Below are 109,323 nucleotides of genomic sequence, written 5' to 3'. Positions count from 1 at the left end.
ACTGGGCTGCTCCGACAATCACTTATCTCTCTCCAGCCGTGAGAGGAGATTCAGAAGCAATTAAGATTTGAGATTGAGCTTCACAATGGCCGCTCCTCTGTCCTCGCTTACATCTTCGATAACGGCGCTCTCATTGTCTCCTTTGACAGACGCTGACAAAAAGGAAGTATTATTTATTAAAAGATGAAGTTGACACTGTGTGGCGTCGCAGTCGTGCACCTTTCCTCCTGATGTTTTTAACTACAGAGACATTTTTACTCACGAAAACGTATTAACATTTCATGTTTTTCCCAGAGTGGAGTGGGCCTCTCTAAAAGATGGATTATGGTAATGATTAAAGCTCAAACTACGACATTAATGAATTCTTTAATCATTTAAATCCCTGTTTTAAATTCGGAGATTAGGTCATTACCTCAGAAGCAGATGAGGAATTTCAAGGCCCCAGTTTGTGTTTCTCACATTTTATCGTTAAGAGTAAATCCTTCACAGTGAGGTGCATGTTTACACACATGGCCCGAAGAGCAGAGATTTACTGTTCACCCACGATGTTGAGGTATAAGTACACATTTTCAGTACTGCAGCAACTGGATGTTCTTCACATATCTTCTATTATTTATATTTTCATACACTAAAAAACTGATATTTTCTTTCATTTTGTGTGTTTTAAAATATAAGATTAAGGAAAGTAGCAGTTATATAGATATGAAAGTATTTTTACTGCGCTGAAGACAGTTTCATTATTTAATTGCAGCCAGTATAAATCGTGTGATTTGATTCATTCACTGAAATATCGGGATCTAGTTTGCACCAATAAGAAAACCTTTATTTGACAACAAACACAAATCAGAAACATATGTAAATTTACCCTAATCCTATTTGGACAGAAACTAAATACTACATATATATTCCAGATTCAAGTTCATTTTATAAGGTTGAATTTGTGTTTTCTTTCTATTTATCGTTATTCATCAGACATTTGATGGTTAAAGTGTAAAATTCAACCCTCTGTAACATTTGTAATTGTGTGGGCTATGACCTCCACCTGTCTTGCTTTGTGTCAGATTCAAGACTTAACTGTGGAACCGAGTATTGTGTCAGCAGCATTAAGATCCTTGGCTGCATCTCAATCTGCAGGCTCAGCACTTTCCCTCTCTTAAGGGGATGGGAGGAACCTTTTGGTCTGACAGGGGATGATGGCTCCTCACCCCTGTTCATGAAGATTTGATTAAATCTTCATTGACAGTTTTTTTAATCAACCAATATGTCAATATTTGATACTTCTTAATTCCCTTTAATCGCATCAGCATCGGCCTCCAGAAATCCATATCCCTTAGGTTCTATTCAGGACAACTTTCAGTGTTTTCTGAAAGATTGCCAGGGAATTGTCTTTGACACTTGGCTCAAACGCCTGAGTGTAAAACAGAAAACACGAGATTTACAAGAAGGGGCTGTGTCAGGTGAGATTGGTACCTTACCGATGGGTAGAACCAGGAAGAACGGGAGCCAGCACAGGATGAAGCACCCGACCACGATGCCAAGAGTCTTGGCCGCCTTCTCCTCTCGGGTGAACTTCAGCAGCCTCAGCACAGAGAGGGTGCAGCGTTTATGCCTCTTGATCTCCTTGTCCTCCTCCTGCTTCTCCGTCTGCACGGCGTGTCCTCTGTGAATCCTCAGCACCACCCCCTCTGTCTCGACCCCTTCTCCTTTACTGCCCTTCCTGATGGTGTTTGTCTCCCTCTTCACCACCGTGTACACCCGGCAGTACATGGCCAGGATGATGGCCAGAGGGATGTAGAAAGACCCCAAGGCTGAGAACAAGGCGTAGCCGGGCTCCTCTGTGATCCGGCACACCGTCTCGTCCTCTGGGTCGGGCTCCTTCCAGCCGAACAGGGGGCCCACGGATATGGCTGCAGAGAGTCCCCAGAGGGCCGCCACCGCCGTCAGGCCTCTCCGCCCTGTAGCCAGAGCAGGGTAGCGGAGAGGGTAGCTGACGGCCAGGTAGCGGTCGATGGAGATCACACACAGGCTGAGGATGGAGGCAGTGCAGCAGAGCACGTCCAGGGCGGCCCAGACGCCGCAGAAGGAGCGTCCGAACACCCACCTGCCGAGGGCCTCCGAGGTGGCGGAGAAGGGCAGCACGGCGGAGCTGAGCAGCAGGTCGGCCGCCGCAAGGTTAGCGATGAAGTAGTGGGTCACCGAGCGCCAGTGGTGGTGGAACAGCACCGACAGGATGACCAGGATGTTGCCGAGCACCCCGAACACTGCAAACACCACCAGGACCAGGCCCAAAACCACCACCTTAATCACATCCACCTCGGGCTGGGCGGTGGAGCTGCAGTTGGGACATAAATCTGCAGCAGAGAAAACGCTCATGTTCTCAGCAGGAACCATCGTAATCTGTCGGGGAGGGTTTGAGTTGTTAAAGGTTTCTTGGATTCGTAACACTCATGTCTCCTCGACAGTGTCTCTGCCTTGTTCTGCTCCTCCTGATGTAAACTGGGACTGCTGCTCCAGTTCATCCGCAGATGATGTGGTTCTTTGCCAACTGGTCACATGGTCCTGGCCCGGGTTCCCTGGCAAAAAGAACCACCGCCACGGTTCATCATCTTCAGGCCAGAAAGAGCAGAGCAGAGATGTCCTGTTTTTAGTGGCGCTGATGGATTTGGGATTTCATGTTGGGATTTCATGATCAGCGATGCTCACACGCTTCAGTGCAGGACACCTGTTAAAACAAGAGACGAGACAAAAGGATATTTAACAACACATTCATGATCCAGGGCTTTTATGAAACAGGCCCATTACCACTTAAGTGTTCATTTGGCAAAGATAAGTGCTCAGGCACAATAACTCATTAATTATCTAGAGTGTGGCGGCCCGACATATTCTAATTTGTCCTGCGACAAGTTCATAATAACCAAAATTTGTTTTACACTTCTCATAATAACATTAGTGATGCCTGACTTGACAGGTGCAGTGCTATTTGTCATGTGCTCACTTATACTGTCGTTCTACTGTGTCCTCTATACAGAGACGATTTCTTCTGTTAAGGCCCATGGCTTACTTTAAGCCATTTTAAGAAAAGGTGGATAAAAACATCTATATTTATATCGTTTGATTAATCCTGACAACAAACACAAGCTCCTTGGTGGAGGATAAAAACCCCTAACAGGTAAATACACATCACCCAGCTCTGATTAAAAGGTGAAAATATAACTCTGAGTCCACAAATTATTTTCCCTTCATTTCCCCTTTGTTAGAAATCCGGTTTTGCTCGAGTGAACTGAGTTGCAATCACAATTTCCTTTACACCCTGCTCGTCTTTTTGCAATCTCAAGAAAACAAGGGACCATCTTTATAACAGCTCATTATTAATATGTTTGTACTTCACTTAACCAAGCAGATTGACTAAAGGTAATCACGTCTTCACAGAGATCGTGTTCTCCAGTCGAGGATTATACAAGAAAAGAAAGAAACAGAAAGGTTGCAATAAAAAACAAAACAAGGTAATGACAAGGACGTAACAGAGGCAATAACAATCCTTCGGGGCAAAAAGAAAATGATGCTTGGCATGATGGGAAAAACAGGCAGCCATGCAGGAAATAAGAAGATAAACAAAAAGCATGTTTAAGAAATCCATCTGGAGCCTGTCCTGACTTCTTTGAAGGTCTTGCTTCTGCAAACTGGGCACTAACTCAGCCGCTGCATGACAGGCCTTGAGGACGGCACTATATTACTGCGGCAGAGGCTTTGGCAGCCACTCAGTGCCACTCGGAGTGTGGGAGATCCAGGGATGTCAGCGAGGGAGATTAACGCCAGGGAGAAAGGGAACGAGCCATGATGAAGAGCAGCCGTGATGAAGACCTCGGAGAGCAGAGTCGTGCCTGTCCGGTTTTCTACGCAGGGTCAAGAGCTCGAGCTCGCTGCCCCCCCCCCCGACATTCACCCACACGGCGGATTGTTCCCACAGAACGGACGGACGCTGTGATATTTAAATGAAACATTTTAACTTGAGTTGAATCTTCTCAGGGAGGTGAAGTGAAAAAGATTAATCGCATCTAAAAAACAATGAGTCTATCCTCAGCGCACCTGAGCTCAGGAGCTGCTCTGCAACAGTAGAGTGACTTACACTTGTAAAACAAAGCCCAGGAAATAAGAGGCATCTGCACTTATCACCACAAACTCTCCTGACATCTTCAATTGTTGCGTCTGTTGTGTGTTAGAAATGTCATCATTTGATCTGGATAAGTAATTAAACCAATTGAAACCAAACGTATTAGAAACATACCTCAGCCTGATAAGAACTACCAACAAGTCTACCTTGAACTATGTCCCATCTGCTAACATGGAGGCAGCAGGGATTATGACCCAGCAGACCACCAGGGGGGGCGATCAAGATGATTTGGCTTCATTTTTTGAGCTGTCAAGTCGTCCATCTTTACTTACTGTCTTTGGTTTGGGATTATTGCTGAAATCAATCGAAGAAATAAGAGATAATGAGACATTATGTCGCCTGTTAGGACATTTTCTTGCATCCTTTCTTCACATCCTTCATCATCTGAGCCCATTGGATTAAAAGCTCTCACTGAACGTCATTATGTTCCCATTCACAGCTGGAAACAGGAGGTGTATCGCTCTGGTTATTGCATTAGCGAATCTCGTGGAAAGTTTCCGCCTCTGTCCGAGCGGCCGAGACGGAACTAAAACATAGTCGGCCAATTAAATCCACGGTTAGAATTGTAATTAAGTTTTTGTTTAAGGACAGAGAAGCGTATTAAATGGCTTAATGTAGCCTGACCACGGGGATACTCAATTAGAACAGTGGATCATGGTGACATTATTGTTACTACAAGGGGAAACTCACAGTAAGTTTTTCTGTCTCTGCAGAACGTCAGGTTTTCCTTGTCCCTTAAAACATGTGTTATTTGTCTCTAGCTTGTCACAGATTCTCTTATGTTTATTATTTCTATGACATCCATCATCAGGTCTTAAGCTCGGGCATTTTGTCAAACTTGACGACATGTAACAGAAACGATTCATCACTGTTCTTCTGTATTTTCTTTACTCAGTTGGTGTTTTTTATTCTTGATTGATCTGTTGTTGGCTCCTGAAATATATTGATTTATCATTTGACTGATGGGGGGGGGGGGGGCATGCCAAATACAACAATGATTATGAAAAAAATGACAAGACGGATCACCACGAACTTGGTGGAAGGATCAGGTGTAAGTGAGGGAAGAATCTGTTAAATTCTGCTCTGGATCAGACATAGCGAGAAGGTGTTTTACCAAATCTTTCTAGATTCCAAGAGAATAATCAATGGGCCTAATAGAAAAGTCTGGCATGTTTAGGGGGACTTTTGTTTAAGAGTTTTGTTTTGTTTTATCTGCAGCTTAATTGAATTTTAGGGACTGTTGGGCCCTGGCGGATAAATGGGATCTACTAAGAAGCAGTCTGGTTCGTATTTGAATTGAACTAAGAGAAACATGGACAGAGTACAACTTTGTAGACTTAATAAAACAAGGGTATTTGGATTTGTTTCGTAAAGTGGCTGTTGGAACTTGCTTTTCTCCTTCTTGTTGATTGAATTGTTAATTTTTATGTCTCCATAATAAAAAAAATATGCCTTTTGTTACTACATTCTGAAAACAATAAAAGGATGCCATGAACCAAACCTTTTAAAAACAAATATAAAGATAAAAGCAAACGTATAAAATCAGACAAAAGAGGCAAATCCTCACATTTGAGAATATATTTCTCCGGACAGCTGACTCCAACAGCCAGACGTTACCTAACAATGCTTTAAAATTAGATTCAGGTTATTGTTCCTCCAGTCACCATCTACTCTGCTGCCAGTTAACGCCGCTGAGGACTTCATCTATCATGTGCTGGTGCAAACACAACGCTTTGTGTCAGGAGCAGTGCACTATCGTGATTAACTGAGGTCCATTTCTAAAATGCTGCACTCTCTCGTGAGGGACTAAGAGCGATCGCCCGAGGATCATTTGTGACATTCACCATTATATGTTATCAACCTTGAACTCAAGGGCTCAATCCCCTTCACGCAGTCTGCTGTGGGTTCATCCATCTGAGGAGGTTGTGTTTTTTTTTTCCCAAACGGCAGATAAATCCCAGAGGATGACGCTTCATTTTCCTTTAACACAATCTAATATATATTATAATATTATTATATATATTTTCTTTGTTTGAATGAAACAGCCTTGTATTGTTTAGATGAACATGTCCTACCTGTTGATATTCTGAATAATATCCAAGGAGGGAAACAGCCAGTAAGAACTCTGCTTTTATCACGTCTAAATAATTTTTAAATTAACAATAATTCAAAAGAAACAATGAACGTTAGGCTGCATAAATAATGATCAGCAAATAAGCAATTTTCACAATATGCACATCAGTGGTGTGTTATTAAAAAAGACAACAATCTTCAAAACAAACTGATAAACAATAATCAAAAAAGATAATGAGAATGATCAATATTGGAAATTAGAAGTGACAGCATGAGAAGTAAGCTGCAGGATGATGAGGTGAGAGGAGGAGGAGGAGGAGGAGGAAGGAGTCTTACCTTATTTCTTCAAAGCACTCATATCTCCCTGCACAGGCTTTCAAAATAAAGGTAAGAGCTGTAAATCAGCTAATTGTCTCTGACGGCAGTCGTGCGTTGCTGTGTCCGTCACAGGCGGCAGAGAGCACAGCCACTCTCTCCATCCTCCTGCTGCCTCCTCCTGCCTCCTCCTCCTGCCTCCTCTGTGGAGAGCTAAAGTCGCAGTGGAGCACCCCCCACCTGATCCTCTCAGGCCCCGCCCCCTGCCCCTGCTCCCCCCTCCTGACCTTCACGTGCACGTTTGTTACTCATGACCTGGTAACCCCAGAGCCACATGACTGCTCTGTATTAATAACCCATTAGGAAAATAAATACATATATTTAAATAGCATGGACAGAAAGAGATTCTATAAAGAAGCATTTTAAATAACTGTGGACTAATGTAACACATACATATACTCCTTGTTTCTCGTGTCCATCTTTTTATTTTTCATAATCAACAGCAACACAATTTGAATCTCCTCCATGTTTACGGTTCAAGTCTTTGATACATTTACATTAGATCCAGTTGGATCTGATTTCACATTAATGTAAGTTTTGGATGTGCTGTTGTTATCAGCAACGTGGGCCTCGATCATCTATACTTGACATTGACGTGTTCGTATTGGGCAGATCCGACGTCAGCCTGTTGATTGGTTCATACTAACTCCTCAGAGGACGATAGGTGTTGAAAGCTTTGAATGACTAAACTGTTGCTCCACTGCAGTTCTCATGATTTAAGACTCCCTTCACTGCAGCTGAGACCCAAGTCATCTGAAACAGACCGAGGTGTCCACACACTGTAGCTCGGCTGCTGATGAAGCTGTTCGGGGCGATTAAGTTTTAGGTCTTTTGGAGGACAACGGGAGGACAAGGACCTTAAATCACATTGTAGGGGACACTTAGGGACTGGAGGCACCCCCTCAGTCCTGGTGGTGGCCGTGTTTTAATTTGCAGAGGGACACCAGTGCTGAGGCCGTCGGGGGAACAGGGACGGGAGGGGCCTAGCGCATGATGACAAATAGGGTATTTATTTTCTCTGGTTATTGTTTCAGTTTGTGTTATTTATGGACTCAGTGACGGCTCACTGACCTGACCGCAGCTGTCACTGAGCCCCCCCCCCCCCCCCCCACTCCCTCTGTCTCGAGTGACAGGGAGATGTTTTCATATTCAAATTACTGAGTTGTATCATAAGTCGGCCGCCGCCGGCTGTATCGATCCGGCACGTAGATCTTTCCTCGTCCGCAACTTTCAGCGTTTGTCCCGAGACTGGCCTCCTTCAGTCTCAAAAACAAAAGAGGAGATTTATTGTGTAGAATCTTTTGCAACTTTGATTAGTTAATTCACCCCTGAACAAATTACCGACAGGGAGTTTGAGCAGGCGTAACCCAAAGCACTGAGCTCATCAACATATGGATCATTATGTGGAGTGTCTGAGACGTTAAACTGAACTGTTTGTTCCAGACCTCGAGCACAGCGAACTCTAAGGACCAGTGAGATCCATCTCATGGATAACAATCAGGTCCCACTGTTCCCCACAACCGTCTGTAGATATATATTCGGAGAAGCATCTGGTTTGTGAAAGTACTTTACATGAGTGGAGAGCAGCATAATGCTTGTGAGCTCTAACTCACGATGGAATCTAAATAAAGATGGATGACGTGTCTCCACTCCCTATTGCACTGTCATCTGGAGTCTGTCCAACTCAACATATCACGAGTCAGTCTCAAGTGTCAGTCATGACTTTGCATCCTGTTTCAACAGCATCAAATTAAATAAAAACTAAATTATTGCAAAAATTAACACTCACACGGAATTATTTGACATACATATTGTGATCCAGGTCCTATCCGCTAACATGGTGAAGGCAGGGTTTATGAGTTATACTGCACCCAGTCACCGGGGGGGGGGGGGGGGGGGCGCGATAGAGACTTTTCAGGAAACTGTCATATCATCCATCTTTACATAGAGTCTATGAGACAGACTTAAATATTGATGTTTCTCAGGTCAGGTCTGCTATGGCCAGACTGGATCGATGGGCACAAACTTCTTCTTTGTCAGATGATGAATCATCAAGATTTCAGGTCTTTTTTTAAAAGATAAAAGTTTGATTAAAAACAGTTTGACTACAAACATGCTTGACAAAGACAATCAAAATGGTAAACTGCTAAACCCCAAAGTTAGCTTTACTGCTTACCTTCGCCAAAGGGGATATGTTTTCTCATAAAATTGCGCAAATAAAGTATTATAATTTATATTTTCCTAATATTATGTATTTATGTTTTAGTTTTTGATGTTGTTATAATGTTTTTTTTTGTTTATTCAAAAGCCCCTGATTGCATTTCCTCAAAACTCACTCAATGGATGAGACATGAACCCAAAATAGAAGCTCTCACATTTTGACATGGACTTCCCAGGGAATAATGCATGGATGGGCATATTTCAGGGACTGAGATCTAGTGAGTGTTTGCAATTCGGTGCTTCTTGATTGAATTCCAGAAGACTGCTGGGCCTTGGCGGAGGTATGTGCTCAACTGAGTGCCATTCCAGGATTAGCATTTGAATGAAAGCATCACTGCTCTTCCCCCACAGAGCGGCCGCCAAAGATGCAGACCTGGAATGAATGGAATTTGATAAATAAATGAAATAAAATGGGGTTTATGCTTGGGTATATTGTGAAAGATGAGTGTTGTGTTGCGGTTGACTGTAGCTGCACAATAATAAAACTGCCAAGCTTACACTGTTTGAAACTGTAAAATATATTTACTCTGTTGAAAAAAGAAAAAATGGGATCGCTGCTCATTTGCTGTTTGAAACCAACACTTGTCATTTAACATTAAACAAGTTGTAATTTGAGACAATTTAAGGAGATCAGTTTGCGGAGGATAGGAGGGTAGGAGGGTAGGTGGTTAGGAGGGTAGGAGGCTAGGAAGGTAGGTTAGAGGATGTAGGGGACTTGTTTCCTCACTGATGTGACGGTCGCTTCTCTCTGCTCTCTGAGCTTTACCCTCTCCGGGGCTGCAGACCAGTTCTGGAGCCTAAAGAGCAGAGCCTGAAGTTTATAATCCAGAGCAGCAAGTCAGTCCTGTGGCACATCTGCTCACCACACACAACCCAATTATGTGTTTCTTGTTTACTTCTCACTCACTGATTCTGATTTTAAGGATTCCTTCTCCAATTTGACTATGAGTAGAGTAACTTTTGTAATTTAACATTCATTAGAGACCCCTCTAATAAGAACACTCTTCAGTTCAACAGCAATACAGGCTTAAGACTCTCATCAACTCTGTAATGAAAACAGGTTTTGACCTTCATTAATGAAGGATTTATTAAAGGGCTGTTAGATAGATAGAACAAACTGCAATAATGGTTCTCTGGCTTCCTCCCCAAGTCCAAACACATTCAGCTTGGGACACTTTAAATTGCTCGTATAGATATTAATGTGAGTTGTTGTTTGCCTGTAGCCCCCCCCCGTCTGGCCTGTCAGCTGGGATTGACAGCAGCTCCCTCTGGGACCCTCAGACGATAAGTGGTGCAGATGATGATGGATGGATATTGGAGGAGAGTGGTAAATTTGACTCTGCCAGGAAACACACAGCGGTGTTCTTAACCAGGGTCTCCCCCCCTTCCACCCATACACTGTTAATAATTAAAGAAATGTCATCAAGTCTCTGGAAACATATTTTCAAGGTATGTGTCAAGTTGCTCTGGGTCGAGATCTAAGTGGTGGAAACACTGAGGCTGTTATTGGGGAAGAAATATTGATTTTAAATCGTCTTCCTGAACTTGGCTGCTCATTTACATAGGTCATAGACTTTATCAGATGTAGACTTTGAGAAGTTGCATTGATTCCTGCGCTCCTGCAGAGAAATGACAGCTTCGACTGCTTTTCACCAAAGTTCAGTGAATAGCTCAGGTTCTCAAACTGCACTTTGAAGTGTTCTGCTCATATTCAGCTCGAATCTCTCGAGTCTGCAGTCTTCATTTAATTTAACTTCAAGCTCACTAATAACGTCAATCAGTCATGTGTTTCTTCTGTTCCTCTTTTACAGTTTGCTGATCTGTCAAAAGAAAACTTCCTCATGTATATAAACATATATATATATATATTTGTCATTCTACAACACCCTTGACAGACAGCCACCTGAGAAAGCCATCACTGCACCGCCTTCCTCGCAGCTTCCTCTCATAAATGATGTTGTCTCTCATTCGCCGAGCGCAGACATTAATTTGATTACCTTTTTGTTGGAAAAACCCAATCTCTCCTTTCACTGCCAGAGGAATGTAAACAGAACCCGGCTCCGTTTGGCAGCGGGAAATACATTTCACCGTTATCAGCTTCAGTTGGTTAAATGCTTAAATTATTCATAGGGAGGTAGAGGCTGGGCCTCATGAGATTAGTGCAACTAATTGTTCATCCGGTTTGAATGGTGGAGTGAGGCTGGCTGAGCACCGGGATCCAGGATGGTTTCTTTAATGAGAAGAGAACGTGACATTCAGGGTCTATAATGGATACTTCCTTCTTTGCAGGTTGGTGAAGTTAGAGGGATATTACACATCAGATTGGAGAAGGCTTGGGCTTCTGAGATTTCACGAGTATATTCAGTAAACGTCATATAAATTCTATTTTCAGTGAAATATAAACTCTAAACTTCCCTGGTACAAAAGCATATTTGAACAGCACAACAATTCACAATGTAAAAGTCCGCAAGACAGTATAATACATAAATACAACAAATTTAAAAAGAGTAAGAGAGATTAACAATTCAGTTTAAGAAATTAAAGGTTATTTGATTAAATACAAAGCACAATCTTGTTCTCTGCTACTCAGTGCAGCCTCCAGCACAGTTCATTTTTGAAAGAGAGACACTACAGCCACCAGGTGTATGACACTCGGCTTCCCTTCCCTGTGTGGACACAGCGATGAAGGCGCTACGAAGAGAGCGATGTCAATGTTAATCTAATTCCCCGGTGCTGTGTGGGGCTCTGTTAGAGGACGCCAGAGGATGCCTGTGATACCAGGGGCTTGTTTGGGATAAAAGATAAGGTGGCTCCAATTAATCAGGCAGAGCACTTAGAGATGGGGAAATGGAATTTGAGATGAGCGCTTTTGTTTCATTAACTTATAAAGCCTGTGGGTTTCTGACAGAGACACACGATGGATTCATCAAGTCAAGAAGAGAAAGTGGAAGAGAAAGTGGAAAAAACTTTAGTGGAATTGAAATGGAAAGACAGGCCCCGTGGCGTGAGGATATTGACGTGGACTTTGCTAGAGTTGCTGCATTTATCTGAGAAAACAAACTGGTTCTTTCAGTACATTTCAAAGTTTTGGACCATCGAATAAATCTGTTTGCTGCCGGTAATTGTTGTTCCTTTTGGGACTGGCTTGAGTTTTTGTTTAAATTGTGAGTCCTGCAATAACAACTGTTGTGTTGTGATTGAATCGTGGATCTTAATGGACAAATTAAGTATTTTTAGGGTATTTGTTTTCAAGAATTTGTGCAATTTGGTGCACTATTTGGCCTTTTTTACAGTATGGTTATGTCCTGGCGCTCACAGCCCCTGTGTTATGGTTAGAGAAGGACTTCGCTCTGGTTTGACAGTGAATAAATTCAGTGTTGCCTCTGAATCTCAGAATCCAGTGAGGGACTGTATCACTCACTCAATATGTCAATATGTTTGTGTAGCAAACTGTGGTCTCTGAGGGCAATTTCTTGGAGACAGGGTTTGTAATGGGAATGTTGGTGGGGCTCCTTGAGACTTCGCTGTGGGAGCTGCTCCCTGGTGATACCTGGAGAACATCATTGCTAATTGAGTGACTGTGAGGTGTGTTGCTGCACGGTGCCAGTCAATGATTTTCTCTTTAAGGCGAGGTTACCAAGGCTGGTCCATGATAGGAGGTAATGAGACAAAACTGGAAAAATGAAAAGCATCAGAGGTGGAGACACACGCTGCACAAGCTGTACAGACTCTAACCAGGCAAGGCTTCTTTAAGGGTAGACTTTTTATTCACCCTTTAGACTTTTATCTTATTTCATCATTTTATACTAGTTTAAAAAGTGTTTTGTAAATAAACTTGACTTTACTTTTTCCTATTACATAAAAACCATCTCAAAACTAAATCATCATGATATTGATATATCACACCCTAGGTCAGTAATTGTATTGGAAGCAAAGGTTAAGGTATCACTGCGCTATATGATGACATCATTCCTATCATATATAAATTGTGACTTGATATATATAAGCTGTAGGCCATGTCCATTGTTCTTTAAGATGCAGACATACCTCAAAAAATTGCTTTTTTACTATACATGATGTCATTTTCTCACTCCTTCTGAATCTTTCTTCTTTCCATATGGCGCTTATATGTGTTGTATTTATCATATGACATCATATTCTGGATCAATATCAGCTCTATATCTTTCTATGTCTCCCAATTATTATTTCCCGAATAAAAGCCTAAAATGTGTTTTCCTTCCACATCTTTGTTTGCCCTAACTTTTGACCTTTGGCAGGTCAGCTCCAAACAGTATGGAGATACCCCCCAAGGTAATATTCCTTCCAAGTTTCCTTGAAATCCTTCCATGCATTGTTGAAATGTGCACACACTCACACACACACAAACACACACACAGAACCAAACTATACAATGCAGCAGTTGATGCATTGTGAGCCTGCCAAGGTGAGCTGGACGTCCTGCCAGCTCTGCCACAACAGGTGAAGCCCTGTATTCGTCTCAGGAGGTTGTATTTTCTTTTCGACCACTGGAGAAGCAGCAGGAGGTCACCTCCTGTGAATATAAAGGATAGGACGCTGGAGGCCGTGAAGTATCTCCTGTTTTAGCAGAAGCATCTTGGAATCGATTCTCGTATTTTCAGCAGTAACTTTTCTGTACTTTCAGATGACCAGAGACTGAAAAGGGTTTTTTGTGTTATTAAAGTGCCACAAGGACTTTGATGGATGGTGCGCTGCATCTGGACTCTGTGCCTCAGGGCGTCTTGTGCATTTGATCGCATCTGTTATATTAAATGTACCAGTGTGACCGTTGAGGTTTGTGGCTGTCGGATGTTTCATTTAAATACTGGCTGCATGGAAAATGTTTCTCTGGTAAGTGGTGAGGAGGTTCTGAATTTGAATAGTGTTCCTTTGAGGGGAGTTAAATTGTTTGATTTGTTATATACAGAAAGGGGAGTTACTAATATGTCATCTGGAATATGCACTGTTCTCATTTCCATTACTGATGGATGGTAATGATGACGGGCTTTCTCCAGCAGCTTTCTCTCACTGCCAAGCTCTATTTGTATTCGGAATATTGCCCTGTAAGTTGAGTATTTTTTAACGGTGTTGTATTTATGTTTCAGAGATATATCACATGTGAGCACAGGCTCAAACTGTTTGATCACACATCATCGTAAGCAGCCGGAAAGCTCGGTGGGTAACGTCCCTGATTTTGGCACAGGAGACCATTAATGTTACCAGACTACCTCAGACATGGGAGCAAAGATAAATAATTCCCTGGTTGCTCAGGTAGACAAGTTCTGCATCAGGGGTTAAGGAACGAGGGCAACCTTATGAGAAGTGGGCTACTAGAACAAGAAGAAGAAGTACTAAGGTGGAGAACATGGAATTCATAGAACTATTAAAGTAAGGATCCTATACAACTAACCCCAGTTGCTGCATCTATCCCCATGGAGCGGCTACAGCAGACATGAGGAACAACTTCCAGGTCTCTGTCAGGAGAGAGCATTCCTATAGGAACAGCTCATGTCTGGTCAGATACCGGTCAGAGCTTGGTAAGTCCGGTGTGGGGGTCTTAGGTAAAACTCCTTAATGCTACCAGCCGGCCTCAGGATTAAGAGTTAATACACCGGCTCGGAGGTCTGCGTCAAGGGGTTCGGCAACCAGGGCAACCTGACGCTAGTGAGATACTCGAAAAAGACGTTCAAGAGAACATAGAATCGATGGAAATATATATATATATATATCCAATAATTGCTTGAGAACACACAAATCTAAGATAAAGAACACTACAAATTGACCTGCAGAAATTAATACAGTGAAATCCTTATCTGAGCATTTAGCTCATACTCTTGTTGATATTAGAAAAAGACATCTGCCATCAAGTAGACTCAACCTTATTATCATATTCGCAAATTATAGATTATTCCCTGAACGTTACAAATATGTATTAATGTAAGTTCACAACAGATGATGCTGCTCCTGCAGAATCTCGGCTCTCTGAGGTGCAGCTTTGTGACTCGTCTGCAGGATTCATTATTAATAAATGTATCAGGGGTTTGTGAACTGTGTGAACTCTTTTCCTCTTCCTATCAGATTCTGACTCCCACTGATAGAGGGAGAGCCACCTGGAGGAGGCTGGATAATGCTATCGACAGTCTGCACAGGCTGCTTCGGCCGAGAACCAATCGTTACTGACATTTGTCCTCAGTTGATGTGATTTGATCTAAACACTCTGCATATCTCCAAGACAAGTTTGACAAGTGTCTGTAGCACTTTCACTGTAAATGTCTGTGTCAAACAAATCAGACTGATATTGATTCACGGAGCTGAGGCTCATCAGAAGCAGAGGATTCTTCAAGAAAAAGATTATTGCTTTATGGAAATTTACCTTCACCCGATAAGGACACACAATGATGAACTGTGGAGAGGAATGAGATGGCAGAGTTTCTATAGACACATAATCTAACAAGTTATTAACGGATGGTTTCTTTCTTTACTTAGCTTCCCTATTATTTATTCTACTCCTCTTTACACCTTGTTTTATATACCTGCGTATTTTCCAGCATTCTAATGTCTTTCTACGGAGGATTCTTATTTTATTATTACATAATTGATTGTGTTATTGGATTTTCTGTCTTATTATTATTGTACAACATTTTTGACTTCTTGACTTAATTTATTAAAAGTCTTCTTCTTCTTCTTCTTCTTCTTCTTCTCATCATGATCATTGTTATTATTTTTACTTCTTGACAACTATCTATTGATCATCTTTATCCGTGTATCTTGAAAACATACAATTTCTACTACCTTAGAAATACTCTGAAATACTCTCATTCTATCCACCTTATGTGCCTTATGACTATGTTGTACTGTGTACTATTTTTGAGTAAGAATATGAATATGTTGTATATTTGTATGCGTAGTTATTGATTGATAACTACTACTATGAGTTGATTTAGATTTTTCTAAATGATAATGGAGCTTCCCAGCAAAATGTTTACACATGATTGAAAACCTATTTTTTTTAAAATATACTCTATAAAGTTATGAATTATTATATTTGATCGAATTTCATCATATTCAATATGACTTTTCATTCCTGATCATTATGTTATTATTAACTGTAAGTGATTAAACTTAATTATTAATGTTCACAGTGTTGGTTCATCTCTCTTCTCCCTCCACCTGTGAACATAAGCTGCCAGGGATTAGTCTGCACCATCACCTGGACAAACATGGCCGGTGTCCAACACATAGACTGGACCACAAGGGACAGCAGCCCAGTGCGCATGCGTCAATTTGAGCAAAACAAGGAAGTTGACGCAGATGTTCCATGGAAGAAAAACGTCCTCAGACGAGGAGGAGAACTGACGCGTCTTCTCCGCGCTGCACAACAACAACAACAACAACAGGTACATTGTTTACAAACTGACACTCGGGTCCGAACGCGACGAGCAGAACAGACGATTTCAGTCAAATCTGCGACTCCACGTCACACGAGCCCGTGGCGCAACTTGTGACAAGCTAATGCTACAAGCTAATTAGCTACGTAACTCATCACGTCAGCAGACGTGTACAGTCTGTGACAGTCTGTGATTCAGACAGTGAACACGTCACGTGCACAATGTCGGTACTGCAGCGAGTTGTCTGCTTCCGGTAATTAGCCTGAGCCCAGGTCGGGATTCAGGCTAAAGGTTAAAGTGCAGGATCGATCGTTTTCACTTAGTTTACACGTCCATTCCCTGAAGTCAGTGTTTTATAGTTTATAACTTCATGGTGACATATGGTTCAGTTATCACACTGGAGCTTATTCATCCTAAATACATGGATCTGCATTATAACAACACACTAATACACGATGCACGTCAATAACAAACATTCAGTGGTGAATTAAATGTTCAGGATTAGACTTTATTCTTCCCCAAAGGAAATGATGGTGCTAAGATTATACAACAATAGATAATAAAGTAGATTACAGTGAGTACAACCTTAGAGAATTAAGTCTAACATATAAGTGAATATTGAAATAAATACATAAAGTGTAGAAATGAACCAGTAGAAATGAGAATGAAATAATAAATCAAGTTACTCAGCAGGGAAACTAATGCTTCAAAATCAAAAGTACCAGTCAGTACTACTAATAAAACATGAATACTATTGCATTTTATAAGAATCAAACATCCTGTGTCACATACAAACAATATACAAATCTATGAAATGTTTTAAAGGGGTCTACATACATAGTTACTTTCCATTTTTTCTTACTCTTAAGTGCTTTAGAACTTTGTTAAAGTAAAGTGCTGCACACATAGTGTTTAATATCATAGCTTAGATTAAAATGTTAAATATCGATGGTAAAAAATTACAACCAGGTGGTAAAGTGAAGAGAATTACTTGCTTTATTCAGTTTATGTGATAAACCAAACTTAAAAGGATTCTAAAAAGTCGACATCACCCTGACAATTTCATTGTTGGACTAAAAGTTCAGTCTCTCCATCTGAAAACAATCCAGGTGGATGTTATTGAAAAGCTCCATGTGTACAGCCCTCTCGCAAAACTGCACATTATTAATTTCCAGGTCACATCAACACATTTCCTCCCTCTACTTTGCTAAATCTGCTTTTTTCCCTTGATGCAGTAAGAGCTGCAGCTATGCAACAACTGGGCTCTCAGCATCTCGGGGGCTCGTGGTGGGTTGACGTGACAGCTGCCAGCTAAATAACAGTTTCTTAACGCTCCTGGGTGCTTTGTTCAAGCAGGAACAACAGTCTGTATTCATGGGTTTAGTTCCCCACAGGGGCGGCTTAAGAGCAAGGATGCACAGAGCCAAAACCTGCCAATATAAACAAAACCTTAGGTCTCACATCCCTCAAGGGCAGATCAGCGATGTTGTATTTGTCTTGTTTCCTTTTCTGTTTGTGGGTGGATCTTAAACGCAATGGAGGAATGACAATTTGTGTTATTTATGAGTAAATTGTCTCTAATACCGCTGTTTGGCTTCCGTGGAATACATACAATAAATAAGTACATAAATAAGTAGTAAGAGATGACTGTGACTGGATCGTGATGATTGTGTCTCTCTGTCCAAACAGCTCCTATGTTAAAATGAAGGCAGCTAGAATCAACATGTTGGGCTCGGCAGTTTCAAACGCCAAGGTCAAGTATTCCCGACTGGCGGCTGATGAGGACGGTTACATAGACTTACAGGTAAGGGACTAGTGCCTCTACAAAACCTGACATGTGTCATGCGGCTCTGTGGTGGTTGTAATTATTGTTATTGTTACATCAGCCTGGTAATTACCAAGTGATTACCAGGCCACAAGCGATGGATTTGAAATAAATCCGTATTAATGACTTCCTGGTTATGAGCCAGAGCTTCTTGTGCCAAAGCATCTTGTGGTTGAAGCAGAGGACACATGACGAACCGCCTGCGAAGGAAGCAGCTCAGTTAAAGATCAGTTTCTGTTTAACACTGATCTTCTTTCACTTTGATATTAATTATAAAAGTGATGCTTCTTGTTTGTGATCATAATCTTTACCACAGTTGAACTTATTTGTCTTCAGCTACTGACTATAAACACTTTTTCCAGTTCAAGAAAAGTCCGCCGAAGGTCCCCTACAAGGCGATCGCCCTCGCAATATTCCTGTTTCTGATCGGCTCCCTGCTCATTATCTTCGGGGCCCTTCTTCTGTCAGGAACCATAAAGGTGGAGGTGAGTTGGTCCACTACATCTTTGTCTCAGAGTTGATTTTAATGGACTGTGGTTTAAAGATGTCCCGACAGAAGCATATCTAATGCGTCTTAAACTCCCAAAAATGCAGGGCCGGGCCATATATGAATAGTGGGAAGAAGTCCAGCTTTATTTACAGTCTGTGTTTTAATCACGTAGGAGAAGCTACTGTTGGCTTCAGACACATGGTTCCTGCTTTCTACATATTTTTATGAATATTATATTCCCTCTCTGCAGCTGGAGCCACTCTGGAATTTTAAATTCAAAACTATTTAATCATAGAAGAAGAAGAACAAAAATGAAAGTAACTTTAATATCCATGTTTTGCTGTTTGATAGTCTTCTGCACTCACTGCTGCAGTGGTTTGATATCCAGCTCAAATTTTTTGACAGAGAACCAAACACAGCTGTCGAAGATTCAGCTCCAGCATTAATTAAAACACTCAGACTGCAGTTAATCTTGTTTTTAAATGGCTGTAATTAAACAGTCATCATGACATTTTATCGCTTTACTCACAGTTTTCCGCCGCACTCCCGCTTTAAATGGCCTGTGTGTTTGTGTGTGTGTGTTTTGATTATAACGATTTTGATATTTCATACCTCTGGAGAGTCAACTTCGGTGGGTTCCCCGCGGTGCCTTCTGCTTCTCAGATCTCACACTCCATGTGGGAGACGACAGAGCCGTCACATATTATATTTGTAATTATCAGTAGGAGGTTAATGGGAACGTTTTTCGCAGTCTGCGGATTGTGTTTGCAGAAAATTTGATCTGACATCAAGGCAGCATCAGCGTATCTGAGCCGTCTGGTTGCCAGTTAGCCCACGTGGGTTAAAGTAGCATATCTAATACCAGAAATTACACAGGCCTCAAGCAAAGCATGGTGAAGAAATGGGACACAAGCAGTGTCTGCATTTAAACATAGAAACTACTTAACCTTTCACTCAACTTATTAATGTTTGCTAATAGCAAGCCGCGTAGTAAATAATTGTATTTTGAGAATCAGGGGGTCAGTTTTCCCTCAATTAGAATGAATATATGACGATTGATGGAGTGTGATCATATGTAGAAATATTCTGCATTCATTTTCAAGGCTTTATTCACATCCATTGCTGCAGGTGAACTCTACTATGATCCTGTTCATTGAAAAATACCAGTTTCAAATGAGATTTACATGATTTTTATTTCAAATTTAGGCCTTTTCCCTCGTTTTTCACCATTTAAGGTTTATCACTGGACTTGGACTGCTGAACATTTTGATAAACACTTGAAAAATGTTGTAAAACTTTTGATTGATAGAGCACATGACACTTACCTAGTGGCCATAAAGCTTCATGAATATGAGGCTAGTTGCCATGGTTCCTCCAGGCGCTGAAGTAACTCGGTGCACAAGGCTGCCATCTGCTGGTGGAGATACACACATCACCTTAGTGCTGAGGCTGTCCTTTCTTTTGTGTGTGTGTGTGTGTGTGTGTGTGTGTGTGTGTGTGTGTGTGTGTGTGTGTGTGTGTGTGTGTGTGTGTGTGTGTGTGTGTGTGTGTGTGTGTGTGTGTGTGTGTGTGTGTGTGTGTGTGTGTGTGTTCTGGTAATCATCACGCGATGGGGACCGTTGACTGTTTACACAGTCACGTCATGGGGACCGGTTGCGCTTTGGGGACCAAAATCCCGGTCCCCATGAGGATAACCCTTTTAAATGACTACTAGAGCTACACTGAAGGTGCCCGTGAAGTTTTAAGCATTGGCCCATACGACATGTTTTTTGGTGAGTGTGAGTGTGTGAGCATTGCTCATTGGTGGCCCTACTGTTTCTAGTTAGTACTGCACCCACTGCTTCACACACACACATCTTCCAAATATGGTTGGGTGCCACCCACTTCCTTGTCCCCATTAGGAATGATTCAAGCAGCGAGGACATTTTCAGCATCAAGAGGTAGCTATCAACAGTAAAAGAAGATTATTTGCTGGAGAAACTAGCTAAGAAGATAAGAACATGTGCAGAGGAGCAAAAGTAAAGCATAAGGTAAGCACAGTTGTATCTTAAATAATTATAAGCAGTGTTGAATCCTCAAAATGCATGTATTACTTGTACCTAGCTAGCATGATTAATAGCTCTGATTAGCTACAAAGGCTAAGTGTAAGACCTCAAATGTTTTACTGCATTTCTATTACTACTTGCATGCATGATGCATATGTGTAGGAGTTTATGTAAATTGAAGGAGACAATCAAGTTAAGCATTTCTGAGTTTTGAGTCTCATTTTGTTATGATGAACTTAAGATCAATATAAGCCCTGTTATGCTATATTTAGTATGTTTAAGTTAATTAATAGAGAACATTATAGAGCACAGGTTTTGACTATAGTCAGACAATTCAAATTACAGCTGTTCTCATTTTACACAGTACCATTATACAGAATAATTTAAGTCTGACTGTAGCTTCAGCTGAGGGGCTTTAAATTTTAAACAACAGAGGAAGTGTAACCTGGCTGCTCTCGATAACCTCTATTTGGAAGCTAGTTATGAACCGGCCCTTTTAACTTATTTTCTTATTTAACATGGGCAGGTTCATGTGGAAGAGGCAGAGCAGGTAATTTAAAAAAACATGGTCAGAGGCATAAATCTGGAATTAAATGATAGAAGATTAAATCTAAAACCTGCAGTTAAGTTAAATTAGCTACAATCACAAATGACAAGTCACTAATATGATAAAATGTCTAGAATAGAAAAGTAGAGCAGTAGGTTATTAACGTCAGGCAAATAAACAGGTAAAAGCTGAGAAATTTTACTGTGAATATTACTTTTTTTGCAGATAGAAAGTTAAAGTGTTTGTACAGCTAAAGCAGGGGAGAGAGAAGTTCTTGTGTGATGAGGTCAATGTAATTGAAAGGTGTATTTGTATTCATAAGGCGGTGGTCTAGTGGCAGAAACTTGGACTGTGGGCAGAGAAGGTCTCTGGTTCGTCTCTGGTTCGACTCCACAGAGAGACAACCAAAGACGAACCTGGATTGATCTGTCCAAAAATCCAAGAGTCTCCCTGCCCTGTCTAGTGCCCCTGAGCAAGGCACCTTACTCCCCCAACATCTGCTCCCCGAGCGCCGTACATGGTCGCTCACTGCTCTGTGTGTCCTGCACCAGATGGGTCAAAAGCAGAGATTAAATTTCCCTTCCTTCATGAGTGTGCCTTTGCATGTCTGTGCATGTGTTTGAGACAAATAAATGCATCTTAATCTTAATCTTAATAATATTGAATAGTCTATGGATAATTCTTTCATGGTTTTCATTTAACCCACTTCTGTTCTGTGTTGCCCTGGTAGATAAGAGAAAAGGTGTCAACACTACCAGTTATTATGTGGGAATAACACCACATTTGTTGAATTTAAATGAAGTTAAAATAGTGAATCATCTATTTCCCGTATAAAATCACAACAGAAAATAGCTGCTGCTTTGTTTTCCTTCTTACTTTACTCTCTTTAAGTTGCTTTTAAACATGCACTGCAATCTGGATGATACCAAGAGACTATCCAGATAGGGGCAGTTTGTAAAAACGCAAACGCTCCGGATAATCCAGAGTTTCTTCTGTCACCCCCCCCAGTAAAAACTCTGCAGATTGTCCGAATAAGCCATTGAGAAAATACAGTTGGAGATTATCCGGAGGATTCAGAGCCGGCGAGTAGGCAAATTCATAGTGTTTTTAACAGCTCACACACGTGAGACTGGGATAATAAAAATATCTCAGCATGAAAAATCTCCCTGTTGACTCTTTGTTGATAATGAGGACATATTCAAATGCTTGTAACATTGGTGTAAATGCAAAACTAAATACAATTACATTCTTTTGCCATCATCTTTGATGTGCTGTAAAAAAAAATACTATGCTCTCTGATACTGAATTTGTCATCATGTCATGCCTCTGGCTTGCTCTACCCAGGCGCCTCCACCTGTCTGAATTCTCCTGCTGTGTTCTTTATATGTGAAAGCCAAACTCCTTCATAATTATTCAGACATAATCATCTCTCATTTAAGGTGTTTTCAGGCATGACCTGCAGGTAAAATCTAAAGAATTGGCTTTAGATTTGACCCTGTTTAGCTTTCACACATGCACAAGACAGATATATACGGTGCATATATGTTTGTAGATGTGTATAGTTTATGCAACAACGCACAGGAGTATGCATCATCCTGTAGGCAGGAACGTTACTCATGACAGAGAGTGAAGGAGAATGTTTCTGTAGTTGAATTTTGCAAGAAAAAAAAATCCTCATGAGGTTTTAGGCAACAACAACAATTTGTAGTACCACAAAATCTTACTAAGCAAACAAATCAAACACTTATTTTAAAGTAAACTCATTTGTTTTAATCTTTTCCTTTAGAAATGCCACCACGGATCAGCAATTCAACATGATACACATCTGCAAATTAGAGGTCCAGTATATTTATGCAGCAAAAGGTAAGGTGGTATCTGCTGTAAATTATCATAAATAATTATCATTTAAAATCAAAAGAAAAGCTCCAGAGTACATTTAATAGGGACTAGAATGCTGCAGTGGTCAGTTTTGGTTTGTTTTGTAGTATATATTAGCATAAACTCATTGTCAAGGAATAGAATTAATGGAGCCTCCTGTTTTATTGAAAATGTTTTTATTGTTTGCAGGATGTGGTATATTTGCAAAGGGTACAATTTGCAAAGGAGACTTTGTTATATGTAGGGGGGAGGTCTAGAGGCGGTGGTCTATCGGCAGAAACTTGGACTATGGGCAGAGAAGGTCTCTGATTCGTCTCTGGTTCGTCTCTGGTTCGACTCCACGGAGAAACAACAAAAGATGAACCTGGATTGATCTGTCCAAAAATCCAAGAGTTTCCCTACCCTGTCTAGTGCCCCTGAGCAAGGCACCTTACTCCCCCAACATCTGCTCCCCGAGCGCCGTACATGGTCGCTCACTGCTCTGTGTATCCTGCACCAGATGGGTCAAAAGCAGAGATTAAATTTCCCTACCTGCATGAGTGTGCCTTTGCCTATCTGTGCATGTGTTTGGGACTAATAAATGCATCTTAATCTGCATCTGCATTTTAAGGATATAATAAATGATGCAGAATCCCAGAGAAGGAGAAAAACTTAACCACCCCTGATGTGCTGCATTCATGTTTGCCTTCAAGTGGACTTAAGAATTCCTAAACTACACTCCATATACTATTTTAAGTTATGCTAAGTGGGGCTCTGGTTTTATTGTGATATATTGTGACATTTGTATTTTTTCTTTTTCAATTTTTCCAATTTCTCAAGTATTGATGCCTTCAGAGAAGATGGCTCAATTGGGTGACAAGTTAATGAGGAACACAGACGTCCTTACTCCAAAATGAAAAAAATTGGTGTTAATGGAGAACCCCACCTTTGTTTATTTGCCCTGGATGACATCAAAGAAGGAGAAGAAATCGCCTATAACTATGGAGGTGAAGACTGCCCATGGCAAACACAGGTATGTAGCACAGAACACAGCAAATACAATGAGTCAAGTATCACAACAAATAGTAGAATGAGAAATATGTGGACCTAAATTGGCTGTATTAATATTGTTATAACCATGTACACGTTACATATACAAAAAATACCAGGATTGCCTATCACAACCTGCTTTAAGCTGCTATGTATGAGCGACCACTTAGTGTAGTGAAAATAACAGGAACATGAAATAACAAACAGGAATCTAATTTACAAAAGTTTTAAGAAGCTATTGAAGGTCAGTTTAGATCATTATAGATATTATGTTACTGAACTGAATGATCCTCTATTAACACTGCATCCTAGCAGGGTTGTCTACAAACCTCTGCAAGCAGCCTGAAGCTCTGATTTTGATTTATATGTGAAATAGTGCAGAGTGTCCAAACTTTTCAACTTCCATTGGATGAATGGAAAAGTCATTGATTCACCTGCATTAGCATAGATGATATTAGGATATTATAGGTTTGTCACTTTAGTGAATGCAAACAATAGCATTGGTTCATTAGAGATCTCAATAATGTTTTTACAATGACATACCCAGCAAAACCTTTTGTCGCTTGTGTTGACATCAAAGACTACTGATGTCGTTGCAGGTTTTTGCGATGACCACTGGTTATGTAACAGCTCTTGGAGGGCTGTCCCAATTAGATGGGGAAGATTTCAACCTCTGTTCAAGGGGCAAGAATACCCTCGAAAACAAGGGGTAGGGTTAGGGTAATGGGTTTGGGCATAATTAAAAAGCATTGAAATGCTATCACTTTATATGTTAAAGAATCAGGGTAATTTGCCAAATGTATCCAGTCCTGCTTATGACATGGATGTAATCTCAAAACTTTATCTGAATAGAAATATTAGAATATAATATAAGTAAATATTGGGAACGTTTTACTTTTGTTTACAGACGACCAGCATCACTGTTAACACCATGGAGGAGGATGATTCAGATCCTGTCCACTCAGAGAGTCTGATGGCTTGTGCCTTTGGGCCAAAGACCACACCTGAAGAGGTAAATTCATGTCCATCACTGTTTTATCATTATATGATCACTCTTTGTTCCGAGTTTGTGTAGAAACTGTGTGTGAACAATTAGGTAAAACTTGTACACACAAGGAAATGCAATGTTTTGTGTAAAATGTCCCCACAAAGCATGTGTTAAGTTGTGTGAACGAGAAAGAGCTTCGCTGGTCAGAAGAAGAAACTGTTTCAGAAAAATTTGATAAAACTGGTCCCCACAATGAACTATAATGTAGTGTGCAAAATGTCCCCACAAAGCATGTGTTAAGTTGTGTGAATGAGAAATAACTTTACCGTACAGAAGTTATGTAAATTGGTAAACGATGACATTTCAAGTATGGCGTCTTGAAGGTTAGTGGTAGAGGTATATTCATGGTCGATTTCAAACTTCACAGTATTTTCTTTCTTGATAAATTCTCACTCTACATTTTGGAGTCACGTGGTCCCCACAACACACCTTCTGACAGTGTGCAAGTAGTAACTGTTTTTGAAAAGTTAGATAAAACTGGTCCCCACAATGAACTATAATGTTGTGTGTAAAATGTCCCCACAAAGCATGTGTTAAGTTGTGTGAACGAGAAAGAGCTTCGCTGGTCAGAAGAAGAAACTGTTTCAGAAAAATTTGATAAAACTGGTCCCCACAATGAGCTATAATGTAGTGTGCAAAATGTCCCCACAAAGCATGTGTTAAGTTGTGTGAATGAGAAATAACTTTACCGTACAGAAGTTATGTAAATTGGTAAACAATGACATTTCAAGTATGGCATCTTGAAGGTTAGTGGTAGAGGTATATTCATGGTCGATTTCAAACTTCACAGTATTTTCTTTCTTGATAAATTATCACTCTACATTTTGGAGTCACGTGGTCCCCACAACACACCTTCTGACAGTGTGCAAGTAGTAACTGTTTTTGAAAAGTTAGATAAAACTGGTCCCCACAATGAACTATAATGTTGTGTGTAAAATGTCCCCACAAAGCATGTGTTAAGTTGTGTGAACGAGAAAGAGCTTCGCTGGTCAGAAGAAGAAACTGTTTCAGAAAAGTTAGATAAAACTGGTCCCCACAATGAACTATAATGTTGTGTGTAAAATGTCCCCACAAAGCCTGTTTTAAGTTGTGTGAATGAGAAATAGCTTTACTGGTCAGAAGTTATGTAAATTGGTAAACAATGACATTTCAAGTATGGCATCTTGAAGGTTAGTGGTAGAGGTATATTCATGGTCGATTTCAAACTTCACAGTATTTTCTTTCTTGATAAATTATCACTCTACATTTTGGAGTCACGTGGTCCCCACAACACACCTTCTGACAGTGTGCAAGTAGTAACTGTTTTTGAAAAGTTAGATAAAACTGGTCCCCACAATGAACTATAATGTTGTGTGTAAAATGTCCCCACAAAGCATGTGTTAAGTTGTGTGAATGAGAAAAAGCTTTAATGGTCAGAAGTTATGTAAATTGGTATACAATGACATTTCAAGTATGGCATCTTGAAGGTTAGTGGTAGAGGTATATTCATGGTCGATTTCAAACTTCACAGTATTTTATTTCTTGATAAATTATCACACTACATTTTAGAGTCACGTGGTCCCCACAACACACCTTCTGACAGTGTGCAAGTAGTAACTGTTTTTGAAAAGTTAGATAAAACTGGTCCCCACAATGAACTATAATGGTGTGTGTAACATGTCCCCACAAAGCATGTGTTAAGTTGTGTGAACGAGAAAGAGCTTCGCTGGTCAGAAGAAGAAACTGTTTCAGAAAAGTTAGATAAAACTGGTCCCCACAATGAACTATAATGTTGTGTGTAAAATGTCCCCACAAAGCCTGTTTTAAGTTGTGTGAATGAGAAATAACTTTACCGTACAGAAGTTATGTAAATTGGTAAACAATGACATTTCAAGTATGGCATCTTGAAGGTTAGTGGTAGAGGTATATTCATGGTCGATTTCAAACTTCACAGTATTTTCTTTCTTGATAAATTATCACTCTACATTTTGGAGTCACGTGGTCCCCACAACACACCTTCTGACAGTGTGCAAGTAGTAACTGTTTTTGAAAATTTAGATAAAACAGGTCCCCACGATGAACTCTAATGTTGTGTGTAAAATGTCCCCACAAAGCATGTGTTAAGTTGTGTGAACGAGAAAGAGCTTTGCTGGTTGGAAGAAGAAACTGTTTTTGAAAAGTTAGATAAAACTGGTCCCCACAATGAACTATAATGTTGTGTGTAAAATGTCCCCACAAAGCCTGTTTTAAGTTGTGTGAATGAGAAATAACTTTACCGTACAGAAGTTATGTAAATTGGTAAACAATGACATTTCAAGTATGGCATCTTGAAGGTTAGTGGTAGAGGTATATTCATGGTCGATTTCAAACTTCACAGTATTTTCTTTCTTGATAAATTATCACTCTACATTTTGGAGTCACGTGGTCCCCACAACACACCTTCTGACAGTGTGCAAGTAGTAACTGTTTTTGAAAATTTAGATAAAACAGGTCCCCACGATGAACTCTAATGTTGTGTGTAAAATGTCCCCACAAAGCATGTGTTAAGTTGTGTGAACGAGAAAGAGCTTTGCTGGTTGGAAGAAGAAACTGTTTTTGAAAAGTTAGATAAAACTGGTCCCCACAATGAACTATAATGTTGTGTGTAAAATGTCCCCACAAAGCATGCGTTAAGTTGTGTGAATGAGAAATAGCTTTACTGGTCAGAAGTTATGTAAATTGGTATACAATGACATTTCAAGTATGGCATCTTGAAGGTTAGTGGTAGAGGTATATTCATGGTCGATTTCAAACTTCACAGTATTTTCTTTCTTGATAAATTATCACTCTACATTTTGTATTCACGTGGTCCCCACAACACACCTTCTGACAGTGTGCAAGTAGTAACTGTTTTTGAAAAGTTAGATAAAACAGGTCCCCACGGTGAACTCTAATGTTGTGTGTAAAATGTCCCCACAAAGCATGTGTTAAGTTGTGTGAACGAGAAAGAGCTTTGCTGGTTGGAAGAAGAAACTGTTTTTGAAAAGTTAGATAAAACTGGTCCCCACAATGAACTATAATGTTGTGTGTAAAATGTCCCCACAAAGCATGTGTTAAGTTGTGTGAATGAGAAATAGCTTTACTGGTCAGAAGTTATGTAAATTGGTTATACAATGACATTTCAAGTATGGCGTCTTGAAGGTTAGTGGTAGAGGTATATTCATGGTTGATTTCAAACTTCACAGTATTTTCTTTCTTGATAAATTATCACACTACATTTTGGAGTCACGTGGTCCCCACAACACACCTTCTGACAGTGTGCAAGTAGTAACTGTTTTTGAAAATTTAGATAAAACAGGTCCCCACGATGAACTCTAATGTTGTGTGTAAAATGTCCCCACAAAGCATGTGTTAAGTTGTGTGAACGAGAAAGAGCTTTGCTGGTTGGAAGAAGAAACTGTTTTTGAAAAGTTAGATAAAACTGGTCCCCACAATGAACTATAATGTTGTGTGTAAAATGTCCCCACAAAGCCTGTTTTAAGTTGTGTGAATGAGAAATAACTTTACCGTACAGAAGTTATGTAAATTGGTAAACAATGACATTTCAAGTATGGCATCTTGAAGGTTAGTGGTAGAGGTATATTCATGGTCGATTTCAAACTTCACAGTATTTTCTTTCTTGATAAATTATCACTCTACATTTTGGAGTCACGTGGTCCCCACAACACACCTTCTGACAGTGTGCAAGTAGTAACTGTTTTTGAAAATTTAGATAAAACAGGTCCCCACGATGAACTCTAATGTTGTGTGTAAAATGTCCCCACAAAGCATGTGTTAAGTTGTGTGAACGAGAAAGAGCTTTGCTGGTTGGAAGAAGAAACTGTTTTTGAAAAGTTAGATAAAACTGGTCCCCACAATGAACTATAATGTTGTGTGTAAAATGTCCCCACAAAGCATGCGTTAAGTTGTGTGAATGAGAAATAGCTTTACTGGTCAGAAGTTATGTAAATTGGTATACAATGACATTTCAAGTATGGCATCTTGAAGGTTAGTGGTAGAGGTATATTCATGGTCGATTTCAAACTTCACAGTATTTTCTTTCTTGATAAATTATCACTCTACATTTTGTATTCACGTGGTCCCCACAACACACCTTCTGACAGTGTGCAAGTAGTAACTGTTTTTGAAAAGTTAGATAAAACAGGTCCCCACGGTGAACTCTAATGTTGTGTGTAAAATGTCCCCACAAAGCATGTGTTAAGTTGTGTGAACGAGAAAGAGCTTTGCTGGTTGGAAGAAGAAACTGTTTTTGAAAAGTTAGATAAAACTGGTCCCCACAATGAACTATAATGTTGTGTGTAAAATGTCCCCACAAAGCATGTGTTAAGTTGTGTGAATGAGAAATAGCTTTACTGGTCAGAAGTTATGTAAATTGGTTATACAATGACATTTCAAGTATGGCGTCTTGAAGGTTAGTGGTAGAGGTATATTCATGGTTGATTTCAAACTTCACAGTATTTTCTTTCTTGATAAATTATCACACTACATTTTGGAGTCACGTGGTCCCCACAACACACCTTCTGACAGTGTGCAAGTAGTAACTGTTTTTGAAAAGTTAGATAAAACTGGTCCCCACAATGAACTATAATGTTGTGTGTAAAATGTCCCCACAAAGCATGTGTTAAGTTGTGTGAATGAGAAAGAGCTTCGCTGGTTAGAAGAAGAAACTGTTTTTGAAAAGTTAGATAAAACTGGTCCCCACAATGAACTATAATGTTGTGTGTAAAATGTCCCCACAAAGCATGTGTTAAGTTGTGTGAATGAGAAATAGCTTTACTGGTCAGAAGTTATGTAAATTGGTTATACAATGACATTTCAAGTATGGCATCTTGAAGGTTAGTGGTAGAGGTATATTCATGGTTGATTTCAAACTTCACAGTATTTTCTTTCTTGATAAATTATCACACTACATTTTGTATTCACGTGGTCCCCACAACACACCTTCTGACAGTGTGCAAGTAGTAACTGTTTTTGAAAAGTTAGATAAAACTGGTCCCCACAATGAACTATAATGTTGTGTGTAAAATGTCCCCACAAAGCATGTGTTAAGTTGTGTGAATGAGAAATAGCTTTACTGGTCAGAAGTTATGTAAATTGGTATACAATGACATTTCAAGTATGGTATCTTGAAGGTTAGTGGTAGAGGTATATTCATGGTCGATTTCAAACTTCACAGTATTTTATTTCTTGATAAATTATCACTCTACATTTTGTATTCACGTGGTCCCCACAACACACCTTCTGACAGTGTGCAAGTAGTAACTGTTTTTGAAAAGTTAGATAAAACTGGTCCCCACGATGAACTCTAATGGTGTGTGTAACATGTCCCCACAAAGCATGTGTTAAGTTGTGTGAACGAGAAAGAGCTTCGCTGGTCAGAAGAAGAAACTGTTTCAGAAAAGTTAGATAAAACTGGTCCCCACAATGAACTATAATGTTGTGTGTAAAATGTCCCCACAAAGCATGTGTTAAGTTGTGTGAATGAGAAAAAGCTTTAATGGTCAGAAGTTATGTAAATTGGTATACAATGACATTTCAAGTATGGCATCTTGAAGGTTAGTGGTAGAGGTATATTCATGGTCGATTTCAAACTTCACAGTATTTTATTTCTTGATAAATTATCACACTACATTTTAGAGTCACGTGGTCCCCACAACACACCTTCTGACAGTGTGCAAGTAGTAACTGTTTTTGAAAAGTTAGATAAAACTGGTCCCCACAATGAACTATAATGGTGTGTGTAACATGTCCCCACAAAGCATGTGTTAAGTTGTGTGAACGAGAAAGAGCTTCGCTGGTCAGAAGAAGAAACTGTTTCAGAAAAGTTAGATAAAACTGGTCCCCACAATGAACTATAATGTTGTGTGTAAAATGTCCCCACAAAGCCTGTTTTAAGTTGTGTGAATGAGAAATAACTTTACCGTACAGAAGTTATGTAAATTGGTAAACAATGACATTTCAAGTATGGCATCTTGAAGGTTAGTGGTAGAGGTATATTCATGGTCGATTTCAAACTTCACAGTATTTTCTTTCTTGATAAATTATCACTCTACATTTTGGAGTCACGTGGTCCCCACAACACACCTTCTGACAGTGTGCAAGTAGTAACTGTTTTTGAAAATTTAGATAAAACAGGTCCCCACGATGAACTCTAATGTTGTGTGTAAAATGTCCCCACAAAGCATGTGTTAAGTTGTGTGAACGAGAAAGAGCTTTGCTGGTTGGAAGAAGAAACTGTTTTTGAAAAGTTAGATAAAACTGGTCCCCACAATGAACTATAATGTTGTGTGTAAAATGTCCCCACAAAGCATGCGTTAAGTTGTGTGAATGAGAAATAGCTTTACTGGTCAGAAGTTATGTAAATTGGTATACAATGACATTTCAAGTATGGCATCTTGAAGGTTAGTGGTAGAGGTATATTCATGGTCGATTTCAAACTTCACAGTATTTTCTTTCTTGATAAATTATCACTCTACATTTTGTATTCACGTGGTCCCCACAACACACCTTCTGACAGTGTGCAAGTAGTAACTGTTTTTGAAAAGTTAGATAAAACAGGTCCCCACGGTGAACTCTAATGTTGTGTGTAAAATGTCCCCACAAAGCATGTGTTAAGTTGTGTGAACGAGAAAGAGCTTTGCTGGTTGGAAGAAGAAACTGTTTTTGAAAAGTTAGATAAAACTGGTCCCCACAATGAACTATAATGTTGTGTGTAAAATGTCCCCACAAAGCATGCGTTAAGTTGTGTGAATGAGAAATAGCTTTACTGGTCAGAAGTTATGTAAATTGGTTATACAATGACATTTCAAGTATGGCGTCTTGAAGGTTAGTGGTAGAGGTATATTCATGGTTGATTTCAAACTTCACAGTATTTTCTTTCTTGATAAATTATCACACTACATTTTGGAGTCACGTGGTCCCCACAACACACCTTCTGACAGTGTGCAAGTAGTAACTGTTTTTGAAAAGTTAGATAAAACTGGTCCCCACAATGAACTATAATGTTGTGTGTAAAATGTCCCCACAAAGCATGTGTTAAGTTGTGTGAATGAGAAAGAGCTTCGCTGGTTAGAAGAAGAAACTGTTTTTGAAAAGTTAGATAAAACTGGTCCCCACAATGAACTATAATGTTGTGTGTAAAATGTCCCCACAAAGCATGTGTTAAGTTGTGTGAATGAGAAATAGCTTTACTGGTCAGAAGTTATGTAAATTGGTTATACAATGACATTTCAAGTATGGCATCTTGAAGGTTAGTGGTAGAGGTATATTCATGGTTGATTTCAAACTTCACAGTATTTTCTTTCTTGATAAATTATCACACTACATTTTGTATTCACGTGGTCCCCACAACACACCTTCTGACAGTGTGCAAGTAGTAACTGTTTTTGAAAAGTTAGATAAAACTGGTCCCCACAATGAACTATAATGTTGTGTGTAAAATGTCCCCACAAAGCATGTGTTAAGTTGTGTGAATGAGAAATAGCTTTACTGGTCAGAAGTTATGTAAATTGGTATACAATGACATTTCAAGTATGGTATCTTGAAGGTTAGTGGTAGAGGTATATTCATGGTCGATTTCAAACTTCACAGTATTTTTTTTCTTGATAAATTATCACTCTACATTTTGTATTCACGTGGTCCCCACAACACACCTTCTGACAGTGTGCAAGTAGTAACTGTTTTTGAAAAGTTAGATAAAACTGGTCCCCACGATGAACTCTAATGTTGTGTCTAAAATGTGTGAAACATGTTTTTTCTAGATTGTGAATTCAGAATTAGTTTAGCAGAGCAGACACAACTTTGATCTCAAAAATTCTTATATGCACTTTTACTAAATTATTTATTGCATATGTGCCTTTATTTTCAGATTACAGACTTCAAAAAATGAAACTGAGACTTTTGTACCAAAATTAAGACGGCCTACAATAACTTTCAGTTGCACTTCAATTTTTTCAAGTTGCTGCAATTCGATATAGTCTTTTTTTTTTCAGAACAGTCAAAATATTCTGCTTATTATAATATAAACTGCTAAAATAATCAAATTATGACACAAAACTTGCAAAACAGCACAAAGAATAATTTCTCATCTACCTGTTACAGCTCTACATATTTATAATCTTTTCATTAATTTTTTTAGATGAAAGACACAGATCTGGAAGATTCTGAACTATTTGATTCGTCATCAGAGAGTGCAGATGATCACGTACCAGATACCATCTTCGAAAGTGACAGTGACAGTGATGCTTCAGTTCAACTAAACTTTAAGAACACTTTTCTGCCTCTTAATGATCCTGATAGCTCAATGGGCCCCACTGTCTGCGATTATACAACACCAGACAACATGATTTTGGATGGTCAAAACATTACACCTGAAGCCCCCAGAGCAGTAGAAGAACCCCGGTCAAGTCAGACTATAAAGGACATCGTTAGATAGCAGTCATAAAAAAAAGGCCAGATCAGAGACTGTTGTCAGTGTTGCCAACTTAAGATGTTGCCACCAATACTTTGTCATTTCAGACCTTTGCCGCATAACTGTTGCTGCCCCCATTTAATGTAGTTTTATCTGTATATTCATGCCTGCAATAATCAGATAAAGGGTTGTTTGGCTGATTCTAGAGTATATTAGGTGCTTAAAGTAGGACTCATAACAGTTACAGTTTTAATAGTATAAACATACAAACAACAACTAGTCCCTATACCAAACACCTGTCCTACGTCCTCACAATTCCATAGTTAGTTAGATTAATGAGTGAATCAGTACATTGTATTTGTTTATCCAACAGATCCAACATTTTATAAATACAGTTTTTTCTTCATGACAATTTTGAGAAATTTATGTCAGTGAATGTGAGTCCATGTCATTGATCAGAATGAACAGTTTATTTGTTAATATAACACAGCATGTTCAGCTTATAAAAAAATGGCATCAAAATCCTCTTTCCCACTGACAATTTCAGTCAGAATGCACATATCAGTGTTTTCTTGGCAGAGTAATTGTATATTTTAGTTTTCTTATACTGTAGAAGTTAGTTTTTACTTTATAGAACTTGTAACTTTGGATTATAACTCTTACACACTTTGGAGTCCTTGTATTTACAAATGTGTTTTTCCGACCACTTAAAGGTACAACTGCACAAAAGAAGAAAACACCCTGGAAGGAGACAGACGTGAAGGCAGTGGAAAGGCACATGAATCGATTCATCACATCTTGTATTGCTCCAGCAAAGTTTGACTGTGAGAAGTGTTTAAGGGCTGATCCAGAAGCTCTTAAGGACCGGAGCTGGCAGAATGTGAAATTCTACATATATAACCGCATTACAGCCAACAAGAGGAAATTAAGTAAATAATGGGAAGATTACCACCAGTAAGCGGTTGCTATGTGGTGGTCTGAAATTAAAAATATCTTACAAATTTGACTGAATAAGAATTATTCTTTGTAGGGATATAGATAGCCCGTCACTGTTTGATAAGTTTATATTCACTTCAACCACATTACACTAATAGTCCTATCAAATTCTGCTTCATTGTAAGGCGGAGTTCATGAACAGCAAGATTTTCTGTACAAAGTAATGCTTTGCATCCCTATCACCATTTACAGGTATCATGTTATATCTCTACATTTTCTATCAACAACTTTTGTTCTTTTTGGCTAGACTTTATTAGTTTTAAACAAACAGCTCTAACAAATGTAATAATGGAAGACTTACGGTATCAGTAATAATGTATATAAAAATGCTTTTTGAAGCATGGTCCCCATTAGTCTTATAACAAGTTGTGTGAGTCATGCAAATGATATGTAAATGAGGTCCCCATCAGCCATACCTACCCGTTTTTCTAAGGTCCCCATTTTGCACAGTCAAAACACTACTCCATGAATTTAGATATTTTAAGGTGTGTATGTACTAACTGATTTTTTCTTAGTGTCCCTGATTTTTTTCATACTTCCACAACCTCTAGAAAGGGTGGTCCCCACAGGTTATGATAAAAAGTGCACGCCCCGCAAACCATGGAAACCAGTATGTGTGTGTGTGTGTGTGTGTGTGTGTGAAATGACTGAAGATTTACATGGAGGCAGATCTTAGACAGATGAAGTCATCGTGTCTATGCGCCTCCTGCTCACCCTTTTCCTTCTCAGGATTTATGTGTCGTGCTCGCGGGTGATGTGGAATTTAGTGTGTTAAAGCCTGTTGAGTTCATTTAAGATTAAGATGCATTTATTCGTCCCAAACACATGCACAGACATGCAAAGGCACACTCATGCAGGTAGGGAAATTTAACCTCTGCTTTTGACCCATCTGGTGCAGGACACACATATCAGTGAGCGACAATGTACGGCGCTCGGGGAGCAGATGTTGGTTGAGTAAGGTGCCTTGCTCATGGGCACTAGACAGGGTAGGGAGACTCTTAGATTTTTGGACAGATCAATCCAGGTTCGTCTTTTGTTGTCTCTCCGTGGAGTCGGACCAGAGACGAACCAGAGACCTTCTCTGCCCTTAGTCCAAGTTTCTGCCACTAGTCCACTGCCTCTCCTTTATTACACTTCCTCCAGCATCTCATTACTGTGTCCACTCCTCAGTGTTTCATGTCTTTGTTGAGCACACGGTGAAAGGACATACTAGTGACTAAATAGTGAGTCACACACACACCTGATAATCTCCACCTCTTCTTTGTCTTCAGCATCCTGACCGCACCATTCCTGTCATCATCATCGGGCTGCTCGTCTTCCTCCCTGGATTTTACCATTTGAGAATTGCCTACTACGCTGCCAAAGGTTACCGGGGTTATTCCTACGACGACATCCCGGATTTCGGGGACTGAGCCAAACGACGGCCGCTCATTGGTGGAGAATCTCCCCCGTTAGTGACACTGCATCCTGAGACTGTTGCCTGCTGTTTACTTGTTTCTGAATGTATGTAGCAAAATGAAAAAAGACACAGGGTTTGTGTCTGGTTGCACAGACAATTGATTTGACCTGTTTTTGCAACTCATTTATTCTCTGCTCTATATCAACCTCCATGCACATGCTTCTCTTAGAGGCTGTAGAGCTTCAGGAGAATAGAATCTCCACAACGCTGCAGCTATGTTTTACTGTTATTCAAAAGGTCCCTCACTTTCAAGAAACAACAAACCAACCTTGGATCAGTGATGACACGTTATTCTGAGTCAACACAGATGCCTTCAGCTTACTGCTGCTAGAAAGTCCTCGACCTGGAGGAGTGAGCGTTACTGCACAGTTCAAAAGTTTATCTTAAACAAATATTTATTTGTGATTGTACTCTGTATAGTATCATTAAAAAGCTTGGGAGGTTGTATTTCTCCCTGAAGGATTGTATTTGCCGAACTATCCAAAGAAGTTTACGTTAAGTACAGTATATTTTTGAGAGAAAAGTATTTCTTCAGGGTTTGCGTTATTGCTCCTTGTGTATATTTCATTTGATTTGAAATGTCAGAGGAAGATGTATTTTTTACATCCACTTGCTTGATTAAAAAAATCCAATAAAAGCTGGAATTTGATATTTGTTGGCAAATCTACTTGTGTGTTTATATCAACTATCTGAACAATAAAAACAATAAAACTATTTAGAAGTCAATAAAAGGGGCTATACAGATATATGAATAGTATAACTTCATTTTGAAAACATAGATGCAAAATATGAATGTATATAAATAAAACTTTAACCAAAGGCTAGGCTGAGAATAAATATTTATTCGATATTATGATTAATAAAAGTTTATTTTGACTGTTAGTAGTGTGACACCTCCTCTCTGCTTGGTGCCAGGCAGCAGGTTAAGGTAAAGGACACCCTCTTGTGGCTACCACCGATCCATCAGGGGGATTAAAGGCTAAAAAAAATACAAAATAAATAATTAAACAAATCTCCTTTTCATCCTCTGCCTGCACAAACAAACTCTGTTATTAAATCTACATTGGCTCAAACATTAAAGAGCTGATGGGACTCTGATGTGGTTTGGACCTTTTTGAACACAAACAGGAACTGGAACGGGAGGGGAGGGATGAAGGGAGGGGGGGGGAGAGAGAGGAGGGAGGGAGGAAGTTGGGGGAGGTGGGACTCTGGAGCTCCGTGTGGCCGCACCGACACTTCACACTCACCTGTACCTGAAATGAACACCTGTTGCCTGGGGCTTTTCACCGGGAGAGGCGCTCCTATTTCAGCAGCTCCACAAAGGAACTAGGCCCAGAGTTGTTTCAATTCCTCTGGACTCCACACACACACATACATACACACACACAGACAGACACACACACGAGGAGGAAGAGGAGGATGCGCTAAGAAGAGACCGAGCTCTGGATTTTAAAACATCCAGGAACTGACTGTGCTACAGGTAGGATGAGCTTTGAAATTAAATTAAAAGCTGTAAAAGTCAGAAGTTAATGATTATGAAAAGTTTCCTGCAGCTTTGAGAGGATGAGAAATGAATGTGCTGAGCTCAGACTGTGGAAACGTTCCTTCCCCAAGCCTCTGAACTGTGTCGTGCAGTTAAACGTCAGTATAATGAAGTTTCTATGGGAGCTTTTCATTATCATGTGAAATGCGAACCTGACAGAAGTGAGTGTGTGGAGCTGGAACTTCTCAGGACAGTTCAGACTGAGCAGTAAAACGATAATAATCCCAATAACATTCAATAAAGTCCAGTATATGTTCTACAATCCGTAAGTTAAGAAATACCTGCTGCACATATCGTACAGTGTCTATTACAAAGAATTGGATTGATTACATAACCCTCTCTTTATATTTGAGCAGATTAAATACGATTAATCTTCTTTCTGCTCCTTTTCACTCGAGATTAGAGATTTACAGTTTGCTTTGTATCGTAAAAAATATATCGCATAATTAGAAAACCAGCTGTGGGTATATAATATACCTGTAATATAATTAATGTTTTTTTTTAATTTATGTTTCTGGTCATATCGATCTGCTTTAATTCAAAGCCTCCATATCTTATTCAGGCCTGTGCGTATATGATTCATATATCTGATGTTGTTTTTCCACCCCCCCCCCCCCCCTGACACTATGTGAACTGAAACTAGTGGAATGGATTTCTTGTACTGTTTGGTGTTTTCATTCAGATGAATGCTCTTTGAATTGAATTGAATACTCTTTCAATGGTCTGCGCTACAAAGAGGAGCAGAGTCTGAGTCTTTCATCTCCTATCCTATTCACTACGTTACACTCTCAGACAAATATTATTCATTATATGAATTCATGTATAACTTCCCTATATGATTGTACAGTATTTAGAGCCAGGGCCCGAACACATGTCGTCTTTTTGCTCTGTTGGAGTCCAGAGTCCGTCTGTGTCTCACTGATTTACAGCAGAGATATTCTCCCCATACTTCCTCCTGACGTGGTTCAGGGAAGAATCATGTTTTAGTTTTACATTTCACGTAAAGTTTTGCATCATCATCGGGAGCTGAGTGGATATATGTTCTTATTTTTTTTGTGAAAGCCAAGGATTTGCCCGACAGCCTCTGAATTAAAGAGAAGCACTTCACATCTGATAGTCGACTCCGAGCAGACAGAATTAGATGCAAATAATTACCTGCGAAACAGCCATTAAGCCCACACCAGTGAGTCTGCCACTTTATTCCAGTTCACTGCACGTGGCTCTGTGTGTCGAGATCGAGAGGAAACTCTGAATCACAGCTGCAGGATGAGTTTGACAAAATGAAAGGAGACATGATGATCTCTGCGATGAATCATCTGGGAAACCTCAGTCCAACACGGGGAGTAATGTAGTACAGTAATTGGCAGTAATGTAAAAGAAACTGCTCTCTTACTTTTTTTTAAAACGCCTGAAAAGTTGGCTTCAGATGTTAAGTGTTCCTGTGTGTCACTCCCATGACTAACACGGTTACACACTAATGCAGATGTTCAGCAACACAAGCGTTTGAGCCGCTCATCCAGAAATCCTCAGTGTTTTAAAGCAGGAACAGAGATTTTAACAAACGTCCTCTAAAGTGCACGTTTTCAACAACTCCGGTTTCTGTGTTCTGAGTGTAAAACTCATGTTGCTTTGTGTTATGAACATGCACCAGAAACTACAACAATAGCAGTTGCATACTTGTTTATCTACGTTTGGTTTCGCACTGCTAGGTCCAATTACAAGTTCCCTTTCTTCATTCGTACACGATAGATCACTGATGTAGACAATTTTGCCACCTACTGGCCCGGCATGCTTCTTTTAAGTTGTTTTTGTGTTCTCGTCTGTACGCTGACATCTTGTGTAGATCAGCATTCAACAGTTGCTACGTTCTGATTGGTGCTCAGGGTTGTGTGATGTCACCCATTTCCAACGTAGCACCACCAAGATCAAATTGAAAGATGAGCGCTGGACATAAAGACACAAAAACAAAGAAAATATACGAATTGAAATGAAATCATGTAGAATCCTTTCATTCATATGTAGCAGATTGGGTTAAATAGTTTTTCAGGGCCTTTTTAACGTAAACAGAACTTTACAGGAGCTACACCATCTGAATATTGAATTACAGCTTCTGTTACACAACCAAGAAACTGGAAACAGGACTCGAGTCACACAACTTGAACATGAGTCACAAATCCGACAACTTTAAACTTGACCTGATTGACTCATTACTGCTTGGACTTTTGAATTGAAATAACTTAATGTCGTCTTGAGCCCAAATATAAAAAAATTACGTTACAAAAACTCAACAACCTGCAACAACTCATCAGCAGAAAGAAGTTGGTAAAGTTTGGCAGTGTAGAGCAGGAGACATGATATCTTTCATGATCAGGTTCTCATGTTAAGTCTGTACATGTTTTAATTTACTAGCTGCAAACAAAGTTCTATTTGTCTAGATGTTTATATAGGACTTGAAATTCAAAGAGTAGGACTTCACCTCACTTCGGGCGTGCTCTCTCTTTTCCTAACTGAAGTATATTGAACAGAACAACAAAAACATTTTGTCCTTCCTCTTCTGCCTTCTCTTGGATTCTTGTAAAATGGTTGTAAATGTTTGTACCCTGAGCGCGGAGATGGATTTTAAACCTCTTTCTTTTCCTGCTTTTTTTTTGGGTTGCTCCACTTTTAATGTGTCCTATTTTCTCGTAAGTGCACATCAAACTGAGCGAGGCGGGCGGTTGCTATTGTGAGGCAAAGCTTTTGTCAGTCAAACAAGCAGACTGGGAGAGAACCTTGTGTTTGGCAGGACAGTGTGTGGTTAGTGTGTGAAACTGTGGGTTGGACCACATTGTGTTTCAAAGTTATATTTGGATGCACGTCGATGTCATGAAAGCAGCTTGAAAATATGACGATACAGTTTTATAGAGTCAGTTGTAGAACTAGGTGCAGCTATATGCTGTCGGTGCCTTATGATGTAAGGTGGGACACAATGTATAGGAAGCTCTGGTATAACGTCGTCTTTCCAAGTCAACATCCTCTGCTTTCTACGTTTACTGCACCACATCTTTTATTCGCATTTGTCACGTTAATCATCAGTTTCCTTCTGTCTTCAGCTGACTCGGACATTGTGTTCTCACGTACGTCCCTTCTTGAAGATTCAGGAAAAGCTCCTTTATCAGGTTATGAAATATCTTATCACTATTGCATAGGCTGCAATTAAACTTGGATTTATTGCTTCAATGCTCACAAATCTACTGAGATGCATGTGTGGACATGAGATAGTACAACAACACACAATGAGTCATCACTAGGAGATCAACATCAACATTTATTATCTCTAACTAAAACTGAAATGCTAATTCTGCCCGTTAGCTCAGAGGAGTTAGCGCTAACTGCTGATAGAAACGTGGCTTTGCATGGAAACTTAATCATGTTGTGTGTTTTTTCCTGAGGATCAAATTAAAAAATAAACAGCACAGCACAGAGTTGATCAATAATACGGTTTGTGTATCGACACATGGTTACACCTCCGTCATCTCTAATGTGAGGCTCTGCATTAATATAACACATCAGACATTTTCCTGGTGTGGCCGTCCCTCCAGTTGCATTATTGTGTTTATTGTGTCTCTCCTGTTGCTCTTGTCAATGAAGTTGATCGACAACATCAACCTCATTTGACTTTAAACCACATTAACATATGCATATCACCCAGATTGCATTGGTGTACGCAGGGTTCGGTATTGTCTGGAAACAGGAAACCCATCTCTCCTGCAGCTCTGCATGGCTGTGTGTTTTATGTTGTGCCTTTTGGAGAATTCAGGAAGTTTGTCTTCTTTCCCCTTTAGCTGTGATCAGAGGTTAATGTCCAATTTAGCTTTGCTGGCAGATACAAACAGCCTTGAAACAGGCCTAACCCACTGACCAAGGACATGTTCTGAGTGCGTACACACACATACACACACACATACACACACTCAAATGCACAACGGCGATACCCATGGGAAAGAAATGGAATTTGAACAGAAAGCTAATATGTAGGAGCCCCCTTTATCTTTTTTAGTTTAAAGTGCGGTGGGGTAGGGGGAGAGCAGAGCTGCTGATAAATCTGTGACTGGGCCTCGGTTGCAATTATCAGCTGGTCCCCATTTCTCTCTCCTTATGTAGATGAAAACGGCAACGCCACTGACTTCCAGCAGCGTGCCCGTCACTGACATTCCAATTTCTGTCAGCTGATAAATTGTCAGGAGACAGGGCGCTTTCTTTTGGTGCGATACCCGGCTCATTTATTTGTAGCCTTAAACATTTTTTTCCAGATTGTGCCGTCGTCACCAATGTGCTTATGTTTATGCATGTCCTCAATGTCAGAGGGAGGAAATGATATGTCGGAGGAAAATGTCTGGAGACCATCTGCGTTACCATGGTGGAGCGTTTCACCTGTGCAGGCCGTTTCCTTCCAGCAGCTGCTCTCTGAGTTCCTGCTCGAGATTTAATGACACGAAATGTCCCGCAGCTTAACAAGATTTTTGTCGCCTCTCATCGCTCTTCTTGCTGCGTTGGCCACATTTCCCCTGCTGTCTCGCTTTTCCCTCCACACAGCTGGTTTTTTGTATTGACTTCACCATCTCGCCAGACCAATAAGCATTTTCTTTACACGGCCCCAAAACGAGGGAACATCATTTTTAATCCATCTATAATCGTCTCTATTCGCACAGCCACAGCAGACTGGATGTGACCGGATCTATTTCTTTAATCAGCAGCGTAAATGTCATTACAGGGTGTTCAGTCCTCATCATGGCTCGTCTCATGATTTAATAAGAGGCAGCGGATGAAGAATGAGGAGAAGATGGCGAGCATCTGTTCGACAAAGAGGGAAGACAAGTGTGTGTGCAGCTCTTTTGTCCTCGCCCACTGTGGGAGGGAGAGAAGCAACAGAATAGCGGCGGGAAAGCTCTACCTCGGTTTGCCGAGCTCAGCCTCAGCAAACATTCGACCGCCTCGTTCAAGTGTAATAAGTTCAGGACAAACTCGGAGTGTAGTGCTGCTTTGCTCGGAGCCACACGGCTGAAGGGCAGGGGATAGAATTCTGTTAATGTTCCATTAGACTGCAAACTGCAGACGTGCTGGAGATTGAGAGTTCAAATTGACTTTCACTTTGGTCTTTGTGGAAGATCTGTGTTTGCTGGGCAAGGGTGAACAATCAGATTACTTTGTGTTTTAATCGATCCCGAAGAGGGCCGCAGTCCTTTTTCTTTCAAAAGTCTGAAAAAATTGTGAGCATCTGTCTTAAGTTTGAAAAATTACAGAGACGTTGACATTTCAGGACATTTAGCCTCAGTCTACCTTTTATATCACAGGGTCTCTTTGTGTGATATATTTGAAAAATAATTTCACGCGAGCGAGTCGCTTGATGGAAGAGGAGCCGGGGCGAGAGAAGCACTTGATGCAGTGTGGAGGTGGTCAGGCTAAAAAGAGTCAGGTATTTCACAAGGCCACTTTTATCGGATAATGGAGAGCGCTCCGAAATGTAACACAAAACAATCCAATGAACCTCTTTCAAAGAGAATGTAAGGATAATGCTTTCAGAGGGTTTCACTCACCGGTTTGACATACGTGGAAAACCAAGACTTGTATAATATAAACTTTAAGAGCTTTTATTTGACCTTCATTTGGGAACACAGCCATTGAAACCTGAGTGGAGGTAAAGAGTGCTGCTTAAAGCTTTTCTCTGTTATGCCACCATTGTATTTGTTTGTCTATGACAGGGGGCTGAAATAAATCATTCTATATGATGTCAATACAGATACTAGACTCATTCTCCTCTCTTAGTGGCTCTGGAGCTCGTAGGTCTAACAGTTCGATGATATTGAGTGGTCCTAAAACATAACAAGTTTGTTATTGAATGATTCCTTAGAGAAGTAAGTAAAATATGATTAAACCGGCAAACGAGGATACTGAGGATACTACAATGAAGCGAAAATTGTTTGGATACGGGTGCAATAAAATATCATTTGGAGCCAGAGTCTGCACAGCAGGTGGTTGTGGTGTTGGGCTGTGGTATCAAGATCAATCAAGACGTATTATCCCATTGTCTGGTTTAAGTCAGGACTCTTTAGATGGTACCCTTAAAATTCGGGAGGAATGATCGCAATTCAGTTCGTGGATCGCGATCGGGTGTGGGAAAGATTGTTAATGTTAATTTATAGGAAGTTCACCAACCACCACCACAGTGCTGTTTGCTTCAGCGTGGCAGTGCTGCTGGAACAAGCTGTTGACAGCCTGCGTAATTGTTTTTCACAGGTTCAGACTTTGCCCCCGTCATGAAATGAAAATGCCCATAAAAGCCTCATGGTGAGGGAGAGAAGATATGAGAGGGGGGGAGGGGCCGGGGGGTGTTGAGGAAGTGTCGAGATCATAGGCAATGTCAAGCACACATCATTAATGTGACCATCATCCATTAAACTCTACCTTTTTATTTATAATAGACTTTTCATCTCGTGTTTAGAAACAAATAATACGTCAATAAATTAACTGGGTTGGAAAACTTTACATTTATCTGAGAAAACCTGGATGATGAGCATCCAACTCAGTTTCATCAGTGTCAATCAGTAATTTCTATTTCTATGGTCACAATGGCTGTGGTTCAGCCAACGTTAACCCACATAAGCTCTTGACTGAAAGCATCTCCGTCTCTTATCTGCCATGTGTTTGTTTTAGCGGGTGAGCAGCCGTGTTTAGCACGCGCCTGTAGTATCAGTCGATGATAAGGAGTAACCTTTGCTCTCTGGGTGTAGTAGACGTGAATGAGCTCAGTGAGATGTGGGCTTTAAAGAGAGTTAGGTGAGGCCGGTCGTGTTTATTATGGACCTGGAAACACTCAGTATCCTGTCAAACTGGACCTATAGCAGCAACTGGGGCAGAACCAGCGACTCCAGATGGGAAATGTTGAAATATCTTAAGCTTAAAATCAATGTATTGAGGACAATTATCATTTGTGACCAGAGGAGGGATGGGATGCCCGATACAGACGTTTGAAAACTGTGTTGAGATTGGGAAGCAATTCTTTTCAAGGCCCGAGGCTCTTATTGTGAAAAAGGAGACAGGAAGGACTTGTGTTAAGCTTGTGATGATTGGCTGAGAAAGATGTTACATGAGAAGAGACGCGTAAAACAGACGTGATCCATATTTTGCTATGATTATAACTGATACTACTTAGCGTCACAAAATGATGAAATTATCGTACATGATACATTATTGATTCTTCATCGTACAGGGGGGCGAGGTTATTGTACAAATACGACAATTATCTCACACCTGGAAACACGGGGCCCAACATAAATCCCCTACGTGATATCAACACAGACATTTCAAAAGTTAAACATTTTATTCAACAGTTTCTGGAGATGGATGTCAGTAAAACGCCTTTAGACAACAATCGTCATGATCCAGATCATTCATTGTCTGGATCATGATTTTAATTTTGCACTCCTTGATGCCTCGAGCCGTAACCTGTATGCCCCCCCCCCCCCCCCCCCCCCCCCGTCAGCTGGGCTTATCTCCGTCTGCCAGGGGCACGTCTCCTGGCGGCTTCAGCCGAACGCCTTCACTGATGTGCTCTAAATAAAACACTTAGATGTCACTCCACACGTGACTCTCCAAAGATTAATGTGACATTTATGACATTTACTCTCGGAAAAGGATATAGGGGTCCAAGGAGCTTTCTGGCAGCAGAGGCGGCTCTGGCCATTTGTGTAATGATATGGGACGAATTCCAGTTATTGGAAAGCTGTATTAAACCCGACAACCACCCCCCCCCCCCCTTATCTGTATAATTATGACAGAAGCAGCTGCTCTGCCGTTTGCCTTTTTAGTTTGGAAATCTGTCACACGTGGCTGCTGTCCTGCCTGCGGCCAAGAAAACTAATGTGATTGTGACAATTGTGTGTCTTTGGCCGACAGATTGAACATGCTGCAGGTTGCATGAGCGGCTGATATGGAGCCAGCGGGATCCTACATGCAGACTTTTATGGTGGTGGCAGCTTTCTGCCTCTTTTGTAAGTATCTCCAGTATATCCTCCACTGTGCACCCACCAGTATCCATGTTAATCCTTATTTTTGCATCAAAGTAAGCAACCTGAAGATAATCTGTCATACACCCCCCCCCAGCAGGGAGCGTTGAAGGTGCGAGGCCGGAAGTGCGAGGAAAGGCTGGAGGCGATGTGGAGCTCGGGTGCAGCTTTCCTCCATCATTCCCGATCGCTGTGTCCTCTGCGTCCCTGCATGTGGTGGAGTGGGTTCGACAGGGACTCGACATCCCCGTCCTCATCAAATTTGGATCCTACGTGCCTCGGGTCCATCCGCAGTATGAGGGTGAGCCTCTACGATCCCATTACATCCTCCCACTGACGACTGGGATGTGCCCATTGTCCTTTCTGTTCACTGATGGCTCTGAGTGGATTATAATTGCGGTGAATTGTTAACTGGAGTCTTTTTATATGCTGTGATACCGTTTAACTGCGTTTGAACATTTGTACATTTTTATGCATTTCCCCCTTGCTCTTACCATTTAAGGCATTTTAACTCGCTGGATAAACCAGACTGTTTGACCACTATTACCAGTAAGTAATTTCATATCATAGTAGAAACATCTGTTTTTGGCTGGTAAGCAAAAAATTCACAATTATGGATACCGGCACAGTGGTACAGTGGACAGCAGCTGACAGCAGGCAGGTTGTGACTCTATACCTAATGGCCTGTCTGTGTTTGCATGTGTCTGCGTGGGTTTTCTCTGCTTAACTGCAGCTTCCTCCCACATTCCAAACACATGCATCTCAGGATAATTGGCGATTATGTGAATGTGGGTGTGAATGGTCTTTTTTTTCTTTCTTTCTGTGTCTCAGCCACGCAAACACACTGGCAACCAATTCGTCACTTGGCGAATGTCAGGTGGAACCGGCTCCAGCCTCAAACCCTCCAATCATGGCTGATATAGATAATGGACGGTTATATCAGCTGGATCTCCAAGCACATGCTCACGTGTTTTAAATTAAATACATTAACAGTACTCCACAATATTCTGTGGAAGTGTAGAAGTCCCAAACAATACCACCAAGACGGCCAGCAGCTTCCAGCATGCGGTTGTGTGGACGTCACCTGGTGAATATGACAATGCCTCGATTGAAACTTCTCACCAACTGTCCCATTGGCTGCCATAAATAAATTACGTGGCGTTTGAATTCCCCTGACGTTTGTGGTCCCATGACCCGTTCTTCATCACCTGTACGCAGTTGACATTTTGTGGGTTGTGAGGACAATCTCCCCACAGCTCTTGTCCATCTTGAAAATATGAATAATGTGTGCTGTTATGCTCCAGCCCCGAGTGCCCACCACTGGAAGAATGTAACCAGTATATCTGGGTCCTGGGAGTCTATTCAGCACCACACCTTGACGGCCTTTCAAACCGGCCACAGTGGGAGCCACTTTTTTTTTTTCTTAAAGGAGCTGAAACTCTCACGTTGCATCATCGTGCATTGTGCTTATTCTGCCCACAGCACTGAGAACAAAGAGAGTCTGAGGGGAGAGGGATCCTCAACGGACCGAGAACACCGCTGTGTAGCTTCTGTTATCCTTTAAAGTCACAAACAATGGGACTAATGTGAACAGAAAGGAATCGTGTCTGCGTGGCTCAGATCCTCCTCCTCCTCTTCTCCGCCAGAGTCGTCTTCTTTTCCTTTGCCCGAGGTTCGGTCTATATCGAATCTGCAAGAGTAAAAAAAATAATCAGCCAGTTAAACATTCATGAGCTTCCAAGTGCCAAGTAGTTAATATTGTCATTAACTCTCGGCCGCTGGTAGATAATAGATATCAGCAACATGCCATCTAATAACTCCTGCTAAAGCAATTAGCGATTTAACCTCATAAACCCTTATTACCCTCTGTTGCATCAGTCTCTGCAGACTCGTGCTGTTCAGCCGACCGTTGTTTAAACCCCATGGTTTTAAATTCTACTGGCAAATCAAATTTGACAGGTGGATTTTTAGGGAAATGTGTTTAAACATGACGAACCAGACATCCTGTTCGAGGGAGCTTTAACCAGCTGAGGAAGTGAAAGGGTGAGAATGTGGAAATATATAATATAATGTAGTGCTTTGGTACATATTTTAGTTTCCTGCCTGTTTTTGAAGACGATGCTTTGTTGTGAAAGTAAGACGGGAGCGATTCCACAGCAACACACTGGAAACGTGATTTCTCCACAGACGTGGGTGTTGACAGTTTAATCACAAAAACTATAAATGTTTGAAAAGCCGACTCACCACAGTGACCCTCTAGTAGCCACCGCAGAGACTCCGTCCACCTGTGATCAATTCACACATCTCCAAAAAGTGTCAGAAATGTCTCCGAGCTTCCCAGAGAAGGATTTCTGTCCAAAAGAGGAGGTTTTAATTTCACATTGACCTCGGAAAGAGCAACTGAGGATTGATGGATTAATCAAAACCGGACATGTTTATTAGCTGAAGCCCTAATAACAATAATATAGAGACAATATGTTTTTTCCATAATGGGAAAATATGCTTCTTTAATGATAGGGTGTTATCCCATAATTGTCTTATTGTCGACAAATCCCATGACAAGACAAAAAACAACATTTAATCTCAACACTTTCCTGCTATTCCCTTTTCTGACTGAAGACACAGACTTTTAAAAATAAAGTTTAGTTCTCTAGTTTATATTTTAATCCAACTTTATCAAACAAGAGCAAAATTATGCATATTTTTTGTGGATTCTCTCCACGGCTGAGTTCATATTTGGTCTGTTACTGACTTTTCACAGCCTCAGGATAATAAGTGCTGGTGACTCAGTGATGTGTTTTTAATGGGTTTCAAAAAACAATAGAGCTTTATTACCCAGGTGAAGTAGATATTTGATATCACGCGTTGTTTCCACACAGTTTTGTCTAATTCCTGATTGATTAAAGCCCACGCTGGTTCATTTCTATTATTATTTTGATTATTATCTACATATCTGACATGAAATCTAAGAAAAATGTATGGTATGACAGATTCCTTGGTTGAGTGACGTCCAGTAAAGAGCTGCAATCAGTGCATTGAGGTGTGTGTTTGTTTGTGGAAGGACCAGTCGGTGCTCTCGGCCGAGCGGAGGTCTTTCTCATTTGATTCTGGTGCCGCTCCCTCGCCGAGGCCGCGCAACGAAATACGACACAGACATTTACATAGCAATAAAGTCAGGGTGAACCTTGGCGGATGAATTATCATTAGTGGGAGGGGTGCGGACTTTAATTCCAGCCCGGGCTCATAAAAGACTGTGGCCTTTTGTCGCCGACTCCAAAGACCATCCCTCAACACACAATGATGTCACAGCTCATTACACTGGTTGCTACTTTCAGAGGAAGCCGGAGAAAAAAGCCTAAAATTAGCCACTGCTCTCCGTCCCATGAATTACAGTTTCTGTGCACTTCACCTGAACTTAAAGCATCCTGCACAGAAAAGTCCCTTTTTGTTATAAAACAGGTTTGCTAATCACATGCGTCTCCGATGACAAACAGAAAAGTTGCTGTTCTCTGTGAAACACAAAAGGTTTGGAGGAGAAGAAGCTGCTTTGTCCAGTCGGATGCCGATTGGACGCGATTTATCTCAGGTGCTGGCTGGTGTGGGAGCAACAGGTGCAGCATGGGAAACTGGAAACAGGGAGGGAACGACTGGTGTGGATTTCACCTCCTCTTCTCGGATGACTCAACAGTTTGTCTTCAGGACGTCAAGTGTGAATGTGCGCGGCTCATTTTGTTTCCCCTCCACCGTTCCTCCCTCTTTTCCACGTTAAATGGGTGAAATACACTTTCAGAATTGATCTTTTTCTGACTGCCGGCTATGCCCTCCATCAATAGTCTTTGTGCTTGATCTTGCGTGTAGCTCCACAAAGTGCGGGATACATTAGATTTCCTTTCGGATTGCTCCCCGGAGAGCGTAGAGAGCTAAAAGGGTTTAAATGTATTTGTTGTAATAGAGCAGTAAAGATCTGAGGATTAGCGTCTGCTCTGTGCGCAGGATAGAAAATCCCTCCGCACCCGTACAGCTGCCTACTGCATAAAAAAAAGTAAATACAGCTGTGGAAATGAAATGTTTCCGTGTAAATCCCATCACAATCAATATGTTTCCTCCTCCACAACAGGCGGTTTGCACTGGGAGTCCTCGTGTCTGTAAGTATCAGCCTCAACGTCTGATAACGACACAGCTCTCAATTCAAATTTCAAACGATGACACTGTAATAGATCAACACGCAGCGAGGAGTGAAACTAAAGCTGCTTCTTTCTCCTCGCTGAAACCCGACTGCCTGTGCGCCGCCTGCCAAGAGCTGACGACATCTCTGAGGCCGTGTTGGGCCCGTGCCCGTGAACATCACGCTCCCGGGGACATAAACGCCCAGGTCGAGCAAAATGGTATTGATATTAGATAATTTTTCATACGGAGCCCTGTCAAACCAAACACATCCAAAAAGAAAAATCCCCCTCTCCCCGGAAGATGTTTCTTTATCATTTAAAAACTTGATTCCCAAAATGCTACAGATCAATTTTAGGGGAAAGAAAATCAATATCTCTGGTGCATCCTTCACTCTGAATAAAGCTGAGAAAATAAAACTTAGTCCATAGGCTTGTGAAGTGTATTGGGGCCATAATGAAGAGAACATTTTTAATATTCCCAGAATAAAGTTGTAGTTTACCGAGACGGAAGTCAAACTGTTCAGAAAAGCAACAACGAGAACTTATACTTGTTTGTTGTATATTGTATTTAAGCATTTGTGAAATATAAAGTGTAACTTAAGATGCTCCACATTCCTCATACTAATGAAGGTTGTCAGGCTGATCTTCTGATATCCCCCCTTGAAAATGACATCTGGCCTATTATTACAACTTTATTCTTCTAAATTGTGACTTAATCGTCTAAAAATGACTTATCAAGTAAAAATACAAGTTTTCTGTTTTCTCTTTAAGTGGTAAAATCAGTTGAATGTAAAGATAAAAGTAGTTTAAAGCATAATTTATATTTACACGGTGCTTTATATATAAAAAAAAAATTAAACTAGCAAAAGCAGTAATAACATAAAAAGTGTTTTACAGATTATAAAACATGATGGAACAGAACACGTGTTTAAGTAACTAAAGAACTAACTGATTTAATATGAGTTTAACAAAGTGTTTTTCACAGATGTGATTTCCTCCTCGAGACGCCCCGCGATCCATTTCAAATGACGTTAACACAAAGGATTTTAATTAGCGGCTCAGTTGAATGAGGATTATTTCAAAAAAAAAATCCTTGGAAAGCAATTATCTTAAAGAAGATAATGACCCACACACTTAATAATCTACTCGGCTGCAAAACATCTTTTACTTTTTAAAAGACGTTTCTGTGGGGAGTCTGCAGGCGTCTCATTTCAAACTGAAACCTTTTCATTTGTAAAGACTTTTATTTCCACTTCACCCTGAATGGTTTCGAGTTTCTCCGTCACCTGAGAGTGAAGTCAGGGACAAAGCCTTCAAGGGGGAGCGGGGGGGGGGCTTCAGTTGGGAACAGTTTGGCCAATAAATGCAAGTGTGTGTGTATTTGTGTGTGTTTGTGTGTGCGTGTGTGTGTGTGTGAAATAAGATATTGTTTTCCTTGGACGAGTCCAAAATCCACTCTTAGGCTAATTTAATGAAGTAATGGAGGTGGGGGGAGGGGTAGGGGGTGGAGCTTCTACCTGTTAACGGTATCATTTTCACGCCCTGTTGTCACCCTCTTATTTTGTTAAGTGCATCGTGATCTATGGAATAATGTTAGTCCTCGTTGGAGCCGAGCTTTTAGCTGTTTACCTTCATTCTCATCATCCTAATGCACACTCGCGGGGCAGCACATTCTTAAAGATGTCTAATAACTGAATGATGGAGAAAGTTAAGCGCAGCAAAGTTTTTTTTTTGTCGGTAACAAATGAGCTCATCCATTCTCGCCGGGGGGGGGGGGGGTTTGGGGCGTTTTTAAAGAGCAGTTCCAAGGAAATGGATTGATGGAAGTTGTTTGTTGACCTAATAGTTTGTTTGTCATACAACAAAGTTAACAAAGATGACAATAAATTCTTGGATAGGCCCCTTAGACTTATCCGCACCAATAATCAATTGGTTCCCAGTCCCAGGCCCTGTCTCTCCACTAGGTTTGGTTGACTTGGTGAAAACATCAGCTCCTCTGCAGGGTTACTAATCTGCTCCTGCCACAGGGAAGTTGAGGGAGTTTCTTCCGATCAGCCACAACAACACGTGTGAGCTGGAGCACTGATGTGCGATGATATCATCTGTGCAGCCCGACCGAGTTCTTTCACACTGAGCTGGTGGAAAGCATTTCTTTATGGAGCGGATAACAACCCTGTAGGTAACAGTTGTAATTGGGTTTTCTTGGGCAGGATGCAGGTTGAAGCGAAGGAAGGATAAAAAGGGAAGTCTGGTTATTTTACTTCCATCAACCATCCAAAACGGAATTATCCTAATTCCCCCACACTCTGTGTCTGTTTGCACACGAGAACCGACAACCTCTCGTGTTTCCTGCAAACACAAACTTGTTTTTAAACTCACGTATGCACAACACAAGCGGCGAGACACATATTGTGTGTGTTGAGAGACAAAAAGGTCCAAATCTCCCCCGTGTGCTTCAGTCTGTCTGTGCTCCAGCTCTCACACTCAATTTACCTCACATTCAAATCACTTGCAATCATGCATTTTTCACAGGCTAGCGATTTTGTCGTCAGGTCACGCTCTCTCTCCACCCCCGCCCTCTCCCTTTCCTCTCTCTGTCGACTTTCTGTCACGTTCGCACAACCTCCCTGCCTCAGCACTACCTTTCCTCTGAGGTGCGGTGCTGACCCATATCACTCAGAGCCAGTAAACATGAGGGAGGGGGGGAAAAGAGGCAGAGGGTCAAAGGGTGGGATTTTGAAACGCTCTAATCCCCCCCGAGTGTATGCTGATGTGTATTTTGCTCGACGTTAACCCCTCCCCTCTTTTCCCCTGGAGTTTTAGTCGCTCTTGGCAGCTTGGAAAAGCAAATAGGGTGTGTTATCAGCAGCAGCATGTGTAACTCCAACTTCCTGGTTTTCTTTTTGACAGTCAGGACCGTCCATCCCCGACTCAGTCCCCCTGAAATCAGAGCCTGTTCACAATTCACACTGCGTCGTGTTCGCTGTTTACATGCTTTTGATTTCAGAGCTGGTGAAGAGAGGAGACTGTGAATGTTTCAAAGCCGTCCCACGTGATGTCAGGTTACTGGACGATTGTTTGTCTGATGGTCTAATAAAGTGTGAAAACCTGACGGAGGCAGAGAGACGAGAGCTGCCGACTGCACAATATGAAAAGGTTGAGGTCGGGGGCTGTGCTCCGGCTCGAGGGAGCCGTCACCTGGCAACTGGGAGCTCACATTTCTTAGTTTGTGTGTGTGTGTGTGTGTGTTTAGCTGTTGTTTGTGTGTATGTTTTTGTGCATGTGCTCGTGTGTGTTCTTCTTCAGCACAACAAAGTCTCAGCCCTGCAACAGTTACCAACGCTCAGACACCAGAGAGTAAAACGTGGATTCAGCAGCAGCATCACCTGCAGGCGACTCTCTCTCTCACACACACTCTCTCTCTCTCTTGTTTCCACAGGGCGGGTGTCGCTGGTCCGTGTCACGTCCATGAGGCTGGAGGACCTGAGGCTGGAGGACCAGGGTTCATACGAGTGTCGGATCCTCTTACTGGATAAACCCACGGATGAGCTGCGAAACGGCACCTGGACCCGGCTCTCTGTGACCGGTGAGGGTTATGGATTTATTTTTTGTTTTTTAAAAGTGGATTAGGTTTAAGTGAATACGACCTAATCTGACGTTAAATAACATTTGATCCAGATCATGGCCCTCGTCCAGTTTGTCAATCAAAACACTGGGAATCAGGAAGGATTACTTTTACTTTTCAGTGCATAGCTCACAAAATACTACTGCTGTCAGATTTGTAGTTTTATTTTACTTATAATGCAGATTATATTATAGCAAAGCCCTTATATGGCTGCTTGTTTTCAGACAATAATAAAAAAGATCTTATATTCCGTCAAACTTTTCACTTGAATATACTTATAATTCATAGGGTCCTAAAATATGCGGGCCCCTAAAGACAAAGGGAACTTAAAATACTCCTCTCTTTTTGTGTGAGGAAATAAAACCGATACTGATACTGCAGCTATTGTGAATAATTTATCATTTTTGAAAAAGGATAAGCTTTTCTTTTTATATATATATATCCATACACTATGGAAATGGCGTTTAATCTCCGGGCCTCTGGGTGCGTGTTTCCCATGGCAGCTGCTAACTGACATTTAAGGGCTGGCGTTTGCTAGATGCCCTGTAGCTCCCGAGCACGAGCTTGATGCATGTGTTCTTCAAAGGGCTCACACAGCTTTGGCTGACTCTTTATTATTTAGCATTAGGGAGAAGCTGGTTGAAATAAGTGTATGTAGCGTGTGGAGAGTGGGAAGCTGGAAAGTTTAGCTGATCTGCTTCCACGTGGAAAGTTAAATCGGAGGCCAGATCGCTGATAGCGGAGCAGATGTCGACTTTTCGGTAGATTTAACATAGGTGTTGCATCAATCAATACGGTTTAATGAGTTTCTGACATTGTTATAATCCCATATTATCACCTGGTCCTTTGAATTTCTCGCAAAGTACCACTTCAAGATATCATTTTGTGATTTCAAATGTGTCTCCTCCAACACATTGGCATATGGTTTCAACAGCTGTTGATATTTCTGCCAAATGTGAGAGAATTAATGTAGTAAAGAATCTGCGTGAGCCCACATGAAAACAGGAATTTTTTCATGTGGGCTCACATAAGGAATAACCCAACAGGAATAAATAAATGTTCCAGACGTTTTCCCAGAGTTCATGTGTGAAAACATCTGGTGGGATCTGGGTTCACAGCCTCATGGAGCATCTTGGTCTGATTGAATGTGCACGTCCCTTGTCTCTATTGGTTCTGTAAAGCATGGCCTTACTGAGCCCAGTGAACACCGTACTTCTGACTCTTCTGTGAAATTAAACTTTTAAGAACTTTTCTCCAAACTCTTTTAAAGACGCCAGTGTCAGAACCTCTCAACGGATCGGGAAGTTCGAATGACTTCTGACTTTCATGTTTTGAAAGAACAAGCCCTGACTCTTAAAGCCGTGATTGCACTTATTGACGGGTTCCAATGATGCATCTTTTAAATAATTAATCGATATATATATATATATAATATGCATCATTGTTTTTGCTCTTTGAAGTCTATATACTATATATTTGGGGGGGGGAAACCTTTGCGGTGACTGCACACAAACATACAGAACAAAGTATCAGAGCACACAGCAGATCAAAGCTCTGGGAGACAGACTCACAAAGCTGCTCTGTGTGTGCGTCGGGTTAGAGATGAGAATTATAATAGATTATGACTTTGCACTCCAGGCCTTGGATAGAACTTCACCGACGTGCCCTGCAGGTGTGCTCTTCACATCCTATTGTTTGCGCTCTGAATAACTCACGAGATTGTCAGTGGCCTTCATGGGTTTGACGATTCAGAGCTGAACAAGCTGTACTTTGAAAAAATGACCCTCTGTTTGTGTGAAACTCTTACACATGCAAACAAGTCTTTAAGTGTTTGAGGAACCTGGAGTGTGCAGCTCTTGTAATTTCACCAGGCCTCTCCTGCAGAGCAGTGAAGCTGGAGAGTCTCCACCTGTAATTCTGATTAAACAAGGAGCCAATACTCTCAGTCCAATAAAAAGAGAAAATAATGAAGCCACTTTCTAACGCTTAATAAAAAACTCCTGGTGATTTGTTTACTTACACAGAGATACGTTTAGGACACAGGGCCCGAGAAGTAAAACAATAAAATGTTGACGAGCAAGTTATTTGTTTGCATGTGGGGGGGGCAGACGTTTAGAAGGCTCTAATGAGATCCAAGACTCCGAGTGGCACCGGCGTGTTCGTGGCTAAACGACAGAGTTTTGCAACTGACATTTTCTGCAGCCGTATACCAGACAAGGCCGAGATGCTGTGGTGTTGTATATGCATGGATAAAAGAAGGACAGAAGGGAGAGAGACAGGAGATTTATTGTCTGCTTGTCCTGCTTTTTTCTTTGTGCAGCTTGGAAGACAATGTGTTTCCTGTGGACAGTTACCTAAATATTGTCAATCTATTCCATGTAGATATTCATCTCAACGTTTTGTTCCACAGCCCCACCCACCTTCACCAAAGCCCCGCCCCCGGCAATGGAGGCTCTGGTCGGAGGTCGCCTCTCTCTTCCCTGTGTTGCCAGTGGGAACCCCCCTCCCACCATCACCTGGCTGAAAGATGGCAGTGTTATTGAGCGAATTAATTATCAGGTACGTGTGAGCTAACTGTAGGTTGTGAATGGAACTGGAATAATGATTTTCTTAAACATGTGTCTTTCTTTCCTTATCACAGCCACCACTTATTTTGTCAAAAACAAATGAAACAGTTTTTTAAGCAGCGTTTCACTCTTGTGTGAGCGAAAGGAAATCTGGCGGGTCATGAGATATTTAAACGGGCAGATCAATTCTGTTTTCGGTATTTGACCTTTTCTCTCTGATATTTTTCTCTTATTTTTTCTGAAATATTTAATAATTTGAAGCAACTGTCTGAAAGGTTAAGAGTGGAATTCACTGAGATGTGAAAAGAAAACCACAACAACAAACTATTTCAAAATGTGAAGTCACTGGATTAAACTGTTGGTTTAACCTTTAAAGGTCTTAAAATGTTTCTTATCTTTTTTATCAGGGACTTAGACTGAGATACAGGATCCAACCTGAACTCGTGAAGTACCAGCAGTAAAGACGACTTGTACTTTGCACCAGTGCAAATGTAGTAAAATCAAGATTTACATATTTAAAACATCAACATTTATCATTAAAGAGACAAAATTGGCAGATTTGAATCCATGATGTCTATGGTGTAGCTTCACAAACACAGTAACACACATGTTCACATCTGTCGGCCTCACAATAGCTGTTGGGTTAGATAGTATCTATAATACACGTGTGTCTCCATGTTCTATATCTATGTACTTTTACCAGGACGGAGCCTTATCTCTCGGAGCAGTGAGCGTGCAGTCAGTGGGTCGGTACACCTGCCACGCCTCCAACTCTGAGGGAAACAGGACCCGGGTGACTGAAGTGAAGGTCAAAGGTCGGTTGTTGCCTGTCTGCTTGAGCGTCCGTGTGTGTGTGTGTGTGTCTTCCTGCCCGTCTGTCCATATGTCTGCTTGTTTGTCTGTCTGCCGCCCTGCCTGTGTGTCTGTCTGTGTGTCTGTCTGTCAGCTTGTGTGTCTGTCATTCCCCTCAGTCTCTGTGTTGTCTGCCCCTGCCCGCCTGACTCGGAGCCGCTGTGATTTACATCCCTGTTTCTCCCTCTTGCATCATATGACAGAGCGGTAATGGAAAACTCAAACTGAATTAAACTCCCTCCCCGTCCCTGTGAAGATAACACTGATCTTATGATACCAGACAAGAGATCATGTGGGGGGGGGGGGGGCTCGTTAGGCGGCTGTCGTTCATTCATGAAATTCACATAATTATTATTTTGATTTCCAAGAGTGTTTCTTTTGAATGGAAGTGCCACATGTCCCTCGTGGTATTTGGTGAATAGAAATCTCAACAACAAGATTAAACATTTTGTATGCCTCCGTGTTGATGCATCATGTTTTTGGATTTGCCAGTCCTTCCCAATTCTTGTGAACACGATGTCTCGGGAACCCCTTGAGGGAGACTCTTGAAATACGGTGCAAACGTTCAGTTGGACTCAAGGATGAACTCTTATAAAGTCAAAGGTCAAGGGCGCTGTGAGCAAAATACGTTTTCACAGAAACACATTTGGGATAAACGTTAACCTGGAAACAAGATGAACTGATTTGATTTTGGTGGATAAAGGTCGAAGATCATGTTCTTGTGAATGTGACATATCAGAAACATCTGCAGGGAATTTCTTAACATCTGGTAAAATTTAGTGGTCAAAGGTCAATGTCATGGTGGCTTCAAATCTGGACCAGTTGTCATTTGTACCAGATGAATTGATTAGATTTCAGTGGTCAAAGTGACTCCACATGCATCTGGTAAAGAAAAGGATTTTGAAGCAGCTCTGGTTGGTGGAGTCGTACAAGTTGCAAGTCGGTAATTCTAGTTTCTAATATCCACAGTTCCTAATAGACTCATGACACATTCACAGAAGTGTGTGGTTGCATATAAATACTTGTAGAATGTAGAAACATGCTGCTGTGGATCACCGGATTACACCGACACGCCTCTGCATCATATATTTCTGACTTCTTCCTCCACTCCTACTCGTCCTCCTACTGTTTCCTCCACAGAGAGCGTGGTGCATTGGGTGTGGGGGGGTATTTTAGCACCTTCCGTTTTTTCCACTTCATTTTTGGAATCTCACAGTCTCGGTGGTCAGATTTTGAATTATCGTGAGTACACACTGCTCTAATACACCTTTCATTCCAAGTCACATTATCTGAGCTTTAGTTGTGCGGTTCCCCGGTCGTGCCACACGCACAGATTACCAGCCGACTAATGGCTCATCTGGATGGAGTCTGCAAAAACCGCCTGAACCCCTCAGCTGTCACTCGGGCATAAATATACATGGGATGTTCCCGATTAAAAACCTGATCAGTAACGACTGCTGCGGAGATCATGTGGTTATTAATACACAACACATGTGGCGTGACGAGACTCCTTTATTAGCTCTTTGCCGAACGTGCACGTGTGTGCGGTCGGCACGGCGGGGGGGGGGGGCGTGATGGATGTGACATCCGCATGAGGATGACTTATGAGAGCCGTTTATTTGACAGCACAGAATCTCAGGGATCTCTCTAATCTAGAAAATAGAAAATACTCTGGAGACCACAGCTTTTGATAGTTTTTAAAACTCTCTCACTCTTCGGTCAAACCCCTGATTGCCCTTTGCACTGTCGGTTCAATGCAAATATCACAACACAGTGAATTACCTGTAGCCTGAAGTGATTGACACTGCTTTTCTAATGGTTTGTATAATTCCTCAGGAGCTTTTATCCCAAAACACTTATTGTATTTATCCTAACGTGCAAAATGTTGCACTTAATTGCAACATCCTGTCAACATAGCTATTATTTTACAGTTCTTTTCATTTTTGTTCATTTTATACACATTACCTCCCGTCTGATGATTATTCAATACATTTAACAAACAACACAAAGATGTTGTTATAATAATAATCCACATAATTATGATCCATCATGTGCATCTCCTTCATAAAGCCGACTCTAAACTTTAAAGTCAAACTAATTCAATTTCTGATTGTGTAGTAACTTCCCTCTCTCTCTCTAGGTCCCCCCGTCATTGTCGTTCCTCCCAGAAGCGCGTCTCTCAACATGTCCCAGAATGCACTTCTGCGCTGCCAGGCGGTGGCCGACCCCCCCAACATGACCTACGTGTGGCAGAGAGGAGGAGAAAACGTCCATCACATCGAGTGAGTGTCCGACGCTGCTCTTTGTTCTCGAAGCGTTGCCTCGTGAACCGTTTGATGTTTGGAGTTGAAACCTGGAGCAGGTGGAGTGAAACGCTGCCTTTGTGTGCGTGGGAGGTTTTTATTCCTAAAGATCGTGGCACCATAACAGCGGTTTCACATCATTCAAACCCAGCTTTGCACTTTTTATACAAAACATTCACAGAGAGGTGAAATAGATCAAAAGAAGAAAAGAATTGTGACATTTTCAAAGGGAAATCAGTTTGATGATCAGTCAGATTAAGACGTGAATACAAAGATTTTATATCTTGTATCTCTTACCTCAACCAAGGCTAATGCAACCGTGTATAAATCCTGGATCCACTCAAAGATGTTTGTGGTAATAAGTCCAGTAGTGTTTACATAATCCTGCTAACAAACAAACAAACGGGAATAGAAACATACCTTCCTTTGTGGACTCAGAACTAAAAGGGAAAAGGCCCAAAGGGAAGAATCATATTTGTATGTTTTAACTTCATATAGTTGTCTTGTGTTTTATCTATTTATTGATCTTAAGTGTTTCCATTGTGGTAAAAAAACGCTTATTTTTCGAGATGGAGATCTTCCTCAGCTCATGCTCACACCCCTCGAAAAACTTTTGTGAAAATACTTTCCACGCCCAATTACTCAGCTCCTCTCAAAGATGACAGTCCCTGGAATATGTGAGAGAGCTTTTTTCATCAGGATGTGTGGAGGATATGTAACTGGTGTGATTGCGTCTGAGCAGAAAAATCTCCCGCTGAGTTTTGTGAAAGGCAAATGGACCCATTTCCTCCCGAGTTCCTCTGGAGGTCACGTCTGAGTACGGCTCATGAAAATCAGCCTCAGTCGACTTAAGAATTAACAGATGTGACATTTCTCAAAAGCCTGTCTGACAGTTGCTCACGTGTTGACGACAAATGGTGGATTTTTCCAGTACAGTTGACGTGGAGTGTGTGAGTAGAGCGTCCTCAGGAAACCGGAGCGACCGCCGTCTTTGCTGCAGGTCATCAGCACATGATGTTGAACTGCTCTGAATAAAGCTTCTCAAACTTCTGCTGACTGACAGAGCGTCTGCCCCGCTTCAGGTGGACGTCCACACGAGGAGCACAGAAGAAACACAATTTACAGTCATTTGACTCAAACCCATGAATTCTACATCTTATACTGTTCCTCAATAATTCATCAAACTCTGAAAAAGGCTCCTCCATGCATGTTCTCAGCTGTGAGTTTGCAATTTCATTTTTATACTTTGCACTGAAATAGCAACACTTAGCTGGAGACGGTAGAAAACTCCACAGAGACGCCGAGGCTCCTCCGGGAGATTCTCACTGCTCTGTGTTTTTGTTATTCACGAGCGCTACCCCCCCACCCCCACCCCCCCCAGGGAGCGTCTCAGGTGATTCCTGCTGTGGTGGCCGACGTTTGCATAGATAGAGCGGCACAACCATATTAATCAAACTGTACAACTGGAATAGCACTCAGCAGAGCACATATAACAGTCCCCGTAAATAAAAACTGTACACACTCATAAATCTCAGTCCCCTAAATGTTTTATTATTAATTAGTCTACTGGGAAATTGGTGAAAATGACAAAAAATCTATTTTAAAGAGCAAAAATAATTCCTTGATCTGCCCCCTGATCTGGATCTGCACTATATCGTTCTGCATACTTCGCTCATTCATTACACATCCTTCCAGCTACCTTCGTGCAATCCTTTGTGTAGCTTTTGTGTACTCATGCAAACTAGCAAACAACCAGTCGCTCCCCCACTGACAGTCAGACCTCATGGTTTCACCTTTAGTTGTGCACATACGCTACCCTGTTTGTGAGCGTGCACGTGCAACCCATGCTGCAATACTTAGATTGAATTAATTCAGTTTAGGTTCACGCAAATGTAATTTTTGTGTAATCCTGCTAATTTACAGATGAACAAATGAAACAAACGAGGTTCTATTTTCATTCCTGTATCATATCGATGAAATAAATCTGGCAAATTAAGAAGACTGATATTAATGAGTGTGTGCAATTTGGTTCAGATCCAAAATAAAACTCAGCATCTCGTGGATTTAAATGTGGTTTCATAGACGATAAAGCCTTTTGTCTGCTTCTGTGGCGTAACAATAAACGACTCAAAACCTGTAACTACCACCGGTGTGTAGCTGTGATCATGTGGAGTCACTTGGGGAATTCACAGTTTATATATAAACTGTTTTCAAATGAATGTCACACCAAGCTTTTTAAACCGCTGGGTCTTGGCAGAGGTAAACGCTCCACTGAGTGCCACTCAAGGTGATTTATGATATAAATAGTTTTCTTTCTTTTTGGCTGCACACATTACTCTGAAAGGCCAGAGCTGCTGTGATGGTGGAGGATTCCAGTGCAGGAGGTGCAGGAGGAGTCCGGATCTCCCGCCCACAGTGCCGAGTCAGGCAGGTTTGGTTTATAGTGGACTCTAAATTGCCCGTAGGTGTGAATGTGTGCCTGGTGGGTTGTTTGTCTCCATATGTCAGACCTGTGATAGTCTGGCAACCCGCCCGGGGTGTGTAACTCCGCCTCTTGCCTGGCGTCAGCTGGGATTGGCTCCAGCACCCCTGCGACCCCCCTGAGGATAAGTGGTGTGGCTAATGGGTAATGGAAGTAATCAGGCCTGAGCGTGATGAGAGGAAGCTTTATTTCTCCGGGAGAGTGAGAGCTGTGCATCAGCAAATATTCCTGAGATAATAAAAGGTGGATTTCTTCCTTCTCTTGCAGCCTGTGATGTGAAATTCAATCAGAATAAATAAGAAAACGTAGAGACCAAGGTTCGTAGCTCGGGGGGTTGACATTTTGTCAGGAGAGTGCGGTTTCTCTCTTTGGATGTTTGCAATTCTTAAGTGGAGTAACGGAACCATGAGAACAGACGTAGGATCATATGAACATGTTTATTTCCCCGGTGGAAACAGTGGAGGCTGAGTGCCTGCTGCTGAAGTAGGAGCTTGGTAATAAGGATAAAATATGCTCATGTTATGTGTTATTATATATTACGGTGTTGACGTTATAGATCAACATAATACTTTCTTTCAACATCAGCACAATGTGTAAATAAGAGTGAAATAGAGTTCATGTCCACACCAACTGTCTCCTTATGAAACCACGATTAAATTCCCTAGATCTTGATTTTTTATTTGTATCTGCAGCATACACGTATAAATATCCGACCCCTACGACATGTCTGTATTGTTTTATGAATATAAATGAAGTATTATTTAGGAAAATCTAAAGAAAATGGTAAAAAAATGACCCAATCGCAATATGAAAGCAAATGCAAAAAGATTCCTGGATCTGCCCCCTGATCTGGATCCACGATGAAACTTAATGGGTTCTCCCCTGACCTACACCTCAACCTTATTATTAAGCTTTGTGGAAATCCATCCTGTAGTTTTTTGCATAATTGGAAACTCAAATCTTTATATATTGGCCAACACAGGTCCAATCCAGTTACATCTCGGAGTAACAGCACCAGCTTAACACCTTGTTTCTTCCTGACCTCCAGTGGAAGTACTTCCCTCGTTGCTGCAGTGATGTGGAAGTGAACCCAGAGGGAGGTTTCCATTCTGCTAATTACACTTCCTCCCTTCCTCGGTCCTCCGCTCCCCCCCCCCCCCTCCGGTTCACGACCCTGAAATTGATCGTGGTCCGTCACCGTCAGGGTTGGTTCCAATCCCTTAAATGTGTCTCAGAGGAGTTGTGTGGGGGGTCTCTCAGAGGAGCAGCTGTATCCTGCATGACAGCATCACTCCAGTCTGAACCTGCTCATTGATCGGTCTGATGATCTGAAGGGACAAACAGTTTAACTTTAATATTAATCACATTTCATAAAGGATCATCCAGTGGTTTGTTATCCATTATATATGTATAGGTATTAGTATCCTCTACTGTGATACAAATGGTGGAAAAAGCTGGTGACCTACTGGTGAACAAATGGAACCGTGGAGGAGCTGGTTTACTTTTCTTTCTGACTGTTGGACTTAAATTTATCAAACTGACAAACACCTGATTCCAAACGAATACTTGTGATAGCCCACATCTGCTTAATGTGTAAATAGTCGCTTCTTTCACATGTAAGATGGAATAACTTATATAATAATAATAGTTTTTTGACTTGCACATAAACCGACTTATTAAAGAGTCAGTGCCAAAGAGACCAATAAAAGAAAAATGTGAAGGAAAAGGCTTCAGTCGTGTTGATTCAGAAGAAAAGAATGAAATTGGCCTGAGACTGTGAAGCGGTGAATGAGCATCACGGCTCCAGGGAGGAGATCCGAGCCAGCGGGGGAAAACGCTTGGTGATTTGCTGGCACCAGAAAATCGAACGTTCTTAGCAAACAAACAAACATCAGCTGGGACGGGGGTCAGTTGTGCAGATGGAGCGTTTAATTTGCTTCACTTCTGTCACACGGACGATTATTCATGACGGTGACACCCACAGGTTAATGCTCAGCCTGATGGTGCTGAGGAAATAAAGAGGCTTTTTGGAGCTGATGGATAAAGCTGTTGGGATTATTCTGATTGTCTACGATCCATAATCTCCTTTTTACGTCCTGAGGTAAAAACTAAAGTGCAGGTGTATTAACGCGATACACTAATGTCAGAATCTGGAAATCTTGCAGTGTGTTCGACGCTAATTGTCAACAGTGCTGTATTTGTTTATATCTGATGGAATTTTCTGATTTCCCATGAGCCCTGTGTGTCTCGGTCCTTCCTGTGCCCCCTCATTTAAAAAGAATCCTGGATTTGTCCCTGCTGAGCTGCACTTTGGAAACGTCAGACCTGGCTTTCCGTTTAGTTTTTCTTCAGTCACGCCCTCAACTATCCTCCACTTTGTTTTTCTAGGTTGAATGAAGCCTCCGTTTTTTCATTATTGATTTGATTCACCTGAGCCTGAGGTGTGGACTCGATTCATACCGTACAGACTGTGATGTAAACCAAATAATTTACTGACTAACCTTCACTTTTATAAAGTCGCTGTGATTAGTGTTCAGTGCTACAATTAGTTCCGTAATCATTTAAATAACTGCTGATGAATGGCTAATTGATTTTTATATTGTTTAAGTTGTGTTTCAATCACAAAAGCCCAAACATTCTCTGCTTCTCAAATGTATGAGAATCAGCTTAATTTAAATGACTGTAAATCACATATATTTGGCTTTTAGCCTGTTGGTCAACCTGTATTTGTTGTGTCTGCTGTTTGGAGCTGAGCAGGTAGTGAACACTGGGTTTGTTATTGCTTGTTTCCTGAACATTTCCATCTGCTGCTGCTGCTGCCGCAGATGGAAACAGAGATTTTTGATGAGAGCGCTCTCACCGAAACAGTAAATGTGCCATAAAACCACACGAGTGAGCTCTAACAGGCTCCGTAGAGCTGTGGAGTCGGTGATGATTCTCCACGAGTTTGTCTCTGTGAGCGAAACCCCCTCACATTACTCACTGGAGTCATCGCTAACACACAAAATATTGGTAAATGGAGCTTGGAGGACAGCGGCCCTCTGTCACACAGGTTCCTGCTGGTGCGGCTGCGAGGGGGGGGGGGGGGGGGATGAGGTGATGGGAACTGATCCAGGTTGTCTGATCTACATGGTAATTAGCTCAAATGTGTGACTGTAGGTCTTCCCACAATCGGCGATCATCACCAGTATGAGCAGCGTGTGATGTGCTCCGGTTCTCTCTCTCTCTCTCTCTCTCTCTGCTTCTCTGTAAATGTAAGAATGTATGAAATGAGTGGGCCCTTGTCTTCCCACTCCAACTGAATTGAAATGTATTTTCCTAATCCTCCATCTGCACTCTGGTGAATAACTCACGGCAGGAAAGATAAAAAAGGAAAAAGCATCCCTCCCACACTGTTGATTCTCTGAGAACCTGTTTGACTCGGCTCGGATGCAGGAGCTGAATTACCTCTCGCTGAAATTCTGAAGCTGCTGCTTTTGTTCTTTTTTTCGCGCGATCAAGAATTCCCGTGTGTTTTCACCGACAGGTCGTTGAAGACGCGAGTGAAGATCATGGTGGACGGAACCCTGCTCATCTCCAGGCTCGTCCCCGAGGATTCTGGGAACTACACCTGCATGCCGAGCAACGGCCTGCTGACCCCGCCCACGGCCTCCGCCAACCTCACCGTGATGCGTACGTCCACTCTTTGGTTCATGTCGTGTGTGTGAGGCCTCGAGGGACGTCAAGGATCTCAGCTTTCTTTTATATTTTCTCTGTTCTTCTGGTTTTTATATGTTATCTTATTTTTCTCAGAATTTCAACACATTTAATAAAAAGTTATTTTCTATTAAGTAATTCATTTAAGATTAATTTAATAATTTTGAATAAATGATGAAATAAAAGCTGTAAGTGTTTATTGATAAACATATACATTACTTAAACTTATTAAACTAAATAGTTGGTTGAAAGCTTCACTTGTGTTTTACCTCAACATATTTACAGATGCAGATTTTAATAATTTTTCTCTCAACATGCCGGTTTCATATTAAGTCACATTTTGAAAACTTGACTGTAGTTTCCCTCGATATTCCAAACTTCTCTCGATATTCCAAACTTGTTTGAGTTTATCTCATAATAAACTAAATAATAAACCTGTTTACTTGTTTACAGATGTAAACCATCCTTTAGTGGAACCAAAAAAAACTGAAATAACTGGATATTTGCCGAAAATCTGTAAAAGTTGGCAATGTAGACTTTTTCTTTGAATAATTTTCTCTTGTGTGTAAACCTTTGAAACCCCGAGACACTTTCAGTCGGCCGCGGTAAATAAACTGAGCAAAACTCAGGCAGGGAGGAGATCTGCTCTTAGAAGGAATTTAGAAGTCATGGCTCAGGAGCAGTGCTGCAGGTTTGTGGTCTATTTGTTTCAAAGTAGGTGATTTTCCTCCTTTTCCTCCACTCAGACCCGGCCCTGGCTCTTCCAATGCCTGAGGAAACCTACCTTCCCACCGGTATGGATGGCGTGGTCACCTGCCCGGCGGCGGCTCAGCCTCCGCTGCTCCGCGTGGATTGGACAAAGGACGGAGAACCACTCGATCTGTCCTTGGTAATAAAAATGACAAATCTCCACACGGAGGCACGGTCACAACAACACTCTAACTCATATTCCTGTGGCACCGCTCTGTTTTGGTTCTCCCTGTATAGGCAGCAAACATCACAGGGAAGCCTCGGCCTACATCAGTTTTCTTTGAGCGCCACCGCTGCTGACAACAAGAATATAAAGCCGCCGCCATTAGCAGCTCTTCATGCAAATGTTTTCCTACTCAGCTCAACCGTGGAACAACTGTCTCTCCGTTGGACATTTCCAGTGAAATGTCTTTTCAGGTTTTCAATTTCCACGTCATTCAATCAAGTGTATCCTAATGGACGGGGACGATCTCTTCATCCCTAAAAGCTTTTGAAGGAATCCCAGAGGAACTCCTTACTGCCCACTTTCATTCTCCTTCTTTTTTTTTTTTTTATATCTTTCACTTCAATCAACCCTCCCCTCATTAGAGGAATGGATGGAGGAGCCATTAAGGATGAGGAGCAGAGGGCGTCACATCCAGGCTTTTTTTTTTTTTACGCACGTCCTCCTTGTGATTTCACATTAGAAAATAATATGCGTTTCTTTTAAAAAACATTTCCTTTGTTTTTAGTTCCAATCCAGAGTCCACCCGCCACTTCCTCCCGCCTCACATGCTGTGTTGACCCCCCCCCCCCCCCCCCCCCTCCTCGCCGACACTTTGGTCTGAGCGATGGACGTGATGGTGGATGAGAAGCACCACAGGAAATGTGATAGATTCCTGTAGAGCGGGACACAGGCGTCGGAATGTTATTCTGCCAATTATTCCAATTCCAGCCTGGATGTCACAAGCGCTGATAGCCACAGTCATGCTTCTGTTCTCACAGCCTCATTCTGGGGGAAGGATAATAGCAAGTTTTGACTTCATTAAACCGAGTGGGACGTTGTTGTTGTTTTTTTTTTGCTCAATCAAAACACAAGTCAAGACTTTAGCTACAGCTTAATGGGGAAAAAGGGACTAAGCAATACACCTGCTATTAATGCAAATGCTTCCAAAATTTCTAATCAAGAGAACAGACAAGGATTTCACTTCATCTTTTCGGATAACATCTTGCAGAAAGCAGTGAAGGCATGAGTGAATAATTTTAGATTTTTTTAAAAGAAGTTTGGAAATAATCTGCCCAGTGGGGAATCGAGTGCTTAACCACTGCAGGACTGAGGCAGGCAGTTCTCAGAAACAAATCCTTCAAACACAGCTGTGGCTTTGGAGTTGTTACAGCCTCCCCTTGCCTTTTAGCTCTTTAAGCTTTCCTGCATACTTCTAACTAAGTTTTTTAAATCTATGCATCGTTTAAGACACTGCCGGTTCCTTCCATCTCCAAGTGGAGTTTATGGGCATTGTGCTTTTCTTCCAGTATCCAGGTTGGACCTTGACGCCGCTGGGCTCCTTGTTCATGGCCACAGTCAATGACGACGCGGCCGGCGTGTACACGTGCACTCCGACCAACAGCTACGGCAGCATGGGTTCATCTGGGCCGACCAATGTCATTCTGCAGGTGAGTGAGCACTCAGGGTCACCGGGGTCAGTCAGTGGAGCGATGCTGCATATTACCTAACAACATTTGAAATGCATATCAGAACCCACCAGTGAATCTGTCCTACTAGCTCTAGTCAAACAGTCCGTCCACTCAACGCTGTGTTTTTTAATTAACCACAACGGCATCTGTCACAGCGCATTAACAAACTTCACAAAAACGACATTTTATTGACCTTTTCGCTCCGTTGTGTGAGTCCCCCCCCCGGCCCTAATGGAAGTCAACTTCTACTCAGGACAATGGCAGCACTGTTTGGGAGTTAATTGTGTGGCTAATCCTTTTGTTATTAAGATAATCTTGGCCAACACGGCAGTAATCCAGTCTTAAAAATTCCATTGTTGGCTTTTCTGCAATCTCCTTGATTTAGCTAAATTGTTTTTTTTTGGGGGCCAATCTTAGGACCCTCCATCATTCAGCGTGGCTCCGGAGAAGCAGTACCGACAGGAGGCCGGCCGGACCCTGCTCGTCCCCTGTCAGGGAAACCAGGACCCAACAACCAGAGTGACCTGGAGCAAGGTAAACAGCCCGGTGACGTTTATTCACCAGGACTTTTATTTCAATGTTTCTGCAGGGAAAAAATACCCATAGTTACGTAAGTTAAACACTTTTCAACTTTGCACAACTTTTACTCAAACAAAACCTATTAAACACACAAGAGGAAAGACGCACTGAAAAAACTGTGACAAAACTCTTTTAAATAATAGCAGGAATACAAAAACAAGAATACTAACGTATATAAGAGTAAAGTGTTGAATTAGATAAATGTATGACCATAAAAGAAAATATAGGAGCCTGCAGAGTTTTGCACAAAGGGCAAACATAGCCAGTGAGTGACAGTTCAGCAGCAGAGACAGGATGATAGTCACTATAATTCCAGTATTGCTGGGAGGCATTGAAGAGTCCTTGTGGCCTGAGGGACAAAAGACTCCCTCGGTCTGTGGAGACAGCGACTGACTGAACTCCTCTGCTTTGTGAAGCTGCCGTGCATTGGGCGGGGAGCATTGTCCACGATGGGCAGAATGCACTTTAGCCTGCAGGAGGAGATGCCTGTGGAATTGGGCAATTAGCAAAACACATGGTCTAGAGTGGACATAGACATAATGGATGATTATTCCAACTGCTTCAAGCCGCCCTGCAGGACCTTTGAAGTGGAATACATTTCGAGTTTCAATCTTGTGATGGCTGCACTTAGCTGTTAGCTGTTGGAGGCTAGTCGGCAGTGTCAAGCAGGGGTTGTGTGTCATTTGAAAAAAAAGTGTTTAGTTTTCCAAAAGGAAGCATGGTCCAGGTCTAATTTATTCATGTATTCATCACAATAAGCTGAGTCCGGAGCGCTCGCCCATCACATCTGAGGAATTTAATCAAATCGCTCCCATCATTATGCACCTCCCCTGTGCTCTGTTTCAATCAGAAATGCATTACGTTACTGAAGTGAAATAGCCTGTAGCTCTGCGTCACTGGGACGTTAGAGAACCAGTTCACATCCGCCGGAGGAAAAAGAACCTTGTGTTTGTAGCCGCTGTGCAGGACCATGCGACAACACCGGGACAGTGATGGGACAACACTGGGTAAACGATGTGAAAACAATGTGATAACACTCAGGACAAAGCTGTGACAGTGATTTGAGAAAACACTGTGACAGCACTGGCACAAACGCGGTGACAACACAGAGATAACAGTTTGGAAACTGCTGTGTGACTGTGAAGCACATCAGAACCTGCTCTTGTTAAAGACTATTGTTTCTCTGGTTAACCCCTTCTGGACGAATGTCGCGAATTAGCCTCAAACCCCATTCCAGTCTTAATGACGCCGAGATGACAAATGTGCCTGATGGTGCAAATACTACACATACCAAGGAAGGCATTGGAAGCACTCTGCCGCCATCTAGTAGTCGAAGTGGAAAACACATACTAGCCCCTTGGGACTGTGCAGCAAAGTTATTTTGAGGTATTAAGCTGTATATGAAATACTGTAATGATGGAACAGCAATGATTGTACAGAAACCTATGCTGTTATTCAACATATGCTGTTATGTTGCTTTTTCCAATCAAATGTCGCTAATTTGCCTCATACCTAAATTTATATCTATTGTATATGATATATTGAAATTAACAATCTCCACATAATTAAGCATATGTATGACAGGCCAAAAACACAAATATGTTTTTTGAAATATAAGTGGAAATTAATTCAGGCATTAAGGGGTTAATATCAGAATATTGTTTCACTGGTTAATATCAGAATATTGTTTCACTGGTTAATATCAGAATATTGTCGTCCATGTATCGATGCTGGGTTCGTTCAGAGGTGCAACACACTGATTTTCAGCCTGTGTGCGTTTTACTCTTCTATGCCTGTGTGCGTGTCCATTGATGTGTTCCAAACATCTTGGTTTACATTTTGGCACCGGGTGTTAACACGCTAGAACGGACACGTGTGGGTCTCTCGCCTCGCTGCTCTTCTAGGGTTTCGGCATCTCGCCTATTTTTCACATGTGAATAGACTGAAAAGAGATATGTTCACAGCCATGTTGATTTGAGTTCTACTGTAACACATAAAAACTGACACCTTTCACAATAGACTCTGTTTCTAGGGTTCAGGTCTCTCTCTGTTTCTTTGCTGCTCTGAATGACGGTAAACAGAAATCACGTGACTGCTTTGTGGTGACATCTCCTCATTCTTCACCGATAAAGGATAATTGTTGTTATCGATGACCATTATTGTAGATGAAGTCAGAGTATAAAGATAGAGCTGACAGTGACAGACCCAATGGCAGACATGTGTGAAGCTTCATTATGCTCTGGGTAGACTTAATTGGTAGCTGGAGCTATTCTCAGTTGATTGATGACACTTGCACAGTTAATAGAGCTTGTTCAATTATATTGTGATTTTGAAAATGTCATTATTTTCCTCACACTTTGTGTGTTTTAACTGACCTGTTTGTTTTTTTCGTAGGTGGACCTGACTCGCAGCATCGCTTACGCCATCGAGCCCAACGGTTCCCTCCTGCTGCAGCCGCTCACCAAGGACCACCAGGGGGCGTGGGAGTGCAGTGTCACTAACCGCGTGGCCTCGGTGAAGGCCAGCACACACGTCTTTGTCCTCGGTGAGTGCAAACCGGACGATTTCCCATCTGCAGGGTTCCTACGGTCATGAAAAACCTGGAAAAGTCATGGAATTTTGTTATATTCATATTTTCATGTCGTTAATTTATGCTGAGTTTTAAATAATTCATATGCTTTAAAGAAATACGCTAAAAATATAAGCAGGCATACTTGGGTTTGTGTAATTTAAGGTATACTGTAGGACTTGAAATTCTCATTGTTAGTTTAAATCCATTGGTCAAAATGTGTATGAACCCTGCATCTGACATAATTCAAAATTCAAAAATCAGTCTGCTACTCCTCGAGGCTTCCCACATATTTTATTTATGTATCTTTCCATGTTGCTTTCTATGAACCCTCCTATTACACCCGGCACAGGACGGATGCCTGTCTCCTCCGCTCCGACTCCGACGGATAAATGTGGCACATCCAGAGATGGCCTCTAAACTCTAGTGGTATCAGGTAGTTTGAAGTGCTGGCTGATTTCCATCAACTCTCTCTCTCCGCTTGCTCCATTACAGGCACGAGTCCCCATCCGGCTACCTCTCTGTCCGTCTCTCCCGGGGTGAGGCAGGCCAACGTGTCCTGGGAGGCCGGCTTTGATGGAGGATCCGCGCAGACATTTGCAGTTTGGTGAGTGAAGCCTCCCACTTTCTTCTCGTGCTGTAGCCATGGCAGCCTTCGACAACGCTGGTATTGCACTATTGATCTCTGGAATGAGGAATTCATTTATCTGTTATCACTTCTTGGCAGCTACAATAAAAAAAAAATGGAAAAAAAAACCACTCTGCTGCAGAACATAGCTTTGTAATGCAGTGGCCATGCTGGCTGCCATGGGAGTTTACCGACTGCACAGAGCACAAGACGTTGGTTTCTTGTAAATCAAGGCTTTTTTATATATTGGCTTGGAAAACAAGAACACAGTGTTTTAGATGTGCATGTGCTAATTTAAAAAGAGAACGATTGGATGAAAGGGAAGTCCAGCTGCAGCCGGTTGGATAAAAAACAACCAGAACCATATTTTAAAGACTGTTTTCATTAAATACAAAAATCCTCCTCGTATCACACTTACAGTGAACGGACATTATGTACCACAAAGCGAGGGTTGTTCCAGTAAAATGTTTTTAAGTGTTTTTAAAGTTTCCCTAATCTAATATCTAAAAATATATATATTATTGTGTTTCCCTTTGAGTATCCAGAAAAGTTCTCGTAATGCTCGCGTTAATCACATTGTAACCTGCGAGCGAACATCAGATGAATATGAGATGAGCTATCTTAATCCCTGAGAGGGAAGTGGGTCATCGCCGCAGCTTCAAGCGGCATAGAAATAAATAGAAATTACATTAAAAGAGTAAAAATAGATCAATGTAAACAAGCTTCTGAAGTGTCTGACAGCTCGACGTGTCACGGCCACAGATCAGGAGGTAGATGCTCTGTTTTATGAGAAGTCAGCCAATCAACACTTTGTTTTTTTTCTTTGCCGGATGGTGTAAGAGGTTTAACACAGGGTAGAGGGAATGTTTTCCCCTGGGCACGTCAACCGCAGCTGTCTCTGAGTTTTCTCATGAAGGATAATAATGATAGCAGACATGTTTTACAGTTGTGAAAGCTAAAAGGACATACTTGAAGTAGAAAGGTAACAAGTAGAGTGCATACCTCCCCCGAAGGCCCTGCAGTCTCATTGTGAAACCACATTAAAGTTCACTGGATCAGGATTTTAATTTGGTTCGGTAACAAACTGCTCATAAATATCAGTCCCCTTAACATGCAGGATTGTTTCATTTATTATTTTTGTGTCTGGATCCATGAATTGAATGAAATTATTTATTTCTGAAAATAAGATTTCTGGATCTGTACCAAATATATTGAGTTATTTCCTGGCCTGTACCGCAGCCTTCCACTAAGTTTCATGGTAATCTGTCCGGTAGCTTTTGTGTAATCCTGACAAACAGACAATTTAAACTAATAAATGCAGATGACCTTGGCAGAGTTTATTATGCTTCATTTACATGAACCTGTTATTATAAAGGAGAAGATGTCACAACTATGTCAATGTGAGTAATTTTCTATCCATTTCTTTTTGATCATAAAAGAAAATATCACTTCTGAACAGCCTGTTTCTTTGAAAACCAAGAAAAGCTTTCTTTGATATTAATGTATGAAGAAGAGCTCTGTGTAAATAGATCTGAGGCATGTCAGCTATGGTAAGAACCTAAACATCTGAGATATATACATTTCTGTAATTATATATAAATAATGAGAGAGCAGGCTGTCTCTGCAGCAGCAGGGAAATGTCAGAGCTGTCTTTGCCACAAATTCGAATTCGATGATGAACATGAATCATTAATGAAACCTACTTTTCTGTCATGTTTCATAAAACCAGACTCCCAGAGTTCCCCGCCGCTTTTTTGTTCTCACTTCTTATCACTCGGTCTCTCCCGCTCTCGGCAGGGTGAAGAAGATTTCAGCGGGCGGTGATAATGGTGATGAGAAGCAGGCGTGGTTCTCCGTGCCCGTGGCCCCGTCCTCCGGCGCCAGGCTGCAGGTGACGGGACTGTCCGCCGCCACCGATTACCAGTTCAGCATCCTGTCGCAGAACAAAATGGGCACGGGGCCCTTCAGCGAGTTCGCCACCGCGCGGACTTTAGGTTGGTAACGTTCCCAATTTCATCTCAAAAGTCTCGGACCACAGACTGTGTTTCTCCTCAGGCTTTTTTATCGGTAATGAAGAAAATATGAAACATTTAGCTCGCAGGCTTTTCGCATTTCCGTCGTCTCTCTTTTCAGCTCAATGACAGATGTTGCCAGGAGCAGATTATATGAGCTGTGGTTAATGAAATTTATTTCCATGAGTAACTTGCCCAAAGGCCAAAATTAAGCTTGGCTGTTGTCTATTAAATATGCGAGCCAAAAGCCACAGTTTGTGCCCGACCACAGAAGAAGGAGCCGCTCCTTAACACTTCTGGACGATCCCAGTTCAGCCTCTGGGACCAAGCTTTACTTTACGCTTCCTTCCTCTCTTGGCCACATGTAAACTTCTCTATCTCAAACCTCCGGCTGCACGGACGTCCATGTTTGTCCGTCAGTCAAAGCGAATTCTGGAACAAATTCACAAAGAAGTCGGGTGCAGGCGTCTGTGTCCCCTCTCAGGAAGAGTAGACACAACTTTGATCCATCAAGCGGCATCTGCTAAAGGTCAGGGTGTTAGCATTGTCAGAGCATGTTAGCATTTGCCTCTAACCACCTCTGTTTCTAAGTGCAGCCTCGCAGAGCAACAAGCGCGGCTGTTGACTCCATTTACGCTCTCTATTAAAGTTCATCTCCTTCTTTCCGGATCGTATCTAGAGTCGATTTTAACCTGATTACATTCACACCTGCGTCTCAGTGTCCAGGTTGAGATGTGATCGCTCCGTGCAACTCAAGTTACATCTTCCTTTTTTTTGCACGGGTCTAAAACCATCGACTGTAGATATGCATGGATGACATAGCTCCCAAAAAGTGAAGCCAAAACATGTTGATCGCCCCCCCCTGGTGGTTGTGTGCAGTACTGGTCATAAATCCCACCACAATCAGTCCTGGATGCATCAATTCTTCAAGCTCAAAGTGTTTTGTGATTAAAACGTTGCAGCAGGAAACGTGTATGGTACAGTAAAAGCTAAGAAACACCATGTTGTTCTTCATCGAACAGTGAACTGCTAATTTCAGGTTTGTGAGACTCGAACCTCGACCCCAGTCCTTCCCCCTCACACCCTGATGGTTGAACATCTGTGACAGAAGCAATTTCCAACGCTGTGGTTAAAATGTTCCGCCCGAGCGCATCCGGCTGATCAGCTGATCGGCTCTTTTCTCACCCCAACCCCCCCCCCCCCTCCATGTGACAGATCCTCTGCCGAGGAGAAGCAAACTAAAACCTCCCGTGTCGCTGTCAGCTGATCAGGGGCCAGCAGGTGTCGTCCTGCAGTGGGCCCTTCCTGAAGAGCAGCGCCCCCCCATCACGGGTTTTGTTCTCCAGTCCCGTGCCCAGCAAGAGGACTGGTTTAATCTGGTGGAGGACATCGCTGCCAACAGTAGCAAGATAGTGGTTCCGGATCTGCACAAGGTAACAAACCCCCCCGCTCCGCTTCCTCTGGGACTAATCAGTCCACGGTGATTGTTGAATGCCTTAGAGATTTGTATCTAGGCTATACCTCCGTGTAGAGTCTCAGTCTCAAGCACTGGATGTGGCAGTTATCACTTTTTCTGTTGTCTCTCAATCTGCGTGTGCTGCCGTTTCTGCTTTCCACTCCTTTCATCCTCCCTTTTTTCTCTCCTATATAGGCCTACTTGAATTCAAATGAACTTCATTAGCATTGCAGGCACAGTCCCGTGTTGACAAAGTGTGGTTTCATCCTCTGTCCTCCCCACTGTGTGTGTCTGTGTGTGTGTGTGTGCCTGTGTGTGTGTGTGTGTGTGTGTGTGTGTGTGTGTGTGTGTCTGTGTGTGTGTGTGTGCCTGTGTGTGTGTGTGTGTGTGTGTGTGTGTGTTTGTGTGTGTGTGTGTGTGTGTGGATGCTGGCCTCAGGATGGTGTGTACGAGCTGCGGCTGCTATCTCGTCGCGGGGAGTTGCTGAGCGAGCCCAGTCCATCAGTCAATGTCTCCACCATGGGTAGGTGTTCCACAGCAACCTTGCCCCCTTACGTATTCCCCGCCCCACCCTCTGTTTCAACCCCCCTCTCCCCCTCTCCCCCTCTTTCATTCTCCTTCTGTAAACTCCTTTTCTCTCCTCCTCTATTTCTTCCCGTCCCAATGTTCCCAGTGTTGGATCCAAATTAGAGCAGGGCCCCAGGGAACGCCGTCCATTAGGCGGCGGGATGATAGAAATAGCTCCACTAATAACTTTTCAAAAGGGCTAGTGATGGAATTGATACTCGTCTGTTCTGATTCTATAGAGAATGTGACTGGAATGTGAATGAGACACGGCAGAGAGTTGTCAAACAGACGGATCCCAGGCGGTTTATGATCAGATAACTGTACAACTTGATGAACAAAGCGTTTCTTCTCTTGAATGAAAAGTAATGTTAAAACATATCTTTTTATATTTTGAATTTATAGATTCACTAGTGCAGTGTCTGTTCTAAACATTTTTGCAATGACTGCAGATTTGTATTTTTAAAGTTAATAACATTATTTAAAAGTCAAAAATGCATGTTGACAATGTATTCTTGTGAAGTTTGTTTCAACGGTGGAAAGAAACTTTTCCTTTCACTAAATTGTTTCTAGTTTTTTATAGTCATAGCTGACTCTACACTCTCACTCGGCTCACTGCTTATGTTCCTTTTCCCCTGAATTACATCACTGATGAAATGATGTCACAGCGATTGAGATCTACCCCGGCACATCCCCGCTCCTGGAGTTCGTCCCGGAGCCATTACTGGCCGGCGTGCTGGGCGGGGTCGGCTTCATGTGCTTGGCACTGGTCTTGCTGCTGGGGGCCGCCTGTGTCATCAGCCACAGGAGGAACCAGCGCCGCAGAAAGAAGAAGGATGGTAAAGTGTCCCCCCCCCCTCCTGAGACTTAGCAGACACTCACTTTGATGAACTGCATCATGAATATCATCATTTATTCAATAAAATATTGAAGGCACTTTCAATCCATTACATAAATCATACCCCTCTGCATGGATCTGGCGCTCCTCTTGTCTCCTGCTCGTCCATTCCCTTGTAAAAGTTATTGATGTCATTTACATTACTTGCTAATTAGGGTAATTTCTCATTAGTGGTTGATAAATGTAAGTGTAATTAACTTTTTGGACAAGCCCGGGTGCCTCGGGCCGTTTAATGGGCTCCTATTGGGGTTGATTATGTTTTTACTTCTTGGTCAGTGTGGTTGTATCCTAATGGGTCCGATACCATCTTGCCCTCTCCCTCCCTTTCAGAACCCCCTCCAGCCATCTATAAACGCTCCCCATCCATGTAAGTACCCCTTCATCATTTCATGATAAAACCTCCCGTTGACCTTTCCCTCTGCTTTCCACACAAAACTCAAAAATGGTGGAAATGCCAGCGACTCGCTTGTTTCCTCCTTCACATCTTCCTTCTCTTCCTCATTTCCATGTATTGCTGGAATGCATGGTCACGCTCAGTCTCCACGTCTCCGGCCCCCTCCTTCACTCTCACTCAAATCTTATTTTCTCCGGTTGTGTTTCTCTTCCTCTCACACCTCCGATTTTTCTTTACAATTTTCTTCCGTCACCCACACTCCCTCCCCCTCTCTCTCTCTCTCTCACAGAAAGACTCCAGGCACCGGTAGTCCAGACAGTGTGCTGAAGAAAAGCCTTCTTCCAGCCAGCAGCCTCTATCCCACCACTTCCTCCTCCACCACCACTGCCACCTTCTCCTCCTCCTCCTCCTCGCAGACAGACTGTTTCTCCTCCGGCGCTGAGAATCCTAATCGGCGGAAGCATCTCCCGTCATACCCCAGCAGGGGCCGTCTCACCAGGACAACTTCCTCCCCCATTTCTCCCCCGATTGAGTTGATCTCCAGGGGTCCAGACGGGCGCTTCACACCTTATGACCCTGACACATTAAGTGTTCACAGCAGGAAAAGTTTAAGGTATCAGCAGGGCAGCAGAGTCCGAAGGTCTGTGTCGCTGCACTCCGGAGGGGAAGACAGGAAAGAACGACCTTTTGTGCTTTCTGTTGATCTCCCTCCTCTCAAACCAGCGGAGGCCACCTCCACAAGCCAAGTCTGTGGCATGGTCCGGCACCTGCCCCATCCTTACATCTGGAATCAGAAGGCAAGCTGCGACGGCTTTCCCGACATGAGCAGCCTATGCTCCAACACCAGTTTGACCACCATTCCTCACCAAGGCCGAGGAGTAACTCCCACGTTCCCTGTGCTCCCACATATCCGATCCGGCCTGGGTCAGCCGTCCACAACAGCCAGCGCCCTGGTGCTGCAGATGGAGCACGAGCGGGAGCGAGGGAACCTGAGTCGCTGCCTGAAACTGGCTCAGGAGAGGGAGGAGCTGGAGAGGGAGCTGCAGAGTTACACGCTAGACAGAGGCTCGATGAGGGAGATGAAGAGGGAGCAGACGGACTGGGAGAGAGGAGAGGCTGGCGATGAGGAGTTTGTCTGGAAGTGTAAGAGCAGCACGTTGCCACACAGATACCCTCAGGGAAGCAGGAAGAGCTGTGGTTTATCCGTTAGCCCTTTATCTTTATCCTCTGCCCACTGGGAAGGCCGTCCACTTGTCTCTCCTCCGCTCGGCGCATCTTCACCTGCGATTGCCTCTTGTTTTAAGTCTGGCAACCACCAATTCACTCCATCATTCACCAGTCAGACCCCACTCCAGTGTGCGGAGGCAGGCAGTTTTTCCAGAGACACATTAACTGTCCCACATCTCCCCGCAAAGCGCCAGAGACATGAAAGAGCAGAGGCAGCACCTCGGGGCTCTGATCATTCACCACAATCCACAGTCTTAGAAATGCAAACAAATGGTTCACGCTCTGAGGCACAGAGACAGAACAGCCTCAGTCATGGCAGCCTCTCAATGTCGTCTTTCTGTAGAAGTGAATACCCAGAAAACTCATATTCGCCTATCGATGCAGTTTCTGTAGAAGCAGAGGCCTCGTTCCACAGGCCCACAGCTGGTGATGCATGTGCTGAGATGAGCGTGGATGAGCCAGAGCTGGACGTATGTGTAACGCGGCCGATGCTGCACCACAGAATCGCCTCTCATGTGCAACACGGGCGTTCGCTGACTCAGAGAGGCCGGTATGAAGACGCGAGGAGGAGCATCAGCTTCAACTGCCGCACTCCTACCTGTGTGGACCCGATTCTAAGTTCTCCACAACGTCCAGAAGCACAACTCTGCAGATCTGGGACCAGGGGATCCAAAGTCTGGGACTCGAAGCGGCGAAGTCGTAGCCTGGACTCAAGGAGACGGAAAGAACCCAATTTCCCAACCCCTGATGTGTGGATAGAGTCACTGAGCCAAGAGAACTGTTCTGTGGCATCCTCGTGTCATGAAGACACTCTATTCTGGGAACCACAGAGCTTTCCTACCAAAAAGTCTCCTGTAAATTCTCCTTCTGCTACCCAAGATGCCTCCTGTTCACCTCCTGCCGTCCACACTTTATCCTTGGGCAGCAGTCCAGAGAACTTTATTCCAAATCCTGACGTGCCTCGCCACTATGAGCCAAAACCTGAGGACCACGTCTTTCCAAATTCTGCCACATGGCCAATCGCTTACCACCAGGAGGCCGTGGACGATGCAGAGGGTTACTCAGACACCACCAGGGAAGCTTCTAGATGCCTACCCCCCCACAACAATGGCCAGGAGGCACTGGATGTGGAGGCAGGAGGCTACGAGGGAGGGTTGGAGTCCGGGAGCAACTACAGCAGCTACGCCAGCAGCGGCCGAGGCAGCATGGAGCCGGCTAACGGACGCCTGTCGCTGTGCCACCTGTCCCCAACACTCACCAGCTCACCTGAGACTGTGGAGGAGAGCCAGTTTAACACAGAGGACAAGCACAGTCACCAAATTGAACACGGCCAAAGGTATTAAGGACGTAATGAATATGATGAATATGAGAAATTATTTTTCAAAGAGGAAAATGTGGGGGGGCTCGCATTTGTGGCACGGCAGGATTTTGTGTGGTCGATATATGTATTAGACTTTCAAGGTGAAGCTAATATACAATGTCCAATATAATATTACAGGAGGAAATAAAGAAAGGTGCAGGATTTTAGATTTGAATTATTTTCCAAGTAGTCAAAGTTAAATTTAGCAGATTTCCAAGACAATGATACTTTTTTACACATTTGCACTTAACTGTATTGAAATGCATGAGTTCCCTATTCAGTTAGCACACCAGGCTTTGACTTCAGGTCAAAAACAATAGAATAAGCATTTAAATGATCTGAAATTGATTCAACAAACATCCATTACTTGCAAAAGAAGTATCTGACAACACACAGTAGTACATCTCTGCTGGAAGAGATGTTTTGTTTACTTGGAGTCCTCGGCCATTCCCAGATGTTAATGAGTGAGCATGTGAAAGGCTCCTATCTGTATTTACTTGTGGTATAATGTGATGCTCTGTGACCTCTCCAGGAGAAAGGCCTCCGTTGATGAGAATTATGAGTGGGATGAGGATGATGTCTTCCCAGAGCCTGGAGACGGAGACGGTGAGGATTCTTCTTCTCTTATCAATATATGCTTTTTTATACATAATGGTACAAGCAGTGTAACAAAAACATTATATATAAATGTTTCTGTATTGAATTGTAAATCGAGGTAAAATTATGCAGAGTTTAAACCGAATGATTTCTTATTTAAAGACTTAACCATTGATCCAAATGGTTTTTATTAAGTTCACCGGACAAATCCAAGCTTTCTATTGGATGAGGAAACAGGATGTAGGGATGAAACACCGTCCTCATTATTTTCATGGTTAGCTAGAATCACTCCAGATCTTGCTTTTTACTACTAAAGGTTCATTTAAACTCAAATTTAGATATGTATGTGGATATGGATGGAACCTTCTTTGTACAAGTCCTCTGTAATCTTACTGATACAAACATATCGGACAAAACTGACGCCATGTTTTTCGTCAGAAATGCTTGACTCATGTGCTGCCCTCTAGTCAGTGGATGCAGACAATATCATTTTCTGTGTCTCATAAAGCCAATCATAGAACGCTTCATCGAGATTCTAGAGAACCGTGTGTGGCTACAGTCCTAAACAAACGTAATGTTAAGACTTAATAATGTGGATGCAGTCTTTTCATGTATGCACTCTGAAGGGTGAGGAGGCGTCCTCTCTACCGCGGGCATGTGGCAGCACAGCGAGGTCCCAGTTTAAACCCTGAACACCAATTATAAGTGTTCCTGACTGAAAATAGATGAATTTTTGACTAATTTAGGTGAATAAATTATTTCACATTTTTTTTTTCATAAAAGACTCTAATCCAGGAGTTTGCAGAGGTAGAGCGGTGTGCTCGGTAGAGGGCAACTCTCCAATTACTGTGCTTCACTCTCTGGCTTCCCCTGAATTAACCAACAAGTTAACCTGCAAAGCTGCATTTCCACTCCGAAGCCAATAGTTAATATCCAAACCTGAACCTGTGAGAGAAGCTGTGGTGCACAGACGTTTAATAAAATAACAACTGCAGTAAAATGGAAAAATTCAAAGATAATTTCAAAAGTTATTTTCTACCCACAGGCCTGCTTCTCCCAATGATTCTGCTGAAGCCTCCTCCGTGCCGTGGCCTTCCCAGCATGCCGTGCTCTGCGAGGGATGTGAGAAAATACACTCAGCTGTCTTTGCACCCAGGGCATCAAAGCAGCTGCTCTGCTGAGCCAGAACCAGACACTGTGCTGTTCTGACAGTGGCAGCCTTCGGCTCATCTCACTGGTGTGTCCTTTCACTCAGCGACTCGCATCGCGAGGCGACAAAAACTGCATGTGGCAGAAAGTGAGCTTTTGTCTGTTGGACTGAATTTTTCTTCTTCGATCCAAGGGAGGAAAAGCAGAATGTTTTTTTTTTTTGTTGAGGGATTGGTCTTCTGCTTCGTCTCCTTACCAAGCTTCACTCCTCAATCATCTTTAACATGTACAGGTCTGAGTTCGAGCTTCAGCTCTTCAGAGACAGTTTGCCCAACTGCCTGTATCACAGAGTTTGTGTGTGCTGATGGATTCCCTCTGTTCTCCGGTGAAGTCTGATGTGCATTCATCATCCGGGGGATGAATCTGCACAAACACAAGGGGACAAAACGGCCTCAGGCATCATCAAGTCGCTGATTTAAGCTGTGGATGATTTAGACGTCAGAGATGATTAATCACCTCTGAGTCTAACAAAAGAGGTGTTTATGAAATGCCAATAACTAAGGAAGACAAATATCACAGAGAAAAGGTTATTCTGCTGCACTGTCCCTCAAACTTTTAGCTCGTTTGACCTTAAAATACTTTTTAATCTGAACATCAGGGTGTTTTCTCTTCAGACCTCTAATAATTTCCATAATTGAAGAGGGTCGAGTTACCTCGTTGGGTTTGTCCTTGTTTATTTTACTCACGGACATGAAGGGAAATTAGTTTTTATTCCGTGTGCTGCCTGTAATTTACCAAGGGTCAGCTGACGGGCTGATTAGTGCGTTTCTCTCCCAGCAGCACCTGCTCTGTGCTCGCACCGCTACTCACACTTGGCAGACAACAGTCGTGCTCATAAGTGGTACATGTTATGTGGGCTTAATGCCTCCCGTGCCGCCCCCGGGGTCATAAATCAACTTTCTTGTTTGTTGACTTAATGAGGAAATGGTGAATTACAGCGGTGGGAGCGAGTGCTCAGTCACATCAGTATTTAAAACAGCATTCAGACCAGAATCTCTTCATTTCTGTAGAATCCCTGTGATGGATTCAGTCATGGAAGCAGCATATATATGTGTGGAGCTTCATGATGTGTTTATATTAAATGATGGTTCATTCATACACCAGGTTCCATAATCAGAGTTGATTAAACACAGACGAGGGTTAAACACAGACTTTTGTTTATGAAAACCGGATGATATCTGACCGGCTGCTAATTCAAATGGAAGTGAATGAAGAGACAAATGCTTCACGTCAACTAAACTGTGTTACTGGATGTAATTCATCACAAATTCAATCGTGTCAATGCATTGGACTTTTTAATCATGCAACTCATCAATCATACAAACGTCCTGACTTCTGCAGACATCTTTCTAAATTCTACATAACCTGTAGCATTAAATCACCATTATATGTGTTTAGATGTATATAGACAGAGTCGTCATTAGAGCCGGGCTTATCTCACTTCAGCTTCTGTTCTCTTGTTTGTACTCGAGGCTTCTAGCACCGACTATGTGACTGTTAAGCAGACATGGATTTTGCTGTGTTACTTTCTGGTGTGAGTGGGCACTCGTGTGTATGTATGTGTGTGTGTGTGTGTGTGTGTGTGAAGAGTTGTATTTGTTGTTATGAGGCTTTCGAGTAGAACGCAACTCACTGCATCATGTGATTGTTAGTGACTTCAGAAAGTTTCCGCACCACCTCACCCTTTTGGTTCCTATTCTTTTATCGTCGATTTAATTTAAACGGATTAAACCGTCTGTATTTTGGCAACAATCCAGATTAAATGAGCCCTAATGACGAGGTGGAAACGTGTGTTTTAGGAATTTGGCTGGAGCCTGTCACAAAGAGTTGTTCACCATTTCCAGTTCAGTGGAGCTCCCTTTAGGGCGCAGCAGCCCAAAGTGGAGAATCCGCTGTTGTAAACAACACTGTTGATGAGCTGAGAAGTGTCAGCCAGCGCTGCTTCAGAGCACCGGTCCACTGTTCACTCAAAGTTTATCCACACTGAACGAATAGTGTGTCCAAATCGCACCAAATTAAATTCTGCACGTCCTTGTGCACTTAACAATACACAGGCCTGTTCTTGAGATATGTTAGCCACATACAGACGGATGGATAGATGTCTGAGAGCTTTCTGAATCTGCCACATGTTGTGATGTGATATTGAAAAGTTTGACACAATGGAAGTCTTGATTTTCGCAAATTCCTTCATCCCAGTTTTTGATCAATCACCTCCGCCCCGACCCTTCTGAGAGGAACCTGCCCTCGCCACCTGCTGCTGCCTTTTCTTCCCAGAACAATGGAGGAAAAAGGGAAAAAATGGGTTTTGCTTGCTTGCTCTAGCTCAAGGCCGTCACATTAGTCAACCAAATAATTAACTCAGAAGTCCACACTGTAGCGGGGCATTGTGGGGTATCCGTCCTATAATTGAATTCACTCGTTGAGGCTACATTTACTGCAAATCGATGTTTCACTTCTGTGGAACATTCTCATTTTCTGGCGTACGCACGCTGTAGCTGGAGTCCACAAATGATCAAACCCCACGTGCCGCTCTGGAGATTTGGAGTCAGCACTACTTTCTTTTGCCCATGTGTTTGAACCCATATCTAAATATTGCGCTTCCAGGACAAAGAAATGCAGTAAAGTGTGAGAAGGTATTTTCTTTGTCTAGCGGATGTAATCCTTTTAAGAGAAATAATTCCCTGTAGTCCGTACTTGGGGCTACAACCTTGTATAACAGATTTCTTTAGAGAGTTGCGGAATGTTGCATGTTGAAGGCTCCCGAGGATCCAATCATGAAATGTTCCTGCAGAGGCATTGATGCTATAGAAGTGTGGACTCACTGTGGAATAATAACCTCTCAAAGGAAACCTGTTCACAAAGAGACGTGGACAATGGCGACGGCTCGTAAAGCTGATTTTTATACTCCTGCCTTTTTCGGTTATTGTGTATACTTAGGTGGATTAGCTTTAAACCAAGCGCACTTTTATAACGCCCATTAAGCAGCTGATGAATTATTCACAAATGCCAAGAAGTGACTATCGGAGGTGGAAACTAATCAAAGTCTAATAAAAGGAAATGTCACGTTCTAGCCCAGAAGTGGAACCATATGTCGGCCGTGTAACCGTAGAGGTGGAGGTGTCAACTCGCCGTGATTACTCAAATTAATGAATCTCTCCATCTGCCGCTGTCTCTTAACCACCACTGGGGGGGGGGTTCAGATCTCAATGCATGTTTCATCGACTGTAAATAATGGACGACAAGTCCTCCCTTCCGTCTGTTCAGTGGCAGTCGTGGCATCAGTCTCAATTTATAATCGTATTGTTTCTCTTTTATTTTTTTAATCTGAGGTTTTGGAACCTGAACGCTGCACCGAACACGCTGTTTGACTTGTTGCTGCACCAGAACATATAAATAATTGATGTAGCTAATCGAACTCCACTGCGACTGCACTGGTTGTTGTGTGCAGGCGCCCCGCTGATCCTGGAACAGAGCAGAGATCACAGACCGGAAAATGTGGGTTTCTTAGCCTTCTTGCTTGTTTTTGTTTTTTTCATGGAATGTTTCCCTCTGCCAGACAATTGGTACGGGTGGAATTCAACTTACTGGGGGCGGGCAGCGGTGGAGAGGTTAAGTCAGACTTCTTTATCTGGTGGAATCACAAACTAAAATGGCTGTGCAGTTTTTTTAACATCTAAATCTGCATGTGTGTTTAATCAGGGGGTGACAGGACATGTGTTAACGGGTTCAAAGTGGGTCTAGATCCTGATTGGTCCAAATTCTGTGACGTCTCAGTTTTGTGAGCTGTGCCCACTTTAATCCTCTCAAGGAAATGACCAACGGAACTTTGAATGAGATTCATCTTGTAGGTTTTCAAGGCCTTTCAAATAAAAATGTGAACAATGTGCTTGTTCTATTTCAGCAACTACGACCGCGTTTCTTTAACTGAGCTTTAAAACCTTTAAATTTGAAATGTGCTCATCGGCATCAGGGTTTTATCTGTTCCTGAAAACACAGTGTTGAACAGTTTCACAGTTTGTCAAGCCAACCTCAGCTGCTGTCTCCTCGCTCTGGTCCTTTAACACAGTGTAACAGCCTGAAGAACACAAAGCACGGTGTCATACGGATCAGTTCAGCACTGCTGTTCTCTGTTGACACTCGGATCAACTTCATTGATTTATTAAAACTCTTGTCTTACATCCGAACCGGCTTCCAATTATACTAATGGCCTCAGTACGTCCACTCCAGACGACCCCCCCCCCCGTGGAAAATGATCTGAGGTTGTGTCACAGTCATCTTTTCCAATTCCATTTATTTAGACCGTTATATCACTTTGACATCACAGATGTCTGGGGGGGGGGGGGCGGTAAACAAGTATTTCTCGTCTGTCTCTGAGTTTCTCACGCTGCTGTGTACAAGTGTTGCCGGGTACTTCAACATTCTGTTTTTCAAAGGCAAACACTTTTATCATTCAAACGCCAAAGCAGCCGTTGACATTGACGTGTAACTTGTTTTTGATTTGTTTGTTTCTCAGTCAGGATTCATTCCAACTCGAGCAGGATTCAGTTTTTTTTTTCTTCTGAGCTAAATCAGTTTGTTTCTCTCACCCTGTGATTCCAACTCTCAGCGAGATGTGAGACAGTGACGGCTCGAGAGGAGCTTTGGAGTTTTTACTTGATGCTCCATCTTCAAGATTCCTTGTTTATTGTTTGAGCAAAGCAATCAGTCCATATTGGCCCCGTTTCCATCAAAAGCCACGAGCGGCGACGGTCTGATGTTTCTGCAACGTGAGCAGAGATGTCACGTGACCTCAGGGTTTGAAAACGGAGAACTGTCCTTTTTCTGGTTCTCGCAATGTTTGCTGACAAAGGAAAAATCTTAACATTTCCAATATCTCGTCCCCGTAAACACATTTTCTGGGGGATTTCAGTTGGGGCCATGTGAGGTGAGGAATATACCGCATTTACTGTTTCTGTTTCACAATAAAACCCAAGGCTTGATTTACCTTTTGAAGCTTTTAAAGGAGACGTATGATGCTGGTTCAGTGTTTCTTTTCTTTCTCTCCTTCCAGTGTTGTTGTCTGGGGTGAAATGAGGATCAAGGAAAGTGTTTTCTGAACATTGTCATCATAAAAACCTTTTCTGGCAATGATTTAAATTAAAATATGTCTCCCTTAAATGAAATATGCATTTTAAATCTAACCCTAACTATTGTATCGACAGGTTGTTACAGAAAACAAAGATGCTGAACATAAATAGCATAAAACTATAAGATATAATCTCATAAAATTCTCTGAGCGGCTATAATTGATATTTTTATGATGACAATGTGAAGACAATGTAAAAAACAAAAGCGATAGTGATGATGCTGCAGAGATTCGCTCCTCTCACAGTTTATGGAACTTCACAGCGAGTTTCAGCTCATTGTTCGGCCGGAAAATTTACTGTTCTGCTTCGTTCTCGCTGAAAAATTCCTCTAGAATAAAACCCCCTGCGCCCTGACACCAAGCCGACCCAGTCAGAGACTAACTGGGGAACACGGTGCCGTGTTGAGCAGCTGAACAGCCTCAGATTAGAGGTCGTCTCTATGTCAGAAGTCTCCCCCGGAATATAAATTTGTTCCATTATCTTAAATCACGCGCTCGTGCCCACCTGAAAGCACGAGTGTTCTTCAGTGGTTGTTTTCACCTCAAGGCCAAAGCAGGCACTCCATTAAAAGCTGAAAACCTGCTTCTCTCTTCAGTTGTGTGTAACCTGGAGGTTGTGTGACTCTGCAACTTTCATTTAAAGTTGCAGAAAAAAAATATTTGTACTTTTAAGATTGTTCAAATGTGTTTGAAATTTTGTAGACATAATATTTAATGGGAAAAGTTATAAAATAATTATTATTATTAAATGATATCAAGACAAATGTAAAAATATATATCAACAATAATAGCAGCATAAAAACAGGAGCAGAAAGAAAATATCCATACTAACACGAACAACTATGTACAGAGAACAAATAAAGTTTTACATTTACCCAATTATATTTTTCAACTCTATATATCAAATATGTAATTATTAAGAAAGCATTTATTGAAAAGTTGATATAGATAATGTGAAGAGTTTCATCCCTACCTGTAATTTCTGTTATAGTGAAATATTTGTCACCTGGAACTCACAGACGTCATCAAGTGAAAGAAATCTCAACTATTTAACATTTACAGATGTTAAAATGCAGATTTGTACTTTTCAATAAACTTTATAGCCTATAGATTCCATATATGTATATATCTCGGATAATAGTCAACAGATTTACTTTACTTTAAACTCATGAGACGAATCAGCAACCGAGGGCAATCAAACTTAATTATGTGAACAACCTTCACACTTGAGGGTGACGACAACATTGAAACTACACAAACCCAGAACTCCCCTGCAGCACTGTGACATTTTCCGATTGAGTTCCGCTGTGATGCACTCGTTTATGTTTCATTTAACCTCGCGGTCGTTCGTAATTATTTTTAGTTTTTCCATCTTTAAGTGGACCACACAGCAGGTTATTTATTTTTCCACGACAGCAAACTGAGAAATGAGCTCGGCGGTTAGCGCCTGTTGCCCGAGCGTATAAGCCTCGACTGTTATCTCCCGCCCGAATGTAGAATTACAGCGATTATCAGCGTTATTACCGCTGAAAAAATATGGTCTGACGCGGATAATTTAAAGATTGAAACCTAAATGGGACTTTTTTTTTCAATCAGCCTATCTGAGCATCCAGAATTCACAACATGTCAGCAGAGTTAATTACCTCCACCGCTGCCTCCCAGCAGACTGTGGAATAATAGCATCAAGGGAGGGAATCATCTTTTCCTTCTGTCGTTTTACTCTTTTTCTTTATTTTCTTTTTCAGTACAGCAGAATCTCTCTTCACCCCTCTCTCACTTTAATTAGGCGTTTGCCCAAGAGACGGAGTTTTTTGTTGAAAGACGTCCGTGTTCTCGTTATCCCACGGGCGCTCACCTTGCACTGAGTGTTTCCCGTTCTCTCATTGATTACAGTGCTCGCTCACCCACATTTGACGACTTTATTACAATGGCGGCTGCCGCGTGTCCTTGAGAATCCACTCGTTCAAAGAAGTTAATTGAGCTCCATGTTTGCTTGATGTGAGGATGCACTTTTTCAGGTGCTTGATTTTACTGTATTTAACGGATGAGTCTTTTTCTGAATTAAAAGAAAAAGGTTTAATTTGCCCCTTTGAAGAAAATGTTCCGTTTTAACATAAGGAAAATATATGCATTTTATTTTATAATAGGAAAAATATACAGATAAATATTACTATAATTGGGCATATTTGTGAGTTCTGTACATGCTTTTGTAAATAATTGTAAAATGTCTTTCCTTATCTCACAGCCAATGTTTAATCCTGTTTACAACTATGAAAATTATGCAAAAACTAAAGAAGCTTATCAAGATGTCACAAAATATTAAAACTGATTAGGTTTTCTAGACGGAATACTCTTGTTTGTTTGGAGGAAGATTCATAGAATATATATATTTGTCTAGTTTAAAGTAATATTTTTTAATGTCAAATTATAAGTTGTGTGTGAAAACTTGTATTTCGATGTCTTTTGTTTGGGAGACAATATATGTTTATTAGATGTGTAATATTTTTGTGTATTTGTTTGTCCCTGAATCAGGGTCTCCATTGTCTCAGATGAAAATGTGACACTGTAAAACTTTTAAAACTTCCATAGATCCATGCTACATTTATATAAACCTGTTTACTTTATATATCCTCTTCAATGCCTCTTTTAAATGATCTGTTTTCCCAACTTTTATCTCAATTTAAAGCCTAACGAAGCAAAGTGTGTTTTCTTTTGTCATATTTTAATAAATAAACCATGAACGCAGCCTTTGTTTCTCCCCCTGCTGTAATTCACTGGTTCTTGACATCACAATGTTTATCCCTCAGCGGATGAAAGGTGTTCACACACATTGATCGTACTCGCCAACAACAAAGCCAGTGAATACTTAAACTGATTGGTATTCCCCTCGGCCCGTTTTGGGTGTTTTGCATGAACAAATACTTTCATAATCAATTTTTTGTTCTCTGACAACATTGTTGTTTGGGGAGAAGGTGGATGCTCACTGGAATAGAAATGAATGATCAAAGTTATTAGGGTAAACTACGTGATTTGGTGAAAATAGGTGATTTTACATTAAACCTGGTTTGATAGCTTCTGCAGAGATGCATTGATTTTTACTTTCGTCAGGTTTTTCATTCTTCCAGCTCATTAGCTCCATTTGTTGATTGGTTTGTTTGTGAGCAAGGCACAACAAACAACAAAAATCCGGCGTATTTAGGGAACTGATATCGATGAAGGTGTGAAACCTGGTGCAGCTCAATTGTAAAACGAGGGAACTGTGAGGTACGGGCTTTACCGCCTCTCTGCTTCACTTCATCTCATTTAGATTGTGATCATGAGCAGGTGTGATTATCACAGATTACCACAGTTGGTCTAAATAGTTTAACTGTGTCAGCCTGAACGGACTTTAAGTGGCAAATTGAGAATATATGTTCCTTTCTTATCTGGAAGAGACGTGCGCAGCTTTAAACACCAAACTCATTTAAACAGCAATAAGGTTTCAGGTGACAGGCATTATTTATATTAACGCTGAGAGTAAATATAATATTCAAACTCTGTGGCTCCAGAAACTAAAACAGTCTTTATGAATACATGAAATATTACCATAATTCCTACTTCTAGTAGGAATAATAAGCGTCTTCACTCTACAGTCTGTGTTTCCTGACAAGAAGCCCTTTGTTGTTCTTGAAATCACAGATAAGCTCTCGTGTGTGTCGAGGAATTTAAGAATCACTGCCCCCCCCCCCCCCTCCAGGAGACAAATGAAAATGAAAAGAACACAAAGTACTTTCTGAATTTCCTTGTAAATAATACTTCAAATGAGCAGAAAGAATCCTAATACTCTGCATCACAGTGACAGAAAGATTGGTTTCACCTCCAGTGTATTTACATGAAGGTGAACAGTATGACTGTTGGGCCTATCATGAGTAGAGAGCAAACCAGTCTGCAGGTTCTCTCCAGCTGGTGTGGACCTTCAGAGAAGATAAGTAAGTCTCTCATTGTGTTTTGTTCAAGGATCTATTGTCAGTCCGTCTTTTCTGATTTTAAAACGTGACGGCAGAGCCACAGCTCATTAGGTAGCAATTCCTGTAGGTTCTTAGTTCTGGTTTTGTTTTGTCGAATTAAAGCAGTGATTTCATTGGCTGCTCAGAAGCAGCAGCAGAAGCAAGTCGCTTGCAGTGGCTGAAAATGACACTGTTAGGTTAGAAACAGCACGAGAACAACAGCCTGTAAGTAGAAGAGGCACCAAACTTCTCCAACCGGCACCACAAGCCTCTCAGAGCGAGGAAAAAGTTTCCCAGTAAACAAAATCCAATGTCTCAAAGCAGCAGGAGAGAGGGTTATTGCCCCTGAGACGAACTTTTCCTGTGCCTGGTTTCTTTGCACTTCAGTAATGGTTGACACATTCTCATCTCCAACAATACCAGCATCATAAGATTCACGTACCTTGTGTACATATCCTGTCGTGTTGTATTGGGATGAGAGTAAAGAAAGAGAGACGGAGGAAGGAGGACATGCACAAAGTTCACGTGTGGCGAACGCTTGCCGGAGAGCTGCTGCTTCGAAATAACGGCGAAGGAGGTGAAGGAGCACGGTGGCGGAAAATCTGCAGATGTGTGATGTCTGTGAGATGACAAATATTCAGAAATGCCAGATGTAAGTCGGTCTGTATCTACTCTGAAGTCCAGAGCTCCTCTCTCCTCTGACTACAAGGCCTAAGACGCGTTTCTTGTTGGAAATAAATCATCACGTCTGGGTTTAGTATCTTCAAGTCTCAGGTTTTATTCCCACCATAAGGTGTTGGTGCGCTCCCCCCTGAGTCGTGTCACTCACACGACAGCTCGGCCTGAATCACAGGAGACGGATGCCGCCTGAAGTTCTTTACTTTATTCGTAGCAGCTGCACAACATCCCATGTTCACACAATCGCCACGTCACACCTGTTGATCTGGGCCTGTCTTCTCGGTGCCTTGAGAAGCCTGCAGACCAGATTGTCCTTGACGAAACATGTGTGATTTTTTTGGCTGTGATATCAGCACCGTGTAATGACAGGGAATTTGTCGGTTGCCTGGCGGAAAGGCACATGTGAGCTAAATGATTCCAACTGTTGACAGGAAAGGAAGACGGCAGGGCTGTCAGTGTGAGCTGTCAGAGAAAGAAACATCCTTCAGGAAGCTGCCTGGTTGCTTTATACTTTATATTTTGTCCTTTTCAATGGATAATGCATAATAATCTATAACGTTATTGTATTTCTGAGTCAACAGCCTTGAGGAAAAAATATGGCCACTGCGTTGTCGTCTGTTTTCACCTTCTATTCCAGCTGTCAGTAGAATAATTTACCAAATGTTGTTATGTTTTCTTATGTATATTCCATCAATCAAACTGATAACAAAGTGAGACGGGTTGACAGTCAATAGAAAAAGCCGTGTATCTAATTTCATTCCTCCGTGACAGTTTTTTTTTTTAATTGCTTTTCATCGATCCTTCACGTAGAAAGACGAACAAATCTGTAGCACTTATATCTTAACAAGGTAACTGAGTGCTTTATAAATTACATGGGAATAAAGAATAATATACATTGACACGTGTCCTTGATTGGTATAAAGGAGGAGGACGTGATTCTGGGGAAAGATTGTTTTTGCTTTAACAGCCAAACAAATACCCCCCCCCTTCATACTATAAGTGCTTCTTAAAAAAGACTCATGGACGAACATTGGAAGATGTTGACGTTAACAACTGCGTGGACAGAAAACAAGCACAGCAGAGGGTAAGTTAGCGTACAGAGGACAAACATCTGGGAACTGGGACTGAGTCTCAACGAAAACTTTAAACTGCTTTTAGAAAACAAAAAAGTAACTTGGCCTGTGCATCTGTAACATGATGCTCACACACCTAAACAGTGACTCTAATTTATAATGCGCTGTCCTTTATCCCCTTGTAGACGGATGTCGCGAACTTGCCTCAAACCCCATTCCGGTCTTAATGCCTCCGAGGTGACGATTGGGCCTGATGGTGCAAATACTACACATGCCTAGAGAATTGGAAGCACTCTGCCGCCATTAAGTGGTCTAAGGCGGAAAATTCATACTAGCCCCCTGGGACTGTGCAGCAAAGTTATTTTGAGGTATTAAGCTGTATTTTAAATACTGTGATGATGGAACAGCAATGATTGTACAGAAACATATGCTGTTATTGAATTTCCAATCAAAAGCAGCATCAATCTACATACAAGAGACTGCAAAATTTGTTACAGTAAGGTTATGCCCAATTATGCCTAATGTCGCTAATTTGCCTCATATCTTAATTTTATATCTACTGTATATGCTATACAGAAATTAACAATCTCCACTCAATTTAACATCTGTATGAAATCCAAAAACACAAACAATATATTTTGTCTAGAATTGGAAATGTATTCAGGCAGTAAGGGGTTAAACATGGTACAATTCATCGTGCATTCTAAAAGAATTATTATTAAAATATATAATTATCTGTTTTTTAGTTTGAAAGCATTTCCTTGAATAGTTCTGACTTTCAGACGAAATTGCAAAAGATGTGACAGCATTAAACAATAGAGGTGGATAACTCTCAGTGAACGGATGACTGCAGTAAAACTTTGAGGAGATTTCAGCAAAGAAAGTGACAAAGCAAAGTGAATTTTTTCAATGCACATTATTCTATAAAGTGAAATGTGCTGTTTTAAAACTTTAACGAAGCCTGGCGTCTGTTGTTGTTTACATTCCCTGATGTGACATCCTGTTTCCAAACAGATCCACCTGAGTTTCCCCAGTTTTCATTACTTGAGTTTATTACTTTGGATCTTCGGAGTTCTGTCGAATGCTTTCAACACGTCTGTCATTTGAGTTTGAGCATCATTTACAGCCGTTTTGAGCCCAAAGCAAAAGAGACAACAGATGTCTGTCCCTGTTACATTACAAGGACATCAGAGACATCAGAGACACTCTGTCTTACATCTGCTATTACACCAGTCCCCACTACTTTATCACAAGTGTGACAACAAAGAGGGAACTCTGAATGGAGACTATACTGCCTGTAACAGGTTGTTTAATCTCCACCGGTCAAAGTTGTCCATGGTTGTCCTTATCTGCTCTGGCTGGCACTGCTCTGCTGAAACAGGAACAAAAGCCATTTGGCACCACCGACAGATAATTCACACAGTGCAGTGCCACAGAATTAAACTAGGGACCACTAATGAAATTGAGCACAAGACTTCAAAAATGTCCTTGAAGCAATCACAGTCACAATTATGACGTAATGGAGAAGGAGACGAAATGCTTTTAACAGAGCCCCCCCCACCCATCCTTGATACTTTCCATACACTAAACTTTATTGTTGTAATGTATATTAAACAGCAAATGGCGAAAAATAATAAACCTTGGATAAGACTGAGAGCACTGAGCCCGGTGGTTCAACCGATAAAGGACCGGGCGAATCGTCAACTGGGACCAGAACAGACTCAGGAACAGTCTGGTTGGACCCAAGAAACAGGAACAGACGACACAACGCCTGGGACTCCTGACTCAGGAAAAGACAAGACCTCACCCGGCACACAGGGCCTAGGATCAGACGGCCATTGGCTGGGATCATTGTCTCAGGAAGTGACGAGACGTAAACTGGGACTCACGACTCGGCCATCGACTGAGGAACATATGAAACTTCAGCTGTGACACCCGACGCAGGAGCAGATGGGAACCCTGACACAGCAGAGGCAGAAAGAGAAGGAACGAGGACGGCCAACTTTGGGTTCAGCTCGGGGGCCCCACAGGGCCTCAGTCATCCTGCGGGGCATCGAAATACTCGATTGACACATAATGCATCAAAACTTATCAAATCGAGAGCTTTGTAAAATTTACAAACACATGATAAATGGCCTTAATCATCATCGAGTGATGATAATTTTTTTTTAAATAAGCTCAACTGGCGACACTAGAGAAACAGCAACTCGGCTGTGGCGCTGGACGAGTAAGTTTGTAATAAGTGGCGCTAAGTCTACAGAAACTGGCCCAGTGTGTGATGAGGAAGTCGATTTTGCTCAACATCACATTCACATTAGAATAAACAGAAACCAACAATTGTCAACTCAGCACTTATTATAGCTCGGAAATCAAAGGTGGCATCTTGTGGTTCGTTGAGATGAGGAAAATGAAGTGAATGGAAACATGTGGCCTAAATAAAATTCCTTTTAATTTCCCCCTTTTTTAATCTGAACATTAGATTCACACATGACTACTGTAGCTATTAAACCTACAGATATGAAGCATGTCATCTCTCAGCTGTTGGTGAATAGAAGACATTTCTATGCACTGCATGACGGCTTGTCATAATAAAACAGAGGCTATGGTGATTTGAGAGCTTTTCATGTGTAGCATCTGGAAACCACAGTCCTGACATGTGGAGTGCGTGCATTTCAGGATGTTCTGTTTTACATTATATAAAGATATTTATATAGAAAGACTCAGAGGGGGGTTTTCTTTTATCCCTCATTATGACAACCTATTCAATATCTTGGCAGCTCAGCCTAATGAGAAGGTTCCTTGTGAAACAGGGTTGTGCTTTATGTAAGATGATGTTCTGAGAAAAAGATTCTGTTGTAACAAGAAAACCTTCTGATTGGTGAGAAGGGCATAATGTGAATCTGTATCTATACATGTCAGCACAGTCATCATGGTGTGTATCTCTGTGTGTGTTTGTTAGTTTGTGATTGTGTATTGTTATTTGTATCATTATATTGTTCTGAAAAAAATATGTTCAGAAAAACACATTTTCCAAGATCTCGGGAGGCTGTGGCCTAGGAGGTAGAGTGGGTCGGCCACTAACCAGAAGGTTGGTGGTTTGATCTCAAGTTCTTCCAGATAGCGAGATACCAAACTCCACATTTCCTCCAGCAGTGTGTTAAAAGGTGTGTTGCGGATTAAGTGCTGGGTATAGAAGCGCTTGCTTTTCATTGGCTTGTGTAATCATAAATAAATCCTGTAAACAGATCTTCTATCTCTCTGAACTATAGCACCGGCTGAAAGCTTCCACAACTCCATTAAAAGTTTCCAACTCGGCTGTTTCCCTTGAAGTGAAGGCAAGACTTTTTATTCAAGCTTTTCTGTTTTAAATTACAAATTAAATTAAAGCCCAGTTTTTGCAAGTCAATCAAATTATATCTCTATTTATTTCAAACAGCCTCAGATCAGAGGAGCCGTAAGCTTCACAACTGAATCTCTTTCTGAGTCACGATAGAAACAAATGGAGTTTAAACCTTTGATATGAGCCAGTATGGGAGTTTGATGTTACTAGACACCAATTTGTCAAATAAAAGAAGGTTTGAAATACTATTGAAATAATAAATAATTATTTTTTAGACCCAAAGAGAATTGCTCGGGGGTTGTGATTTCATTCTTTTGTTCAGCAACCAAGAAAAAAATGGGTTCTGTTACAAACATAGAGACTGGGATGAAAACCTGGAACTCTGTGGACCTTCGTGTGGCTCTTCTGAGAACGGAGCAGGAAGATGGGAAGCAGAGGCCGAGCACCATGTTATTCTACCGTGCTCTACATGGTTAATCAGCAGGAACATGGTGGACACACTGTTGGGAGGAGGGAGGGAGTGGGGCCCTCCCAGTGAGAGAACAGGGATTTATCTGACCTTCTCTGCGACAGTTGCTGGCCCGATTAATTCACTTCATACAGATCTAGGATAAAACCTCTGTCAACAAGAACACAGGCTTCCACAGGGCAAGAAATCAAGTGATTTGGAGGCTGAGGACAACACTCACTGTGTGTGTGAGGCTACCAGAAGCCTGACTGGACTGGTGATGCTTTCTCCTCTCTATCCGCTGACGACAACAAACATCCACCCCATTGTGAGACAGGGCTCAAGGGAGTTTGATTGCTGCCTTCAGCTCCACTCAGTAGAAAATGAATGAATCAGGAGTCCTCTTCAAGCTGGAGCCGCTAGGATTGTGCTTATTCCTCCACAGATGGAGCTGTTAGTTATTATTCAACAGAGACAGCGTTCTGAAGAGTGAGGATCTGATCTTCACTGCTGCCGAGGCCTCTTTTTACACCGGTGCAGACGTGTTGTCATGATGGCATCTGTTTGTTTGCCCGTCACAGCCCTTTTCTTTACCTCGAGCAGTTTTAATCAAATTGAATAAAACTTGGCACGATAACTAACCAGGTCATAGCATGGGAATGATCTGTTTAGCCCAATTCAATCTATCACATGAATAGAACCTGTATGATTTTGACTTGAGGGACTGAGATGCGCGTATTTTTAAGATCAGTTGAAACTCAAATATATATGTTAACTCTTCGTTAACATATATCGACTATAACTATTAGATCACCATCCATTTGAGTAATTATCTTGAAGCCTGGGTTGGAAATTCAATGAACACCAGTTGAGCTGCTTTCCCTCGGCTGAGTACAAAGGGATTAGAGGAAGTGGATTCCCACTTGTGCCTCTAATTACACATGTTCTTCTTCAATATGTATGTTATTCTCATCTGGTTTTACAATCTGTATCAGTACTTTACTGGCCAGCAACCATCTTATAATCGACAAGCAAAGATAATTTAATGATTTTGTCAGTCCATAAAACCTTTGATACATTATATTTGAATGAAGCACATATTGAATATTTAAGAATATCTTACCTAGAGTTTTTCATTATTTTTTTTTCTTTTCATTTTGCCATTATCATTAAATGTATTATTCCACTTTGTGTCCTTGAGTTTAGATTTTGTATTTCACTATTTGTTGTCTTTGATTTCAAATGCTATTGTGTTATTTTGGTAGATGTCTTCGATGTTTCTATTTGTTCTCTTTGAAAAGCACTTTAACAGCTGTTATGAAAGACGTTTTATAAATAGGGTTATTATCATCAGCGAAACATCTTTCTTAAGGAAAACCTCGGGCAATTTAACAGAGAAAAGTCAATTCACTTATCATTAATACAATACAATATTAATAAATATAACGCCTTTAGCGGATTCTGAATTAAATATAAAATTGAGTTAGTCTTTTCAACAGCACAATACAACATAATTGCTTTTTATTTAAGGGGTTTTCATCAATTTAATTTCAAACCATCATCAGGATAACTTGATGAATTGATTGCTGGATTTAAATGTGTTTCATTTTATCTAGAGCGACGGTCGATTTCCACACAGAACGAGCAAACAGCTGCAGCAGCACAACAACTTATCCAAGCAAAACAAAGAGAAAGTTTCTGGGAAGTGAGATCTGTGATGTTAACTCATAACTAATAATGCTTTACTCATAATTAGTGTAGAAAACACTTTAGAACTTTTTTTGCAGCTTAAGTTGTTGTTGTATAAAATTAGCAATCATCATTTCCCAAAACTTGAATTGCCTTGGAATCAAATAATTCTGGTGAGTCTGATGATTGAATCAAAATGTATATAATAATAAGAAAAAACAGAATATGTAGATAATATGCACCTTTCACTACAGAATTAGCTTTGAGTGTTTTGCTGTAAACAAGTTACAGACAAAAATTCTTTCAGGTAGAAAAACAGTTAAATGCTGCGTTTTTCTCACTGAGAAGTTTGGATTTGGACCAATATACAATTTTGTGTGACTGTGGGTAATTATGTATAATTACAATTATTCCGAACTTGTGTAGTCCCAAAGTATTCCAACAAGTTAAATTGAAATACAACCCAATCAAAAGAAGTATTGCATGTAATTAGAGGATGAGTGGTTGATCCTCTTTGCCTGCCTCTGTTTCCATTCTCTGTGGAGTACGCAGACCCACACATTCCTCTGACACACACACACACACACACACACACACACACACACACACACACACACACACACACACACACACACACACACACACACACACACACTCACTCGCCGGTTCCCTCTGCCACCCTGGAGAGTTCACTGCTCCTGCTGTTTTAACCTTGGACCTGGGTTGTCCATGCTGCGTACGATGAGTGTCACTCAGCGAGCTGTTTGTTTGCCACTCATCGCTCACTGCCCTGCTCCCCTCCCTGCTGCCCCCCCTGCTGCCCCCCCTGCTCGACTCCCTGCTCGGCTCCCTGCTCGGCTCCCTGCAGGCCTCAGACCTCTGGAGTGATTTCACAACACAAGCCCCCGTCTGCGGAGCCGTCGTCCCCTCGTAGCAGCTGGAGATTTACTCCAGACAAGGCATCTCTGCTCCTATCAGTAAGATAATGCCTTACTCATCCCCTCCCAACCCCTGCCTCTGTTCTTCTGCCTCTCTTTTCCCTCCTCTCCACATGCTCTGCATGCAGTGTGACTCACCGTGCAAGGTGTTATCAGTGATAATACTGCAGCAAATATAGCCACATATTACTCTTCCAGCAGGAGATCTATTTACAGTTCACAAGCAGCTCGTAATTAGAAATCTGTCTGTTTGTGTGGACTCGTTAGCTGCACACACTCCCCTGCCTCTGGGATCTATACGGTTGCACCAAGTCTAAAGGAGTCATGATGTAAAATACAACATGTGATGTTACACAGAGGGAAACCACGACGAGTCAAATCTCTGTTTTCATCCCATCGACCAAAATATTCATGTCCAGCCCCATGACTCATTTATGCCTTTACATATGACAAGAGACACGTCCATGCGTCCTCTACGTTTGCATTCCGTTCCATAACAGTGACCAAACAGTAAAAGATTAGCCAATTAAAGCCTAGGTTATAAATTCAGGGTCCTAAAGCAATGTAGGCAACTAAATCTTGCCATTGGTCTGCTGCAAGCTACCACCAGGTTAATTAAAAACTTATGTATTGATTAAACCTACAGAGGAAAACAAGGACAAACCCCTCGTTCTCTGAGAAATAGAGGTAAGTTACAGTGAAAGAAACAATTCAATAGTTGTTTTTTGAAATTAAACTGGAGAAACCAGAGAACAACTGAGAGCTTAAAAACAGCTCGGTGCCCGTGTGTTTGGTGGTGAGTCCGGAGCTGAGTCACAGCCTCTTGTTCCTCAAGTACACGTCATCAAAAATATGTGCTCCTACATTTTCAGATCAAGGCTTCTCGAGATGTATTATGGCTTTTAAATTGGAATGTGAGGAATTTAAAAACCTCCGGTCAACAGATTAAATGTAATTTTGCTTCAAATCTTTTGCTCTGGCCTCTGCTCTGGTAAAGATGTTTTACTGATGGCAGGGCGGGGTGGGCTAGTTGGTATAGGACATATGTTACTAGCCCAGTAAACGGGATTGGGATGGTTATGATTTAGATGAGCTTTAAGGTTTGTATTGTAATTATTGTGTGTGGCAGGTGAACCGAGTTTCTTTCAATGTCTTGTGAACCAAAGACACACAAAGTAAACTTCAGCAGCGTTCAGGTCCTAATAACTGATTAGTGTAGGTGTTTGTGTTTGAGTGTAAAGGCTCAGAGGAGATGAGAGATTCACGATTCATTAAAATACAAACGGTGCAACCAAGGAGAGTTTCTAGTCGCCCTTCACAGATTTTGCAGAAATTCTGCAGGTACAGTGGTTTTCACTTTAATACCCAGGCCTCCTCTTCTTCTCTGAGAGGAAACTACAACTTTAAGCACTCATATTCCGCATAATGGCTTTTCCCCTGTGTTCCAGGCCGCTGCATATCTCCTCCCAAAGATTTTTGAGTCCACACTGACATTTAAACGCCTCTAACAGCTTCTCTAAAAAGCTTGATTTCCGTCTGTGCGTGACTCACACATCATTAGTCATGTGTGGAGGAAACCAAACACTGTGCACTGAGGAAGAGAAACGTCAAAGAAGCAACTTTAACCTTGGAAGGGGAACAACCTTGATGTGAAGTTACATTTAAGACGATTATCTAATCTATTTCACGTTTCACGCATGTCTCTGCATAAACAGGGAAAGTGCACAAAAAGGCTTTTAAATGGCGGCTGACATGAGAGTGTCTTTATTATTCAAGGAGGAGAAAACCCGATCTATACTCATGGCTGCTCGCGCTAATCACACGTGCACAGGTTACTGCTAGTTCTGCTCTTCCACTATTGGATTACTGAGCTCTCACTTGGTGTCGCTTCATGTGAATCTAATCAGGTCTCTGCTTTATTCGCTTTCAGGACAAACCAAGGTTATATAAAACTACACTTCAGATGTAAAGAAGTAACACAAATTGTGTAGTTATTTCAGGTATCACAAACCTGTGTTAAGACCATTAATCATATCATCACATAGGGAATACCACAAGACTATATATTTATGAAAATACAGTGAAGCCAAAGTTTCTCGATTGCCCCCTGGTGGCTGGCTGCAGTATAGTTAATAAGCCCTTTCTCATCCATGTTAACAGATGGGACAAAGGTGTTTTTTCCCATTTAAGCCATAGTTCTTATCAAACTGATTTATTTAAGTTTTTGTTAATCAAACGGGGTGAAAAGTCATGATTGACAGCTGAGACTATAGGTCAAGTCTGAGAAACGACAGAACCTTGACAGTTTGATACCAGCAAAGATGAAAGCACCAGTTACCGGATAACTGTGTCCTCATTTGTGGACAGTGGGGAAAAAAATAAAGACCCATCATCCATCTTTATTTACCGTCAATGATTCAGACCACAACTTTTAATCTAATTCCTAATATTTCATGTTACAATATGGACAGATTGTCATTACCGGCAGCTGAGTCATGTTTCAAGTAATTGTGCGTCACTCTGTGGATTCAACTCAGTGACGTCTTGAGTTTTTTATCAGCTTTTCCTTTCACCCAGAGTGAAAACAAAGAGGGCTGATTACTTTAAAGAGATGGAGGTGTCAGGAGACTTGTTGTCTGGGGCTGTTGACTGAGATCAGCACTTTTAAACCCATCAAATCTTAATTAAAATCTAAATTAAAATGACAAATTCTATCAGTTCATCACTTATACTAAGAATAATTATTCTCTCAAGTTTTTTGAGTGTGTTCTCTTTTTTAAGGAGCCACAGACAACAGTAATTAACTCATGGGTTCATTTATTCCTTTAATGATTATATATTCCACATCAGGCAAAAAAATAAAAACGGATCAACATTTCTATTTCTGCAGATGAGGGTGAGATGAAGCACTAAGAGCAAGATGTATAATTTGCTGCATTTAGTTCCTGAGGATAAAAAAGAACACAGGGTTAGTCAGTTAGTTTCCTGAAGCCGTGACAATGAGCAGATAGATGAGAATATGGTTTTTATTATAAAGGGGCAAAATAACACGCTTGATACCTGTAGATTCGTGGAAAGTGGAAATCAGAGCGAGGACTGCTCAAGGTTTTCTCTCACTTTTCAATTTACCAGCCATCCGTCCATTTGTTGTACATTTCCATCAAGTGTCTAGCTATGGCATTTTAAGGGTGACATACAGCGAAACACAAACTCCTCTTCACGCCCACGTCAAGCAGACCAAAAATATATCCAGTTGATTCCCTGATGAGCAGAGCGAGGCGATATCATGCTGTGGAGCTTTCATACGGAACCTTCCCTTTTTGCAAATAGCATATAAATAAACAAATCCTCTGTGAGCCTCTGCAGGAAGCTTGTTGTTTCCTAATTCTAAATAACAATAATTGACTTAGCGTATGTTTATCGTTTTCTTTCAATTCAAACATCGAAGAGGTCACGAGGGTCGGCACAGTGTTACCTGGAGATTTTTTCGTGCTATATTCAATTCTATCTATCTATCTATCTCTATCACTCTCGAATGCTAGAATCTGCATGGCAACAAAAGGAGAAATTACAGTTAGTGTTCCTCGATAAAATTCACTTTTTCTGTGAGTCCATCTCAGGGCGTCTTTAAGGGAACGTCCAAAAGCTGTCCTCTGCTCGACCTGCGACGCCGACAACAGAATGTGTCCTTGTTAGGTAACTCTGTGTGTGTGTGTGTGTGTGTGTGTGTGTGTGTGTGTGAGGCCGAGAAGTCTGACAGCTCAAACAGCCGAGGGGGGGGGGGGGGGGGGCACCGGCTGACCTTGAAGTCCCCTCACCTCGGACAAGATAAGGGGACAAACGGGAGCTGCAGACGGCGGCAGCACTCGCTCTGGCTCAACCCCCCCCCCCCCCTCTGTGATGTCTGCTGTTAAATGACCAGTTCACAGGAGTTCTGGTCATCGCCCCCCCATCAGCCTCCGGCCTGACGGCGTGACAGCTCTGCATCAAACGGCTTTAATCACGGCACTTATCGCAGGCTGGTGGGGGAATATTTCCCTCGTTGTGGCTGCAGCCGCGTCGTTAAGCAATAAACCTGTCAGCAGGGGGCGTCGTTCCAGGGCCCAGGGTCTGGTCGGATGAATCTGAACAATGCTGCGTGTGTGGTCGGATAATGGGGCTGATGTCTTATGTCTGCACAGCAGCAGCAGCAGTGGCCGGAGGCGTCATGTTTTCAGCTTGTGTGAACACGATGTCTCAAAAACGCCATTTAGAGGTTTGATTCAGATGTGGACCAAACGTTCACTGAGACTCAAGGATCCACTCACAAGGTTTTGGTGGTAAAAGACAAGTCAGGTGACTTAATGATTGTGTGAATGTGACAAACAAGGAGCCTGCATCGGAAAATTCATTGCATCCGGAACAACATTCACTTGGACTCGAGTTTTCACCTGGTTTGAAATTGGAGGTCAAAGGTCACCATTACTGTGATCTCAGGAAACCCTTTTTCTGCCACTTGACTGTATTATCTTCAGAGAACCTTGAGAGAACATTTTTAAATCAGGTCCAAACGTTCACCAGGAAACTCCCTGTTAAACTAATAAGGTCAAAGGTCACGGTGGCCCTCACATTACCTTGAAAATATGTATGAAGCCTGAAGCTGAAAATTACCACCGAGCTTTAAATCTAGTTAATTTTTTCTTTCTTTCATGGCTTTTGCCAAAGTGGAGAAACTTTGATACAAGCAAAAATAAAAGATTTCTCTTTCTTAAAAAACAAAGACTCACTAAATGGTAGATGAGGGAAACCGGAGCCTTCGGGGAAATGGATTTCATGAAAGCACACAGCAACATGCAAGTGTTTTGATTTCTCCTCCGCTCCCACGAGGGGACCTGCATTTACACAGTAATTAGTTGAGTAGAATACACCCTCTAATTTACCCCGAGCCCATCCTGCTCTCCTCTGCAGCAAAGTTTACATTTGGTAATGAATTTAGAGCCTTGCACTATTAAAAGGGGGGGTTTTGCTGACGTCTCCATAAGCTTAAGATAAGCCGGGCCTAAATCAGGAAAAATGCCGACCCAGCACATTGCAGTCCAAGCAAATCTGAGCGAGAAGAGCTTTCAGCAGAAGATAACAGCAGGTGTATTTCCCTGTGCATTACCCATAAAACATCACGGTTTGTCTTAATTTGAAAAAGGCTTTTAGAGGCAGGCCTATGAAAGCAGAATGCAAATATCACAAATGATAAATATTGTTTATTTGCAATATTGTATTGATGAGGAGGTTTTTTCCAGTTCAACCTCCAGTACCACAGTCACACACAGTGCACGGGTGTGTTATATAACCAGAGTCTATTTCTGCAACTTCCTTGTAAATACCCTGGAGATGGAAGCTCCAAAAAATAATAAAGGATAAATGATATTTTGGCCTTTTTTGTGCAAAGGCAGTGATTTTGTGATCTCCAGGTTTGCTCCCTGATCTTTCTTCCACACAAACACACACACACACACGCACACACACACACACACACATATACAAACACACACACACACACACATACACACACACACAATCCACACTGCATTACCCTGGATCCTGTATATCGACAGTGGTTTCCCTCCGTCTGCAGCAGAGATGCGAACTTTGACATTGCGAGCTGACTTCTGACATCCAACACGCAGCTGTAACAGTGTGTCTGCATCACAACAAACCAGATCTGCACAGTGTGCATGGGAATCAGCTGCACTGTAGGGGGTCAATAATGTTAATTATGTTCGGAACAAGCATCAATAAGAGCGTTATCTTAAGACTTCATCTGCCTCGGAGCCAGAACAAGTGGTGTGGAGGAGTTGACAGGTTGGATCCACACAACAATCAATCTGTCTGGTGATCTGTGTGTAAGTGTCCTTGAGCAAGACACTCAGCCCCCATTTGATAATAAGGGTTCTCTGCCTACAAGTGTGCACAACTCGGAGGGAAATGTGATTTATAATCAGCTGGTACAAAACAAACCCTTCTTCTTGTCAATCAAGCTGCAACCTTCAAATGTCCCTTTCACAAAGATGAGACAAAAGATAGTTCTTCTCTCAAATGCTGCTGCAGCTGTTTCACCTAATCTGAAATTAGTTTAAAACGTTTAATCCTTTAAAGACTTTAAATCAAAACGCTGAATTCCAGGTTCCCTTTAGTTTCTGTCATTTTATCTCTGGTTGATCTGTGATAATTAAGTGGAGCCTTTGTGTGTCTACAGCAAAATCATGTGTAACATATTTCCGTTTGCAGTTAAGTGCAAATTATGTCTAAAAAGATGAACATGTACACAAGCTTTGTTTTGTCTAAATAAAGAAAATTAGTATTTAAACATAATCTACAGTAAAAGGTATTATCTGCTTCCGTAAGTACATTTTAAACCTTGTATTTAGATTTGTTTGGTGCGAGTTGTGCGTCCTTTTAGTTTGGACTTCCTGTTTTACTTTGTAGCTGCTCACCTGTCCCACGTGGCCTTTATTTGCTGGTTTCCTGTTGCAGGTTAAGGTGTCCAATAAGTGTTTCACCTCTCCCCCCCCCCCCCCCCCTACTCTTGTGTGTTTGTGCTTCTTTTGTCAGGTTGTCTCTTCACTGTCAACTCTGTTTACTCCAGTTTCCCTTCCTGTCGTGTTCCTGATATTTGACTGCGTCGTCCTGTCTGGTTTTTGAGTGTCTGATACCTGAGTGTGGTTCCCTGCAAACAGTGACTGGGAGCCTGTCTCAGCATTGTGCTCTGCTCTCTGTGCCTCGCTCACTGTCTGTCAAGTTGGTCGAGAGTCTCGTCAACCTCACAAAATGGTGTCTCCGGATTTCTCTCCCTGCACTCGAGCGCCTTTTATTGAAAAGGTTTGATAACTGCCGAGCTCGGAAGCAGCTCCGGAGCCACATCCTTCCCTCAGGGGTTGAAACTGAGCTGATCACAAGTGAACACTGGATTTCACACGTTATATGAGGTGTAAGAAAACACCTGTCAAATCTGGTATTTGCTTTAAGTCTACAATTTCTATTTGTAATGCAAATGGATTCAGCGCTGCTCTACAGACTGTCACCAGGTGAAAGTATTTAATCTATTTACTGTATCACCAGGCAGCAGCAGCAGCAGCAGCAGCAGCAGCAGCAGCTTCCCTGTCCTTCAGCCCCACTGAGCTCCCACCAGCTGCAGCAGCACTGACCCATCTGTGGAGGGCCCGGCGATAAAAGGATTTCCAGAGCTCAACACAGGATCACATCATCCTGAGACAACTCCGATAAGGTCGGTGCTCGAGTGCAGCGCCGTCACTGCGACACGGTGAGGACGGCAGTGGAGAACACCAGGTGGACACGGACAGGGAAGACGTCTCCCTGCTAATTCAGGAGAGTCTGGGGACATTTCTGTTTAAACATGCTGACTTGTGTCTTTACTTATACTACAGTCGTCTGTAAATGCAACAAATACTTGAAACTTTACAAAAAAAAAAACGAGTATTTGAGTTTACAGGGCAAAATTATACTAAATTAACATTTGCAGAGCAGTTGTGAATATTGATGCTTTAAATGAAAAGATGATTAGAAGTAGAATTGGATGTGTTGTGGTTCTTTTGAGATGGACTTCATGTTAAACTATTTCTTAATTTAATTGATGTATATTATTGTATCTATCATGATCTATCACATGACCTGTTCCTGGTGGATTGTGGGTATTTCAGCTGGCGTCTCTGTTTGTCATTAGACATCTGAGGATGAGTTCAAAACATCCTTTAAGGAGGAGCTTTAGCCAATCACATGAATTTAAAAAGTTGAGTTGCAAATCCTCCAGCTGGAAATGTTTGATATTTAATATGTGAGTTGGACATAAAGTGATCAAACTGTTTATTTGACCTCAGTGTTTTCAGCCTCACGACTAATTGGTCAGACGGACTCTGGCGACTGGTCCCAGCTCCGTTGGCCAACATGTTCCAGTGTGTGAGCCAGCAGTGCTACAGTGTGTGAGCTGCAGATCTGTGAGCGGGAGGAAGTCGCTGATGCCTGCTGAAAATCCTCCCTGGATTTGTTGCTTGGCTCTGGTGCCGTGTTTAGTCACTAAAAAAAAAGTCTGAAAAGTTGCCAGATCTGGTGGAAGAAGTTGCTAAGTTGGCATCGGCGGTGCTTGGTGAGCAGGAAGTCGATATGAGTGGTTGTGTGCAGGCTTTGGTGTGCGATACTGCTGCATACAAGTCTTCCCCTTTAATGCCAGGCAGTAAAGTGTGTAACTGCGGTTGTGTTACAGTTGGATAAATCAGGTATTTTCAAATCGACTGTTAAAATCTCCACAAGCTGTTTGGAATCTCATATCCCTCATTGTTATAATGTGTCCGTGCATCGCCTCCATGCTGTGGGAGAAGTAAATCTGTGCATTCACATGATCCCACAATAAACTTGAACTGTTTTATTTCAAACTTTATAATGCTTTAGACAAAAGCACTTAGCATCGTCTACAGGTTGGTTTCTTAGTGCTGACCTCGCTCGTCTAATTATTGTTCCTGTCAACACAGCGAGCACAATGCATGCTGTTATATAATAAGAATAAGAATACCATTTTATTTATATAGCACTTTTCAAAAACAGGTTTGCAAAGTGCTAAGAGATTTAAAAACTAGCAACATTATTTCACACTCGCAGGAACAAGTCAAATGTTTCCTCTCCGAAAACTGTCGCATGCATTTTGATGGATTGAAAAAGTAACTGCATCATTTTGATTGTGTTCCCTCTAATAACTGCTCTCGATAATCAGTCAGTGTAAAGGATTGTTGTTGGTTGTGCTCATAGATTATCGTGAGTGACAGTCGACAGACAAGCCCCCTCCGGTCCACTGTGAGATTGAGGCAGCCAGAAAGGTATGAGAAATGAAAGTGTTGTCATTGTGTGTGTGTGTGTGTTTGTTTGTGTGTGTCCATCCTGTTTTGGAGGACGACTGTCAAATTAATTTGCAAAGAGAGACTTTGGGCTTTTCTCCAAAAAAGTCTGTTTCCTCACAGGAGCAGAATAGATGAATATAATCTTTTCTTCCATTCATTCGCATTTACGAATCTAGGCTGTGTCCTTAAAATGAATGCAGGGTTGGTTTTCCTGCAAAAAAATCATTATTTATTCAACAAAGGCTTATCCTTCATATATCTCTACCAAACCAACACTTATCCTTGGGTTTCATAAGTGGTTTTCTGGTTGATAATGTTGGTATTCAAAACAGCTGATTATGACCTTGTCCAAAACCCTGGATAAATATGAAAATTTATTTTTGAATATAATAAATTGAAATTCAGTTCTGGTGCCAGTACGAATGATGTTAAAAGATCATCTTTTCTGCCTGATACCTTCGCCTCAGTGTACAAATGATTTGCTTGTCATTTTGCACTTTCTCTCAGTGGAGTCAGGTACGTTCATAATGCTATGCAAAACATGACTTTTTGAACCAAATCAAAAAGTCAAGTTTTTATATTTAATTTTAATACGGTTATATTGTGTGTTGAATTGTGTTTTCAGGGTAATTGAGAGCCACAGGTTTCATTGTTAGTCAGATCTGATCCCTCCACTGCAACGTCTCTCCTGTGTGTCTCCTGCTGAGTTTGGCATTAAACTCATTCTCTACTGGAGATAATAAAACTGATTAAGAATAATCAGCTCGTAAAGTTATTACTCCTTCCTGTGTAAAATTACAACTGTGGCAGCTTGTAAGAAAAACACTGTCACCTAAAATAAATGCTAAAATAAACAGGTGGCGTTGGAATTAAAAGCTGTTGAGGCCATTTTTGCTCTTGAAACCGTATTTTGTTACAGTTGATATTTTGGTTTAATATCCATATCACACCGTGATGTGTTGGGGAGGGTATTTCACTTGCTTGCATTTCATAACCATGCTTCAAGCTTTTCCTGAATGACTGCTTATTTTTTATACATACATTCATAGAGCTTATGGGTGTTTCTTCATTTCATCCAAGAAGTTCCAAGGTGAAGAAATGCAGGAATCTTTCTAACTGCTGTTATCTTCTGCACCATTATAAATTATGTTTTTTTTTTATCTGATTGTGTAATTTATTATAACAATTACTCTATGATGTTTTGATTTAGTGGGTCACTTCAGGGTTTACAGCCTATTTTGTATTATTATTGATCAGCACCTGAACTAAATGGTAAAATATAACAAGTTGAATCAGATGTAATTTCAATTTGAAGTATTTGTGGTTATTCTTGGGATCTTGTTTGAGGGTTTGAGAGAGATTGTAATGTTGGTTAATATGGGGACAAATGAGAAAAACTTTCTTTTTTTTTTTTACCAGTTGCTCAATCAGTCCAGCTCCACACATCTAATTACTCGCTTTGCTCTGATGTGTTTTCTGTTCTCTCTCACATTTTTGTGGAGCATCTAACCAGAGGGATTTCTCGGCTGCTCCTTTATTGTTTTCCCTCTTTTATGCCTGAAGCGCATCATTAAAAAGATACTAAAAGGTTCAGTCGGTGTAATGCACGACTTGACAAACTACAGTAGCTACTCCCGACCGGATCAAATGGAATAGAAGAGCAAGGATTCCTTAATTACCGTCTTTAGAAAAGCGTTTGTTTGGCTCCTTATCTTTTCCACCTCGGGTTATACATTTAAATCTTATTGTATCCCTGTTTTTTTCCCCACTTCCACGTAACCATTAACTCTGTGATTTTCGCACACAACTTATTTGTTTGTATCATTATTTCCCATTAATTCGCAGATGGATGCATCAAAGTTAAATCGGCGTGGCCTCAGATCGGCTCCAGCAGCAGCTCCTAGCTGATATAGCAAGCTGTCGGGCGGCGCTGTGTCGTGTGGGGCGTTTACTGTAAAATAGTTTTTCCAGGGAATGT

The 109,323-nt window shown here is 41.7% G+C and overlaps 3 protein-coding genes and 1 long non-coding RNA gene across 6 annotated transcripts in view; 3 read left to right on the top strand and 1 right to left on the bottom strand.

Moving 5' to 3' along the window:
* The window catches only part of adra1ab (adrenoceptor alpha 1Ab), a 5,084-nt gene extending 2,693 nt beyond the window's left edge, over positions 1 to 2,391 (bottom strand). Inside the window, exon 1 of the mRNA XM_062413185.1 lies at positions 1,476 to 2,391. Within this exon, the coding sequence (XP_062269169.1) occupies positions 1,476 to 2,391 (916 nt within the window). The remainder of the gene's footprint in view (positions 1 to 1,475) is intronic.
* A 13,749-nt stretch (positions 2,392 to 16,140) lies between these two features.
* Positions 16,141 to 36,646, top strand: LOC133975231 (transmembrane protein 230-like). Its single transcript, XM_062413136.1, has 4 exons — positions 16,141 to 16,254; positions 17,935 to 18,049; positions 18,433 to 18,555; positions 35,803 to 36,646. The coding sequence occupies exons 2-4, from the start codon at positions 17,948 to 17,950 to the stop codon at positions 35,941 to 35,943; spliced, it is 366 nt and encodes a 121-aa protein (XP_062269120.1). The 5' UTR covers positions 16,141 to 16,254; positions 17,935 to 17,947; the 3' UTR covers positions 35,944 to 36,646.
* On the top strand, positions 18,562 to 34,948 carry LOC133975232 (uncharacterized). Of its 3 annotated transcripts, none has more exons than XR_009924745.1 (5): positions 18,562 to 20,590; positions 22,939 to 23,015; positions 23,850 to 24,042; positions 24,967 to 25,071; positions 34,249 to 34,948. It is a non-coding gene; the product is annotated as an uncharacterized LOC133975232 (long non-coding RNA). The 3 variants fall into 3 exon arrangements; XR_009924746.1 differs by lacking the exon at positions 34,249 to 34,948 and adding an exon at positions 33,424 to 33,976; XR_009924744.1 differs by lacking the exon at positions 34,249 to 34,948 and adding an exon at positions 33,263 to 33,329.
* A 558-nt stretch (positions 36,647 to 37,204) lies between the features above and the next one.
* On the top strand, positions 37,205 to 89,056 carry igsf9a (immunoglobulin superfamily, member 9a). Its single transcript, XM_062412377.1, has 21 exons — positions 37,205 to 37,470; positions 45,469 to 45,563; positions 45,676 to 45,879; positions 53,184 to 53,330; positions 55,780 to 55,928; positions 56,640 to 56,751; positions 58,929 to 59,070; positions 65,100 to 65,245; positions 66,016 to 66,158; positions 67,532 to 67,672; positions 68,111 to 68,227; positions 70,667 to 70,817; positions 71,337 to 71,448; positions 73,267 to 73,463; positions 74,697 to 74,914; positions 75,376 to 75,460; positions 76,170 to 76,340; positions 76,730 to 76,766; positions 77,083 to 79,356; positions 79,913 to 79,986; positions 81,023 to 89,056. Exons 2-21 carry the CDS (start codon positions 45,503 to 45,505, stop codon positions 81,184 to 81,186), a joined length of 4,845 nt encoding a protein of 1,614 aa, XP_062268361.1. The 5' UTR covers positions 37,205 to 37,470; positions 45,469 to 45,502; the 3' UTR covers positions 81,187 to 89,056.
* The last annotated feature ends 20,267 nt before the right edge of the window (positions 89,057 to 109,323 follow it).

Source organism: Platichthys flesus, chromosome 19, assembly GCF_949316205.1.
Source record: "Platichthys flesus chromosome 19, fPlaFle2.1, whole genome shotgun sequence".
NCBI classification, from domain to species: domain Eukaryota; kingdom Metazoa; phylum Chordata; class Actinopteri; order Pleuronectiformes; family Pleuronectidae; genus Platichthys; species Platichthys flesus.
This window is presented reverse-complemented; position numbering and strand designations above follow the sequence as displayed.

Excerpts from the sequence above, each read along its gene's own strand:
- LOC133975231 (XM_062413136.1), top strand. The coding sequence starts at position 17,948 with ATGAAGGCAGCTAGAATCAACATGTTGGGCTCGGCAGTTTCAAACGCC. Across the intron at positions 18,050-18,432 it reads ACGGTTACATAGACTTACAG|TTCAAGAAAAGTCCGCCGAA; the intron begins GTAAGGGACTAG and ends CACTTTTTCCAG. Across the intron at positions 18,556-35,802 it reads CAGGAACCATAAAGGTGGAG|CATCCTGACCGCACCATTCC; the intron begins GTGAGTTGGTCC and ends CTTTGTCTTCAG.
- igsf9a (XM_062412377.1), top strand. The coding sequence starts at position 45,503 with ATGGAGCCAGCGGGATCCTACATGCAGACTTTTATGGTGGTGGCAGCT. Across the intron at positions 45,880-53,183 it reads GGTCCATCCGCAGTATGAGG|GGCGGGTGTCGCTGGTCCGT; the intron begins GTGAGCCTCTAC and ends TTGTTTCCACAG. Across the intron at positions 70,818-71,336 it reads CACACACGTCTTTGTCCTCG|GCACGAGTCCCCATCCGGCT; the intron begins GTGAGTGCAAAC and ends GCTCCATTACAG.